The sequence below is a fragment of the Muscardinus avellanarius genome, assembly GCF_963383645.1.
Source record: "Muscardinus avellanarius genome assembly, chromosome: 10".
NCBI lineage: Eukaryota > Metazoa > Chordata > Mammalia > Rodentia > Gliridae > Muscardinus > Muscardinus avellanarius.
Window position 1 is genome coordinate 53,491,390 of NC_137796.1, and position 142,056 is coordinate 53,633,445.

The window sequence follows — 142,056 nt, forward strand, 5'->3', positions numbered from 1 at the left end:
TATTTTTACATTTTTATTTGGAAACAGGGTCTCCTAAGCCAGCGCGCGCGGCTGGCTTCGAACCTGCGCGATCCTCCTGTCTCTGCCTCCCAAGCGCAGGGATTACAAGCGTGCGCCATCACGCCCGGCACTGTGAGGCTCTTAAAGGTACTGTGTGTTTGGGAGGAGGATGTATTGGTCTTTGGTCTGTGAGAGAAGAACCTCATTAATAGAGCGATCAGTGACTTTGTGAATGTGTGGCATAATCAGGTGTATTGTGCATGGCCCAAAGAGTAGAATAAAGAAGAAAATGAGTAAGTGAGTTAGAAAGCTTAGGAGCCATGCTGTCCAGGAGGAACCACATTGAAGATTCCTATTGATTGGTGGATATTATCTAATTGTGTGTGTGTGTGTGTGTGTGTGTGTGTGTGTGTGTGTGTGTGTTTGGTGATACTGGGGTGGAACCCAGAGGCTTTCTATCTCCGGGCTATACTCCCAGACCTATTTTATACTTTATTTGGAAACAGGGTCTCACTAAGTTGCTGAGAGCCTCACTAAGTAGCTGAGGCTGGCTTCGAACCTGTGCAATCCTCCTGTCTCAGCCTCCCAAGCGCGGGGATTACAAGTGGGAGCCACCATGCCCGGCTATCTAATTGTTTTTGTATATCAGATATTAAACTATTTTTCTCCTTGGCTGCTTCAGGCAATGTAATTACCTAAGTGCTATAGGATTTGGGGGTCGAATATGCCATTTTTAGGCAGGTCACTGACTCTTGACAGAAAATAAAGCATTTTAGCCAGGCATGGGGGTGCACGCTTGTAATCTCAGTACCTGGGAGGCAGAGACAAGAGGTTTGAAGGTTTGTAGCCAGTCTCAGAAACTTTGTGAGGCCCTCTACAATTTAGTGAGACACTGTTTCAAAATAAAAGAATAAAATAGGGCTGGAGGTGTAGCTTGGAGGTAGAATGCCCCTGGCTTCCATCTCTAGTACCATAAAAGAGAAAAGAAAGGAAACAATGCAAGGAAACATTTTGGTTTAAGCTCCCAGTCCCAAAGTGGAAAGATGTTTTTGAAAGGCATTCTAGAGGAGACTCTGGGAGAATCTTTGAAATTTGGGAGGGCCGATAAGACATGATTGCTTATCGGAAGTGGCATTGTCCAGTGTTCCAGGTGAAGGCAACCCTAAATTATGATTACTGTGGGGCAGATGGGTGGGGACAGAAACAGAAAGGCAGGCCCCTACAGTTCAGCTTTGGCAATGGAAAAGTCCCTGGACCTTGGGAAGATATTTCCTTTGTGGGGATCCCCCCGGGTATTTGGCAGAGGAAGGGAATCTCCGGAGCCTGGAATACTGGGTGGTGGGAAGGGATTTTGGGGGGGCCTGAGTATCTCAAAAAGGCAGAAGGGGCTAGACTTACCTGCCCAAATTAGTGGTCAGTGTTGAATGCAGCAGCCAGGAACAGCGAAGAGCCTTCCTGAATCAGAGCCATATGAAGAAGGGGAGAGGGAAGAGAAACGGTACTGGTCTATTGAAAAGTGGCTGGCCAGAACTCTCTAGATCAGGTCACAAGAAAGATTTGACAGCCTCCTCTATCCTGGGTTTTGGCACCATAATGCTGCCGTGTATGGGGGCAAAGAAAATACGACCCAACAGCAGGAAACAGGCTTTAGTTAGGAATGAAATGTGGAAAGATATATCTGACCAGGGAGAGCCCACAAGAATCCGAATCCTGATTCTCTACAGGCTAGGAGCTTTTTTTGAGGCAAGGAAGGCGCAGGGAACAGGAGTACACCTGTAAGCCACTGGTTGGTGTGCTAGTGGCCAGGTCATCTTGGGGTGGGTAAATGGTCAGGGGGCATTTTTCTTTTTATTTCTTTATTTTCGGTCCTCTTCTGGCAAGACCTCAAAGCCAGACATCACAGTGCCCACAGCTGGATCCCATGGTGCATCCATTCCCAGTTTCTGAAGAATCTCCACACTAATCTCCATAGTGGATACACAAATTTGCAATCCTATCAACAGTGTAGAAGAGTGTCTATTTCCCCACATCCTCCCCAGCACTTACTGTTTCACTTCTTGACGATTCCTATCCTGATTGGGGTTAGATGGAACCTCAGTGTAGTTTTGATTTGCATCTTCCTGATGGCTAATGATGTTGAACATTTTTTCATGTATTTTTTGTGAAGTGTCAATTTAGTTCAATTGCCCATTTCTATTTTTTTTTTATGGTACTGAGGACTGAGCCCAGGGGCATTCTACCTCTGAGCTACACCCAGCCCCATTTTATTCCTTTATTTTGAAAGAGGGTCTCACTAAGTTGCAGAGGGCCTCAGTAAGTAGCTGTGGTTGGCCACGAACCTTTGACCCTCCTGTCTCAGCCTCCCAAGTACTGGGATTACAGCATGCACCACCATGCCCAGTTTCTCAATTGCCCATTTATTGATAGTATTTTTTTAGTTTTCAGCCTTTTAAGTTCTTTATATATTCTAGATATTAGTCCACTATCAGAGGGATAACTTGTAAACATCTTTTCTCATTCTGTGGGCTCTCTCTTTAAATTCTTGATGGTTTCCTTTGATGAACAGAAACTTTTTTAAAATTTATTTTTTATTGGTTAGCTAGGCATGGTGGCTTATGCTTGTAATCCCAGCATTCGGGAGGCTGAGACAGGAGGATTGCAGTTCGTGGACAGCCTCAGCTACTAAGTGGGCCCTTTGCAACTCAGTGAGACCCTGTTTCAAAATAAAGAATAAAAGATAGGGCTGGGAGTGTAGCTTGGAGGTCGAATGCCCCTGGGTTCCATCCCCAGACCTGCAATAAATAAATAAATAAATAAATAATAAATAAATAAAATAAAATAGGGCTTGGAGTGTAGCTCAGAGGTAGAATGCTCCTGGGTTCCATCCCAGTCCTGCAATATATGTATATGTGCATTTTAGTCATATAATGGAGTACAAGATGGTGGAGGCATACATGCATGCATCTCCCAATTAGCCCTTACCCAATTCCCACCCATTCCCTCTGCTTCCTTCCTTCTCATGTTTGACTTAGTGATTGGCTTTGATATGTTTGTTAATGTACATCATGAATATTAGAGAATTTCCCTCTTATCCCCTCCAATCCCCTCAGTTAGGTTGCCTTATTATTATTATTATTTTTTTTTTGGTGGTACTGGGGTTCCTGGAAGCCCTTCTACCTCCGGGCTACACTCCCAGACCTATTTTTACATTTTTATTTGGAAACAGGGTCTCCTAAGCCAGCGCGCGCGGCTGGCTTCGAACCCGCGTGATCCTCCTGTCTCCGCCTCCCAAGCGCGGGGATTACAAGCGTGTGCCACCACGCCCGGCTAGCCTTATTTTTTTTAATCTATAGAATCTCCTTCTTCACCTAAATCTCCTCCCATGACCCATTTTCTCCCTAGCGTTTGCATATTAGGGAGAGCATCTGATTTCTTATTTTTTATGACTGACTAATCTCACTTAGCATAATGTTCTCCAGTTCCATCAATTTCCCTGTAAATGAACTGGGCGTGGTGGCGCACGCTTGTAATCCCCACGCTTGGGAGGCTGAGACAGGAGGATTGTGCAGGTTCGAAGCCAGCCTCAGCTACTTAGTGAGGCTCTCAGCAACTTAGTGAGACCCTGTTTCCAAATAAAATAGAAAATAGGTCTGGGAGTGTAGCCTGGAGGTAGAAAGCCCCTGGGTTCCACCTCCAATACCACCAAAAACAACAACAACAAAATTCCCTGTAAATGATGTAATTTGTTGTAATTAATTGATGTAATGTGTTATTCTTTATGTCTGAGTAAAATTCCATTGTGTACATATCCCAGTTTTGTAATCCATTCATCTGTTAATGGACATCTTGGCTGGTTCCATAGTTTGGCTATGGTGAATTGTGCAGCTATGAACATAGATACACATGCATTAGTTTGGTAGTTTGGTTTCCATTCTTTTGGGTAGATACCCAGAAGTGGTATTGCTGGATCAAATGGTAGATTTGTTCCCATTCTTCTGAGGATTCTCCATAATGTTTTGCAAAGTGGTTGCACTAATTTGCAATCCCACCAACAATGTATGAGAGTTCCTACTTCTCCACATCTTCACCAGTGAAACTTTTTAGTTTAATGCCATATACCCAGTTTTTAAAAGTGGTGTAGAAGCTGGATGTGGTGGTTTGTAATCCCAGTACTTGGGAGGTTAAGACAGGAGGATTATAGGTTCAAGGACAACCTCAGCAAGTAGTGATACTCTCATCAACCTAGCCAGACTCTGTTTCAAAATAAAAAGTAAGCTGGGTATGGTATTGCATGCCTGTAATCCCAGTACTTAGGAGGCTGAGATAGGAGGTTTTCAGGTTCAAAATCAGCCTCAGCAACTTAGTGAGGCCCTCCACAACTTAGCAAGACCCTATTTCCAAGTAGGAAATAAAATAGGAGCTGGGCATGGTGGTGCACTCTTGTAATCCTAGCATTTGGGAGGCTGAGACAGGAGGATCTGGGTTCATGGACAGCCTCAGCTACTCAGTGAGGCTCTTTGCAATTCAATGAGACCCTGTTTCAAAATAAAGAATAAAAAATATAGCTGGTGTTGTAGCTCAGAGGTAGAATGCCCCTGGGTTCCATCCTCAGTACTGAAAAATAAATAAATAAATAATATAAATAATAAAATAAATAAAATAAAATAGGCCGAGGGTATAGTGCAGAGATAGAATACCCCTTGCTTCAATAGCTAGTACAAAAAAGGTGGTGTAGAATATATTTAATGATATCTAATCATGTCTTTAAAAATATGTAGTACTAATAACAAAGTAAAAAAGTATAAATCTTTCTAAAAATGTTTTTATTTTGAAATTTGGTTCATAGAAAACATTCTAAGAACAGTATACACCCTGCCCAGATTCCCCAAATGTTAACCTGTAGTGCATTTGCTTTACATTTAATTTCTAAATATATTCAAATATGCATATGATACATGTATCTATTTTTTTTCAGTACTGGGGACTGAATACAGGGGTGATCTGAGGGGTCCAGCCCGTCAGCTGTGGGGCTGAGAGGCCCCGAACAAAGCCACATGGAGCCGAGAGACACGTCAAGCAGGATCTCATTTATTTCTCTCTGGCAACCCAATTTAAAGCAAAAAACCGCAAGAGGGATTTCCAACAGGAAACTATTCTAAGCTATCAAGCTAAAGGTCACACTTGCATGTGCAAAGCACATTACTTGCAGCCAATCATTATCCAATGCACGAGGGGTTCATGAGCACGGAAGCATTATTTGAGCCAATAAGGCTCAACATTACCAAATTGGGCTAGCAGGGGCAAGGGGAGTAGTTACACCCTCCATATCCGCTCGGTGCTACATGTTGCAGATTCATTCATCGGAAGTTCAGGTGGTTGTGTAGACCTGCGCTGGACGTTACATGTAGCTGATTTATTGGAAGTTCTGTCAGGTGGTTGTGCAGACATCAACGCGCTTGGCGCTACATGTAACTAACTACTTCATCGGAAGTTCTGTCAGGCAGTTTGAGCAGACCCCAATATCTCCCCCTTTCTCTTTTTTTTATATATGAGGGCAAAATGCATGGTTCCTGTCTTTGGTTGTCCTCTTTTGAGGATCTTACCCGTCATTGGGTACTCATGCTTGATAGCCGCTCATAATCCACCCCAGCCCCTGTCTTAGGTTGTCCTCCTCTGAGGATCTTACCCGTCATTGGGTACATGGGGAGCAGAGGAGGGATGTTCATGGTCAGAACGCCAGTCGTACTGATTGGGCTCTCTCTCGGTAAGCTTTGATACTGGATCTCTACTTGATGTATTTTCCTACAAACTGAACTAATCTATTGAAGATACAGGGGCCCAGGGTACAAACAATCAGGAGAGACACAAGGGGGGCCCAATCGAGGGAAAAAATAAGGCAAAAAGTCCATTGAAGCTTGTCCATAATGGGTTGTCTTGGAGATCTTGCCAGCGTTTTTTAAGGTAAAAACAGCATTTTTCCTGTAAAAACAAGCATATGCCTCCCTTTTTGGCCATTAATAAGTCTAATTCGTTTTGGTTTTGTAACACTGTATCTGCAAGGGAGTCTAAAGGTGGCTTGTAAAATGGCTGGACAGCCTGTCCATCTACGGGGAGTACTGGGAAGGTACCCCCTCCACAATCACAGGGCCGCCCCATCCTTTTATTAAGGATCTCTCCTGCCTTACCTGGGTCTCCAAATCCTTGTATACCATACCTTATTTGTGCTAATAGGATTAGACTGATGAGGATTTTCGTCTCTCTTTTTGCAATTAAGAAGAGAGAGGCTAATCTCAGGGACCTCTTTTTCCCTGGAATCACAATTATTAGTGCATAGCGGAAGATATTTAATGTCCCTTGCTGGTACCCACAGGGGTCTTTTTTCATCTGGAGGGAAGGCGCATCCAAATCCCCTTCCAGCCGTAATCAATGGGTCTGGCCCTCTCCATATGCCCGTGAGTGGGTCTTTCCATTTCACCAAGACAGATGTATATGTGATTGAGGATGACCAATGTTCCTGGCATGGTGAAAGTTCTGGGCTGTATTTTGAAAAATTTAATATTCTAAGCTGATCATGTGGGGGTAATGAGTCCCCCCTTTGTTTTTGTAATTCAACCTTTAAGGTATGATTAAATCTTTCTATAATGGCCTGTCCTGTAGGATTATACGGAATGCCCGTAGTACGGGAGATATTCCAGGTTTGGAGGAAAACAGCAAAGGCCTTGCCAGTAAAACATGGTCTGTTATCTGTTTTTATCTGGTCGGACAACCCAAGGGTGACAAAACACTGTAGCATATGACTAATAGCATGTTTGGTCTTTTTCCCAGCATGGGCTGATGCCCAACATTCCCAGGAGAAGGTATCAACCAAAACAAAGATACATTTTAGTCTGCCAAAGGGGGAATGATGGGTAACATCAATTTGCGAAAGATTGTTGGAACGCAATCCTCGACGGGTGCTGCCTGAGATTTGTAGGGGGGGAAGGTTATTTTAAGGAAGCGTTGGCAGGATCGACAGGCAAGCACCAATCTTTTTTAAATCAGTTGTCGATGTCTGTGGGTATTTATGTTTCAAGCCCCTCCAATTGACGCGAGTAAGTTGATGGAATTTGGTGGCCTCTGTTATGGAGGAAATAGAGGAGGCTAATTGGTCTGCAGTTTGATTGCCTTCAGAGAGGAGGCCCGGTAGGTTTTGGTGGCCTCGCAAATGTTGTAAAAATAAAGAATGTATTTGTTGTTTGAGAATTGTTTGTGTTTGAATCATTAGAGGGGTAATAGGATTGGAATCTAGTTTAATATGGGCCTCCATCAATAAAGGTAACAGATTAGCCACATATTGGCTATCTGAAAATAAATTGATGGGTTTGTGAATGGCATTTAACACTAATACTACTGCAAATAATTTTTTGAACCAGAGGGAGCCTTCTATTGGATGGGATATTGTTTGAATTGGCTGTGGGTCTTGTCCATTGACAAATGAAGGATATATAACCACGGCTGCCCCCATATGCCCCCCATCGGTAAACACCATCAGGAAATTTGGATTAGGCTCTTGGATAAAGATTTTGGGGGGGCCTCCACTCCAATCTAGTTAAAGAGCTCATCCACTTACAGGGACCATAATGACAATCAACGTTACCCCAAAATCCCTCTAATGCTATTACCACTCTTATTATTTTTTATAACCAGATGAAATCAGATAATCGGTAGGGGATAATTATTCTAAAAAGCCGATTTGCTATGTCTCTTCCTTTAGTAATGCAATCTGCTATTTGATCAATTATGGAATATACCTGGGGTGCTTCTCCTATGCAGAGGTGTATCCAATGAATGGGCTCTCCCATCAGGGCCAAAAGAGCCAAGCATAGGGTGCTTCCCATGAAAACACATAAAACTAAAGGCAGCATGGGATTAAATTGCCTTAAGGATGCCTCATTAATCGATTTTTGCATTTTTGCCCTTTGGGTTATCCCAGCGATAGGGGCTTCAGTAGGCCCTTTATCTAATTTCCTCCGCGCTGTTAAAGCGGCTGTCCGTACGTGGTCTTGGTAGGGGGAGGGTAAGGCCGCCTGTTGGAGGCCAGTGGTGAACTGATCGCCTGTACCAGAGAGCATGCCATAATTTAGAGGTATAACAGGCTGAGCAGCTTGATTTTGTTTACCCTGGATTTTACACTTCTCCTGAAAATATGCTGTCCACTTAAGAAAAGGAGTCCCAGGGAGCACAGCCTTAGTGAGGTCTCTCCAGTCGCGCGGGACAAGCGCCTGGTGGGCTAATCTTTCTGTACGGATGTCTGCCCAAGGTGAGTTAGGCCCGTCCTCTGCCACAGCCTTTTTAAGTTCTTTTAGGTACCAGGCTGCAGGGCGGTTTTCTCCCGGGTTGACATTGACAGGAGAGAAGCCCGCAGTTCCTCCGGCTCCCGGTTCACCCGCATATAGCGGCGGAGCGGAGGGTATGGAGACGGAATTGGCCGGGGGAAGGGGTTTTGGGGAGCCCTTAGCGTCCCCAAAGGGATCGGAGGGATCGGGAGGTTTCTTAGGGCCTTCGGGACTGGAGGAGGGTGTATGCTCAGCAGCCCCTTTTTCCCCTGGCTTGGGGCCACAGTCAGCGAGGTTTTTTGGGAGTCGAGGGGGAAAACAACTTTTCAGCGTGGAGATGGTGGGAAAAACCCTCAGGGGTGGGATCTCCCCTTGCTCTGTCTGGGCTAGCCTAATTAGCCCCTGAACTCGATCCCAGGTATCCCAAACATAAAGATTACTTTCAGGGAGCCATGGGGCAGTTTTTAAAAGGTACCTCCAGGCCTGGGTGGCTTGGTTATCATTGAGATTAAGTCCTCGGCTCTTGAGAAAGAGTCGAAGGGATTCTAGGGCAGGGTCAGGTTTAGAACTGGACTTCCCCATAATTCATGGGGGGACACTCACCTCCAGACTGATTAGCCTGTCAGCGTTTCCTCGAGGAAAAAGTAGGCCTCACATGGGGCACCATACTGACGGGTCCAGCCCGTCAGCAGTGGGGGCTGAGCAAGAAGGTTGAATGCCGATGGCCCCAAACAGAACCACACAAGCCGGGAGATGTGTCAAGCAGGATCTCGTTTATTTCTCTCAGGCAACCCAATTTAAAGCAAAAAACACAAGAGGGATTCCCAACAGAAAACTATTCTAACCTATCAAGCTAAAGGTCACTCTTACATATGTAAAGTACATAATTTACAGCCAATCATTATCCAGTACACGAGGGGTTCATGAACACAAAAACATTATTTGAGCCAATAAGGCTCAACATTACCAAATTGGGCTAGCGGGGGCAAGGAGAGTAGTTACGCCCTCCATATCTGCTCAGTGCTACATGTTGCAGATTCATTCATCGGAAGTTCAGGCGGTTGTGCAGACCTGCGCTGGACGTTACATGTAGCTGATTCATCAAAAATTCTGTCAGGTGGTTGTGAAGATGTCAATGCGCTTGGCGCTACATGTAGCTAATTCATCAAAATTTCTGTCAGGCAGTTTGAGACCCCAACAGTTTCAGAGCTAGAATGCCCCTGGACTTGGAGGTGGAGACAGGAGGATCGCGCAGGTTCGAAGCCAGCCTCGCTAGCTTAAGAGACCCTGATTTCAAAAATAAAAATAAGTATAAAAATAGGTCTGGGAGTGTATCCCAGAGGTAGAAGGGCTTCCAGGAACCCCAGTACCACCCCCCCGCCCCAAAATGACAAACCTTTAGTGAGAATAAGAAAAAGAGAGAAGACACAAATGACTATAATCAGAGTTGAAAAGAGACATTACAACCGACATCACAGAAATACACAGGATTCAGCAGGTGGCCCAGATGCCCAGACGTGCAGGAAGGGGCAGATCTGAGGAGCCCGTGTGGTCGGCACAGTGGGGTCTCTGAGCCCGAGCTGCACCCGAGCCCAGGTGCGGGAGGCGGTGGGCTCCACGGTGAAGACTGTGGAGAGAGAACATCCGGGAGGTGCAGGGCCTCGTGGTCCACGGTAGTACCATCTGCTGTGAGAACAACCAGGCCTCCAAGCAGCCGGCTCACCAGTGCATCAAGTGCCGCCATGCACCTTTGGCTCAAGCCCAGGCCTTGGTAACCAGTGAGTTGAAGTTCCAGGACCTTCTGCCCAGTGCACCATTGCAAAGACAAAGCCAAAAATCCGATGGGTGTGGGGAGGAAGGAGCTTCAGGTGAAGTGGCAGCTGAACAGTTGTGTGATCACGTGTGTGAATGACCACACACACCTCATCCCAACTGTGACCAAGAAGTGGAAGGAATCGCTCTCATGCATTGGGAAATTAATCCTTTGCCAGCGACCATTGGGGCTCAGAAAAGGAATTTATTTTATTTTATTTTTATTTTTTGTGGGTCTGGGGTTGGAACCCATGGGCATTCGGCCTCCGAGCTACACCCCCTGCCCTATTCTTTCTCCTCCTCCTCCTTCTTCTTCCTCTTCTTCTTCTTCTTCTTCTTCTTCTTCTTCTTCTTCTTCTTCTTCTTCTTATTATTATTATTATTATTATTATTATTATTATTATTTTAGTGGTAGTGGGGATGGAACCCAGGGGCCTTCTACCTCTGGGCTACATTCCCAGACCTATTTTATTTTTATTTGGAAACAGGGTCTCTTAAGCCAGCTGAGGCTGGCTTTGAAACTGCGTGATCCTCCTGTCTCAGCCTCCCAAGCGCGGGGATTACAAGCGTGCGCCACCACGCCCGGCTTATTCTTTATTTTTATTTTTTTTTTTGTGGTACTGGGGTTCCTGGAAGCCCTTCTACCTCCGGGCTCCACTCCCAGACACCTATTTTGTATTTTTATTTGGAAACAGGGTCTCTTAAGCCAGCACACGCGCCTGGCTTCGAACCTGCGAGATCCTCCTGTCTCTGCCTTCCAAGCGCGGGGATTACAAGCGTGCGCCACCACGCCCGGCTTATTCTTTATTTTTGAAACAGGGTCTCACTGAGTTGCAGAGGGCCTCACTAAGTAGCCGAGGCTGTCCACGAACCACGATCCTCCAGTCTCAGCCTCCCAAATGCTGGGATTACAAGCGTGCGCCACCACGCCTGGCTCTCTGGTGGAATTTGAGAAAAAGTGTTTCTGTTTCTTTTGCCAGTCTCCTGTTTGCCAGGAGCGTCGCCATACCATTTCCCACAAGCTGTAAAACAGAATCTAGGAAGACACTAATTTAGGAGGGAGGAAAATTATTCCCAGGTCTTTATTTTTCTTGGAGTAGATTTAAATGTGGCTTGGACGGGAGAGTAATTTAGATAAGAACTCTGAAAGGTACCTTGCATATATCCTTTACTGGCAATCAAGATGTGGATTCTTAAAGCATCTCAGCCAAGGAGACCATTGCCAAAACACAAGAAGCATGTCACAATGAATAGCAGAGCCATGTGACAGAGAAATTTTAGTGACACTTTCCTCTTGAAGGAAAGGGCTCTGGATTGTGATATATACCAGTATCTGGGGATTAACAATAAAGTAGGAACTGCTGGCTAGTTATGAAGTACTGGACTTGGAAAACCCCGATTTTCATAAGAGAAGACTGGAATAAAAGCCTAAACCCAGCATTGTCACTTGGCCCTCTGAGTTAACAGGGCTATATTGAGATAATCTCCTGGCATCCAGAAGGTCAAAGAGCAAGCAGCTTGAGCTGGAACAAACTGATTCCTTTAGAGCAAAGGAGGGGCACACATACCCCACCCTTTACCAAATACCATCTTTGCCTGGGGCTTTTGCAACATGCTGTGTTCCTGCCCTGGCATGACACCTTATCTTTTGGATAAGGACCATATTGTCTTTTTTTTTAATCAACTTATTATTTAAAATAATATAGCCTGTTTGCTATGTCAAAGCTGTGATATATTTTCCTAGTGGTTTAATTTTAAAGCTTCATCATCTCTCTACTATTATGTTTTCTTTCCTTGTATCTGGGCAGTGAAGGTATATCATTTTCTCAGTATGTTTCTCCTTGTTATTACGAAATAGTTTTTTTTTTTTTTTGGTGTTACTGGGGTTCCTGGAAGCCCTTCTACCTCTGGGCTACACTCCCAGACCTATTTTTTACATTTTTATTTGGAAACAGGGTCTCCTAAGCCAGCATGCGTGTCTGGCTTTGAACCTGCGTGATCTTCCTGTCTCTGCCTCCCAAGCGCGGGGATTACAAGCGTGCGCCACCACGCCCAGCCAAAATAAATTTCTTAAGATATAAAAAATACAAGGATCATTAAAGATTATTATGAAGAACTATTACCAACAAATTTTTTGAAAACTTAGAAGAAATACACAAATTCCTGGAGATATATATCTCAGCAAGATTGACTCGTGAAGAAATAGCAAACCTGGTCAGATGTGGTGGCATACATCTGTAACTCAAGTACTTGAGAGGCTGAGACAGCATGAATGCATATTCAAGGTCAGCTTCAGTAACTTTATTTTAAAATAAAGGAAAAAAATAGGGCTGGGAGTGTAGCTTGTAAGTAGAATGTCCCTGGGTTCAATCCCCAATACCAAAAAAAAAAAAAAAAAAAAAAAAAAAAGTTTTCCAGGACAAGAAAGCTTTAGTATTGAGTCCTGCCAAACATTTAAAGAAGAACCAATATCACTTCTTCTCAATTTATTCCAAAAAATTGAAGAGGAAGAGATTCTTCCTAATGCATTCTATGAGTCCAGCATTTCCCGGACATCAAAACCAGAAAATGACACACAACAGAAAAATAAGAATAAAGAAAAAAAATGAAAGGAAATAAGAAAGGAAAAAGAAGCTGGACATAGTGGTACATGCCTGTAATCTAAGTATTGGGAGGCTGAGATAGTTTGGAGCCCGCCTCAGCAGTTTAGTGAGACTGTTTACCTTCTATCCCCACTATAGGAAGGAAAGAAGAAAGAAAGGAAGGAAACTGCAGGCCAATATTCTTGATGAACACAGATGCAAAAAAACCTTCAACAAAATATTAGCAAACCAAATTCAAAGCACATTAGATTATTCACTATAATTACACCAAGGGGGTAGGATTTATCCCAGGAATGCAAGGATGGTTCAACATGTGCAAATCAAAATAAATATGATACACCAAATCAAGATAATGTGATAAAGTGAGCCTAGGCCTTATCTTAGTAATGCCATGATGTTACTCTAGGCCACCCCAAGGGAACCAGCTAATGTTTGTCAGCTTGAGAAAAAGAGTCACTAGGTACCTGGCTAGTCATGCATAGCTGCCTGTTGGCGTCTGTAACTCCTGCTCAGATTGCACCTGCAGAGAAACAAAGGGCATTAGAAAAACGTTCATTTCTTAAAATAATGAAAAGGTGGGTAATAAAAAGGACCAACGTGGGTCATCGAGCTCCTGCACAATGCTGTTCCTGGCTTCTGTACTTTCTGCTTGACTTGCCCACCCACTGAAAGAAACTCTTGATTGTCCATTCTGTGGGAACCTAAACTCTTCACTTCTGAGCTTGTGATTTTGACATATCAAAGGAGCCCTGAGAAATGACTTGGGTTACACTCAGGACCAAACACCCTGCAGTATAGTCATAGGCTTGCTAATGAATACTTTCTATTCGGCTTAAACTAAGTCTGAGTGGTCTTCTCTGGTAATCACTCTATAACAATAATGAAATACAAAGGCCATATGATCATCATAGTAGATGCAGAAAGGGTATTTGATAAAATTCAACATCCTTCATAATAACAATGCTGAACAAATTAAGTATAGAAGGAATGTATCTTAACATAATAAAGGCCGCTTATCATAAGCCATTAGCTAACATTATATTGAACGAGAGAAAAGCTAAAAACTTTCTAAGATCTGAAACAAGACAAGGATAACCCCCTTTGAATCCTTTTATTCAAAATAGAACTAGAAATCCTAACCAAAGCAATCAAACAAGATAAAAACAAGAAAATAAATCTGATTTGGGAGGCTAAGATAGAAGGATCAAAGGTTTGAGGACAGCCTCAGCAATGTAGTGAAACTCTCAGAAACCTAAAGAGACCATGTTTCAAAAATAAAAAGAGCAGAGGGTGAAACTCAGAGGTAGAATCCCCCTAGGTTTAACCCAGTACCAAAAAATTAAGTTAAATTAAAAAAAAGAGAGAATCCAAGTTGGAAAACAAAAAGTTAAATTGTCTCTGATTATAGATGACATGAAAGATCATATATAGAAAACCCCAAAGCCGGGCGTGGTGGCGCACGCTCGCAATCCCCGCGCTTGGGAGGCAGAGACAGGAGGATGGCGCAGGTTCGAAGCCAGCCGCGCGCGCTGGCTTAGGAGACCCTGTTTCCAAATATAAAATGTAAAAAATAGGTCTGGGAGTGTAGCCCGGAGGGAGAAGGGCTTCCAGGAACCCCAGTACCACCAAAAAAAAAAAAAAAAAAAAGAATTAAAATTACTTAAAGTATGTTCTCTGACCACCTGTGGAATAAGCTAGAAATCATTCAATCGCATGAATCACTTCTAAATAGTCCATGGGCAAATGAGAGAGAAAAAAAAAACAACAACAGAAAACAAAGAAGCAAAAAACAAAAAACAGAGCCAGGTGTGGTGGCGCACATCTGCCATCTCAGTCCTTAGGAGGCTGAGGTAGGAGGATGACAGATTCAAAAGCTAACCAGACGCTTAATGAGACCCTGCTTCAAAATAAAAACTAAAAGATGCAGGGCGTGGTGGCGCACGCTTGTCATCCCCGCGCTTGGGAGGCGGAGACAGGAGGATCGCGCAGGTTCGAAGCCAGCCTCAGCTACTTAGTGAGGCTCTCGGCAACTTAGTGAGACCCTGTTTCCAAATAAAATAGAAAATAGGTGTGGGAGTATAGCCCGGAGGTAGAAAGCCTCTGGGTTCCACCCCCAGTACCACCAAAAAAAAAAAAAAAAGTAAAAGAAGGGTGGGAGTGTTCAATTTCAAGTATTCCTCCCCCACAGAATTAAATGAAAATAAAAATCAGACATATCAAAATACGTGCTTCCAGAAGCAGCTGGAAGGGAAACTTGACCAAATCTTTATATCAGAAAAGAGGGAAGGTAAGCCAGGCATGGTGGCACACGCTTGGAATCTCAGCATTTGAGAGGCTGAGACAGGAGGCTCGAGGTTCGAGGACAGCCTCAGCTACTGCTTAGTGAGGCCCTTTGCAACTCAGTGAGACCCTGTTTCAAATAAAGAATACAAAATAGGGCTGGGGGTGTATTTCAGAGGTAGAATGTCCCTAGGTTCCATCCCCAGTATCGAAAAAAAAAGGAAAGAAAAGAAAAAGAAAAGAATTAAGGTCTTGAATCAATAATCCAAGAATTAGCAAAGAAGACCAAAATAGCTGGGCATGGGTGGCACACGCTTGTCATCCCAATACTTGGGAGGCTGGGACAGGAGGATTGCAGTTTCAGTGATAGCCTCAGCAAGTAGTGAGACTCTCATCAACCCAGGAAGACCCTGTTTCAAAATTAAAAAAAAAAAAAAGAAAAGAAATGAAATCAGACTGATGGTGTAGCTCGGAGATAGAATGTCCCTGGGTTCAATCTCCAGTAGAAAAAAAAAAAAGAGCAAAATAAACAAAGCAATCAGAAGGAAGGAAATAATAAAGATAAGATTAGAAATTAATAAAATTGAACAAGAAAAACATGATAGAGAAAATCAATGAAATAAAAAATTGGTTCTTTGTAAAGATCAACACAATTAATAAACATCTAGAAATATTATAAAGATGAAAAGACAGCACAAATCACCGAATCACCGGTATCAAGAACGAAAGATGGTCTGTCACTGCAGACTCAGCCATTGAAGAAATAGTAAGGTAATGAATGCTATGGACAATTCTGTGCACAACAGTTTGACAGCTTCGACGAAATAGATCACTTCTGCAAAACCCACAGACTCTAAAAACTCAGCCAGTGTAAAAGAGACAATCTGAAAAGTCATTGCAAAGACTGAAACAGGGTGTAGTGGCACATGCTTGTAATCCCAGTACTTGGGAGGCTGAGACAGGAGGATCCCAGGTTCAAGGCCAGCCTCATCTACTTAGTGAGGCCCTCCACAAGTTGTAGTAGAAGAATGTTGCCAATTGTTGAAATAGCATCTACCAAAAACAAAACAAACAAACAAAAAACCAGAACTAATTGTGTGTGTGAGTGTGTGTGTGTGTGTGTGTGTGTGTGTGTGTGTGTCTATTTTACTGGGGAATTGAACTCAGGGGCATTCTACTTCCCAGCTATAATCCTAACCCTTTTTATTTTTATTTTTTGTTTGAAAAAGAGTCTTGCTAAGTTGCTGAGAGTTGTGCTGCTTTGCTAAAGATGTTCTCAAATGTGCAATCCTCCAGTTGCAACTTTCAAAGTACTAGAATTTTTTTTTTTTTTTTTGGTGGTACTGGGGATAGAATCCAGAGATTTTCTACCTCCAAGCTATACTCCCAGACCCATTTTATACTTTATTTGGAAACAGGGTCTCACTAAGTTGCCGAGAGCCTCACTAAGTAGCTGAGGCTGGCTTTGAACCTGCGTGATCCTCCTGTCTCAGCCTCCCAAGCGCGGGGATTGCAAGCGTGCGCCACCACGCCCAACAAAGTACTAGGATTACAGGCATGCGCCACCAGGCCCAGTTTAGAGATAAAATTATAATTAATAGTGAAAGATCGAATGTTTCCTGAAACAGGAACAAGGCAAGCAGAGCACTACACATTTTAGCCAGCTTAATCAGGCAAAACCAAGACCAATCACACGCACTTCTATACAGTAAGAACCTGTGGACCCTGAAATGAGAAGCACAATACCACTTGTGATTGCATCAAAGAAAAATGAAATATTTATGTATAAACCTAACAAAACATATGCAGGATCTGTGTTAAAAATTTTTAAAAATATACGTAAAATAAATAAAAGAATATTTAAATAAATAGAAAAACATACTATTTATAGATTAGAAGACTCGACAAAGTTATAAGAAGCCAGTCACATAAACATTACAGGTTGGTAAAATTGAATACATTAAATTTATTTATTGCCAGGCGTGGTGGCGCATGCTTGTAATCCCAGCGCTTGGGAGGCTGAGACAGGAGGATCGCACAGGTTGGAAGCCAGCCTCAGCTACTTAAGTGAGGCTCTCAGCAAGTTAGTGAGACCCTGTTTCCAAATAAAATATAAAATAGGTCTGGAAGTATAGCCCGGAGGTAGAAAAAAGCCCCTGGGTTCCACCCCCAGTACCACCAAGAAAAAAAATTATTTTTTTATTTTACTTATTTTTGTGGAACTCGAGATGGAGTCCAGGAGCATTCTACTTCTGAGCTATACCCCAAGCCCTATTTTTTTATTCTTTATTTCAAAACAGGGTTTCACAAAGTTGCGGAGGGCCTGAGGCTGGCCATGAACCTGCGATCCTTCTGTTTCAGCCTGCCAAGTACTGGGATTGCAAGCGTGTGCTACCATGCCCGGCTTGGAATACATTAAAATTGAGAATATTTTTTCCCCAGCTAAAATTGAGGAATTTTTTTTTCCATTGAGAATATGAAGTCAGCTGGGTGTGACAAAAACAAAAACAAAAGAATATGAAAAGTCGGGTAGGTCGTGGTAGCGCAACCTGTAATCCTGGTACTTGGGAGGCTGAGACAGTAGGATTGCAGGTTCGAGGATAGCCTCAACAAGCAGTAAGACTGTCATCAACCTAGTGAAACTCTGCTTCCAAATAAGAAGTAAGATTGGGCTGGGGGTATAGCTCAAAGATAGAATGCCTTTGAGTTCAATCCCCAATATCGCTAATAATAATAATAATAATAATAATAATAATAAATTAAAAATAGGGCTGGGGTGTAGCTTAGAGGTAGAACACTTCTGGGTTTAATCCCTAGCACCACAAAAGAAAACAGTGAAGAACAATTGGGCATGGTGGTACACACTTTTAATCCCAGAATTGGGAGGCCGAGGCAGGAGAATCCCAGGTTTGCAGCCAGCCTCATCTTCTTAGTAACTTAGTAAGGTCCTCCTCAACTTTGTGAGACCCTGTTTCAAAATATAAGACAAGACAGAGCTGAGGGTGTAGCTCAGGGGCAGAATATCCCTGGGTTGAATTCCCAGTACAACAACAAAGGTAGAAAAAAGTCATATAGTGGGAATAAGTACATTATGAAAATCACAAACCACAAGAGAAACGCGTGGCCAATAAATATATGCAAATGCTCCCAACCTCGCTGATAATCAAGGAAATGCAAACTAAACCCACAACCCACTGCTGCGACACTTCTAGACTGCTTTGTGCAGCTACTAAATAACCGGAATGCCCATGCAGCAATGGTGGGAAATACATTTGTATTTTCGTTTTGAAACACAATTGACAACATCTAAGGCTGAGCCCAATAACCCGGCAAATGCACAATTAAGGACTTCACACATATGCACCAAAAGACAGGACTCGTTAGCTCAGAGAGGAAATTATTTAGCCAGGCCTGGTGGCCCATGTTTGTAATCCCAACGCTTGGGAGGCTGAGATAGGAGGATTGCAGGTTCGCAGCCAGCCTCAGCAACTTAGTGAGACCCTTAAAAAAATAGGGCAGGGGGTGTAGTTCAGAGGTAGAAAGCCCTTAAGTTCAATCCCTAGTAACAACAACAATAACAACAACAAAAAGGTAAGTGCCACAAACTTAAACTTAGTGGCTTACAGCAAGAGTTGAGAATATAACTCAAACATAACTCAGTGGCAGAGGCCCTGAATTCAATCCTCAGCACCACAAAACAAACAAACAAACAAACAAACAAACAAACACAGAGTGGAAATTATCTGAATGCCCGAAAGTAGAATGGATAAATGTGTAATTTTTTGTTTTAGTTTTTTTAACAACTGAATAGTATATAGCAATGAAAATAAACTAATTACAGGCCTGTACTATAATCCTGATAGTTGGGAAGCTGAGACAGGAGCATTCCAGATTCAAGGACAACCTCAGCAATTTAGTGATATTCTCAGCAACTTAGGGAGACCCTGTTTCAAAACAAAAACTAAAAAAAGGGCTGGAGGTAAATCTCAGAGGAAAAATGCCCCTGGATTCAATCCCCAGGACAAAAAAAAAAGCCAATCATAAAACAATACAGATTTATTATCCCATTTACATAAAACTTAATTTTTTTGTGTGGTACTGGGGGTGGAACCCAGGGGCTTTCTACCTCCGGGCTATACTCCCAGACCTATTTTATACTTTGTTTGGAAACAGGGTCTCACTAAGTTGCCGAGAGCCTCACTAAGTAGCTGAGGCTGGCTTCGAACCTGCGCAATCCTCCTGTCCCAGCCTCCCAAGCGCGGGGATTACAAGCGTGCGCCACCACGCCCGGCCTTACATAAAATGTAAAAAGAAGCCAAATCACCTTCAATGTTAGAAGCCAGCGATGGCTACGGGAGTGAGGGAGTGAATCATGATGGGAGAGGGATGAAGAGGGCGCTTGGGATGCTGGAACATTCTCCTGGAAGGCTTGACCTGGCGAAGACTATAGGGTGTGTTGATTTTGAGATAACTTCATGAGCTGTATACATTTATGATTTGTGTACTTATTAATACGTGTATTTTTTCCAATAAAATGTTTTAAAAATAAACCCATGAATCAGATCCGAATATACAGAGGCAATAGGAATAAGAAAGGGATATAAAAAAGAATAAGTTACTAGGTATGTGGGTGGGTAGATAAATAGGCAGCTAGCTAAGCAGACGACGTGCTGTTTCCAGCAGCTCCAGAATTTAGTGCCTTCTAATATGGAAGCCACGTACAGGTAGCCGTTTAAATTTTACTAAAATAGCCAGGTGCCGTGGCAAACGCATGCGATCCCAGTCCTTGGGAGGCTGAGATAGCAGGGTTGCAGATTCGAGGACAGCTTCAGTAACTTAGAGAGCCCCTCAGCAACTTAGTAAGATCCTTTTTCAAATAAAAAAGAAGCTGGGCATGGTGGTACACCCCTGTAATCCCAGTCCTTGGGAGGCTGAGACAGGAGGATTGCAGGTTCTGGGCCAGCTTCAGCAACTTAGTGAGACCCTGTTTTAAAATAGAAATAAGCCGGGCATGGTGGCACACGCTTGTAATCCCAGCATTTGGGAGGCTGAGACAGGAGGATCACGGTTCACAGACAGCCTCAGCTACTTAGTGAGGCCCTGCTTCAAAAATAAAGAATAAAAAATAGGGCTGGAGGTGTTGCTTGAAGGTAGAATGCCCCTGTGTTCCATCCCCAGTACTGCCAAAATAAATACATACATATATACATACATACATACATACATACATACATACATAAATATAGGACTGGGTGTAGCTCAGTGGTAGAATGGCCTCTAGGTTCAACCCTTAGTACCACAAAAAGTAAATTAATAAAAAATAAAAATAGCCGGGCGTGGTGGCGCACGCTTGTAATCCCCGCGCTTGGGAGGCAGACAGGAGGATCGCGCAGGTTCGAAGCCAGCCGCGCGCGCTGGCTTAGGAGACCCTGTTTCCAAATAAAAATGTAAAAATAGGTCTGGGAGTGTAGCCCGGAGGTAGAAGGGCTTCCAGGAACCCCAGTACCACCAAAATAAATAAATAAATAAATAAATAAATAAATAAATAAAAATAAAAATAGGCGGGGCATGTAGTTCAGAGGTAGAAAGCCACTGACTTTAATCTCTAGCACCACCAAAAGAATTAAAAATATATATATATATACAATAAAAAGAAGTCAGGTGTGATGGCACATGCTTGAAATCCCAGTTTTGTTTTTTTTTTTTTTCCCCGCGGTACTTGGGGTGGAACACAGGGGCATTCTACCTCCAAGCAACACCTCCAGCCCTAGTTTTTTATTCTTCATTTTGAAACAGGGTCTCACTGAGTTGCAGAGGGCCTCACTAAGTAGTAGCTGAGGCTGTCCGCGAATCGCGATCCTCCTGTCTCCACCTCCCAAATGCTGGGGTTATAAGCGTGAGCCACCACACCCGGCAAATCCCAGTACTTTTTTTTTTTTTTTGAAATTTTAAAGAAGTTTATTAGAAAGATAGAAATACAGAGGATAGGTACAGCTCCATACCAGACTGGCATGGAGGGGTGACTCAAAATGAATACACCCAATCCCAGTACTTTTGAAGCTGAGACAGGAGGATCGCAGAGTCAAGGACAACCTCAGCAAGTAGTGAGACTTTTATCAACCTAGTGAGACACTGTTTCCAAATAAATGAAATTGGTCTTAGGGTTATGCTCGGAGGTAGAATGCCTCTGGGTTCAATTCCCAGAACCACAAAAAATAAAATAAAATAAATTAATAAATTAATAAAACGGGCCAGGGGTGTAACTGTGTAACTTGGAGGTAGAATGCTCCTAGGCTCGATCTCTGGCACCAAAAAAAAAAAAAAAAAAAAAAAAGAGAAAATTTCCAGTAATTTGAATTTAGCTGAAGAGACGTCTCTCTGGCTATTCCCTGACCTGTAAAGCGCAGACAAGACAAGTACCATTCCAGAACAGCAGGGCAGCTCAGGTCCTGCCCCTTGCCCACAGCGAGAGTCGGAAAGACTCAGGCACAGAAACGCCCTTGTTTGGGCTCAGAGCGAGGCTGCCAGGGGTGGGATAGATGTGGTTTTTCTCACCTAAGGAAGTGTTCCCAGAAGTTGTTTCCCAGGTCACAAGTGGGATTCCTGAAAATAGATATTATGTGGGGGAGGGGATAGGGATGTGTCATAACATGTAAACACACACACACACACACACACACACACACACACACACACCCTTACCTTGGCCCTGAAAGAAATGAAAGGAGTAATAGAGAAGGTGCCACGAGACTGTCAAATACAGAATATTAATTTTTGTGTGTGTGTGTATGTGTGATGCTGGGGATTGAACTCAGGGGCAATCTACCTCCAAGCTACACCCCCTAGCCCTTATTATTATTTGTTTTGAAACAGGGTCTCGCTAGGTTGATGAGAGTCTCACTACTTGCTAAGGCTGACCTCAAACTTGCAGTCCTCCCGTCTCAGCCTCCCAAGTACCCCTTGCCCCACCATGCCCGGATCAACAAGGATGGATTTTGAAGGAGGAAGCTTTTTTTTCTGTCAACCATTGGAAACCTTAAGGCTTAGAGAGGCTTGAGGGCCAGAATCACCCCCTGAAAGCTCAACCTAATTCTTTGCCCATTACCCCTCATTTATCTGTCTCAGACTACAAGAGGAGAATCCACATAGAAGATGTTAACATCTTGATTGTAATTTGCTGTTTCCTCCTCAGGAATCCTGGTCTCCTGCCATCTCTTCACAGTCTCCTTCCTTCCTTCCTTCCTTCCTTCCTTCCTTCCTTCCTTCCTTCCTTCCTCTCTTCTTTCTTTCTTTCTTTCTTTCTTTCTTTCTTTCTTTCTTTCTTTTTCTTTCTTCTTTCCTTTTTTATGATATGGGGGATTGAGCCCCTGGAGTCTTCTACCCCTGAGCTACCTCACAACCCTTTTAATTTATTTTTTAAAATTTTGAAATGGTGTCTCACTATGTTGCTGAGACTGGCCCCAAACCTGCAATCCTCCCAAGTACTGGGGTTACAAGAGTGCGCCATCACACCTGGCTCCCAGGTCTTATTTCCTCAGGGATCCTTGTAGGGCTCTTTCCCAACCTTCAGGTACCCAAGCATCCCACTCCATCTTCCTCCATCTCCCTCCATCTCCAACTGTGCCAGTTCCTTGTTCTCTCTGGCTTGTATCCAGCCTCCTGTTTAGTCATTTCATTTTCCCAGTAACTTCAAGTCCTATCAACTCTGAGCCTTTATCTTCCCATTGGGAACCTGCCCTGGGTGGGTGTGGGGGTGGTCACAGCCCTAGGGAGACAGAAGCCCCACCCAACTTGGCGGCCCTGAGGTCCAGGCCTCAGTGATAAGAAAGGAGTCCTGGGGGCAGCAGCTGCTGGGTGTCAACCTGACTAAGAGGACACCCAGGCTTCACAGCTGCCATTTCCTAGGGAGACTCCTCAGCAAACAAGGATCCCTGAGGTAGGGAGGAGGATGCAGGGCAGGGGTCAGGCCAGCCCTCACGAGGCCCTGGCTCCGCTCCAGAAAGCTCACCACATCTCCAGGCTCCTTCTTCGGCTCCCTGAGTGCCACCTAGACCCCAACGTCTCATCTCAGGTAAATTCTGGGGTGATGAGGAAGGAACAGAATCGCCCCAAACCTGTTCAGCAAGTCGCTTCTGAGGGGGGAAAAAATCCTCACCAAAAATCAACTGTCAAGCCAAATAACTGTCCAGGAAGTGAAACCCACATGTCATGTGGAACCAGGAAACAGAGGCCTCTGGCCTCTTCATGCACAGCCTCAGCCCCAGGCCCGTGGACAGAAACTACAGAGCATGAACCTGGTCTGATGCACACACCTGTCATCCCAGCACTTGGGAGGCTGAGACAGGAGGATGGCAGGTTTGAAACCAACCTCGGTAGTATAGCAAGACCTTCAGCAACCCTGGACACAAAGTAAAATAGGGCTGGGGGTGTAGCTCAGAGGTAGAACACCCCTGGGTTCAATTCCTGGCATAAGAAGGAAGGAAGGAAGGAAGGAAGGAAGGAAGGAAGGAAGGAAGGAAGGAAGGAAGGGTGGGTCTGTCCCCTGGGAGACCAGTAAGCTGGGTCAGGCTAGTATTGATGTCTCTATTTCACACAGGAGGAATACGGTGGGCCCTGCTGGACTGGGGGTGGAGGCATTCTGTCCCACACTACAGCAGGCTCAGACCCCTGCCCATCCCCAGATACCTGCCCTTCACTGGCACCTGGAAAATGAGGTGTGGCTGGCTTGGCACCAGGGGTCAGCCCATGGGGACCAGGGAGGAGTCAGGACCTGGATATGGGCCCTTGGCTCTTGTTTCTGGCAGAGGCTAAAGGAAGATATTTGGCGGGTGAGCCTGCCTCCCACCCCATGCTCCCCGCTACCAACCTGCCCCCTCTCCCAGACCCAGGCCCCCAGCACCATGCTCCCCAGCTGTCTCCCTGGAGATACCACCCTTCCAGGACTAGATTTTGCTTTAGGCTCCCAGGGTGCAGCTGCCAGCTGTTCTCACAGCCCTTGCAGAATGCAGGCTCCAGGCACCACCCTTCCCAGGCTTTGGGGTTCCCCATTCCACCTGGCCCTGAGATCAGCAGCCTCCTCCAGGAACTTGGCACCAGCTGCCAGGCAGGTGGCCGGGGGTGTGGCCTGAGGGTCAAGACGCTCCACTATATAGTGCAGCCTGCACGCTGGCTCCACAGCTCCCGGGACCTGCAGGTGAGAGAGCTGGGCTGGGTTCCCGACGGAAGGCGACAGCCGGCCTCCTGTCCTTGCCCCTGGCTCTCCTCATCCTCCTCCCTGGAATCTCTGGACATCTGCATCCTTGGCCTTGTTCCTGGCTTCTGCTTGTTCCACCTCCTCCCTCCACCCATCCATGGGACAGGCAGCCTTCCCTACACACACACACACACACACACACACACACACACACACACACACACACATACACACACGCCCTTGGATCAAGCCCATCTTTTCCCATCTATTCAGCTTCTCTCCCCACCTCAGCCTTCCTGATACGCAGGGCTCTGGTCCTGAGGCTGGCCCTCTCCAGGACAGTGCCCAGCAGCACTGGCAGGCCCAGCTCCCATGACCCCCTCTCTTTCCCTACTTGCAGGCATGGGTTCCCTGTGGAGCTGGTGGACGCTCTGGGCTGGAGCAGCCCTCCTGTTGGGTAAGTCAAATCAAGTACCCATCCATGTCCTCATCCCAATCTGAGAAACTGCCCGCTGGGGTCAGCAGCCTTCATTTGTGTCCTCTCCACAAACCCATCTTCCAATGTCCCCCCCGTCTAGCTGGGTTAGAGAGAGGACCTTGGGTTCTACAGAGAAAAAGGGGTAATTCACCCATTTCATTTCCTCTCTCTTCCTTGTTGGGACTGTTGAGAAGCCCTGCTCCCCTGTATTTCTAGGGCACATTTTCTTTTTCTTTCTCTCTTTCTTTCTCTTCCTTTCTTTCTCTTTCTCTCCTCCTCCTCTTCCTCCGCTGCTTCTTCTTCTTCTTCTTCTTCTTCTTCTTCTTCTTCTTCTTCTTCTTCTTCTTCTTCTTCTTCTTCTTCTTCTTCCTCTCCACCAACCCCCATCTTCTCATCTCTGGTCTGTCAGAAAATACCACTTGGGCCTCCGTCCTCAGCCGAGTGGATCGCACCTGGCAGAAGGTCATCGTGAGGGAGGTCGAGCAATCGGTCACAGTTAGCATCGGGGCCAAGGCTCAGATGACCCGGAACAACATCTTCCGCTGTGCTGTGTGGTGGAGATTCGCTCTGACCTCGGTCTCTGTGCAGACCGCGGGCATTAAGGCCACACAATGGGACTGACGGCGCTCCCTGTGTGCCCTCGGCCCTGGTACTTTGAGTTCATGGCCCCTGACAGTTCAGTCAAGGAATCCGCCGTGGTGGCTGGTGGAACCGGTGCCTTGGTCACCATCGACGTGAAGGGGGGCAGTGACGTTCGAGGGCACTTCTACTCTGAGCTTTAAGAGTGACAGTAGCTCGGGGTCAAAGGTCACAGTGAGTAGCTTTTTGTAGTTGTCTTCTCTTGCCACATCTCTGTCCAGATGCACATAGTCTGCAGCCATGTGGTGGAGCTGCTGCTACCCACATCACCCCGGGATACCCGCTACGTGGTCCCCCCTCTGCCTCCCAGGTCCCATTTCAATCTGGCCAGACCAGTGGACCTACAGCCATGAGGGTGCTACCCACTCCCGTGAGCTCCCGATGGGTGACACAGCTGAGTCTGAGATCCGGCCATCTCAACCGCTCTACCTGTCCATAGATGTAGGGTGTCTGGGTCCTGCCGTTCTGCAGGAGTGCACGACCCATGGCCCCTACCTGATCATGGTCCCCCATGTGGAGGCCTGCTGCTCTGACTATTTGACCAAGAGAGCGCCAGGCTCTCAGAGTGTGGCTGTGGTGGTGGCACAGACAAAAGCTGTGGGCAAGCTGACCTGGATGGGCAGGTACTGGGGACCAAGCTCACCTGGGCAGCTGTGCCAGGCAGTAAATTTTCTTATGTTGAACTAGACCTCGGGACTGTTGACCAGGATCCGCAAGGCCCAGTTCACTACCAGATTCAGGCTGCTTACCTTTGGGCTGGCCCAGTCTATATGTGATGGGGCATCCGCTTCTCCCTGCCGCAGAGAGCAAGAGAAAATCACTCCTGGCCACCTCTTCCTACCTGCCTGTTGCTCTGCGGCTTCCTAGCTCGGCTGGGCTGTCTATGTCTTACTTGTATCCTCCCTGACATCTTCTTTAAGTCTTTTTTTGTGTGTGTGGGTCTGGGGATGGAACCCAGGGGCATTCGACCTCCGAGCTACATCCCCTGCCCTATTTTTTTTTTCTTTTTTTTTTTTTTTGGGTGGTACTGGGGGTGGAACCCAGAGGCTTTCTACCTCCAGGCTATACTCCCAGACCTTTTTTATATTTTATTTGGAAACAGGGTCTCACCAAGTTGCTGAGAGCCTCACTAAGTAGCTGAGGCTGGCTTCGAACCCGTGCGATCCTCCTGTCTCAGCCTCCCAAGCGGAGGGATTGCAAGCGTGCGCCACCACGCCCGGCCTATTCTTTCTTTATTTATTTATATTTATTTATTTATTTATTTATTTATTTATTTATTTATTTATTTATTTTTTGGTGGTACTGGGGTTCCTGGAAGCCCTTCTACCTCCGGGCTACACTCCCAGACCTATTTTATATTTTTGAAACAGGGTCTCTTATGCCAGCGCGGCTGGCTTCGAACCTGCACGATCCTCCTGTCTCCGCCTCCCAAGCGCGGGGATTACAGGCGTGCGCCACCACGCCCGGCCTATTCTTTATTTTTTGAAACAGGGTCTCACTGAGTTGCAGAGGGCCTCACTAAGTAGTAGCTGAGGCTGTCCGCGAACCACGATCCTCCAGTCTCAGCCTCCCAAATGCTGGGATTACAAGCGTGCGCCACCACGCCCGGCTTCTTAAATCTTCCAGACCCCCCCCCCACCATCCCTTTAAAATTTTTATTTGAAACAGGGTCTTAATAAGTTGTTGAAGGTCTCACTAAGTTGCCGAGGCTGGCCTTGAACCTGCAATCTTTCTCTATCTTCCAAGTACTGGGATTGTAAGTGTGTGCGCCACCACACCTGGTTTGGTCAGCAGCTTCTTATCAACCAGTTTGGAAACACTTCAGTATGTTAGCAGCACAGCTATATAGCTGTTGACTGCTACTCTCCATACCTGGCATAGAAATGTCAGTGCCCAAACTCAGCAAGTCTAAAAGTATAATAATGATGATGGTGGTATGTACTGGGAGGTGGGGAAGTGTCTATCTCTCCGTGTTCCAGGCATCTCTCTAGGTGCTTGACGTGGTTTGTTTTTGGTTTGATTTGGGGTTTTGTTGGTGATAGTGGTGTTGGTGGTTTTTTGTTTCATTATTTTGTTCTTTTTGGTACTGAGATTGAGCCCAGGGGCATTCTACCTCTGAGCTAAACCCCGGCCCTATTTTTATTTTGAAACCGGATCTCACAAAGTTGCTAAGGCTGAAGCCAGGCGTGGTGGCGCAAACCTGTAATCCCAGCATTTGGGAGGCCGAGACAGGAGGATGGCGGTTCACGGACAGCCTCAGCTACTTAGTGAGACCCTTTGCAATTCAGTGAGACCCTGTTTGAAAATAAAGATAAAAATAGGGGTGTGGGGGGGGTGTAGCTTGGAGGTAGAATGTCCCCGGGTTCCATCCCCAGTGCCAGACATGAGATTTTGAGAACTGGGAGGCTGACCGGGAAGAGGTATTTCTTCCTACATAGTCTCCTCCATGCTAAAGCCCTAGACATGACATTCCCTGTCTTGGCCAAAATGTCCCTCCTTCCAGCACTCCAAGGCATGGAAGCAACCCAGCTTCAATGAGACCCTTTTGGCTTAAATGGTAGAGGAAAATGGGCGAGTGATCATTATAACAGGTAACATTTAATTTAACACCTGGGTTCAGTTCCAAACCCTACGTAAGTTTTAGTTTATTTAAGCCCTCTAACAACCAGGTCCGGTGGTACATACTGTAAATCTGGCACTTGGGAGGCCGACAAAGGAGGATTGCTGGCATAAGGCCTGCCTCAGCAATATAGCAAGACTCGGTAACATAGCAAGACCCTTAAAAAAAAAAAAAGGGCTAGGGGTGAAACTTGGAGGTAAAATGCCCCTGAGTTCAATCCTCAGTACTACAAAGCAATAACAACAGAAACTTGGCAACACTGTTGGTCAGCACTGAAGAGCCAGGTATGTGGTGCGCGCCTGCAGTCCCAGTTGGGAGGCTGAAAGAGGAGGATCACAGGTTAGAAACTAGCCTCAGCAACTGAGTGAGACCTTGGTAAGTGAGTAAGTAAGTAAATAAATGGGCTGAGGTCTATAGCTCAGAGGCAAAGCTCCCCCTGGGTTCTATTCCTGTAACCCCCCCCCCCATCTCTTAGCCTTTCTAGCCTTGTGGAAAGATAGGAAAAGAGAAAGAGAAAAACAAATAAACATTTCAGTGATGGTTGCTGGTCCTTCCTCACTATTTTATTTTATTCTACCTCCAAGCTACACCCCTAGCCCAATCTATCTTTCTTTCTTTCTCTCCCTTTCTTTCTTTTTTCTTTCTTTCTTTCTTTCTTTCTTTCTTTCTTTCTTTCTTTCTTCCTTTCTTTCTTCTTTCTTTCTTTCTTTCCTTCGGTACTGGGTAGTACCCAGGGGCTTTTCTACCTCCAGGCTATACTCCCAGACCTATTTTATACTTTATTTGGAAACAGGGTCTCACTAAGTTGCTGAGAGCCTCACTAAGTAGCTGAGGCTGGCTTCGAACCTGTGCGATCCTCCTGTCTCAGCCTCCCAAGCGCGGGGATTACAAGCGTGCGCCACCACGCCCGGCTCTTATTCTTTATTTTGAAACAGGGTCTCACTGAGTTGCAGAGGGCCTCACTAAGTAGTTGAGGCTGGCTTTGAACCTGTGGGATCCTTCTGTCTCAGCCTCCTTACTCATTACTTTCCATTCTTCCTGGATAGCTGTTTGTTAAACTGGGTAATCTGGAAAAAAAAATGGGGTTTCAGAGCAATCTGAGTATCCCTCTCTTCCTTGAGATTCCAGACCTCCAGTTTACTCTAAAAGGTGAGAGGGCCCAGGACTCTGTCCCCAAGAACATTTCCTTCCTTCCTTCCTTCCTTCCTTCCTTCCTTCCTTCCTTCCTTCCTTCCTTCCCCTCTCTTTCTTTCTTCTTTCTTTCTTTCTTTCTTTCTTTCTTTCTTTCTTTCTTTCTTTCTTTCTTTCTTTCTTTCTTTCTTTCTTTCTTTCTTTCTTTCTTTTGTGTGTGGTGCTGAGGCTTTAACCCAGGGGTATTCTATCTCTGAGCTACACCCTCAGCTTGAATATATATATGGAAACAAGGTCTCACTAAGTTACTTGCTAAATTGTTGAGGCTGGCTTTCAGCCCGTGATCTTCCTGTTTCAGCCTCAGAGGTGCTGGCATTACAAGTGTGTGCTACTACCCCCAGCTACTCCCACCCCTTTTCACTTTTTATCTTGGAACAGGGTCTTGCTAAAGTGCAGAGGCTCTCCCCAAGTTGCTGAGTTTGGCCTTCAACCCGCGATTCCTCCTCTCTCAGTCTTCCAAGTACTGGGATTTTTAGGCATGCGCGGTCGCATCCAGCCCCATTGGACATTTCTCACTCGGTGTCAACCCTCTTCTCTTTCTCCAGCTCAGCAGGTGGAGCCATCCTGCAAAGATGTGCGGTGCGCCACTGGGCAGCGCTGCCAGGTGACAGGGGGGAAAGCTAAGTGCCTGGAGGAGTCCACAGCCGTCTGCCTTGCCCAGGGGGACCCCCATTACACCACCTTCGATGGGCGCCACTACGACATGATGGGCACGTGCACCTACACCATGGCTGAGCTGTGTGGGCCGGATGAGAACCTGCCCGCCTTCAGCGTGGAAGCCAAGAATGAGCACCGGAGCAGCCAGCAAGTCTCCTACGTGGGCTGGGTCACCGTGCGCGCCTATAGCCACGCGGTGTCCTTGACCCGCGGGGAAGTTGGCTACATCCGGGTGAGCGTCAGAAGGCTTTGGGTTTAACACCCCTGAGCTGCCAGTCCTAAGGCTGAAGCAAAGCCCTGGTGTTAGACCCCAAATCCAAGCCCTTTGCTCTGGCGTGGAGGGTGTAGAGAGGTGGGCCATGCAGGTGGGCGATAGGAAGTGGGGAGCTGGAAATCAGTAGCAGAGCCAGGCGCATTGGCATGCACTTGTAATCCCAGTCCTTGGAAGGCAGAGACGGAAGGATCACAAGTTCAAGGCCAGCTTCAGCCTCTTAGCGAGACTCTCAGCAACCTAGTCAGACCCTGCTTCAAAACAAAATAATTTTTAAAAAGCTGGGAGTGTAGTTCAGAAGTAGAATGTCCCTGGGTCAATCCCCAGCACCACAGACACACACCAAAAGTGATCAAAGCAGACAAAAGACCCCTGTCTTAGTCAGGGAGTTAGATAATAAGTGGGATAAATTTGCAAATTATATTTTAGAAGGTTAGAAGCTATAGGAAAAAAAAAAAGAGTAGTGAGTACGGAGGGGGTGGCTATTTTTCTTTACTTCTTCCTTTTTGGTCCTGAGGATTGAACCCAGGGATATTCTACCTCCCTAGAAAACCCCAGCCCTTTTTTACTTATTTCAAAACAAGATCTTACTAAGTTGCTGCAGCTGGCCTCTAACCTGTGAGCCTCCTGTCTCAACCTCCCAAGTTCTGGAATGACATATGTGTGCCACCATGCCTGGTGGAAAGGGTTGCTTTTTGAAATCGGTGGTCAGAAACGATCTCATTGAGTTGATCACTTCTGAGTAGTCTGCGGGAGGTGAGGGAGTGAGCTATGCACACGTCTTGGGGAAGGACATTTGACGCCACGGGCTCTTCAACGACGATGATCTGGAGGCTCCAGCGGTGGCAATGACAGGAGGAGGTGGGAGGTGGGCAGAGGAGGTGAACACGCAGAGGGCTGAGCATCCTACGTTTCTGCAGGTCGACAACCAGCGCTCGAGCCTGCCGGTCTCCCTGAGCGAGGGCCGCCTGCGCGTGTACCAGAGCGGGAGGCTGGCGGTGGTGGAGCTGGACTTCGGGCTGGTGGTCACCTACGACTGGGACTGCCAGCTGGTAGTGAGGCTGCCCGAGCGCTTCAAAGACCAGGTGTGCGGGCTGTGCGGGAACTACAACGGCAACCCCGCCGATGACTTCTTCACACCTGACTGGGAGCAGGTTTCTGACATCGTGGAGTTTGCCAGTAGCTGGAAGCTGGACGACGGGGACTACCTGTGTGACGACGGTTGCCAGAGCAACTGTCCCGCCTGCACGGCCGGCCAGGAGCAGCACTACCAGGGCAGCCGTCTCTGCGGCATGCTCACCCTGCCCGAAGGCCCCTTCACCGCCTGCCAGGAAGCTCTGGATCCCCAGCCCTTCCTGAAAGACTGCGTGTATGACCTCTGCGTGACCGGCGGGGAGCGGCTCAGCCTGTGCCGGGCCCTTAGCACCTACGCCCAGGCCTGCATGCAACTTGGCGTCCCCGTCGGGGACTGGAGGTCACCAGCCAACTGCCGTGAGTGACGCCCGGAGTGGGCCGGGAGCCCCTGGGGGGAGGCGGGGACCCCTTGTCTCTGCTCGATATCCAGTCGCCTACTGCAGTTCAGTCTGGGGCTGGATGATGCCAGGGAGGGTGACGGCCACTCAGCCAGGCTCTGTTCACGAGGAGCCCAAGGTTGGGGTGGCCGCATCACTAGACAGTGGCAGCTCAGAGGTTTTGGGGTTGGGATGCAGGAAGCTCTGTGTGTATGGGACACAGAGGAGGTTCCCGATTCCGCCTGGAGAGAGATTGCAAGGAGAAGCAGGATTGCAACCTGGCACGTCCTTCCCGACTGGGCACCCCTCCAAGGCCACGCTGCATGGTCCTGACGCACTCCGGTCTCTCTTCCCTACACAGCCATGTCTTGCCCTGCCAACAGCCAATACCAGGCCTGCGGCCCCGCCTGCCAGGCCACCTGCAACTCGTCTGCGGTGCCGGCCAACTGCTCCAATCGCCCGTGTGTGGAGGGCTGCGTGTGCCTCCCAGGTTTCCTGGCCAGCGGCGCCGACTGTGTGCCTGAATCCTCCTGCGGCTGCACCTTCCAGGGCCTCCAGCTTGCGCCGGGCCAGCAAGTGTGGGGCGATGAAGTGTGCCGTCGGAGCTGCACCTGCAATGGTACCACACACCAGGTGAGCTGCGTGGACACTGACGGCTGCCCGAAGGACCAGCGCTGCCAGGTCCAGAATGGCCTCCTGGGCTGCTACCCCGAGAACTTCGGGACCTGCGAGGCGTCGGGGGACCCGCATTATGTGAGCTTCGATGGCCGGCGCTTTGACTTCATGGGCACCTGCACGTACCTGCTGGCCGGCTCGTGTGGCCAGGACGCAGCCCTGCCTGCCTTCCAGGTGCTGGTGGAAAATGAGCACCGGGGCAGCCAGACCGTGAGCTACACGCGCGCCGTGCAGGTGGAGGCCCACGGGGTGAAGGTGGCTGTGCGCCGCGAGTACCCGGGCCAAGTGCTGGTGAGTGGCATGCGCCCAGGGCGGGGGTGAGGGCAGGAAGGCCCCCTAAGATTAGTGGCTCCCGATCCAGGTGGGGCTGGGGACATATTCAAGATCATGAGCTGGGCATAGCGGCACACACTGGTATTCGGGGAGGCTGAGACAGGAGGATCGAAGATTTGAGGCCAGATTCAGCAGTTTAGCGACACCCTCAGCAACTGAGCTAGATCTTGCTTCAAAATAAAAAATAGAAGCCGGGCGTGGTGGCGCACGCTTGTAATCCCCGCGCTTGGGAGGCAGAGACAGGAGGATCGCGCAGGTTCGAAGCCAGCCGTGCTGGCGTAAGAGACCCTGTTTCAAAAATATAAAATAGGTCTGGGAGTGTAGCCCGGAGGAAGAAGGGCTTCCAGGAACCCCAGTACCACACACACACACACAAAATAATAATAAAAAAAATAAAATAAAAAATAAAGCCAAGTGTGGTGGCGTAAACTTGTAATCCCAGAATTTGAAATTACAAATCCCAAATTTGGGAGGCTGAGACAGGAGGATCAGAGTTTGCAGATGGCCTCAGCTACTTAGTGAGGCCCTTTGCAACTCAGTGAGACCCTGTTACAAAATGGGACTGGTGCCGGGCGTGGTGGCACACGCTTGTCTTCCCCGCGCTTGGGAGACAGGAGGATCGTGCAGGTTCAAAGCCAGCTTCACTGGCTTAAGAGACCCAGTTTCCAAATGAAAAATATATAAAATAGGTCTGGGAGTGTAGCCCGGAGGTAGAAGGGTTTCCAGGAACCCCAGTACCACACAAAAAAAAGTAAAAATAAATAAACAAGCCAGGCCAACAGTGACTGTGAGCTGCTTTCATGAACCTTTGGAATTGTAGATTTGTGCATTTTCTTTATTTCTTTCTTTTTGATTTGTGCATTTTCTGAAGGAGGTGACATGTCAGGTGATCCGTGAAAGAAGGGGAGGTAGGGGGTGTGCACTGGAGGATAACACAGGTCTTTTCTGACCCCCCCAGATCACCATGGAGCAGGACTCACTAAAGGGGCTGCATGGCCCTAGGCAGAGAGTTCTCAAAGGGTCTACCACACATAAAGTGGAGACCTACTGATTTTCTCTATATTTTTATTTTATTTTATTTTGAGGTACTGGAAATGGATCTCAGGGGCATTTTACCTCCAAGTTACACACCCAGCCCTATTTTTTATTCTTTATTTTGAAACCGGGTCTCACTGAGTTGCAGAGGGCCTCACTAAGTAGCTGAGGCTGTCCGTGAACCATAATCCTCCAGTCTCAGCCTCCCGAATGCTGGGATTACAGGCGTGCGCCACCACGCCCAGCTCTTATTCTTTATTTTAAAACAGAGTCTCAGCCAGTCGTGGTGACACACAGTTGTAATCCCAGCATTTGGGAGGCTGAGACAGGAGGATCCGGGTTTGAGGCCAGCCCTGGCTATTTAGTGAGGCCCTTCGCAACTCAGTGAGACCCGGTTTCAAAATAATAGGACTGGGGGTGTATCTCGGAGGTAGAATGCCCCTGAATTCCATCCCCAGTACCACACACACACACAACAAAACCTAAAAACCAAAAAACTAGGGTCTCACTAAACTGCAGAAGGCCTCGCTAAGTAGCTGAGGCTGGCCACGAACCCAGATCCTCCTGTCTCAGCCTCCCAAGTCCTGGGATTACAAGCATGTGTTGCCATGCCTGACCAGGTCCTGAAAGATAAAGCAGAAGCAGCAGGAGAAAGGTGGGAGGTGCAAAGGGCCTAAGACTGGACCACGCTGGAGAGTCAGAGAGCTAGGAGGAAGTCGTGTGGCAGGGTAGAGCCAGCGAGAGGAAGAGTCGGAGGAGGCAAGTGTAGGCGGGTGACAGGAAAGGGATCTGGTAGGTTTTGAAGGCCATGGTTGGGGATTTGGATTGAAGAATGATGGCTGGTGTGCCCGGCAGCAGACCCAGCCAGTGCAAAGGTCCTGAGGTGGGACCGAGCATGATGCAATCAAGAGAACAGAAAGAAGGCCGGAGTTGCCTGGGCCACGTGAGAGGGCGGAGCTACTGAGCCGCGGATACCCTGACCGGTTCCCTTCCTGTGTCTGCCCAGGTGGACGGCATCCTTCATTACCTGCCCTTCCAAGCTGCAAACGGGCAGGTGCAGGTGTTCCGCCAAGGCAACAACGCCGTCGTGCGCACAGACTTTGGCCTGACGGTGACCTACAACTGGGATGCGCTAGTGACCGTCAAGGTGCCCAGCAGCTATTCTGAGGCCCTGTGTGGCCTCTGTGGGAACTTCAACGGGGATCCAAAAGATGACCTGGCTTTGCGGGATGGAGGCCAGGCCGCCAATAACCTGGCCTTCGGGAACAGCTGGCAGGAGGAGTCAACACCCGGCTGTGGAGCAGCCGAGCCAGGCGACTGCCCCACGCTGGACTCCCTGGTGGCCGAGCAGCTGGAGAGCAAGAAGGAGTGTGGGATCCTCGCTGACCCCCAGGGGCCCTTCCGGGAATGCCACTCCATCCTGGACCCCCATGGTGCCCTGCGCGACTGTGTCTATGACCGCTGCCTGCTGCCAGGCCAGTCCGGGCCCCTGTGTGATGCGCTGGCCACATACGCGGCCGCGTGCCAGGCCGCTGGGGTCAACGTTTACCCATGGAGGGATGAGGAGTTTTGCCGTGAGTACCAAGAGTGGAAATATGGGAGGGGAGGCTTAGCTTTAGTTTATTTACTAACGTGTGAGTGTCATTGATTTGCTTTATTCTTCTAACAGCCTGGTTCTACCCATTTAACAGACAAGGTTACGCTGAGGCTTAGACACTCTCAATTGCACACCTGGGAACAAGACAGCTAGGCAGTCTCAGACAGTAGGCACACTTAGGGTCAGTATTTGTAAATTGATTCAGTCCGTGGTGGCCTTGGGTCTGATTCTTATGTGTCAACTGTCATTAAAAAATAAGTAGAGCCGGGCGTGGTGGCGCACGCTTGTAATCCCCGCACTTGGGAGGCTGAGACAGGAGGATCGTGCAGGTTCGAAGCCAGCCTCAGCTACTTAGTGAGGCTCTCAGCAACCTAGTGAGACCCTGTTTCCAAATAAAGTATAAAATAGGTCAGGGGTGTAGCCCGGAGGTAGAAAGTCCTTGGTTTCCATCCCCAGTACCACAGAAAGAAAGAAAGCAAGCAAGCAAGCAAGCAAGCAAGCAAGCAAGCTGGGCATGGTGGCGCACGCTTGTAATCCCAGTGCTCGGGAGGCTGAGACAGGAGGATCACGCAGGTTCGAAGCCAGCCTCAGCTACTTAGTGAGGCTCTCAGCAGCTTAGTGAGACCCTGTTTCCAAATAAAATATAAAAAAATAGGTCTGGGAGTATAGCTCAGAGGTAGAAAGCCCCTGGGTTCCACTCCCAGTACCACCAAAAAATAAAAAAAAGAAAGAAAGAAAGAAAAAAGGAAGGAAGGAAGGAAGAAAGAAGGTAGGAAAGAAAGGAAGGAAGGAAGGAAAAAAGGAAGGAAGGAAGGAAGGAAGAAAGAAAGAAAGAAAGAAGGAAGGGAGGGAACTGGATGTAGCGGTACACACATGAAATCTCAGTATTTCATGTGAATCTGTCCTTCTTTGAGAGGCTGAGATAGGAGAATCACAGGTTCAAGACCAAATTAGGACCACAGATTTGAGGCCAGCCTCAGCAAGACTCTCAGAAATTTAATAAGGCCCTGTTTCAAAATAGTTTGGTTTGTGTGTGTTGTTAGGGATTGGACCCAGAGGCATTCAACCTCCGAGATACACCCTCAGCATCACTCCTATTTAATTTTAGTTAGCTTGCATTTTAAATGGCCACAATCACCAGGTGTGGTGGTGCACACCTGTAATCCTAATACTTGGGAGGCTGAAAAAGGAGGATTTCTGAGGACAGCTCAGCAAGTAGTGAAACTCTCATCAACCTAGCAAGTTTCTGTTTCAAGTAAAAAATAAAATAGGGCTGGGGTGTAGCTCAGAGGTAGAATGCTCCTGGGTCCAGTACCACTAAATAAACAAAAATGAATGGCCACACCGGCTAGTAACTACCATATTGGAAAGTGTGCAAGAAGAAACTTAACTTGGTTTAGTTGTAGTTATTTGGTTTTACTTATTTGACTAACTGCCTGTTTTTAATTAGTTATCTATCTATTTATTTTGTGGTGCTGAGGATTGCATCCCAGAGCATTCTACCTTAGAGGTACAACCCACAGCTCTATTTTTGGAAGGTACTGGGGATAGAACCCTGGGGCCTTCTACCTCTGGGCTACACTTCCAGTCCTATTTTGTTTTTTATTTGGAAACAGGGCCTCACTAAGTAGCTGAGGCTGGCTGCAAACCTGTGATCCTGCGGTCTCAGCCTCCCAAGTACTGAGATTACAAGCACGTGCCACCATGCCTGGCTGCATATGCACTTTAAAAATCCTTACAGATAACCCCAAACCACAGTTACAATGGAAGAGAGAGAGAGACAGACAGACAGACAGATAGACACACACACACTAGGGATTAAACCCAGGGGCATTCTACCTCTGAGCTATACCCCCAGCCCTATTTTTCATTCCTTATTTTGAAACGAGGTCTCACTAAGTTGCAGAGGGCCTCACTAAGTAGCCGAGGCTGGCTGTGAATCTGTCCTTCTCCTGTCTCACCTCCCAAATACTAGAATTACAAGTGTGCACCACCATGCACACCTACCACCAACCCTTTTTATTTTTTAGTTTGAAACAGGGTCTTGCTGAGTTGCTGAGGCTGGCCTTGAACCTTCAATCTTTCTGTCGCAGTCTCCAAATTCTGGGATTACCAAATTCTGGGAGTACCATGCCCAGCTTGAACGTAGGCGCTTCTGGCCACTGGGCTGGTTATGAATGTGTGCACGCATGTGTGTTGGGAATCAATCATCTGTGTCCCTCCGGGAGCAAGAATTCTTGATGTTGATGGCCTCTCTCCCTGCAGCACTGACCTGCCCACCTAATAGCCACTACGAGAACTGTTTCTACGGCTGTCCGCTGTCATGTGGAGACCTCCCAGTGTTTGGGGGCTGTGGCTCAGAATGCCAAGAGGGCTGCGTGTGTGACGAGGGCTTCGCCCTGAGTGGTGACTCCTGCCTGCCCCTGGCTTCCTGTGGCTGTGTATACCAGGGCGCCTACTACCCGCCAGGCCAGACCTTCTACCCTGGACCGGGGTGCGATTCCCTTTGCCACTGCCAGGAGGGCGGCCTGGTGTCCTGTGAGCCCTCCTCCTGCGGCCCTCATGAAGCCTGCCAGCCGGCCAATGGAATCCTGGGCTGCGTGCCCGTGGGCAACGTTACCTGCCAAGCGTCCGGAGACCCCCACTACATCACCTTCGATGGCCACCGTTATGATTTCATGGGCACCTGCGTGTACGTGCTGGCTCAGACCTGTGGAACCCGGCCGGGTCTGCACCAGTTTACCATCCTGCAGGAAAATGCGCCCTGGGGTAGTAGCAGGTTCAGTGCGACCAAGGCAGTGACGGTCCAGGTGGCTAACTATACCCTGAAGCTGGAGCAGAATCGGGAGATGGTGACGGTGAGAGCCCAGGCGGGCCCGGGACGGCTCCGATGGAGTGTGATCTGTGAGGAGGGCAGGGACAGTGCTCAGCCCCTAGAGTGGGTGCATGGAGCCCAGGAGGATGTGGGAGGCATGGGGTCCCCACAGAGAAGAGGTACTGATCAGAGCCCAAAGTGGGAGGCCCAGGAGGGAGGAGGCCAAAGGGACACACATCCTGTTCCCATGAGGCTCAGTCCATCTTTCGATCTCTGCCCTGACGCCTGTTGAATATCACCTCTGGACATCTCTCCTCTTCCTCCACTCCATGCTACCCCCATCTCCAACCCTCAGTCCCTACCCCAGCCGCCTCCCTGGCCTCCCACGCACCGGTAGGGCATGATACAATCAGAAGCTGGGGATGAGCCAGTCGTGGTAGTGCAAGTCTGGAATCCCAGTCATTTGTCCCTGCTTGGGAGAATGGCGGCTGATTATGTTTTAGGAGAATCAGCCAAGATCATGTCTTTCTACTGCCTTTTCCCTGATTTCTCAAGCCTCTGAAAGAATCTGGTGCGCAGGGTGTCTGTGATAAGGATGTACAAGGCTCTGCTGGAGCTCAGAGCTTTTAATTTGTCCTCAGCTCATTTCCCCAGGAATTTAGTGTGGCATTCCACCCACTGCTACTTAAAACAAAAACCCTAGTCGGCATGGTGGCGCACGCTCTTAATCCCAACATTCGGGAGGCTGAGACCGGAGGATTGAGGTTCGCGGACAGCCTCAGCTACTTAGAGAGGCCCCCTGCAACTCAGTGAGACCCGGTTTCAAAATAAAGAATAAAAAATAGGGCAGGGGGTATAGCTTGGAGGTGGAATGTCCCTGGGCTTCATCCCCACATGCACAAACAAACAAACAAACAGAAACCCTTAGGGCTCATTTACTCATTTTTCAGAATAAAAACATCCAGGAGGCCCTGGGTTGTTCCCTAGCAACACACACACACACACACACACACACACACACACACACACACACACACAAAACGTTCAGTTATACCTACTAATCACAGTGAATGCTCTGAGATTTCACCTTTTGCACCACTGCGGTTTTTTTTTTTTGTTTGTTTGTTTTAGCAAACTACAGGTGTTAATTGATCCTGACAACAGCCTAATTCCCACTGGGTAGGCAAGGACACAGAGAGGGTACTCCCCTGCCCAAGGTCACAGAGAGGGGAAGGGGCAAGCTGTGTTCAAGTCCAAGCCAGTGGCTCCAGGGTCAACTAAGCCATTATTGATGACAACAGCAAGTGGTGTGAGATTGTCACACTATCAAGACCTGTACTAGTTTCCTGGTGGCTGCTGTGGCAAATTGCCACAGGCAGTGGCTTAAAATAACAGATATAGCCAGGTGTGGTGGCGCACGCTTGTAATCCCTGCGCTTGCGAGGCTGAGACAGGAGGATCACACAGGTTCGAAGCCAGCCTCAGCTACTTAATGAGGCTCTCAGCCACTTAGTGAGACCCTGTTTTCAAATAAAGTATAAAATAGGTCTGGGAGTATAGCCCGGAGGTAGAAAAGCCCCTGGGTTCCACCCCCAGAACCACACACACACACACACACACACACAAAAAAAAAAAAAATATAACAGGTGTATGTGTGGTACTAGGGACTGAAACTAGGGAACCTCTACCATTGGTTTATACCCCCAGCCCTTTTTATTTCTTATTCTGAGACAGGGTCTCTGTATGTTAGCCTCAAACTTTTGATCCTTCTGCCTCAGCTTCCCTAGTTGCCAGGATTGTAGGCATGCATCACCACACCCAGCAGATAACAGATACGTATCGTCCCACATTATGGATGCCCAAAGTTCATAAGGTGTCAGCAGGGCCGCCTCCCTCCAAAGGCTGCAGGGAAGGTTCTTTTGTGCTCCTTCCAGTTTTGGGGCCCCAGGTGCTCCTTGGCTTGTGGTGGCGGTGGTCTCATCCCCGCCCTCCTCTTCCCAAACCTTCACCTCTATGTGTCTATACCTACACTTCTGCCCTTATAAGGACAGTTTTCTTTGGATTTAGGACCCGCTCTGACCCAGGACATCTCAAACCCTACAGATCATCACCTAATTACATCTGCAAAGACCCTTTTTTGTGCAATACTGTGGACTGACCCCTGGGATGTTCTACCTTTGAACTAGACCCCCAACCCTTTTCTTTTTCTTTTTCTTTTTTTTTTTTTTTGCAGGTCTGGGGATGGAACCCAGGGGCATTCTACCTTTGAGCTACAGCCCCTGCCCTTTTTTTTTATTCTTTATTTTGAAACCAGGTCTCACTGAGTTGCAGGGGGCCTCACTAAGTAGCTGAGGCTGTCCGCGAACTGCGATCCTCCGGTCTCAGCCTCCCGAATGCTGGGATTACAAGCATGCGCCACCACGCCCAGGTTCCCCAACCCTTTTCATTTGAAACGAGGTCTCTCTGACTTGCTGATGCTGGCCTCAAACTTGTGATCCTCCTGTCTTAGGCTCCCAAATACTGATATTACAGGTGTGCCACCACCACACCTGGCTAAGACTCTTTTTCCAATTAAAGTCATAGTGGTTTTTGTTTTGTGGTACTGGGATGGAACCCAGCGGCATTCTACCTCTGAGCAACACCCCCAGCCCTGATTTTTTATTTTTCATTTTTGAAACAGGGTCTCACTGAGTTACAAGGGGTCTCATTAAGTAGCTGAGGCTGTCTGCGAACTGTGATCCTCTGGTCTCTGCCTCCCAAATGCTGGGATTACAAGTGTGAGCCACCACGCCCAGCCAATAAGGTCATATTCTGAAGTTCCAGGCAGACATATCTTTTGGGGACCACTATTTAGCCCCAGTTCAAGACCCCACTATTAAATTCATCATACAGCGGGGCATGGTGGCGCATGCTTGTAATCCCCATGCTTGGGAGGCAGAGACAGGAGGTTCGAAGCCAGCCGCGCGCGCTGGCTTAGGAGACCCTGTTTCCAAATAAAAATGTAAAAATAGGTCTGGGAGTGTAGCCCGGAGGTAGAAGGGCTTCCAGGAACCCCAGTACCACCAAAAAAGTAAAAAAATAAATTCATCATACAAATATAGAAACTGAGCCAGGCATCGTGGCACATGCTTGTAATCTCAGCATTTGGGAGGCTGAGACAGGAGGATCGCGGTTCACAGATAGCTCAGCTACTTAGTGAGGCCCTCCGCAACTCCGTGAGACCCTGTTTCAAAAATAAAGAATAAAAAATTGGGCTGGGATTGTAGCTCAGAGGTAAAATGCCCCTGGGTTCTATCCCCAGTACCTCAAAAAGAAAAAAAAAAAGAACCCCACAAATTAAAAATTGAGGCTGAGAGAGGTGAGGCCACACAGATCTTCAGTGTCAGGCGGGGGGGCATTTGAGGGACTGCCTGGCCGGCTCTGAATAGACCTCTGAAGCATGCTCTCCTCCTCCCAGGTGAATGGCGTGGAGCTGAAGCTGCCAGTGGTGCTGGATGAGGGCCTGGTCCGAGTCATGAAGCACGGCTCAAACGTGGTGATCCAGACCGACTTTGGCCTTCAAGTCACCTATGACCTCATGTACTACGTGCGGGTCACCATCCCGGGCAACTACTACCAGCAGATGTGTGGCCTGTGCGGGGACTACAACGGTGATCCCAAGGATGACTTCCAGAAGCCCAACGGCTCGCTGGCAGCCAACCCCGACGACTTTGGCAACTCCTGGGAGAAGCCGGTGCCTGACTCTCCCTGCATGCCGCCGCCGGAGTGCAAGCCGGAAGATGGCTGCATCAGCGAGTGCAGCCCCGAGCTGACGGAGAAGTACCAGGGGGAGCAGTTCTGTGGGCTCCTGGCCAGCCCCACCGGGCCACTGGCCTCCTGCCACTCGCTGCTGAATCCCCAGGGTCCCTTGGAAGACTGTGTCTTCGATCTGTGCCTGGGTGGCGCGAACCAGACCGTTCTCTGCAGCACTATCCAGGCGTACGTGAGCGCTTGCCAGGCAGCTGGTGGTCAGGTGCAGCCCTGGAGAACCGAGTCTTTCTGCCGTGAGTGGGGGCAATATCGAGCGCTAGGGGAGGGAGGCTGAGGCACTGGAGGGGTAGACCCTGCACCTGGCATCTCTCCCTGGCATCCTGAGCGGCACCCCCTTCTTACAGCGATGGAGTGTCCCCCACACAGCCACTATACGCTCTGTGCGGACACCTGTTCCCTGGGCTGCTCCGCCATCTCTACACCCCTGAGGTGTCCAGAGGGCTGTGCAGAGGGCTGTGAGTGTGACGCGGGATTCCTCTTCAACGGCAAAGCCTGTGTGCCCATCCAGGAATGTGGCTGTCACCACAATGGTGTCTACTATGAGGTAGGAACGCAGCTGTCCCGGGCAGCACGTGGGCCTCATCCTGGGCCCCCCTGAGCCTGCCCCCCTAGCCCCCCAGCCTGCCCACGTAGCACCCTGAACATCTCTCTTGCCCACCCCTTCCTCCTCTCGGACCGCCTGTGTCCAGCTTGCCCTCTCCCCATCCCGACTTTTGCTTTCTCTCGTCCAACCTCTTCACAGCAGGACGGAGAGATCTTTCTAAATATGACCAAGGTTCCTGAGGCTTCAACCCTTTCCCTGGCTGCCCAGGACAAGAGTTGGCTTTTTATCCTGGGTTTGGGCAACGATGGCGTTCCTGAGTGCAAAGATTTTTGACCCTGTTAGACCAGTTGCTAACTACCCTGCTTCTCTCTTCACTCTCCCCCAGCATTGCAGCACGTCCTTTCTCTTAGCTCTGTGTGTGTGTGTGTGTGTGTGTGTGTGTGTGTGTCACTAGACATTTCTGAACCCAGGAGCATTCTATCACTGAGCCACACCCTCAGATCAATTTTATATTTATTTATTTACTTATTTATTTATTTATTTATTTATTTATTTGCGGGTCTGGGGATAGAACCCACGGGCATTCGATCTCCGAGCTACACCCCCTGCCCTATTTTTTTTTATTCTTTATTTTGAAACTGGGTCTCAGTTGCAGAGGGCCTCTCTAAGTAGCTGAGGCTGTCTGCAAGCCGTGATCCTCTGGTCTCAGCCTCCCAAATGCTGGGATTACAAGCATGCACCACCACACCCGGCTTATTTTTATTCATTTTATTTATTTATATATATATTTTTTGTGATACTGGGGGTGGAACCCAGAGGCTTTCTACCTCCAGACTATACTCCCAGACCTATTTCCTATTTTATTTGGAAACAGGGTCTCACCTAAGTTGCTGAGAGCCTCACCAAGTAGCTGAGGCTGGCTTCGAACCTGTGCGATCCTCCTGTCTCAGCCTCCCAAGGGAGGGGATTACAAGAGTGTGCCATTGCGCCCGGCTTATCTTTATTTTTGAAACAGGGTCTCTCTAGGTTGGTGAGAGTCTTACTACTCGCTGAGGCTGTCCTTGAACCTGTGTTCCTCCTATCTCAGCCTTCCAAATACTGAGATTACAGGAATGTGCCACCATTCCTGGCTCTTTTATTTATTTATTTTTGCGGTACTGGGGATGGAACCCAGCGGCATTCTACCTCTGAGCCATACCCCAGCCCTATTTTTTATTTTTTTATTTTGACACAGGGTCTCACTGAGTTGCAAAGGGCCTCATTAAGTAGCTGAGGCTGTCTGCGAACTTTGAGCCTCCTGTCTCAGTTTCCCAAATGCTGGGATTACAAGCGTGCGCCACCATATCCAGCTCTTTTTTTTTTTTAACAGTAAAAATGTGCACTGCCACACTTGGCTGCCTTTGCTCATAATCATACTTTCACACTGTTCCTCCTACACAGCAGATATTTAGTGGATATCTTGAAATATTTTGGAACGAAGGAACAGATTAGTGTGTGAAAGTGAAGAAATAAGCCGGGCGTGGCGTGGTGGTGCACACTTGTAATCCCAGCATTCGGGAGGCTGAGATAGGAGGATCACAGTCCATGGCCAGCCTCTAGCCTCAGCTACTTAGTAAGGCCCTTTGCAACTCAGTGAGACCCTGTTTCAAAATAAAGAATAAAAAATAGGGCTGGGGTATAACTCAGAAGTAGAATGCCCCTGGCTTCCATTCCCAGTACTGAAAAAAAAAAAAAAAACAATAAAAAATAGGGCTGGGGGTGTGCTAAAAAAAAGGGGGGGGGGGAATAAATGAAAAAGCTGGTCCATGGAGCCATGAGACCACAAGGCCCTTCTGGGGCCTCCTTTGCTGGGAATATGAGGGATGTGAGAGTCAGGACTCTGTGCGGACTCTGTGCGGTCCCCAATGGTCATCCCCCTGTCCCCACAGCCGGAGCAGACAGTACTCATTGACAACTGCCAGCAGCGGTGTGTGTGCCACGCAGGAGGAAACATGACGTGCCAGCCCCACAGCTGCGAGCCGGGGCAGGAGTGCCAGCCCTTGGGAGGCGTCCTCACCTGCCTGTCCAAAGGTGCTGGGCTGGGGCTGGGGACCTGGAGCTGAGGATGGCGTCACTTCATGGTGGGAGCATGGGCTAGCACAGGACTAGGGATTGAGGTCTGAGGCCCCAGCCTGGGTTTCTCAGGGCCAAGTGCAAGGATCATCCCCTGTGGGAGTCAAGGACCTTGGGGAGGGGTTTCCAGGCTGTGGGAACCTTCAGGGCTAGGCTTCTGAGGAAAATGTCAGAGGCCCTCGGTATAAGGTAGGGACAGGCAAACTTTCCCTGCCAGGGCCAGATGGAAATATTTAAGCTTGTAGGCCTCACAGGCTCGTTCATAACTGTTCTACTCTGAGCATGCTTGTAATCCCCGTGCTTGGGAGGCTGAGACAGGAGGATCACACGGGTTCAAAGCCAGCCTCAGCTACTTAGTGAGGCTCTCAGCAACTTAGTGAGACCCTGTTTCCAAATAAAATATAAAAAAGGTCTGGGAGTATAGCCTGGAGGTGGAAAGCCTCTGGGTCACACCCCCAGTACCACAAAACAAAAACAAACAACAACAACAAAAAAAAACAGGCAACCAGTGTCAAAATTGGCTGAAGACTCAGAGCTTCAGATACCAGCACCAAGTGGCAGAGGAGACTGGGACCCGAGGGGACAGGGGTAGACGGGAGTTCTGGTGTCTCAGGCAAAGGCTCCATAGACTGTGTGGCAAAGATCCTACCAAGTGGGACCTTGGCTTTGAGGGCTCCCACAAGTGGAGGATGAAAATTTCTAGATACAAGTCCCAGACGCAGAATCACCACGCTGGGTATGGTGGCACACATGCATAATTCCAGGACTTGGGAGGCTGAGACAGGAGGATCGCAGGTTCATGGCTGGCTTCAGCAACATGAGACTCTCTGCAACTTAGTGAGATCCTGTTTCAAAATAAAAAAAATAGATAGCACCGGGGATCTAGCTCAGAGTTAGAATGCCCTTGGATTCTGTCCCCAGTATCACACACACAGACACACACACACACACACTTTCTGTCTCTCTGTCTCTGTCTCTCTGTCTGTGTCTCTCTGTCTGTGTCTCTCTGTCTTTCTCTCTCTCTCTCTCTCTCTACACACACACACACACACACACACACAGAATGATTTAGCTGGGTATGGTGGTACAAGCCTGTAATCCCAATATTTGGGAGGTTGAGACAGGAAGATCACAGGTTTGAGGCCAACCTCAGCAACTTAGCAAGATTCTCAGCAATCTAACAATACTCTGTTTCAAAAAAGAAATGTAAACTGGTGCTAAGGGGTGTATCTTGGAGGTAGAATGTCCCTGGGTTCAATCCCCTGGCCCCCTCCCCCTCAAAAAAAAGAATGATTCAGATAAAGTGCTTTTGCAGCATGTGTAAGGCCCTGGGATGCATCCCCGGCATGCAAAAAAAAAAAAAAAAAAAAGAAAGAAAGAAAGAAAGAAAGAAAGAAAGAAAGAAAGAGAGAGAAAAAGAAAAGAAGGAAAAAGAAAAGAGAAGAGAAAGAGCTGGGATGTAGCTCAGTGGTAGAGAGAACCTGGGTACAATCTCTAGTACTCCCATCTCCCAAAAATTGGAACAGGGGCCCCTGAAGAGTGGGAGCATAGCAGACATAGTGCGTACCGTACTCTCTCAGGCTAAAGCAGAGGAGAGGAGGAAGGCAGAATTGGGAAGAGGCCCCAACCCGAGGCTGACTCAGATCTCCCTGGAGAGGATGATGCTGGAGCCCGCGGGGTGACAGAGAAGGACACCCCTACTGGGCACTGGCAAACGCAGTGGGAAGCTGCCAGGTGGGGCCAGAGAAACCCATTGAGCACAATCCCAAACGGTGCTGTCCTGGCCCAAGGGCAGGGAGGGCAGACTCTCCCTCCTGCAATGACTCTCCAGCGCCCTCCAGTGTCAATATTAACTCCGTGAGCAGATTTAGAAGGGCAAGAAATTGGTAAGTAGCCCAGAGGAGAGAGAAGGCAGTTCAAAGGCTGCCCTCTAGCACAGGGGATTCCCAGAGCTGGAGTCACAGATAAAATGACCCCACAGGCTTGGATGCAGAAACCCTCCCTAACAAGAGCTCGGAAATGAGACCCCTGAGCCGGGCGTGGTGCCGCACGCTTGTAATCCCAGTACTTGGGAGGCCGAGACTGGAGGATCGCAGGTTCAATGACAGCCTCAGCTACTTAATGAGGCCCTCTGCAACTTAGTGAGACCCTGTTTCCAAATAAAAAATAAAATAAAATAGAGCTTAGAGTTAGAGGTAGAGTTTAGAGGTAGAATGTCTCTGGGTTCAACTTCCAGCACCAAACAATAAAATAAAAATAGGACTGGGGATGTGGCTTAGAGGTAGAATGCCAATGGGTTCAATAAGAAAGAGAGAAGCCAGGCGTGGTGGCACGCGCTTGTAATCCCAGCATTTGGGAGGCTGAGACGGGATGATTGCGGTTCACAGACAGCCTCAGCTACTTAGTGAGGCCTTCCGCAATTTAGTGAGACCCTGCTTCAAAATAAAGGATAAATAACATAGGGCAGAGGGTGTAGCTCAAATGCCCCTGGGTTCCAACCCCAGACCAGAAAAAACAAAAAAAAAAAAGAAGGAAGGAAACCTAAAGCTAGATGAAACATCCCCTGGGTAGGGTCTTGTGCTACAGGAATCTCTGGCCATGAGGCTTAGATTCCAGAGCCAGTGAATGAAATATTGGGACCCTACAGGAATCTCTGGCCATGAGGCTTAGATTCCAGAGCCAGTGAATGAAATATTGGGACCCCCTGACACTAGGTTCTCATCAAAAAGTTCCCCAAGCTGGGGGTGGTGGCACACGCTTGTAATCCCAGTACTTGGGAGGCTGAGACAGGAGGATCACAGATTCATGGCCAGCATCAGCTATTTAGTGAGGCCCTCTGCAACTTAGTGAGACCCTGTTTCAAAATAAAGAATAAAAAATAGGGCTGAGGTATAACTTGGAGGTAGAATGCCACTGGGTTTTATCCCCAGTATTGAAAAAAAAAAAAAAGAAAGAAAGAAAAAGAAAAGAGAAAGAAAGTTCCCCAAGATGCCAGTCTTGGGCATGAGATCAAAAGACTAAGAACTCAAGGTAGATAGTCTCAAGGCTGGCACAGGGACCTCTAAGGCATAGGTGTCAATGTGGGTCCTCTGGAACTGAGATTTCAATCACGGGAACCCTGGATCCTGGGTGTTAGTCAGGGACCCCCAAGCTCTGGGTCTCAGATAGCAAACTGCGGGGCCTGGCTTCAGGTGTGGGGACTCCCTACACTTGAACTGTGGACCTGATCCAACATAGGGCCTATCATCCCTGGAGGCACTCCCAAGACCCAGAAAACTTTAGGACCTAGGTCTTAGGTGTGAGGACCCTGAAACCCGGCCTTACCTGTGGTAAGCTTCAGCGCCCACCTCCCTGGCACACACTGGTGCACATGCTGGGCAGGCGGCCCCTTAACGTCCTTTTTTCTCTGTCTGTAGACCCATGCCACAATGTGTCATGCCGGCCACAGGAGACATGCAAAGAGCAGGGTGGCCAGGGCGTGTGCGTGCCCAACTCCGAGGTCGTGTGCTGGCTGTGGGGTGACCCACACTTCCAATCCTTCGATGGCTGGAAATTTGACTTCCAGGGCACCTGTACCTATGTGCTGGCGACAGTCGACTGTCCAGGGGTCAGTGCCCATGACCTGACACCCTTCACTGTCACCATCAAGAATGAGAACCGGGGCAACCCCGCCGTGTCCTTTGTGAGGGAAGTCACCGTGACCACCCTCAACACCAACATCTCCATTCACAAGGGGGAGAACGGCAAAGTCCGGGTATGTGTGACAGGATGGTTCCCTGAACCCCCCCCCCCCCACTCCCCATAGGGCAGAGGAGTCCTGACAGCCACAGTTAGGACCTGGAAGTCCTCTGACTTCATCCAGGTAAAGGGCAACAAAAACCATGATAATTATAGCAAACCATCAGCCTTTCATTGGAAATTCCATCTAATACTCTCCTAAGGGCTTTAGCCTAGGACCCACCCGCAGGCCCTCCTCCTTAAGAGCTCTGTGCTGTTGGGGGGTTTCAGGATCTCTGTCTGTGAAATAGGCATCGCAGCAGGTGCTGCCCACAGCAAGGTGGTTCAGGCGAAGCGTTGAGCTCAGAGTCTGGTCCATTAAGTGCGTGTGAGTGTTTGGAAGGGGGCACACGAGAGACACGAGCAGTCAGACATTCAGGGAGAGGAAAGAAGAGTCAGTCATCCTTCCTGCTGGGGTAAATGAAGATGCAGATTACCCGCAATTTAGAGGGAAAGGAGGCAGGAGCAGGAAGGCACTTGGAGGGTGAGGTGCAGAGAACGAGGGGAAGAGGAGGGAGGCAGGGAGGCTTAGACGGACAAAGACCAGAGAGGAAGTACAGAGAGAGCTCCAGGAAGAGAGAAAAAGACCCAGGCGAAGAGAGAGGAGAGCCAGAAAAGAAAACGTGAAGCCTCATTCCCCAGGGCCTGGGTGAGCACTGACGTCCATGATATTTATAAAGTGACTGTATGACTGTCAGGAGGGAGGGAGCCTTGGTGGAGGTTAGGGCCAGAGCTGTGGTTCTTCCGGCCACCCGTGACCCCGTTTGCTTCCCTCGCCCAGGTGAATGGTGTGCTGACAGCCTTACCCGTCTCTGCAGCCGGTGGGCGCATCTTAGTGACCAGCGGCGGATCAAAGGCTATGCTAGTGACCGACTTTGGGCTGCAAGTCACCTATGACTGGGACGGGCGAGTGGAGGTGACGCTGCCCAGCAGCTACCAAGATGCCGTGTGTGGGCTCTGTGGGAACATGGACAAAGACCCCAACAATGACAAAGTCTTCCCGAACGGCACCCTGGCCCCTTCGATGGCCGCCTGGGGTGGCAGCTGGCGAGTTCCTGTCTGGGACCCGCTCTGCTGGGACGAATGCCAAGGGTCCTGCCCCACGTGCTCCGAAGACAAGCAGGAGATGTATGAGGGTCCCGGCTTCTGCGGACCTCTGATCCCCGGCTCCGGGGGCCCCTTCAAAGCCTGCCACTCTCACGTGCCCCCCGAGAGCTTCTTCCAGGGCTGCGTGCTGGATGTCTGCCTGGGTGGCGGGGCCAAGGACATCCTGTGCCAGGCGCTGGCTACGTACGCCGCTGCCTGCCAGGCCGCCGGGGTCCTTATCGAAGACTGGAGGGCGCAGGTTGGCTGTGGTAAGTGTTGGGGGACAGCGGAGGCAGGGCTCCGAGGTCCCACTCGGTCCCGGCCGGTCTCTCCATCTGTTTCTGTCTGCCTTTGCCTCTCGATGTTTCTCTGTGTGTCTCCCTTTCATTGTCTCTGTCTCTGCTCCTTTTTCTCTTTTCTGTGTTTCTTGATTCTCTATGTGTGCACGTGTGTTTCTGTGAGTGTGTGTGTGTGTGTGGGGTACTGGGGATGGAACCTAGGGGCATTCTACCTCTAATCTACACCCCCAGTCTTATTTTACTCTTTTATTTTGAAACAGGGTCTCACTAAGTTGCAGCGAACTTCACTAAGCTGCTGAGGCTGGCCGTGAACCTGTGTGATGCTCCTGTCTCAGCCTCCCAAGCGCTGGGATTACAAGCGTGTGCCAGCAGGCCTGGCTTAGTTTTTTATTTGTTTTTTTGTTTTTTTGGTAGTATTGGGGTTCCTGGAAGCCCTTCTACCTCCGGGATACACTCTCATGGGCTACACTCCCAGACCTACATTTTTTACCGTTTTATGTGGAAACAGGGTCTCTTAAGCCAGCATGGCTGGCTCCGAACCAGCGTGATCCTCCTGTCTCCGCCTCCCAAGCGTGGGGATTACAAGCGTGTGCCACTATGCCCGGCTAGTTTTTTATTTGAAACAAGGCTTTGCTAGGTTTCTGAGAGTCTTGCTATTGCTGAGGCTGTCCTTGAACTTCTGATCTTCCTGTCTCTGCCTCTCAACTTTGGGGATCATAGGTACGTGCCACCAATGCTGGCTTCTGTGTCTTTTTCTCTTTGTGTCCCTCTCTGTGTCTTTTTTTTTTTTTTTGTACTGAAGATGGAATCCAGGGATCTTTTACCTTCAAGCTGCACCCTAGCCACTTTCATATTTATTTATTTATTTATTTATTTATTTATTTATTTAATTTTTGTGGTACAAGGAATTAAGCCCAAGGGCATTCTACCTCTGAGCTACACTCCCAGCCCTATTTTATTTTGAAGCAGGGTCTTATTAAATTGCTCAGTAAGTTGCTGAGGGTGGCCTGAAATTTATAATCCTCCTGTCTTGACCTCCCAAATACTGGGATTATAGGCATGTACCACCACACCCAGCTTCTTTATTATTTATTTATTTATTTATTTATTTATTTATTTATTTATTTGCAGTACTGGGGATGGAACCCAGGAACATTCTACTTCTGAGCTACACCCCCAGCCTATTTTTTATTCTTTATTTTGAAACAGGGTCTCACTGAGTTGCAGAGGGCCTCACTAAGTAGTAGCTCTTGAGGAAGCAGTAGCTGTCGGAGGCTGTCCACGAACTGCAATCCTCCTGTCTCAGCCTTCCAAATGCTGGGATTACAAGTGTGCGCCACCATGCCCGGCTTCATTTTTAATTCTGAAACAGGATCTTGCCAAGTTGCTAAGGCTCTGCTTCTCCGTGTCTCTTGCTCTGTCTTGTGGCCCTCCTTTGTCTCCCTCTGTCTACTCCCACCCTGGTCCCAGACCCTACTCCAACACAATTCCCTCTTTTTCTCCCTCCCACCCCTCTTCCCACCCACAGAGATGTCCTGCCCCGACAACAGCCACTACGAGGTGTGTGGGCCGCCCTGCCCAGCCAGCTGCCCGTCCCCGGCGCCTTCCACGCCCCCAGCTGTGTGCGAGGGTCCCTGTGTGGAGGGCTGCCAGTGCAACGAGGGTTTCGTGCTGAGCGCCGAGCGCTGCGTTCCCCTGGACAGCGGCTGCGGCTGCTGGGCCAATGGCACCTACCACGAAGCAGGCAGCACATTTTGGGCTGACAACACCTGCACCCAGCAGTGCCTCTGCAAGCCTGGGAATGGCTCCTTGGTCTGCACTCCTGCCAGCTGTGGACTGGGAGAGGAGTGCGCCCTGCTGTCTTCCGGCCAGCACAGCTGCCAACCTGTGAGCACGGCTGAGTGCCAGGCCTGGGGCGACCCCCATTACATCACCCTGGATGGGCACCGATTCGACTTCCAAGGCACCTGTGAGTACCTGCTGAGCGCGCCCTGCGGTGAGCTACCAAAGGGGACCGAGAACTTCACCGTGACCGTTGTCAACGAGCACCGGGGCAGCCAGGCCGTCAGCTACACCCGCAGTGTCACTCTGCTAATCTACGGCTACAACCTGACCCTCAGTGCCCGCTGGCCCCGGAAGCTACAGGTGAGGGGGGCTGTGCTCAGACAGACGCATCTGCCAGCCCTGGGGCGGCGTGAGCCAGGAGGGGGTCCGCCACTCCCCAGGGCGCCTTGTACAGCTTAGCAGGGGAGAGTATCCAAGTATAGCCGTTCCAGCCAGGTGGCTCGGAGCACTGGCTTCTCACGCCTTGAACTTTAGTTTATTCCTCTGTAAAATGGGTCTTCATAAGATACCTGCTTCATAGTAGCCTAAGGGGCCAAGGATGCTGTATCTACACATGATGAGGATGCTGATTTTGTGGTACTGGGGATTGAACTTAGAGACATTCTACCTCCAAGCTACACCCCAGCCCTATTTTTTAATTTTTTTTTTTTTTTTTTTTTTTTTTTTTTTTTTTTTAGCAGTGCTGGGAATTGAATTCAGGGGCATTCTACTTCCTAGCTATACCTCCAACTCTAATTTTTTATTTTTGTTTGTTTGTGTGTGTGTGTGTGTGTGTGGTACTGGGGATGGAACCCAGGGGCATTCTATCTCCTAGCTACACCCCTAGCCCTATTTTTAAAATTTTTTTTTTAGCAGTACTGGGAATTGAATTCAGGGGCATTCTACTTCCTAGCTATACCTCCAACTCTAAGTTTTTATTTATTTATTTATTTATTTGTGTGTGTGTGTGTGTGTGTGTGTGTGTGTGTGTGTGTGTGGTTGTGTGGTACTGGGGATGGAACCCAGGGACATTCTATCTCCTAGCTACACCCCAGCCCTATTTTTTTTATTCTTTATTTTGAAATGGGGTCTCACCGAGTTGGTAAGGGCCTCACTAAGTAGCTGAGGCTGGCTGAGAACCACGATCTTCCTGTCTCAGCTTCCCAAATGCTGGGATTACAAGTGTGCACCACCACGCCTGGCTTCCTATTTTATTTATATTTTGAAACAGGTCTTGCTTGGTTGCTGAGTCTCACTACTTGCTGAGGCTGTCCTCAAACCTGTGATCCTCCTCTCTCAGCCTCCTAAGCACTGGGGTTACAGGTGTGCACTACCACACCCAGATCAGATGATGATGAGAGAGGTCAGCTGGGGGTCATGGCATATACCTGTAATCCTTGTACTTAGAAGGCTGAGACAGGAGGATCACATGTTCGAGACCAGCCTCTGCAATTTAGCGAGACCTTCAGGAACTTAATGAAATAAAAAGTAAAATAGGGCTGGAGGTGTAGCTTGGAGGTAGAATGACTCTGAATTTGATCCCCAGTACCACACCAAAAAAAAAAAAAAAAAAAAAAAAAAAAAAAAAAAAAAAAGAAGAAGAAAAATGAGAGGGAAGGGAGGAGATTCTGTGCTTGGGGTTCCCCTCTAGTAGATGGTGGAAACAGGATCAGAACACATCTGTGCCCCGTCCGCAGGTGAACGGCGAGCTGGTGGCGCTGCCCTTACAGCTGCCCTCCGGCCTGCACGCGTACCTGGATGGCACCGACGTGGTCGTGACCACCGCCTTCGGCCTCTCGCTGGCTTTCGACGGGGACAGCTTGGTGCGCCTGCACGTGCCGGCCGTGTACGCGGGCGCCCTCTGTGGTCTGTGCGGCAACTACAACAAGGACCCCGCGGACGACCTGAGCGCGGTGGGCGGGGACCCCAGCGGCTGGCAGGTGGGCGGTGAGCCGGGCTGCGGGGAGTGCGTGCCCGGGCCCTGCCCGTCGCCGTGCACGCCGGAGCAGCAGGAGCCCTTCCGCGAGGTCTGCAGCGTGATCTCGGCCCCGCACGGCCCACTGGCACCCTGCCACAGCCTGGTGCCGCCCGCGCAATACTTTGAGGCCTGCTTGTTGGACGCCTGCCAGGCGGAGGGCCATCCAGGAGGCTTCTGCAGTGCTGTGGCTGCCTATGTGGCCACCTGCCAGGCCGCTGGAGCCCAGCTGGAGGAGTGGAGGTCGCCCAGCTTCTGTCGTGAGTACTGATCTAAGCGCTGTCCACATTGTCGTGGACTCCCTCTTCCCAGGACTCTAAGGCCAGAGCCTTCCTGCCTCCCTGGTGCTCAGGGCCCATCCTGCCTCCCCCAAGCCAGGGAGCTCCTATTAGGAATACTCTTGGGCATTCACACACTGAAATACTCCAGATCAGGTATGGCAATGGCAGGGACCCAGGTAGACACACCTGGTCAAGGCGGGCGTGGTGGCGCACACTTGTAATTCCAGTGCTTGGGAGGCTGAGACAGGAGGATTGCAAGTTCAGGGCCCACCTCAGCTACTTAGTGAGACCCTTTACAACTTAATAAGATTCCCTTTCATGGACGAATAGAATAGGGCTGGGAGTGTAGCTCAGAGGTAGGTATTATGCTCCTGGGTTCAACCCCCAGTAGTGAAGGAAAAAAAAAAAAAAGACACGTAGTCAAAAGCTCAGTGTCTGCTGGGTATGGTGGGGCACGCCTGTAATCCCCATACTTGAGAGGCCGAGACAGGAGGATTGTAGGTTCGAGGCCAGTCAGTGTCAGCAAACTTAACAAGACCTTGTTTCAAAATAAAAAATAAAAAAGAAGCATGTTGGTTCATGCCTGTGATCCTAGTACTTGGGAGGCTCAGACAGGAGGATTGTAGGTTTGTGGCCAGCCTCAGCAGCTTATTGAACCCCTCCACAATTTAGTGAGACCGTGTTTCAAAATAAAAAATAAAATGGGACTGGGGGTATAGCTCAGAGGTAGAATGCCCCATCACATGTTCTGGATCGGAGCCCTACACCCCAGCAGGTTGGCCCCAGCAAGTCCTCCCTCTGGGGCCTCCTCCCATCCCGCACCCTCCTGCCTTCCTGACTTCTCCCCCTTCTCTCCCTGCAGCCACCCAGTGCCCTGCCAACAGCCATTATGAGCTCTGTGGCAACTCCTGCCCCGTGAGCTGCCCCGGCCTCTCCGCCCCCGAGGGCTGCAAGCCCGTCTGCCGCGAAGGCTGCGTCTGTGACGCCGGCTTTGTGCTGAGCGGCGACACCTGTGTGCCCTTGGGCCAGTGCGGCTGCCTCCACGATGGCCGCTACTACCCTCTGGGTGAGGCCTTCTACCCGGGCCCCGAGTGCGAGCGGCGCTGTGAGTGCGGGCCGGGCGGTGTGGTCAGCTGCCAGGACGGGGAGGCCTGCAGGCCCTATGAGGAGTGCCGGCTAGAGGATGGTGTCCAGGCATGTCACCCCACGGGCTGTGGCCGCTGCCTGGCCAACGGAGGCATCCATTACGTCACCCTGGACGGACGCGTCTATGACCTTCATGGCTCCTGCTCCTACGTCTTGGCCCAAGTCTGCCACCCACAGCCTGGGGATGAGAACTTCAGCATTGTGCTTGAGAAGGACGCAATGGGAGGGCCCCAGCGCCTGCGGGTTACTGTGGCTGACCAGGTTGTGATCCTGGCCGGAGGGCCGCAGGTGAGCAGTGTGACCCTGCCCTGTGCCCCCTGACCTGGGGTGTGTGTGTGTGTGTGTGTGTGTGTGCATTGAAAATTGAACCCGGGGGCATTCTACTCCTGAGCTGCACCTCTAGCTCTATTTTTATTTATTTATTTATTTATTTATTTATTTATTTTTGTGGCACTGGAGATGGAACCCAGACACATTCTAACTCCAAGCTACACTTCTAGACCTATTTTTATTCTTTATTTTAAACAGGGTCTCACTAAGTTACAGAGTGTCATCGCTAAGTAGCCGAGGCTGGTCGCGAACCTGTGATCCTCCTGTCTCAGCCTCCCAAATACTGGGATTACAAGTGGGTGCCACCATGCCTATTTCATTTTTTATTTTGAAACAGGGTCTCACTAAGTTGCAGAGTGCCTGGCTAAATTGCTGAGAAAGACCTCATATCTGTAATCCTCCTGTCTCAGCTTTCCAAGTACTGGGATTATAGGCCTGCACTACTACATCCAGCTTTTTTTATTTTTTTATTTTTTGTGGTACAGGGTTCCTGGAAACCCTTTTACCTCCGGGCTACACTCCCAGACACCTATTTTTTATATTTTTATTTGGAAACAGGGTCTCTTAAGCCAGCGAGGCTGGCTTCGAACCTGCGTGATCCTCCTGTCCCCTCCTCCCAAGCGTGGGATTACAAGCATGCGCCACCACGCCCAGCTACATCCAGCTTATTTCATTTTTTATTTTTATTTCTTGTGGCACTAAGGATTGATCTCAGGGGGGCATTCTATCTCTGAACTACACCCACAGCCCTGTCTTAATTTTATTTGAAAATGGCCTTGCTAGGTTGATGCAAGTCTCACTACTTGCCGAGGCTGTCCTCGAAGCTGCAAGTACTGGGATTACAGGCACGTGCCACCAAGCCCATCTCTACTTGTTTATTATTTGGAAACAGGATCTTGCTAAGTTGCTGAGGCCAGCCTCCAGCATGTGGTCCTCCGGTCGTAGCCTCCCAAGTACTGAGGTCATAGGTGCGTGCCATCACACCTTCCTTGCCAACCTGAGGCTTTTGAAGAAAATGGGACTCCTCCCACAGTGACAGAGCTGTGCCCCGGGGGGGCTGAGGGTGTGAGGGCTGTTACTCCTGACTCATCTGACCCTTCCACCCAGGTCACCGTGGACGGCGAGGCTGTGGCCCTGCCCGTGTCTGCGGGCCACGTGCAGGTGACGGCGGAAGGCCGGAACGTAGTTCTGCAGACGACCGAGGGGCTGCGCCTTCTCTTTGATGGCGACTCCCACGTCCTCATCTCTGTCCCCAGCTCCTTCCGTGGCCGGGTCTGCGGGCTCTGTGGGAACTTCAATGGCAACTGGAGTGATGATTTTGTCCTGCCCAGTGGTCTGGTGGCCCCCAGCGTGGAGGCCTTTGGGACCGCCTGGCGGGCGCCCAACTCCTCCCAGGACTGCAGCGAGGGGTGCGGGCCCCAGGGCTGCCCCGTGTGCCTGGCAGAAGAGACTGCAGCCTACGAGAACAACGAGGCCTGCGGGCGGCTCCGCGACCCCCAGGGTCCCTTCGCCACCTGCCACAGCGTGGTGAGCCCGTCTGAATACTTCCGCCAATGTGTGTACGACCTGTGTGCCCAGAAGGGAGACAAAGACTCCCTCTGTCGCAGCCTGGCAGCCTACACGGCGGCCTGTCAGGCGGCCGGGGTATCCGTGAAGCCATGGAGGACAGACAGCTTCTGCCGTGAGTGTCTGCGCGTTGGCCACAGTGCTCCCTCCAGCTCCTCCCTCAGTCCTCCCAGCATCCCGCACCTCACCCTCACTTCCTCCCTAGCACTCTTTCTGGCTTTCTGTGGTGGCCTGAGGCAGTGTTGGGCAGGTCAGAAACCCAGGCAGAAGCCCAAGTGTAGCCAGGTGTGGTGGTGCACACCTGGAATGCCAGAACTTGGGAGGCTGAGACTGAAGGGTCGCAGGTTTGAGGCTAGCCTCGGCGGCTTAGAGAGTCCCTCAGCAACTTAGCAAGACCCTGTTTCCAAATAAGAAATAAAACAGGGCTAAGGGTCTGGCTCAGAGGTAGAAAGCCCCTGAGTTCAACCCCAAGTACCACAAAAACAAACAGAACAAAGGAACAAATAAACCCATGTCTGAGTCGGAGGCTCATCTTCTCCTCTGACTCCCCAGGGCAGGGATGTGCCCCCTCAGACTCTCCAGGAGGAGGCAGTGTGTTTAGCCAGAGCCCAGGGCACTGTCTTAGATGCGTCCATGGGTCCTCAGAGTCCTGTTTTTCTCCTGAAGCAGCCTTGCCTGGGCCTCCCCATCCCACTCCCACCCTCCCCCACCCAGGCCCTCTGTGTAGTCTCCCCTAGTTCGACACATGTTTGTGTGTGTGTGTGGGGGGGTCCCTAGGTATTCAGTGTCCCCTGGAGGCCTGACCCCGCCCTGCCCCTCTCCCCGCAGCGCTGCAGTGTCCCCCCCACAGCCACTACTCCATCTGCACCAGCTCTTGTCAGAACTCCTGCGCCTCGCTCCTGGGCCTCATGGCCTGCACCACCCGCTGCTTTGAGGGCTGCCAGTGCGACGACCGCTTCCTCCTCTCCCAGGGCGTCTGCATCCCTGCCAAAGACTGCGGCTGCATCCATGATGGCCAATACTTGCCGGTGAGCGTGGCTCCCAGGGGCGGAGGCGGGGGGGGGGGGGTGCTCCAGGGAGACTCGGAGCTTGTGGGCCAATCGGCTCACGCTTCTGGAAAGAGGCCCCGCCCACCACTACTTCCCAGCTGTGTGACCTGGGGTGGGTAACCTCCCTGCATTATTTTCCCGTGGCTGCTGTAACACATGATCCTAGATAGACCTGGATAATTTTTGCGCCTTAAAACAAGAAAAGTTCATTGTCCCACTGTTTGGGAGGCAGGAAAGAAGCGGGAGGTCAGGCTCCCTGGCCGAAGTGGCAGGTCTAGCAGGGCAGTGGCCTCCGAAGGCTTGGGGACTGTGCCTTTCCCTCTGGCTGGAAGTCACGCTCTGGTGTCTACACCCTCGGCCTCCCACGTATTGCCCCTGTGCCCTCATTTTACAAAGAAAGAAATTATGGCATAGAAAAGTCAGTTCGAAGCTAAAGATTAATAAGTGACCTTAACTTGTACGACTTGCAGAGGGGCCAAAGTTCCACCCTTCCTTCTGGCTCCCTACCTGCCTCCGCAAGCCTCCAGGACCCCCAGGCGAGGTCAGCTGCCCCCTCCGGACTTCCACAGCTCCCATCCAACCCTCCACTCTGCCTGCAACTCACCCCTCCAAAGAGCCCACTTCCCCAACCCGCTACCGTGACCTCTGCGCTGGGAGAGGTCTGGCCTACCGATATAAATGTGGGGGTCGTCAGTCTAGAGAGCACAGTCAGCTTTGGTATCCATGGTGCCCACATCAGGTTCAACTAACTACAGGTGGAAAATACGTAAAGCAAACCTGCAAAACCTGCATCTGCACTAAACATGGATGGCCTTTTTTTCTTGTCATCATTCCCTAAAAGATACAGTATGACAGTAAATTAGGTAGCAGATACATTGTATCAGGTACCATAAATAACCTAGAGATAGCAGGTGCAGTGGTGCCCGCTGGTAGTCCCAGTACTTGTGAAGCTGAGACAGAAGGATTGCGGATACAAGGCCAGTCTCAGCAATTTAGCAAGACTCTCAGCAGCCTAGCAAAATCCTGTTTTTAAAATAACAACAACAGACGGGCGTGGTGGCACACATTTGTAATCCCAGCCTTTGGGAGGCTGTGACGAGAGGATCACAGTTTGCGGACAGCCTCAGCTAATACTTAGTGAGGCCCTTTGCAACTCAGTGAGACCCTGTTTCAAAAGAAAGAATAAAAAATAGGGCTAGAGGCGTAGCTTGGAGGTAGATAGAATGCCCCTGGGTTACATCCCAGTACTGCAAAAAAAAAAAAAAAAAATCAACAGCTGGGCATAGTAGGTGTGATTGTAATCCCAGCTTTGGGGAGGCTAAGACAGGAAGATCAAGGTTGAGGACAGCCTCAGCTACTTAGGCCCTTTGCAACTCAGTGAAACCCTGTTTCAAAATAAAGGATAAAACATAGGCATGGGGTTGTACTGCAAGAGAAAAACCAACCAACCAACCAACCAACCAAGGAAGCCGGGCGTGGTGGCATACGCTTGTAATCCCCACACTTGGGAGGCTGAGACAGGAGGATCACACAGGTTCAAAGCCAGGCTCAGTTACTTAGTGAGGCTCTCAACAACTTAGTGAGACCCTGTTTCCGAATAAAATATAAAATAGGTCTGGGAGTATAGCCCGGAGGTAGAAAGCCCCTGGGTTCCACCCCCAGTACCACCAAACAAACAAACAAACAAACAACAACAACAACAACAAAACAACCAAAACTTCAGTCATGGTTACTCCTCCCCATGGGCGTTATCTAATCTAATTACCTTCCAAAGGCTCCACTGCTAAATACCATGACTAGAGTAAGTTTCCACCCTCTTCATATCATCAATATAAAACTGTGGGGACTACTAAACTCCCATGTGGATTTGGGGAGACCCTCTTTGGTACTGAGGATTGAACCCAGGGGCATTCTACCTCCGAGCTACACCCCTAGCCCTTTTTATTTTGAAACAGGGTCTCGCTAAGTTGCCGAGGCTGATCTGGAGCCTGTGATTCTCTTGTCTCAGCCTCCCAAGTATGGGGATCACAGTCGAGCACCTTTGCAGTGGCCTGAGATGAGCGATCTGAGCTGGGAGAGCTGTCTCTCTTCACATGGTCTCTAGTGAGCTAGCCTGAGCTTTTCTGTCATGGTGGCTGGCAGGGTTCTAAGACAGGGACAGTGTGGGTACGTGTAGGGTGCTGACAGGTCTCCTGAGGACTGCAGAGTCCAAGGCCAGCTCCGGTCCATGGGGAGGGGAGACACACTCCCTTTCTCAGTGGAAGTCCTCTACAAAATCACTCTGCGTGAACACAGGGGTTGACCCTGTGAATGGCTTGTGGCCACTGCTGCAGACCCTCATTCCACCCTAACCTGGCCCCTTTCTGTGCACAGGCCAACTCCTCCCTGCTGACCGCGGACTGCAGCGAGCGTTGTTCCTGTTCATCCAGCTCGGTTCTGACGTGTCAGGCAGCTGGCTGCCCACAGGGCCGTGTCTGCGAGGTGCAGGAGGGAGTCCGGGACTGCTGGGCCACCGGTGGTCTCTGTTCCCTCTCTGTGGGTGCCAACCTCACCACCTTCGACGGGGCCCACATTGCTATCAACTCCACTGGCATCTATGAGCTCTCTTTCAGCTGCCCTAGACCACAGCAGTCCATCCCCTGGTACCGCGTGCTCGTCAATGTGCAGCGCTGCCATGGAAACCTTGAGGCCGTAAGCCAGGTCCACATCTTCTTCGAGGACGGGATGGTGACTGTGACCCAAAGCCAGGGCGTGTGGGTAAGAAGCCTGGGTGCGAGCAGGACTTCATTCTTTCTATAGTATTTGCTACCTGCCCGGCTGCAGGCTCTCTTATTCTCCGTCTTCTTTATCCTTGTCTCTGGAGCTTGGTGCCTGAATTTTTATTTACCTCTTGATATTTCAGACATGGTCCCTCTGCTCTGGTGGAATTCTTGAGAAGCGAAAACACACTCCAGTAATGTAATAGTTTTTGGTATTAGTATTAATCAAGACTCCATTGGTTGCAAGTGACAGATGACCAACTTCAAATTGCCTGGGGCAGACATTAATAATTGATTAGCCACATAACTAGAAAATACAGGAATGGGGCCTCAGGAATGGCTGAATCCAGGTGTACTTGCAATATTACCAGGAATTTATACCTCTTATCTTAGACTTACCAAATCAGCTTCATTCTCAGATAGGCTTTCCTCTCAAAGAAGCAAAGATAATCCTCCACTGCCCCAGGCTTACACCCCACCAGCTTAGCTACCATAGCAGAAAGTGATCCAGTAAGGACCCAGAATTTTATCTCACTGGACCAGTAAGGACACAAGCCCACCCCTGAAGACAAGCCCATGCCTTAGGGATGGAATGTTGTGATTGGTCAGCTTGGAGTCACATGAATATCGGGATTTTCCAAGACCATCTCTAGGTTCAGGGATGTTCTAGGAGGGCTCAGCATATAGTTATACTTATGGCTAAGAATTATTACAGTGAAGCCGCATGTGGTGGTGCATGCCTGTAATTCTAGTACTTGGGAGGCGGAGACAGGAGGACCACACAGGTTCGAAGCCAGCCTCGCTGGCTTAAGAGACCCTGTTTCCAAATAAAAATATAAAAAATAGGTCTGGGAGTGTAGCCCGGAGGTAGAAGGGCTTCCAGGAACCCCAGTACCACACACACACACACACACACACACACAAAACAAAACAACAACAACAACAACAAACAACCCAAAGTGTTCTACTACTGAGCTATACCCCCCAGCCTGTTTGTTTGTTTGTTTGTTTGTTTGTTTTGGAACAGGGTCTAAGTTGCTGAGAATCTCAGTTGCTGAGACTGAAGCTGGGCACAATGGCACATCCTGGTAATCTTAGTATTTGGGAGGCTGAGACAGGAGGATCGCAGGTTTGGGGCCAGCCTCAGGTACTTAGTGAGGCCCTCCACAATTTAGTGAGACCATGTTTCAAAATAAAGAAAAAAAATAGGGCTAGGGGTGTAGCTCAGAGGCAGAATGCCTCTGAGTTCAGTCCCTAGTACAAAGGGGGAAAAAAAAGGATGGGGAGGAGAGAAGAAAAGAAGGAAGGTATAGTTTTGTTAGGAAACCAGTAATTTGCTGGATATACTGAAGGGTTCTTTCATTTTGAAAACTAGGACCAAACAGGTGTGGTGGTGTATGCTTGTAATCCCAGTACTTGGGAGGCTGAGACAGGAGGATTGTAGGTTTGAAACCAGCCTCAGCAACCTAGTGATGCCCTCAGTAACTCAGTGAGATCCTATTTCAAAATAAAAAATTGAAGCTGGGCGTGGTGGCGCATGCTTGTAATCCCAGCGTTTGAGAGGCTGAGACAGGAGGATTGTGGTTTGTGGACAGCCTCACCTACTTAGTAAGGCCCTTTGCAACTCAGACTCTATTTCAAAAAATAAAAGAATAAAAAATAGGGCTGGGGATGTAGCTTGGAGGTAGAATGCCCCTGGGTTTAACCCCAGTATTACAAAAAATTAAATAAATAAATAAAAAATATAAATGAAGCCGGGTGTGGTGGTGCACGCTTGTAATCCCAGCATTTGGGAGGCTGAGACTGGAGGATCGCAGTTTGCGGACAGCCTCAGCTACTTAGTGAGGCCCTCTGCAACTCAGTGAGACCCGGTTTCAAAATAAAGAATAAAAAATTGGGCAGGGGGTGTAGCTCAGAGGTCAAATGCCTCTGGGTTCCATCCCCAGACCCACAAAAAATATAAAAAAGGGCTGGGGTGTAGCTCAGTGCTAGGTTTGCCAAGAATGGTGGTGCACACCTACAATCCCAGTACTTGGGGGGCTGAGATTGGAGGATGTCAAGTTTGAGGACAGCCTCAGCAAGTAGTAAGACACTGATCCATCTAGTGAGACCCTGTTTCAAAATAAAAATTTTTAAAATAAGCTGGTGGTGTAACTCAGGTAGAATGCCCCAGGGTTCAATACCCAGTACCATTAAAAAAAAAAAAAAAGAAAGAAAGAAATAATGTCCTTGAGTTCAATCCCCAGTACCAAAAGAAAAAGAAAAGAAAACTAGAACCAACCTGGATGAGCCTGGGGTCTTGATCATGTATCTCTCTGGTACAAAGTGCTTTCCCCTGGCTTTGGGGAGTCGTCGGGAGCCCTCAGTCCATCTCTCCATCCTTTTCCCCACCCACCCATGTCTCCGCCGTCTTCTGGTGCCTCCGTCCCTCCAGAGCGCCTCTCTATAGGTGTGCGTCTTCAGCACCTGCCTCCCTGCCTCGGCACCTCGCACGCCTTCCCTTGCATGGCCCTCCATCCCGACGATGCCCCGTCTATTCTGTGGCTCTGGCCTCACCTCTGTTTACCCTCTCCCAGGTGAATGGTCTGCGGGTGGATCTCCCAGCTAAACTGTCCACATCTGTGTCTGTGAGTCGGACCCCGGATGGCTCCATACTAGTCCAGCAGACAGGGGGGGTCCAGGTCTGGATTGGAAAAAATGGCGAAGTGTCTGTGATGGTCAGCAATGAACACGCTGCCCTGCTGTGCGGAGCCTGCGGAAACTTCGATGGGGACCAGACCAATGATGTGTCCCAGCTTCAGGGGACTACAGTAGCAGAGAAATGGACAGCGCAGGACTTCTCCCAGTGGTGAGGGATGGGGTGTGGAAGCCAGGCTTCTGGGGGTGGGGGAGGGAGAGAAGTACCTGGATCCCTGCAGGAAGGGGGCGGGTTGTCTGCAAGAGGAGATGCTAACTGTCTGTCTCTTGCAGTTACAACTGATCAGTCACCCTCTGAGGATGAAGACTTCAGTACCTGACCCTCCAGAGGTTGTGGCGGTTAAAGGATTACCCGTGTGCCCCTCCCCTGCTCTCTCCCTCTGCCGAGCCATTGAGGCCAAGTGGGAGAACCCTGAATAAAGAGCTTGAGTCAAACTGCATGCCGAGGCTTCCGTCTCTGCCTTCCTCACCCCACACGCAGGGGCGCTAGCATACGTGGGCCATCCAGGGTGAGGGGATGATGGGTGTGTGCGTGGATGCACGGGAGGAAGATGATGCAGGTGGCCGAGTGGGGAAAAGAGTGGATGTGAAAAGGAAGACATGGGAGTGAATGATTGGAGGGATGGAGGGATGGATGGACAGATGAGTGGATGGATGGATGGCTGAGGAGATGAGTTATGGGATGGGGAAGAAATGAAAGATGGAGAAGACTGGATTTATTCCTAGGGTTTTTTTTTTTTTTTTTTTTTTGTGTGGTATTGGGGATGGAACCCAGGGGCATTCTACCCCCAAGCTACACCCCCAGTTCTCTATTTTTATTTTGAAACAGGGTCTCACTGAGTTGTGGAGGACCTCACTACTTAGCTGAGACTGGCCATGAACCTGTGATCCTCCTGTCTCAGCCTCCCAAGCATAGGGATTACAAGTATGCACCACCATGCCCAGCTCTGGCTTTAACACTGACGACTCTAGCAATTTACTAAATTTCTCTCCAACTCAGTTCCCTCATTGTGGGTTTAGAGTTACTGGGAATTGAGCCCAGAGGTGTTCTACCTCTGAGCTACACACCCAGCCCTTTCATTTTTTATTTTGAAACAAGGTCTCACTAAGTTGCTGAGCCTGGCCTTGAAACTGTGATTCTCCTGTCTCAGCCTCCCAACCTCTTCTGGGATTATAGGCATGAGCCCCATGCCTGGCTAGCTTACTCACTTACTTATTTGTTTATTTGTGCTGGGGATTGAACCCAGGGGCAGTCTACCTCTGAGCTACACTCCCAATCTTATTTATTTATTTATTTATTTATTTATTTATTATTTGTTGTGGTACTGGGGATTGAATCCAGGGGCATGCTATCCCTGAGCTACACCCCAGCCCTATCTTATTTTTATTTTGAAACAAGGTCTTGCTAGGTTAATGAGTCTTACTAGTTGCTGAGGCTGTCCTCAAACCTGAGATCATTCTGTCTCAGTCTCCCAAGAACTGGGATTACAGGAGTGCACCACCACACCTGGCTTGTTCCTTCCTTCCTTCTCTCCCTCCCTCCCTTCTCTCTCTTTCTCTCCCTTTCTTTCCCTTTCTTTTCTTTCTTCCTTCCTTCCTTTTCAGTGCCGGGGACTGAAGCCATAGGCATTCCACCTCTAGCTATAACCCCAGCCCTATTTTATTTTATTTTGCAGTATTGGAGATGGAACCTAGGTGCATTCTATCTCCCAGCTACACTTCCAGCCATATTTTTTAGTCTTAATTTTGAAACAGGGTCTCACTGAGTTGCAAAGGGCCTCACTAAGTAGCTCAGGCTGTCAGTGAACCTGGATTCTCCTGTCTGAACCTCCCAAATGCTGGGATTACAAGTGTGCACCACCATGCCTAGCTCCTATTTTATTTTTTAATTTTTTAAAATTATTTTTATTTATTTATTGGTGGTACTGGGGGTGGAACCCAGGGGCCTTTTCTACCTCTGGGCATACTCCCAGACCTATTTTATACTTTATTTGGAAACAGGGTCTCACTAAATTGCTGAGAACCACACTAAGTAGCTGAGGCTGGCTTCCAACCTGTGTGATCCTTCTGTCTCAGCTTCCCAAACGTGGGGATTACAAGCCTGCGCCACCATGCCTGGCTCAGCTGCTCCATTTTATTTTGTATTTGAAAACAGCATTTTGGAAAGTTGCTGAGAGCCTTGCTAAGTTGCTGAAGCTGTTTTTGAACCTGCAATCCTCCCGTCTCAGCCTCCCAAGAAGACTGCAGGTTTGAAGCCAGCTTCAACAATTTAGCAAGACCTTGCTTGTTTCAAAATAAAAAATAAGCCCGGCTTGGTGGTCCACCCCTGTAATCCCAGTACTTAGGAGGCTGAGACAGGGGAATCTAAGGTTCAAGGACAGCCTCAGTAAGTAGTGAGACTCATCAACCTAGAGAGATTCTGTGTCAAAATAAAAATTAAAAAATAGCCAGGAAGCTGGGCGTGGTGGTGCATGCTTGTAATCCCAGCATTTGGGAGGCTGAGATAGGAGGATCGTGGTTCGAGGACATCCTCAGCTAGTTAGTGAGATCATTTGCAACTCAGTGAGACCCTGTTTCAAAATAAGGAATTAAAAAAATAGGGCTGGGGATGTAGCTCAGAGGTAGATTGCCCCTGGGCTCCATCCCAGTACTGCTAAAAAAGAAAGCCGGGAGCCGGGTGTGCTGGCATACACTTGTAATTCCAGTATGTGGGAGGCTGAGACAGGAGGGTTGCAGGTTCACAGCCAGCCTCAGCTACTTAGTGAGACCTCTGCAACTTACTGAGACCATGTTTCAAAATAAAGAATAAAAAATAGGGCCAGGGGTCTATCTCAGAGGTGGAATGCCCCTGTGTTCTATCTCTAGTACGAAAAAAAAAAAAATGCCAGGCATGGTGGTGCAGGCTGTAATCTCACTACTTGGAAGGCTGAGATAGGAGGACTGCAGGTTTGAGGACACCCTAGTAACTTAGTGAGACCTGTTTCCAAATAAAAAATAAGATAGGGCTGAGGGTATAGCCTGGAGGTAGAAGGTCACTGGGTTCCAACCCTAGTGTCACACACACAAAAACAAAAACACTTTGAAGGGAACTCAAAACCAAACGGGCTGAGTGTGGTAGTGCACATCTGTAATCCCAGTACTTGGGAGACTGAAACAGGAGGATCTTAAATTCAAGGCCAGCCTCAGCAATTTAGTGAGCCTCTGTTTCAAAATAAAAAACAAAATAGGGCTGGAACCCATATGGGTTTATTGGCTCATTTTGCAAACCTTCCCCGAACACTCACAGCCCTGACCTAGGCCCTGGGTGGTGGAGAAGCGGGGGATGGGCTCAACAACTGGGCTACAGACTGTAGAGTTCTCCTGTGGGGTTTCAGTAACATCTCATAGTCACACTTGGGTTTTGCCTTGTAGAATAAATACAGGGGTAGGTATTCATACTGTATTACAAAGCAAGACATTATCAATATGGATGCAAATTTGTTGACTCTTGGCCCTTGACCCCACTCCCTGATCTTGACCATCCTTGTCTTCTCATTGGTCCACGGCAGTGGGCCCTTCCTGCTCCCGCCTTTATCTCCACAGTCTGTTTCTCACACATACCAAAGCGACCTCAGGTCAGATCGTGCCCCTGCTCTGCTTAGGATCCTGCAATGGCTATGTCTCACTCTGGGTAAAAGCCCAAGCCTTCACCAGAGTCTGCAAGGCCCCGGGCAGTCTGCCCTTGACATCTTGCCTCCACCTCCCAGCACTCACTTCCCCCCTTGCTCACTCTGCCCCCCCCCACCCTTCAGGGGTTCTCCAGCCCTCCAGGTCTGTTCTGCCTCAGGGCCTTTGAACCCCCTCTCTTCCCCTAGATAGGTACGTGCCTCACTCCTCCCTCTCTTTTGTGGTATTGTGGATTGAACTCAGGGACATTCTACCTCCAAGCTACACCTCCAGCCATTTTACTTTATTTTATTTTATTTTATTGGTACTGGGGTTCCTGGAAACCCTTTTACCTTCGGGCTACACTCCCAGACCTATTTTTATACTTTTTTTTAAAATTTGGAAACAGGGTCTCTTAAGCCAGCAAGGCTGGCTTTGAACCAGCGCGATCCTCCGGTCTCCGCCACCCAAGCGTGGGGATTAGGAGCGTGCGCCACCACGCCCGGCCCTTTTAATTTTTTTAATTTGAAACAGAGTCTCACTAAACTGAGGAGGGTCTCACTAAGTTACTGCGCGCAGGCATCGAACCTGCTATTCTCCTGTCCAAGTACTGGGATTACAGACGTGGACCACTGGACCCAGTTTCAGCATATTTTATTAACTAGCTCCAGGAAAAGAGGGGCTTTTGTCTTGTTCGTTGCTGTCTGGTAAAAACGAGTGCACACTACAGGTTTTTCGAAGGTATGAATGGGAGCCTAGGAAAGGTGCCCGTTTTGGGGGGAAGTGGAAGGGATGCGAGAGTTAGGCTTTTTTGGGGTGTAAGTAGTCCTACTGAGATAAGAATAGAGAGGAGATGCAGAGCGCAGAGCCCGAGCGAGGCATCCGCAGGTTGCAGGACCCTGCGAGCAGGCAGGCGGAAGCGCGTTCGCAGTGCCGGGAGCTCCCAGAGCCAATCGCGCCGGGGGGCGGGGCCCCGAGAGGCTCCGGAGTCCCCGCCCACCCGCCGGAGCCGCGCGCGCGCAGTGGGTGGGGACGTGGGGGCGGAGTCACGCGCTTGCGTCACCAGCCGTACGTCCGCCGCGCGCCTGCGCTCCTTTCCACGTGCGAAAGCTCGGGGCTCGTGGAGTTAGGGACGCGGCAGACCGTCGGATCCGCGCCACTGAGCCCTCGCTATGAAGCCAGGTGCGGCCCGGGGTTGGGATCCCGGCTCAGGGGCCGGGGCCGGCGGGGATCCGGTGCCCGGCCGGAGTCGGAGGGGTGGGGCCTTGGCCTAGCGCGGGGGTTCTGAGCCTGGGGTCCCGCCTGCTGTGCGGAGGGTCCCGATCCCGCCGTAGGATCGAGCCTGACCCCAGGAAGTCTGGAGGTTTGTAGTTAGGTGCTGAGGTCAGGGTCGCGAGGAGCGGGCCTTGGGCTCGGACTTTGGGAGTCTTGACCTGGGATTCGTCTAATAGGTCATTAGGGTTTTTGTTTGTTGCGGTACTGGGGATGGAACTCAGGGGCAGGCATTGTGCCTCCGACGCAAACCTCCGCCCTGTTTTATGTTTATTTTGAAGCAGGTCTCGCTAGGTTGATGAGAGTCTCACTACTTGCTGAGGCTGTCCTCGAACCTGCGATCTTCCTGTCTCAGCTTCCCTAATACTGGGATTACTGGCATGCCACCACGCCCGGCAGGGATTTTGGATGTTGGCTCAGGGACGGCACTGGAGTATCCGGACCCAGAGTCTGGATCTAGGAATCTGGGCATGGGTTTTGGAAATCTGATTTGAGTCAGGGATAGAGAGCCCCAGATCTTGGGACCTTGTCTCAGCCTCCTCCTCCTCTTCCTCCTCCTCCACCACCACCTTCACGATCCTCTTGGCCCCCAATCCAGCTCCTGCAGAATGGGCTGGAGTAGATCAGGACCCCCCCCCACCCCCCCCCCCGCCCGGCCCCAGTAAAGTGCGGCCCTCTGGTTACTTTCCCGCTCAGTACACTTCCCGGAGGGGGAACGGGTCCCCGGAGGTGGAATGAAGATTCGGGGGCCCAGGATTCCCAACTCTTAATTAAGAGAAACGTCAAAAAGCCAGCATGGAGGTGCACGGGTGTATCGTAGTACTTGAGAGCCTGAGACAGGAGGATCTCAGGTTCAAGGCCGGCCTCAGCAATTTAGCAAGACGCTGTTTCAAAAACCAAAAAAACAAAACAAAACAAAAAACTGAGGGTGTAGCTCGGAGGTTGAATGCTGTTGGGTTCAATCCCCAGTACCACTCCACCCCCCCCCAAATGCATTAGCTAGTGGAGGAAAGGCATGAGTGGTTTTTATTTTTTATTTTTATTTTTTTTGGTGGTACTGGGGTTCCTGGAAGCCCTCCTTCCTCCGGGCTACACTCCCAGACCTAGTTTATATTTTTGAAACAGGGTCTCTTACGCCAGCACGGCTGGCTTCGAACCTGCGCGATCCTCCTGTCTCCGCCTCCCAAGCTCGGGGATTACAAGCGTGCGCCACCACGCCCGGCGGCATGAGTGGTTTTATGCATTCTTTTTCCCTCAGAACTCTTAATGAACCTACCTCACCCCCTTCGTGGTGGGCTGATGAGACTTATGGATTTGACAGAAGGAACTGGTTTAGTATTTCATTTCTGATTCAGCTTCTTATGCCTGCTCTGTGACCAAGTGACTACCTCTGAGCCTCAACGTTCTCATCAGTAAAGTGCAGTACAGTTAGGATTAAGTGAAGTTGTTTTTGTGTGTGTGTGAATGTGTGTGTATGGTACTGGGGATTGAACACAGGGGCAAGTCTACCTCTGAGCTACCTCCCAGCCCTTTTTTTATTTTTATTTTGAAATCGGGTCTTGCTAGGTTGATTAGAGTCTCTTAAATAGTGAGGGTGTTCTCAAACCTTCTATCCTTCCATTTCAGCCTCCCAAGTACTGGAATTACAGGTGTGCGCCACCATGCCTGGGTTGAGGTTGTTTTTTGTTTTGTTTTTTAATAGCACGGGTGCTTGAGACAAAATTTTACCTGCTCTAATTGTTATCTTGCCCCCCTTTTTTTTTGTGGGTCTGGGGATGAAACCCAGGGGAATTTGACCTCTGAGCTACATCCCCTGCCCTGTTTTATTTATTTATTTTAAAACAGGGTCTCACTAAGTTACGGAGTGCCTCACTAAGTAGCTGAAGCTGTCTGTGAACCAAATGCTGGGATTACAAGCATGCACCACCACACCCGGCCTTATCCTTACCTTTCTCAAGGGGAATGAAATCAGGATTTTTTTTTTTTTTTTTTTTTTGCGGGTTTGGGGGTGGAACCCAGGGACATTCGACCTCCGAGCTACACCCCCTGCCCTATTTTTTATTCTTTATTTTGAAACCAGGTCTCACTGAGTTGCAGAGGGCTTCACTAAGTAGTAGCTGAGGCTGTCCAGGAACCGCGATCCTCAGGTCTCAGCCTCCCGAATGCTGGGATTACAAGCGTGCGCCACCACACCCGGCTCTCTCCCTGGTATATTAAGAGCTCGCCTAATCTCACTCTCCCTCTGTGAGAACTGGCTCTACTGAGATTGAGGATCTTGTGTATGTATATATGGAGAGGTGGGATTTGTTTGCAAGGGTTTTGTGGACCCCCCCCCCCCCCGCCCCAGCTCCTCTTCATTGTTTGGGGAGTCTCACTGAAATAGGGCAGGGTTGCTAGGTTGTGTATCTTGAGACCCTGGCAACCCCACAGGCATCCTGTGGGCTGTGATTGCTTCAGGTATGGGGGATACACCTTCTTCCATCCTTTCTCCATTGCCTGGTAGAATGTAAAGTTGTAGGAAATGCCAGGAGTCAGCTCTTAGGGAGGCATTTTTTGTCTTAGAGACTTTGAACAGGGGCTTGAAGCAGTGCCATTGACTTTATTTATTTATTTATTTATTTATTTATTTATTTATTTATTTTTGGTGGTACCTTCTGCCTCCGGGCTACACTCCCAGGCCTATTTTAATATTTTTTATTTGGAAACAGGGTCTCTTAAGCCAGTGAGGCTGGCTTTGAACCAGTGTGATCCTCCTGTCTCCGCCTCCCAAGCACGAGGATTACAAGTGTGCCACTATGCCTGGAGTGCCATTGACTTTTTTTTTTTTTTTTTTTTTTTTTGGTACCATGGATTTAACTCAGAGATTCTTCCACTGAGTGATACCCCCAGCCCTATTTATTTATTTATTTATTTATTTATTTATTTTTTTTTTGTGGTACTGGGGATGGAACCCAGGGGCATTCTACCTTCAAGCTACGCCCCCAGTCCTATTTTTTACTTTATTTTGAAACAGGGTCTCACTGAGTTGCAGAGGGCTTCATTCATTAAGTAGCAGAGGCTGGCCACAAACCTTCTGTTTCAGCCTCCCAAATGCTAGGATTACAAGTGTGCACCAACATGCCCGGCTTTTATTTTTATTTTTATTTTTGAAGCAGGGTCCCACCAGGTTGATGAGAGTCTCACTGCTTGCTGAAACTGTTTTGGACCCTGCTATCCTCCGGTCTCTGCCTCCCAAGTACTGAGATTACAAGTGTGAGTCACCAAGCCGGGTTCTGGTACATTTTTCTAAAAGTGCCAGAATCTGATATAAGTTCAGATATGTTGAATATCTGGGACTGAAAGCTTAGACTTGGGCTCTCTGTGCACCCTACAGATGGCCACACTTCTTAGGACTCTGTTTAGGCATAGTGAGGGTTTCATTGACCTAGCTAGTTGCTTCTCCCCTAAGAAGTGCTGAGGGAGGACTCATTCCCCCAGGTTTGAATAATATAGTATTCTAACCGTGTGCCAGACTGTACTATGTGTGTATATTAAGTCGTTTAATCTTTACAACTTTATTTAAAGATTACAATAGAGTGGGAACTGACACCCGCAATCCTTCCATACTTTCTAGGGTTGTGAATGGCCATGATGTGGCCCATCTCGCTGTATAGGATACACGAAGGGCAGGACCAGGGCTCTCCTGGCCACCTCCTTTCTTTTCCTTTTTACACTTTTATTGATGGATTATAATTCTACATCATAGTGAGGCTCAAGGTGGTATAACCTTGCTCTCGAATGTGTTAGTGAGATTGGTAGTGATAACCTTCATATTTGGACATAACATTACTTGAACGGTTCCCTTCCTCAGGCCTTGTTTTTCCTCTCTCCACTTCCCTCCCTCAGCCTCTTCCTCTATTCTTCTGGTCTCTCTCATTTATCTGAAGTCCCTTTTATTTCCTATTTTCTCTCTAGCATCCACATATTGAGAGAAAGCATATGACCCTTGACTTTCTGAGTCTCGCTGATCTCAGCATAATTTCTAGCTTCACCAGTTTTCCTGCAACTGACATAATTTTGTTCTTTATGACTAGCATTCCATTGTATGTATATATACATCACGGTTTCTTTACCCGTTCATCTGTTGATGGACACCTAGATTGGTTTTATAGTTGGCTTTTGTGCTGCTGTAAACATTGATATGCATATAGTGCTGTAGCATTCGACTTTAATTCTTCAGAAAAGATGTGGAGAAGTGGTATGGCTGGGTCATACGGTGGTCTCATTACTAGTCTTTTTTTTTTTTTTTTAATTGTAACTGAGGATTAAACTTGGGCATTCTACCTCCAAGCTATAGCCTCAGTCCTATTTTTATTTTGAAACAAGGGCTCACTAGGTTAACGAGAGTCACACTACTTAATGAGGCTGTCTTTGAACCTGTGATCCTCCTGTCACAGCCTCCCACGGACTGGGATTACAGACATGTGACAGCACACCTGGCTATTAGTAGTCTTTTGAGGACCCTCCATATTGATCTCCATAGTGATTACCTCCTTTCTGAATAAAAAGGATGGTGCTTTGTCCTTGAGACAAGTCTACAGCTGCTCATTTCATGTTTATTGAGACCCTACTTTGCATCAGATGTTGTACATGGTGCTGGGATGCTGTGGTAACTAAAACCAGGGGCGTTTGACCTCCGAACTATACCTCCTGCCCTATTTTTTATTCTTCATTTTGAAACAGGGTCTCACTAAGTTATGGAGGGCCTCACCGAGTAGTTGAGGCTGTCTGTGAACCACGATCCTCCGGTCTCAGCCTCTCAAATGCTGGGATTACAAGCATGTACCACCATGCCCGGCTATTTTTTTATTCTTTATTTTGAAACCAGGTCTCACTGAGTTGCAGAGGGCCTCACTAAGTAGCTGAGGCTGTCCTTGAACTGCGATCCTCCTGTCTTAATACCCAAATGCTGGGATTACAGGCGTGTGCCACCACGCCTGGCTCCTTTTTTTTTTTTTTTTTTAATGGTACTGGGGATTGAACCCAGGGGCATTCTGCCTCCAACCTACACTCACAGCCCTATTTTATTTTATTCTTTATTTTAAAATAGTCTAATAGCAGATCCAAGAGCTAGGGACATAGCTTAGTGTAGAGTACTTGCCTAGCATGCATAGGCCCTAAGTTCAATCCCCAATACCTGGGGCTGGGGGAGTGACAGCAAATAACAGCTGGGCATGGTGGCACACATCTATAATTCCAATACTTGGAAGATTTTTGACAGTAGGCTCGCAGGTTTGAGGCTAGCCTTCACAACTTGGGGAGCCCAATTTCAAAATAAAAAATAAAATTGCGCCGGGCGTGGTGGCGCACACTTGTAATCCCAACATTGGGGAGGCTGAGGCAGGAGAATCATAGTTGGCGGCCAGCCTCAACTACTTAGTGAGGCCCTTTACAACTCAGTGAGACCCTGTTTCAAAATAAAGAATAAAAAATAGGGCTCAGAGTGTAGCTCAGAGATAGAATGCCCCAGGATTCTATCCCCAGTGCAACAAAAATAAATAAATAAATAAATAAATAGAAGTGGGCTGGGGGTATAGAGCAGAGTTGGAGTGCCCTTGGGTTCATTTCCCAGCTGTCCCCCTTCCCCCCTGCAAAAAAAAAAAAAAAAAAAAAAAGCAAGCAAATCCAGGGCCAGATATGGTGGCGCATGCCTGTCATCCTAGTACTTGGGAAGCTGGGGGAAGAGGATCACAGGTTCTCAAGGCTAGCCTCAGTAACCTAGCAAGATCCTGTTTCAAAATAAAAAGGGCTGGGGTGAAATTTGGAGGTAGAATTTTCCTAGGTTTAATCCCCAGTACAGAGAGAGAGAGAGGGAGGGAGAGAGGAGAGAGAGGTCAACCACTAGCTGCTATGTGGAAAGTAGACTGCAGAGGGAGTAAAAGATAAAAAGTAAATAACTCTTGGACATTTTTGGGAGTTTTGCAAATTAAATTATTTAAAAAGTTAAATTAAAAGAAAAAGGTTAACGGGCGTGGTGGTACGTGCTTGTAATTCCAGGACTTGGGAGGCTGAGTCAGGAGGATCACAGTTTATGGCCAGCCTCAGCTACTTAGTGAGGCCCTCCACAACTTAGTGAGACCTTTCTCAAAATAAAGAATACAAAATAGGGCTGGGGGTGTCGCTCAGAGGTAGAATGGCCCTGGGTTCCATCCCCAGTATTGCAAAAGAAAAAGATAATGGAAAGTTAAATTGAGTTGGGATGGTGATGCCTGTAGGGCTGGGGGTATAGCTCAGTGGTAGAATGACCCTGGATTTCATCCCCAGTACTGCAAAAGAAAAAAAAAAAAAAGATAACAGAAATTCAAATTGAGCTGAGCATGGTGGCATGTGCCTGTATTCTCAGTACTTGGGTGGCTAAAACAAAAATCTCAGATTTGAGGATAACTTCTCCAACTTGACACGTACTTAGTGATATGTTTCAAAATAAAAAATAGGGCTGAAATTTTAACCCCAACGTAGAATGCCCCTTGCTTCAATCCCCAGTACAACAAAAAGGAAAACTAGAGAGTATTAACTGTAACCTGCACTTATTTCTATATTCTACCTAACAGCATAATTAATAATTCCTTCTCAGTCAGTAACCAAAGTCATGCATTCCACCTTTATCATTCATTTCCTTCCTTGACTTTTTTTTTTTTTGTAATGGGGATTGAACCCAGGGTGTTCTTCCTCTGTCTCTGTGCTACATTCCCAGCACCCCCACCCCCACCCCATTTAACCCATCTCACTAAATTGCAGAGGGCCTCACTAAGTAGTGTTGGCTGGTAGCAAACTTGTGATCCTCCTGTCTCAGCATCCCAAGTACTGGGATTACAAACCAGCCACCACGCCTGGCTTTTATTTTTATTTTGAAACAGGGTCTCTCCAGACTGATGAGAGGCTTACTACTTGCTGAGGCTGTCCTCGAACCTACAATCCTTCTGTCTCAGCCTCCTGAGTACCAGGATTTGGGGCGAGCAGCACCACGACCTGCTTTTTTGAGTCTTGGGATAAACTACATTTATCAACATAGTTTAGCATCAGTTTTAGTTTTTGCTGAACTTCCGAAAAATATTGTGTTGGATCTAGTTTTTTGGACCTTGGCTTTTTTTATTTAATGTTATATGATTCTACAATTTATCTAGTGTATAACTGAAGGTTGTTTTCATTGTTGATTGTGAGTATGACTCCATTGTCTTTATCTATCCTGCCAGTGGGCCTTTGGGTTCGTCCTTCATTTCCTGCAGCTGTGAACATTCCTGGACACAGCTGGCACACACAGGCCCCTGCCCCTCTGTCTTCCCACCTGAGTGGAACTGCCAGGTAAGGACTGTTGAGCCTTTGAAGCTTCACTGACATGATTCCTGCTTTTGTTTCTATCACAGGTTTCAGTCCCCGTGGGGGTGGCTTTGGCGGCCGAGGGGGCTTCGGTGACCGAGGAGGTCGAGGAGGTCGTGGCGGAGGCCGAGGAGGCTTTGGTGGGGGCCGTGGTCGAGGCGGAGGCTTCAGGGGTCGAGGCGGAGGAAGAGGCGGAGGTGGAGGAGGAGGAGGAGGAGGAGGAGGAGGAGGAGGAGGAGGAGGAAGAGGTGAGTGAGGTTGGCGAGGGGGTTGGAAGGGACCTTCCTGGGGTGTGGGGAGGGGAGAGATTGGGGGTCTCCCTCTCCTACTGTAGCTGTCCCTTGTAGGTGGAGGCTTCCAGGCTGGTGGCAACCGGGGTCGTGGACGGGGAGGAAAAAGAGGAAACCAGTCGGGGAAGAATGTGATGGTGGAGCCTCATCGGCACGAGGGTGAGCAAGGCAGGCAGGTGGCCAGCAGTGGCCGGGGTGGGGGGTGAGGCTGGCCGGAGTCCTCAGCCCTGCTCTGCTCCCCCCACCAGGTGTCTTCATTTGTCGTGGAAAGGAAGATGCACTTGTCACCAAGAATCTGGTCCCTGGAGAATCTGTTTATGGAGAGAAGAGAGTCTCCATTTCGGTGAGACTTTGGTCAAACCAGCAGGCCCCAGCTGATGGGGTCACACACAGTCTGGTCTCCCAGCCCCTCCTATGTTTTCTACATGTGACAACTAGAGGGCCATCTTAATACATAAATCAGACTGTGCACTCCCTTCCTTAAACACCCGAGGTTCCCCATTTCCTGCAGGTGAAAGTCCTGAGTCCTAAACAGGGCTTTGAAGACCCTGCACATTCTAGCTCCTCTGCCCCGTTCACTGGCCTCATCTCCCCCACTGGACCCTAACTATGCCCCCCACCCCCAGTCATGCTGGTCTCCTCGATCTTCCCTCTCCCAGCTCCGCTGAGGCTGGGTCCTTGTCAAGTGCATCTCTGGTAGGGCGTCACTTGGTCTTTCTGACAAGGTGGGCTCTCATCCTATCAGAAGCAGCGCTTGCCACCCATCTCTTGCCCTGTGGCCAGCCGGGGGCTGCCTGGAGCCTTCTGTTTGCTTTCACTCTGCTGGGGGTGCACTTCCCCAGGTAGCTTGAATGGTACCCTCTGCCGCCCTCCATTTTGCTTTAGAAGTTCTTCCAGCTGGGCATGGTGGCACATGCCTGCAATCTCAGTAATTGGGAGGCTGAGACAGGAGGATTACAGGTTTGAGGACAGCCTCAGCAAACAATGAGAGTCTCATCAACCTGTTTCAAAATAAAATAGGGCTGGGGGTGTAGCTTGGAGGTAGAATGCCTCTGGGTTCTATCCCTAGTACCACACATACACACACAAAGTCTCCTTCCCGGCCACTCTTTCTCCTTTTCACCTGTTCCTTGCACTGTTCCTCATACTTCACATCTCTCCTGGCTTGATCTTCTCCATCTACTATGCCAGGCTTTCAGTGTGTACTAAAGCTTTAAATGCAGAATCTATGTCTTGTTCATTGTTGTGTCCCCAAAGCTTGGAAGGGGGAAGGATAAGCAGGTGCCAGGCAGACGTGAGGAGTAACATCCTGTTACTCTTCGAGTCAGCAGCAGCATGAGTAGGCAGGGGCCAAGACTGTTAGTTGCTGCTGTGCACCCATCCTTTCTTGTGATTGAACTGCCTGTTTCTTTTGAGGGCCCTAGGACTAAGGATAATGGGGTCTTGCAGAAGAGTCCAGCACTGACTTCCATCCCTTTATCTCCTGGCCCAGGAAGGAGATGACAAGATTGAGTACCGAGCCTGGAATCCCTTCCGCTCCAAGCTGGCAGCAGCAATCCTGGGGGGTGTGGACCAGATCCACATCAAGCCAGGGGCCAAGGTGCTCTACCTCGGAGCAGCCTCAGGCACCACTGTCTCCCACGTCTCTGACATTGTAGGCCCGGTGAGTGGACGGCTAGGGAGGTGGGCTGGGTAGAGGCTTCCTCCCCTTTGCTGACCTGAAGTGGGACCTGGCTACAGCTCCACATTGTGTGGCCTGTGAGTAAGCGGAGTAGCTTAAAGTGAGTTTCATTCAGCCACACTCCTAGGTTCTAGGCTTCCAGAGAAGAGTATGCACATCGATGGACCAGCATTAGAAGGACCTAGAACTAGGAGTGTAGATACCAGACTCTGGTTTGAAAAAAATCATGTCCCTAAAATCTGATCCACTGGTTTTTCTTTCAAAGAATCAGTAGTTCAGCCGAGCAAGCAGGCTTTGGGAGGCTGAGACGGGGGGGACTGCACATTCAAAGCCAGCTTCAGCGATTTAGGAAGGCTCTCAGCAATGTAGGAGACCCTGTTTCCAAATAAATATACGAACTCGAGGTATAGCTTGGAGATAATATGGCTCTGGGTTCAATCCCTAGTACCAGAAAAGAGAAAAAGGACCAGTTCTCAGTCTATACCTTTGAGCAGCGCTCAGTCCATTTAAATAGGCTGCTTATTTGGTGGTTAAAAACTTCACCCTTTTGCCAGGCGTGGTGGCGCACGCTTGTAATTCCTGCGCTTGGGAGGCTGAGACAGGGAATCACACAGGTTCAAAACCAGCCTCAGCTACTTAGTGAGACCCTGTTTCCAAATAAAATATAAAAAAAATAGGTCTGGGCGTATAGCCTCGAGGTAGAAAGCCTCTGGGTTCCACCCCCAGTGCCACCAAAAAAAATAACCTCACTCTCTCTTACAGGTACTTACTTAATGATGTGGCTTGCAGCAAGTTACTAAGCTTTCTGAGCCTCAGTTTAACATTCTGGAGAATAGGGCTGTGAAAATGAATCAAGTTAAGCCCTATAAGTGCCTAGCCCATTACGAAAGCTGTTCACAGCTGGGTATGGTGACACAGGACGCCTATATCTTAGTACTTGGGAGGCTCAGATGAGGATTGCAGGTTTGAGGACAGCCTCAGCACGTAGGAAGATTTTCAGCAACCTAGTGAGACTCTTTCAAAAATAAAAACTTAAAAAGGGCTGGGAGTATAGCAAATAGAGAATACCCCTGGGTTCAATCAAAAAACAAAACAAAAAGAATCGCCAAAAAACAAGTGCTGTTCACTCTGGTAGTACTTTAGCTGTCTGATTTCTTTGGGTTTTTGTTTTGTTTTTTGGTACTTGGGATTGAACCTAGGAGCATTCTATCCCTGAGCTACACTTCCAGGCCTGTTTTATTTTCTATTTTGAAACAGGGTCTTACTAAGTTGCTGGGTTTTAATTGCTGAGGCTGGCAGCAAACATGTGATCCTCCTGTCTCAGCTTCCCAAGTCCCAGGATTATAGGCTTGTGCTACCACGACCAGCTGCAAACAGCATCTGTAATGGGCAAGGCCTTAGGGAATTAACTTACTTTGTTGTCTGGGTGCTCAGATCAGGCAAATTGGGATTGTGTAGCTTTGCTTATTACTGAATGACCCTTGACTAGTGACTTTGTGTGTCTCTGGATCTCAGCTTTTTATCTGTAATGTGGACACAGTGGCAGGTCATCAAGTATTGGGGTTTGATTAGGGGTCTGAAGAGAGTCTGTATGGGCCAAGGTAGGCATTCCATGGGTAAGAACAAGTATAGTAATGAGTCATCATTGGATTTATTTTAGGATGGTCTGGTCTATGCAGTTGAGTTCTCCCACCGCTCTGGCCGTGACCTCATTAATTTGGCCAAGAAGAGGACCAACATTATTCCTGTGATTGAGGATGCTCGGCACCCACACAAATACCGCATGCTCATTGGTGAGGGTCCCGGGTGGGGAGGGCGGCCCAAGGCCGTAGTCACTGCAGGTTTCCTGAGAGGCAGGTGGAGCCTAGATTTGGATGGAGCAGAGTGGAGTGGAGTACCCAAGCGGCCTCCTGGTGCACAGTGTTGGAGAGCAGGGCGGGGAGCTGGGAGGCAGTGGAGGAGGTAGCTGCTTCAGGGATTCCCAGGCCTGTGGCTGGGAGGGCCGATCTCTGCTCTCTCCCACCCTTAGGTCTCTAGCACTTCTTGTCTCCAAAACGTGGTATTAACTGTTCCTGACTTGTGTTTAAAGCCTCCTTCTGTGGTCTTTATGTCTCATGAGATCCTAGCTCACAAATCACAAACAACACCAGTTGGCTCAAGTGGTCCTTGTGATTTTTTTTTTTTTTAAACTAGGGATGAACCCAGGGGCATTCTACCTCTGAGCTACACACTCCCAGCCCTATTTTATTTTGTATTTTGAAACGGTCTCACTAAGTTGTGGAGGGCCTCACTGAGTAGATGAGGCTGGCTGTGAACCTGCAATCCGCCTGTCTCAGCCTCTCAAGTTCAGTCCCTAGTTCTGGAAAAAAAATATATAGTGTAAAAATGAAAAGCTTTCTCAGTCTCTCAGTGGTAATTGATAAGAACATTTGCTGTGTGCTTCTCAGTTTTTTTTATTTTTATTTATTTATTTATTTTATTTTTTGTGGGTCTGGGATGGAACCCAGGGGCATTTGACCTCCAAGCTACATCCCCTGCCCTATTTTTTAATTCTTTTATTTTGAAACTGTCTCACTACGTTGCGGGGGGGGGGGCTCACTAAGTAGCTAGCTGAGGCTGTCCGCGAACTGTGATCCTCCTGTCTCAGCCTCCCAAATGCTGGGATTACAAGGGTGCACCACCCAGCTTCTCTCAGTTCTTGAAAGATTCCCTTTTTAAGCTGGGATTAGTGCACACACCCATAATCCCAGTACTTGGGAGGCTGAGACAGGAGGATCACAGGCTGGAGACCAGCCTCAGCAATTTAATAAAGCACTGTTTCTGTTTCAAAACAAAAATAAAATAGGGCTGGTGTGTAGCAGAATGCCCTTGGTTAGGTTCAATTCCTAGTACCCCCTCCCAAAACACATATAAAAGAGGTATAAATAAATGATGTGATTGTGGATTTGGGACACATCTTGGGACATGATTGAGGGAGGAGGTTACAGGGGAGGGAGTGAAGCCGGAGGCAGAGTCTCCTGGGGACCTGCTGGTGATGGAGTGCAGGCCCCATGAGAAGAGGATCTGCAAGACCTTCAGTGGATTCAACATTTAACTGCTGCCCTTTCTCCTTAGCAATGGTGGATGTGATCTTTGCTGATGTGGCCCAACCCGACCAAACCCGAATTGTGGCCCTGAATGCCCACACTTTCCTGCGCAATGGAGGACACTTCGTGATATCCATTAAGGTAGGGGGCTTGGAATCTAAGATGAGGCGTAGTGTCTTGGGGAGCTGTTTGTTTACTTTGTGGTGCTAGAGATTGAACCCAGGGGCATTTACCTTTCAGCTACACCCCCAGCCTGATTTTTTCTTATTTGGAAACAGGGTTTAACTAGGTTGATGCAAGTCTTGCTACTTGCTGAAACTGTTCTTGAGCCTGTGATCCTCCTGTCTCCACCTCCCACGTACTGGGATTACAGGTGTGTGCCGCCATGCTTGGTGGTGGCCAGGTGCATGATTGCTGTATATTCTAACTTAAGTGAGTTTGAATTCCAGCTGTGTTGACTTTCAGTACGCTACTTGACCTTTGTGACTCAGGTTCTTTATTTGGAGATGTTAGTCCTGGGTTGATGTAAGGATTAATGTCAGGTGTTTAGATCCCAATATAGAATAGATACTAGATAAATGGTAGTTACATTTTTCAAAATGTTTTAATTTGAAATAGAGAACTCTTTTTTTATCAGATTCACCATTTGTTAGCCTTTGCTACACTAGTTTATTTTGTCCACCTGCATTACGCTACTAATAAAGTTGGGGGAAAAAATCCTGGATTTAAAGTTTAAACCTTGACTTTTATATAATTAGGAGGACATCCTACTTCAAATCTAAACCAAATCGAAACCTTTTTCTAAGCCAGGTAGGTGTTGGTGCTGCATGCTTATAATCCCAGTATTTGGGAGGCTGAGACAGGAGGATTGCAGGTTTGTGGCCAGCCTCATCTATGTAGTGAGCCTGTTTCAAAATAAAGAATAAAAATAGGCTGGGGGATAGAATGCCCCTGGGTTTGGTCCCCAGTACCGTGAAGGGGGGAAAAAAAAATCTAATGAAAGTCTTTGACCACATTTCCAAAACCTGGGTTTTGAGTTTCTGATAAAAACATACTTCTGGCTAAAAGAGCACCCAAAAAGAAAGGAAAACAGCCCACGGCCCTGCTGCAGACTCGAATCCTTTCTCCTCTGTAGGCCAACTGCATCGACTCCACAGCTTCAGCAGAGGCCGTGTTTGCCTCTGAAGTAAAGAAGATGCAGCAGGAGAACATGAAGCCCCAGGAGCAATTGACTCTAGAGCCCTATGAGCGAGACCACGCAGTGGTCGTGGGTGTGTACAGGTGAGTAGGGGCCCAGCAGTTCACCCACAGCGATCTCCCACCCTTGCACCCACACAGCTCCGGGACCCCCCCACCCCAGGCAGTGACAAGCTGTGACATGCCCCCTCCACCACCATCTCCTCTCTTCTGCACACAGGCCACCTCCCAAGGTGAAGAACTGAAGCCCAATGCTGTTTGGATTCCAAGAGATGTGTGTTGCTACTGTTGCATATGTGATTTTTTTTGTATTAAAAGACTTTCCCTATCGCTGTTTTGTTCAGTAACCACTTTAGCCCACAGGTCGCATGCGCCCATGGTCAATTTAGCGGGGGTGAGGCTGGGCTGGGGTTTCACTTGGCGCATGCTCCCTCTGAAGCTGTTTCACGCGGCTGTAACCCAGATTTTTGGCGCTTGGTAGCTCAGTGCGCATGTGTGCCAGTGAGCGCTGCAGCGCGCAGGCGTAGCTGCCCGAGTCACGTGAGAGGAGCGAATGGGCGGGGGCGGAGCCGGGGCGGAGCCAGGGCGGGGGGGGGGGGTCGGTTTGTTGTGGTCGCCATTTTGCTGGTTGCATTACTGGGTAATCGGGGCCCTGGCTCGCCGCGTCCGCCGGATTCCCTGAGCCAGTGGGCAGGTCTGAGCTCGGGCTCTCCGAGCAGTTTGCGTCCCCTTACCCGCGCCCTCAGGTAATGACGCGGCGGCGACGGGCAGGGTGGCACGCGTTCTTGGGGACGAGGGCAGGATGGGATCCGCCCTGCCTGTGTCTGAGAGATTTAGCACGAGGCCGAGGGAGAAGAGGGGGGCGTCAGGCAGGTGCAGGTAGCGTCTGGCTACTCGTGGTGGGGTTCCTGGAAGGGGCCGAGCCCGACGGAGGCTTCTTGCGATGAAATCTGGGAGGGGGCAACCGGGCCCCACTCCTGCCCTTTGTTTGGGCTCGGCTCCACCGGCCGCTTCACCGTCGCCTAGCAACAGCTGCCCTGAGCGGTGATTGGCTGAGCTCTTGGCAGCGACGGCCAATGGCGCGGTTGTTGCCATGGGAGGTGCGGCTTGCCAAACGGAGTTGGGCCCCGCCCGTTTGGCCTGGCGTCGGCGCGGGCCGGGGTGGGGGCGGGACGCCGGGTCCGGCGGCGGCGGGCGGGGCGGGGCTGGTGGGCGAGGCGAGCCCGCCCCTCCCCCGTCCACCTGCTCCCTTCCCCCGGCGCCCCGGGCTGACCCTGGTCCTCCGCCCTCCCGCCCTCGGCGGCGGCGGCGGCTGTCACCCGCGGGGCGCTGTCCCGCTTGTCCTCAGCGCCGCCGGGCTGCCGCGCGGGCGGAGGCCGGGGCCGCGGGGCGACCTCGCCGCGCCCGCCGCCGCCATGCTGGCCGTTCGCCCACCTCACTGGGGGCCCCACCGCGCCCCGGCCCCCCGGGGGCCCCGCACCAGCCCCGACCCGGGTAGGGGTGGGCGCTGGGAGAGCCGGACCTAGTGCGGGAGGCCCGGGAAGGGGCGGCGTGGGGTGAGGAGCCCGGAGAGGCGGGTCCTGGGATGGAAAGGACCCGACGGGGAGGGGGCGGCAGGAAAGGGCTGTGGTGGACGCCGGGGAGAACCCTGTGTGGTATTTGGGGATTTGGTTATGGAGGCCTTCTAGGAATAGACAGGTGACTGAAGAAAGGGCTCTGGTAGGAATGTTGGGTGGCAGGGTGGGAGAAAAGGACAATCAGTAAACTGTTGGAAGGCACCTCCCCCTTACTCCCGTGAGGAAGAGTGGCACTGCCCTGCGGGCAGTTTGGGAGCGATATGGGGAAGATCCCTGGTAGTGGCCAGGGGTATGGAGATCCTCCGAGGGACTTTCTGATGTAGGGAACGGCATGTTACATGGAGAGGGTCTCCTGAGAAAAGTATAATCTTTTAGTTGAGGACTGGCAATGTCGGGGTTCTCAGATAACTTTGGTGTGGCTGGGGGGCCCCCAAGGACCCTAATGTAGTTTAGGGGCCAGCAGAGGACTCTGCTCTGATTTGGAGGGATCCCAGATGACTCGTGTGTCTGGGGAGATAGATCCTAAAGTTCTCTGGCTTGGGGAACACACTTTTGGAATCGAAGGGGCCTTGTGCTGGAGAAGATCTCAATGTTCAGGGGAGACCATATGAGGGTGTGGTCTTATGTGAAGGGCTGTAGGGAGAGCCGCAGTTGAAACTGGAAAAAAGAATAGGTTTTAGCCCAGTGTGGTGACACACGCTTGTAATCCCAGCATTCAGGAGGCTGATACCAGAGGATCGCGGTTCTCAGACAGCTTCAGCTTAGTGAGGCCCTCTGCAACTGAGACCCAGTTTCAAATTAAAGAATAAAAAATAGGGCAGGGGGTTTAGCTCGGAGGTTGAATGCCCCGGGTTCCATCCTCAGAGCAACCCTGATTTCTGTCTTGTTCTTTTCCTCCTAATGACTGGTGTCTTTATGTCCTTTTCTGTCATGGCCCATATCTACCCTGTCTGGCTCCCAATCACTTTTTTTAAAAATTATAATTTGTGTTATCATTTGTTGAGACTCTGTTGTGCCTGCCTCTACCTGCCTGCCACTTTCTCTGTCTCTTTACTGCGGGTTGCCCTGTTGCACCTCCTTTTCCTCCTCCTGTGCCCTGCCCCTCCTCCCTGCCTGGCACTGCTCCACACATCCCCGTGTTCTGTGTTGTTTCCTCATCTCCCACCTGCTCTCAGGTCTCAGCGGCGGTGGCAGCCGAGGTGCAGGATGCGAGAAGGCGCCCCCCGGCCGGGCTCCCGCTCCAGGCCTCACACCCCTGCGGCCCTCTGAGCCCACCATGGCCGTCCCACCAGGCCATGGTCCCTTCTCTGGCTTCCCGGGGCCCCAGGAGCACACACAGGTAGGCATTCAGCTGGCTCCTCGGCTGCCTGGAAGTAGAGGGGGCTGGGGATAGAAGGGTTTTAGGGCAAAGAAGTCGTGTGCTTGGGCAGGACCATATTCATGAGACATCATGAGCTCTGTGGGAGTGGAAGAGTTTCAGGCAGAGTTAGAGTTTGAGGAGTTGAGGAGACTGGATTCAAATCCTGACATGGTGACTGGATTATTTGAATTTTCCATACTTCAGCTTTCTGTTCTATAAAATGGGGCTGAAAAATTGGGAGGATTAAGCAAGTTAGTGAAATGCATACAGAATTCTATAGACAGTGCCTGGCATATAGCAACCCCCTAGTAAGTGTTCACTAAGAAATAGAAGTTCCTGCTGGGCGTGGTGGCGCACACTTGTAATCCCAGCATTAGGGAGGCTGAGACCTGGAGGATCGCGGTTTGCGGACAGCCTCAGCTACTTAGTGAGGCCCTCTGCAACTCAGTGGGACCTGGTTTTAAAATAAAGAATAAAATATAGGGCAGGGGGTGTAGCTTGGAGGTAGAATGCCCCTGGGTTCCATCCCCAGACCCGCAAAAAAAAAAAAAAAAAGAAAAGAAAAGAAATAGAAGTTCCTAGTGAAAGATCTAGAGAGAAGGGTTGAGCCTGGAGGGTCTGGGGGCTACCTATAGTGCATGGACAGCACAGGGTAAAAATCTCTAAGGGTAGAGTGTGGCGGGTAAGGCTGTGAGGTGGGGTGAGGTGGGAGGTCCAGGGGCCAGTTCCTGATCAAGATTGTTAGAGTGAAGGAACTGGGCAGAGATGCTTTAGAGTGCAGGGCAGTGCTGAGCAGACCCCCGGGGATCGAAGTAATGGAGATGGGGGCTTCAGAGGTGAGAATACAAGAACCAACAATCTCTCCCACCAAGGTTGGGAAAGGAGTGGAGAAAGAACTGGTTCAGGACCTGAGTGAAAGGCACATCGCTCACTGCTTCACCCACAGGATAGATCTACTGTGTGCCAGACCCTGCTCAAACACTGGGGATGGAGCACAGACACAGACCCGTCTCTGCCCTTGGGGACTTTATTTTCTAATGGGGGAGCCAGCAGACCAGATGAATATGTGTGTGCTCATGATGAACTGGCAGCACGTGTAGTCCTCCTTGGAGTCTGAGGTTAAGCTCTGCCTTCGGTGTCCACCCCCACCCCACAGGTGTTGCCTGATGTGCGGCTGCTGCCCCGGAGGCTGCCCCTGGCCTTCCGGGATGCCACCTCAGCCCCGCTGCGCAAACTCTCTGTGGATCTCATCAAGACCTATAAGCACATCAATGAGGTAGGCAGGGCTGGGAGACCCTGGGCTGGGTACAGATGGGTCTTGACTGCTGGCTTCAGCCACTCATTCTGCTACCTGGTTGGCAGGTATACTATGCCAAGAAGAAGCGGCGGGCCCAGCAGGCGCCACCCCAGGACTCGAGCACCAAGAAGGAGAAGAAGGTCCTGAACCATGGTTATGACGACGACAACCATGACTACATTGTGCGCAGTGGCGAGCGCTGGCTGGAGCGCTATGAGATTGACTCTCTCATTGGCAAAGGCTCCTTTGGCCAGGTGCGGGACCCTCCCCCCCCCCCAGAACCCCCTAATTTTGGCCCACATGTCTAATGGTCTGGTGGCTGGTCACTCACTCCTGCCTAGTCACTTCATTTCCATGTGCTTTGGTTTTCTTTTCTGTAAAAGTACAAGACTGTACTTAAGGTAATTGTGTTGTTTTGTATCCAGTGTTTGTAACAATGCCTAACTGGTAGTGAGTGCTAAACTGTGCACCAGTGGTTAGTGGTATGACTGATGGGTGCCCTGGATGGAGGAAGAGAAGCGGTCCCTGGTTCTTTCCTGCCCCCTCCTCACCTGGTGATGTGCCCTGCCCCACCCCTGCAGGTGGTGAAAGCCTATGATCATCAGACCCAGGAGCTGGTAGCCATCAAAATCATCAAGAACAAAAAGGCCTTTTTGAACCAGGCCCAGATTGAGCTGCGGCTGCTGGAGCTGATGAACCAGCACGACACGGAGATGAAATACTACATAGGTGAGGCCTAGGGCTGGCTGGCCGGGTCGCCCGGCATGCGGCTCCTGGCGATGGAGATGGGTTGCTCCCTCAGTTCAAGAGGGGGCTGGTGTCTTCGGGACTTTTGTCTGGTGTGGTCATAGTTTATCAAGTACCTACTAGAGGCCAAGTTTTGTGTAAACACTTTACATAAATTACTGTAGCTCCAGAAGGGATGGGGCATTATTGCCTATTAGAGATAAATAGAGGCATTCAGTATGTCCCTTTCACAAGGTGGCAGTTCGTATTTGACAGAGCCTTAACTCTTAACATCATCGCCAGTCTTTTTCCTCTCTCCTTTTCTTTTTTTTTTTTTTTTCTGTGTGTGTGTGCATGTGTCATTCTACCTCTGAGCTATACTTTTAGTCCTTTTATTTTTTAATCTTGAAATAAAGTCTTACTAAATTACCATACTTTGGCCTTGAATATGTAATTCTCCTATCTCAGTACCTCTCTTATGTTGATTCTTGGAACAATCAAGTGGATTGACTTATTTTATTTGGTACTGGGGATTGGACCCCGTATTCTGAGCTATACCTCCAGCCTTTTGGTATGTGTGTGTATTTATTTATTTATTTATTTTTTACTGGTACTGGAGGTTGAATTCAAGGGCATTCTACCTCTGAGCACTACACCCTACACCCTGAGCCTTTTAAATATTTTGAAACAGGGTCTCATTAGGTTTAAGAGTCTTAAGTTGCTAAGATTGTCCTGGAACCTGTAATCCCTCTGTCTCAACCCCTCAAGCACTAGGATTACAGATGTATGCCACCACACCTGGCTATTTTTTATTTTGAAACATGGTCTTGCTAAGTTGCTGAGGCTGTTGAACCCAAGATCCTCCTTGTCTCAGCCTTCCAAGTACTGGGATTACAGCATGACTGTCTCCTTCCTTCCTTCCATCCATCCATCCATCCATCCTTCCTTCCTTCCTTCCTTCCTTCCTTCCTTCCTTCCTTCCTTCCTTCCTTCCTTCTTGCAGGTCTGGGGATGGAACCCAGGGGCATTCTACCTCTGAGCTACACCCTCTGCCCTATTTTTTTTATTCATTATTTTGAAACCGGGTCTCACTGAGTTGCAGAGGGCCTCACTAAGTAGCTGAGGCTGTCCGCAAACCGCGATCCTCCGGGGCTCAGCCTCCCGAATGCTGGGATTACAAGCGAGTGCCACCACGCCCAGCGACTGTTTCTTTTAGAAGAAAAATTTACATCCTTACTGCAAATGAAAAGCCAGTGTCTCTTGCCACAAATATAAGTACAGCTAAGATGAAAAATGATATAAAATTAAATAAGCATAGAATTGTGTTAAAGACCTAGGGACTAACAGAAACCTCCTCTTGAATTTAATCAGAAGGTTGACAGACTTAAGAAGTAACTTTCTGTGTGAATCAAGTTGCACATTGTGTGGAAGCATCTCCACTGGAGGGGGGCACCCATGGGCATACTGTGATTTGGCCAGTGCTCAGGAAGCTGAGCCATGTGTTGCTGTGCGACCCCAGGCTACTGCAGCCCTCTTGAAGCTGTGTCGCTGTTTCTGTCCCCTCCCCTGCAGTTCACCTGAAGCGGCACTTCATGTTCCGGAACCACCTCTGCCTGGTGTTTGAGCTGCTGTCCTACAACCTATATGACCTCCTGCGCAACACACACTTCCGTGGCGTCTCACTGAACCTAACCCGGAAGCTGGCACAGCAGCTGTGCACGGCACTGCTCTTCCTGGCCACGCCGGAGCTCAGCATCATTCACTGCGACCTCAAGCCAGAGAACATCCTGCTCTGCAACCCCAAGCGCAGTGCTATCAAGATCGTGGACTTCGGCAGCTCCTGCCAGCTTGGCCAGCGGGTGCGGCTCACTGCCCTGAGGGTGGGGCCAGCGGGGTGGGTGGGGTGAGTGTGCCAGGCCAGGATGCATAGGGCCCATGGGGCTGATGCCTGGAGGATCACATTTGAAGTGGGGATGTTGGGTGGTACAGCCCTACAGAGTCGGGCTACAGGGTATTCTGCCCATTAGAAAGGGGCAGGGCCAGTTCTGAAGCTGCCAATGGGCAGGTGAAGTTGGTTGAGTTTCTGTCTGGGGTGCTGTTTTGCTAAGTATATTTACTCTGCTCTCTAAGCTGGGCATGGAGGAGACCTTCGGCTTCACAGAGTCTTGTGAGCAGGTAGTAAGTTTACACCAGTATAGAGCCGTGGGGACTGCCAGCCTGACTGGCGACCAGGAGTGAGCAAAGGCTAGGGTGGAGATGGGGTCAGACTTGGCCAGCTGAGGCTTTAGGCTGATGAGCAAGAAGGCAGTGGCTCGTGGGAAGTTGGTCCTAAGAATGCTAGCCTTTGGAGCCTCCATCCTCAGCTTGGGAACTGCTTTGTCCTCAATGGGGCCCTCCTGGCTTTGGGGTACCAGTGACATCAGAAGGGAAGGCTGGGACCCCTGACTATTTCCCTCTCCCTAGATCTACCAGTATATCCAGAGCCGCTTCTACCGCTCGCCGGAGGTGCTCCTGGGCACACCCTATGACTTGGCCATCGACATGTGGTCCCTGGGCTGCATCCTTGTGGAGATGCACACCGGAGAGCCCCTCTTCAGCGGCTCCAATGAGGTGCGCCCCCAGGAAGGGCTATGCTGGAGGTGGAGGGGTGGGGCCTGGCAGGCCTGGTACCCCTGACCGCCGCCTGCCCGCAGGTGGACCAGATGAGCCGCATCGTGGAGGTGCTGGGCATCCCACCAGCCCCCATGCTGGAGCAGGCTCCCAAGGCTCGCAAGTACTTTGAGCGGCTGCCTGGGGGTGGCTGGACCCTACGAAGGACAAAGGAACTCAGGAAGGTGCGGCCCCTGTCCCGCACCACTCCTCCCACCCCGGGTGGCCCTCACTCTCACACTTGGGGCTCCCTCTCTCCCTGCTTCCTCTCCCTTCCTTCCTCCCCCCCAGTCTGTTCTTTCCTTCCTCCCCACCCACCCATCTCTCCTTCCTACCCCACAACTCTTCTTAGCTTCTCTCTCCACTTTCTCTCTTGTGCCTCTGTTTCCCCGTGTGTGTCTCCCTGCCCCTCCTGCCCACTGACGGCCACTCTCTTGCCCCCCCTCCCACCCCCTCCCTGCCAGGATTACCAGGGCCCCGGGACACGGCGGCTGCAGGAGGTGCTGGGCGTGCAGACGGGCGGGCCCGGGGGCCGGCGGGCGGGGGAGCCGGGCCACAGCCCCGCCGACTACCTCCGCTTCCAGGACCTGGTGCTGCGCATGCTGGAGTATGAGCCCGCCGCCCGCATCAGCCCGCTGGGGGCTCTGCAGCACGGCTTCTTCCGCCGCACGGCCGACGAGGCCACCAACACGGGCCCGGCAGGCAGCAGTGCCTCCACCTCGCCCGCACCCCTCGACACCTGCCCCTCCTCTAGCACCGCCAGCTCCATCTCCAGCTCTGGTGGGTGCCCAGTGCCCAAATGGGGTACAGATAGGCAGGGCAGCTCTGGTTTGGTTTGGCCTGGGCCACCTTGTCAGAGTCTCCATAGCTTTGGAGGCTGCAAAATTATGAACTCTCAAAATGAGATGGGTTGGGCACATGGCCCTTATGTGACCTCAGCCCTGATGTGACCTCTGAAACTGGGCCTGGACTCAGACCCCTAAAACTGGCTCACTCTTTTAACATCCAAAACTGGGTTTTGACCTTCCAAATCTCAAAGTGGGGCTAGATCTTTAATATTGGGCTCTAGTCCCAGATTCTAGGCCTGGGCTGGGCCTGGGCTGTGGTTCAGGCTCAGCCACTCCTCCTCACTTGTGTCCTCTCTCCCCCTGGTGCTTCCAGGAGGCTCCAGTGGCTCCTCTAGTGACAACCGGACCTACCGCTACAGCAACCGATACTGTGGGGGCCCTGGGCCGCCCATCGCTGACTGTGAGATGAACAGCCCCCAGGTATTGGGGCTTGGAGGGCTTTGGGAGTGGGTGATGGGGTTCAGGACCTAGTGCTCCATCACCCACTGTTCCTTTGCTCTTCTAGGTCCCACCCTCCCAGCCACTGCGCCCTTGGGCAGGGGGAGATGTGCCCCACAAGACGCATCAAGCCCCTACCTCTGCCTCGTCACTGCCGGGGACTGGGGCCCAGTTAGCCCCCCAACCCCGATGCCTTGGCCGTCCCCCGTCACCAACCTCGCCACCACCCCCAGAGCTGATGGACGTGAGCCTGGTGGGCGGCCCTCCTGACTGCTCTCCACCTCACCCAGCGCCTGCCCCCCAGCACCCGGCTGCCTCGGCCCTCCGGACTCGGATGATGGGAGGTCGTCCACCTCTCCCACCCTCTGACGACCCTACCGCTCTGGGGTCTCGCTTAGGCCTCCGTGGTGTGCCCCAGAGCACGGCTGCCAGCTCATGACCCTGCTCCCTCCCTGGGGCCCCTCCTGAAGCCATACCCCCCCCATCTGGGGGCCCTGGGCTCCCATCCTCATCCCTCCCCTTGACTGGAATTGCTGCTACCCAGCTGGGGTGGGTGAGGCCTGCACTGATTGGGGCCTGGGGCAGGGGGTCAAGGAGAGGGGTTTGGCTGTACTCTTCCCCACTAAGGACTGGACCCTTGGCCCCCTCTCCTCCCTTGTTTTCTATTTATTGTACCAAAGACAGTGGTGGTCCTGTGGAGGGGTGACTCCCTCTCATGCAGGGCCCTAGGAGGGGGTGGGGGAAGGTAGGGGGAGATGGCCTTGCTCCTCCTTGCTGTACCCCCCAGTAAAGAGCTTTCTCACATACCTGCCTGAGCATTTGCAGGGCCTTGGCCTCCCTCACACCACCCTCAGAGGCATGGTTGGGAGGGAATGTTTGGGGAGTTAGTTCGGGAAGAGCTTTGTGGTGTAGATACATCCCTTCTGGGGAAGTTATGGCTGTTGGTACTAGTCTGAGGCTGCAGAATACTAGGTAGATGTGGGAGGACCTTAGCCCACAGACCCTGAGCAGGGTAAAGGTCCCCTTCTGGCCTGTCTCTGGGATACATGTTCTGCCGTCAAAGCCAGGGCTCCCACAGAGTATGCCCAGGAGTGGTTCTTCGTGCCAGTTAGGCATCCAGTAGGTGCTGGGTGTGCTTAGCAGGCCTTGTTGGTGCCTTCTGGGGTACAGGCAGGCAGTGGGTACAGGCTTCCTCATACTCATCTGGTCCCACCTTTTGGAGTCATTGTGGAGCAAAGCTTTTGGGGAGTCTCAGGTAAAAAGATGCCCTCTGAGTTCCAGGTAAGTGGTCTTGTTTCCATGGCAATTTGGAAATTTGTTTACCAACCAGCCAATCAGACCACCTGGTTCAAAGGGTAAGTTCTACCAGTGGGACACAGTGCTTTCTGGGAAATGGAGTTCTACGGGTCAGTCTCTTTACCGGTGTCATATTGGGGAACTACGAAGACCAGAATTCTCTGCGTTTATGTCTTGGGGGCGGGCTTTCAGGCAGCCAGTCCGCAGTTGGGGCGGTCAGAGAGTCAGAAGGCTGTGATTGGCTTTGTTCAAGGTCTGCGCTGGTGTCGGGCTTGCGAAACCTGAGTCCTGGGGCTGGAGGCACAAGTGCGCCGGTTGTGCGCTGGGCTCTAGAGCGGGCGGTACGGGCTGAGTCAGAAGTGGCTCCGTCGGGACATCACTGGCTGGCTGGTAGGAAGGTCCTGTCAGTGGGGGAAGGCGGGGACACCGTTATTTACCTGTACCTTCTCACTAATGATGGCAGTATGGGCCGCTGTCTCCCAGAGACTAGAACCTAAAAAGGGAAGATAGTGTTGGGGCAGAAGGATGAAATGTGTCTGCGAACTGCAAGCGATCTGGCATTGGTGGAGATCATTTTGAAACTTCAGTGTAAATTAGATCGTGAAAGATTTTCGTGGCCATCTAGGGAGCTGGGCTTTGTCTTGGGAGCAATAAGGAACCCCGAGCGGATTCCAGGACAAAAGGGACATGGCCTGGTTTTGCTGTGAAATGGGAGTAGATTGATGGTGAAGAGCCCTGGGTCCTGGAGGCTGTAGCAGATTCTTAAGCAAGAGATGTCGTTCATGGATCTGGGCCGAGACAGTAGTAGTAAGAGAGGAGGGGGCCAGTGGGAGAAAAATTTAGAAGTTTGAGTTGACAGGCTGTGTGGAAGGGAGAGATATCTCCAGCATATAGAAATACCCCTCACAAGCCGGGCGTGGTGGCACATGCTTGTAATCCCAGCATTCCGGAGGGTGAGACAGGGGGATCGAGGTTCTCGGACAGCCTCACCTACTACTTAATGAGGCCCTTTGCAACTCAGTGAGACCCTGTTTCAAAATAAAGAATAAAAAATAGGGTTGGGGGTGTCACTCGGAGGTAGAATGCCCCTGGGTTCCATCCCCAGGCCCCCCCACACACACACAAAAAAAAAAAAAAAAAAAAAGGAAAAAAGAAAAGTCCCTCACATTGTAGATTCTCTGTAAAAAAAATTTCCTATTTTTCCTTCCAGTGCAGGGATTCAGTGCTTTATCACTGAGGTATAGCCCTACCCAGCCTCCTCAATAAAAAAAAAATTTTTTCCCCCCCTCGGGTCTGAGGAGATGGAACCCAGGGCCATTTGACCTCCGAGCTATACCCCAGGGCCATTTGACCTCCGAGCTATACCTCCTGCCCTATTTCTTATTCTTTATTATATTATTTATTTTTGCGGTACTGGGGGTAGAACCCAGGGGCATTCTACCTCTGAGCTACACCCCCAGCCCTATTTTTTTTTGTGGGTCTGGGGATGGAACCCAGGGGCATTCTACCTCTGAGCTACACCCCCATCCCTATTTTTTATTCTTTATTTTGAAACCGGGTCTCACTGAGTTGCAGAGGGCCTCACTAAATAGCTGAGGCTGTCCGCGAACTGCGATCCTCCGATCTCAGCCTCTCAAATGCTGGGATTACAAGTGTGTGCCATCACGCCTGGCTTCCCAGCCCTATTTTTTATTCTTTATTTTGAAACCAGGTCTCACTGAGTTACAAGGGGCCTCACTAAGTAGGGGCTGGCTGCAAACCCCGATCCTCTTGTCTCAGCCTCCCAAATGCTGGAATTACAAGTGTGTACCACCATGCCTGGCCTTTTATTGTTTATTTAGAAACAGGGTCTCACTAAGTTGTGAAGGGCCTAAGTAGCTGCTGAGGCTGGCCTTGAACCACAATCCTCTGGTCTCAGCCTCCCGAATGCTGGGATTACAAGCGTGCGCCACCACACTCAGCTCAATAAAAATATTTTGAATGAATAGTACTAGGAGTCATGTCCTGTCATCTCCATTTTGCAAATAAAGATACTGAGGGCAGAGAAAGTTAAGTAAGTTGCCCAAGACCACATAGCTAGGAAATGGGCTCAGAATATGTGTGTGAACCATTGAGCGATTGTGTAAGTCCTGTGAGGAAGTTAGGACAGGCACAGATAAATGTATATCTCACATTTCTTTTTTCTTTTTTTGTGGTACTGGGGATTGAGCCCAGGGGCGTTCTATCTCTGAGCTACATCCCCAGCCCTATTTTTTATTTTGAAATAGGGTCTCACTGGGTTGCTGAGGCTGGACATGAAGCTGTGATCCTCCTGTCTCAGCCTCCCAAGTACTGGGTTTTCAAGCATGCGCCACCACGCCAGGCTTATAGCTTGCATTTCTGTTAATAGCTCAGAACCTCTCCCCGGAGCTTGTAACAGCCTACCTGATACTACCTTGTTTCTCAGGAGGTATCTCTAGAGTCGTCTCAGTCAGACTAAAGCCCTGTGGCAGCCCCTGTGGTCCTTCTGTTCCCACTCACACCTGCACTTCTCATGTGTAGCCAGAGAGACTCTGCGCATGTGCATCAGAGCACATCCCTCCCCTGCGCAGCCATCCCCTGGGCTCATCTCAGGGTAAAAACTAGAGTCTTCTCCTCATCCGGCAAGGCAAGGGCTTGCATGTCTGCCCTCATCGTCTCTTCAACGTTGTTGGCTGGCGATGCTCACTCTGCTCAGCCACACTGGCCTCGGGCCCTCGGCCTTGCGGTTCCCTTCGCCTGGAACACTCACGTCCTGAAGAGCCCAGGATATAGGAATGAATATTCCTGTATCTCCTTTAGGCCTTACTGTGTTACCTTCCCCTTTAGGTCTCCCCTGAACATGCATATATATATATATATATATAATTTTTTTTTTTTTTGGTGGTACTGGGGATTGAACTCAGAGGCATTCTACCTCCAAGCTACACCCCCCGCCCTATTTTTTATTTTTCATTTTGAAACAAGGTCCCACTAAGTGGCCATGCTTCTAAAATTATGCCACTAACACCCATGTTTGTTTTATCTTCTTTACCTTTTTCTTTGTATTAATCATCACTGTTTAGCACGCTGTATAGTCCATCTTGCTGATTGCTGCACCCCCCCCTCCCCAGGATCGTCAGCTTCATGAGGGCAGGGTCTTTCATTTACTTCATACTTGAGCTTCTAGAAGAATGCTTAGCACACAGTATGGCTCATTGTCAGAGGAAAAATTTCAGAACATAGACCTGGGTCCCAGCATCCTGGGGATGATTTCTACAGAACTCAGGTACTGTAAGCTTTTCTGAGGGCTCAAGACATCCAACAAGTATTTCATCTTTCTTCTGCTCCGTGCTCAGCCTTGAGAACACAGCAGAGGACAAAATAATTTACCTGTTCCCCTCTCCCCAGCCAGGCATGGTGGTGCAATCTTGTAACCCTAGTACTTGGGAGGCTGGGACAGAAGGATTGCAGGTTTGAAGCCATCCTCAGAAACTTAATGGGGACCTCTGCAATTTAGTGAGACCCTGTTTCAAAATAAGAAATGAAATAGAGCTGAGGGTATGGCTCAGAGATAGAATGCTCTGGGATTCCATTCCTAGTACCACACACACTCCAGGGATGGGATTCAGATGGCTAGACAATCAGATGTAATCCCAGTACTTGGAAAGCTAAGGCACCCAGCCTCGGCTACCTAGTGAGGTTCTCTGCAACTGAGACCCTGTTTCTTTCTCTTTTTGGGGGGGGTGGTGCTAAGGGTAGAACCTAGAGGCTTCCTACCTTCGGGCTATACTCCCAGACCCATTTTATATTTTATTTGGAAACAGGGTCTCACTAAGTTACTGAGAGCCTCACTAAGTAGCTGAGGCTGGCTTCAAACCTGCGCGATCCTCCTGTCTCAGCCTCCCAAGCGTGGGGATTACAAGCGTGCGCCATCATGCCCGGCTGACCCTGTTTCAAAGTAAACACAAAAATAGGGGTGGGACCTGGGTTTGGTGGTGTACGCTTGTACTCCCAGTACTTGGCGGCTGAGACAGGAGGATCGCAGGTTTGAGAACAGCCTCAGCTACTTGGTGAGGCCCTTCACAACTTAGTGAGGCCTTATTTCAAAATAAAGAATAAAAAATGGGGCTGGGAGCCAGGAGTGGTGGCGCACCCTTGTAATATCACCGTTTGGGAGGCTGAGACTAGAGGATCACAGTTCGCGGACAGCCTCGGCTACTTAGTGAGGCCCCTGCATCTTAGACCATGTTACAAAATAAAGAATAAAAAATTGGGTAGGGGATGTAGCTTGGAGGTTGAATGTTCCTGGGTTCCATCCTGCAAAAGAAAAAAAAAAAATAGGCTGGGGGTATAGCTCAGAGGTAGAGTGTCCTTAAGTTCAATCTCCAGTAAAACACACACACACACACACACACACACACACACACACACACACACACACCCCACTTGAAAGGAAATCCAGTCTGGATCCTAGGAAGAGGTTTGAGGCACAAAGGAGTTGGCATTAACTCCTTTGAGAGTGTGAAGGTTGGAACCTGAAAGCCAAGGCAGTCACTGTGTGAAGACAGGCTGTGTTCACCCTGTATGGAGTTTGGTCCTTCCTGCATGTGTAGTGGGAAGTTGTCAAAGAATTTTAAGCAGTGGAAGGGAGCATGGTCAGTTGTGCCTCTCATGCCAGGCATAGTGGCGCATGCTTATAACCCCAGTACTTGGGAGGCAGAGACAGGAGGAGGTTCAAAGCCAGCTTCGGCAACTTAGCAAGGCTCTCAGCAACCTAGTGAGACTGTTGGGGTGCCAAAGATGTTGGGGTGAGTTCTCGGCTCAGAAACTCGGGGTCTGCAGGGTCCTTGGCTAACGTGACAGAAAAGAATTTCAGCACGTGCCAGTTAGAGACATGGACAGAGGTTTATTGGGGAAAAGGGGAGAAATACACATTCAAGAGGGAATGCGGGCCTCTCAAGATGAGGAAGGCATTTTGGGGAGTTCAGGGTTGTCTTCTTATAGGGGACTTTCGTGAGGGATGGGCTAGAGATGGTATGCGAGGATGAGCTCAGTCCGGTACTCCCAAGGCGGTTTATGGTGGGCAGGTGGTCTGGCAGCCTTAGGGTGGATGAGCTCAGTCCAGTAGTCCCGAGGCGCTTCCTGATGGTCTGTGGTCTGGTCAACTTTAGGGTGGATGATCTTGGGTTGATTGGGGTCCTCATTAGTTGATTGATGGATAAGCTAGGATATCCTAAATTATAGGTTTTCTCGGAAATATTGTTAACTCTAGGATCTACCGGTTTCCCAAGAATTTATGGTAGAGTCAGCCTGGGAAAGAGAACTGGTTTGTGGACTAGAGGCAGAACCACTTCAGCTCCAGGTTCCTATATCAAAGTTATATTTTTTACTTTTCCTTCCTGTCTCCTTTCTACCTACTTATTCCTTCTATCCTACATCAAGACTGTTTCAAAATAAGAAATAAAATCGGGTTGGGGGTATATCTCAGAGGTAGAAAGCCTCTGGGTTCAATCTCCAGTACTACAAAAATTAATTAATTAAAAGATTCCTCTCTGCCAGGCATAGTGGTGCACGCCTGTAATCCCAGTCTGAAACAGGAGGATTACATGTTTGAAGCCAGCCTCAGCCATTTAGTGAGGCTCTCAGCAACTTTGTGAGACCCTCCTTCAAAGTAAAAAATAGGGCTTGAGGGTTTAGCTGAAATGTTGAATGCCCCTGGTCCAATCCCCAGTACCACCCCCCACAATCATAATGGTTAAAGAAGTATTAGGTAAAATGAACACAAGCATTATTAACTCACCTCAAGTGGGGTTTCAGGCCAGTTTTGGCGGATGGCTAGACAGAAGGGCCTCAGGCCTGTGGTGACGCTGGAGTACCAGATCAGCTTCCCTTCCTTTGAGGTTACTTCCACACTTTCTCTGGGGAATGCAGTAGGTCTTTATTGTATAAGCCAAGTTGAATTGAGCTTGATATTACTTGGAACCCACCACATCCCAACCGATCCCAGGGTCTCACTCACCTGTCGATGGGTCAGCAGTTGAGCACATCCTACAAGCACTGTTTTATGTGTTGGTGTTGTAAAGGCCAACAGGTCCCTCAAGAGCCCTGTCCTCACAGGGCCTGTACTCTAGTGGGAAAGATGAGTGATAAGTAGGTGTTGGTGGTAAAAGCAGTGAGAGTAGAAGGTAGGGGGTAGAGAGGACAAGAGGGGCTGTTTTAGGAGGAGGAATTAAAGAAGATGTCTTTGTGGAAAGACCTGACCAGAGGGAGGGAGCCAGCTGTGTACATTCGGGGTGGGGGAGGTTGGGAGGGGATCTGGCTGGGAAGGGCTAAGAGCCAGGTTGGGAGAACCCCGGGCGCTCAGTGCAGGAGGTGACGGGTTACTCCTAACAGGAGCAACACAGTGTTCCTGGGAGCAGAAGCCTGTCAGCTGATAGTGCTCACAGCCCGAGCGGGAGCCATGGGCTGCAGAGCCCAAAGGCAGCCCCGGAGCCATTCTGTGGTGTCAGGAAGGTCTTCCCAGAGGAAGGTGGCAGGATGAAATCTGCGGGAGGGAGTCAGGGGCAGCTCAAACGCAACTGGTGAACACTCGTGGCCAAGTCAGTAGAGGCCTAAATTTTGTTTGTACTTTTTTTTTGTTTAATAATTTTTATGCTGGGTGTGGTAGTGCATGCCTATAATCCTAATACTGGGGAGGATCAAACAGGAGGATCATGGGTTTAAAGCTGGCCTCAGCAATTTAGTGAGGCTCTCGGCAACCTAGTGAGACCCATTTTTTTTTTCTTTCTTTTCTTTTCTTTCTTTATTTGTGGCACTAGAGATGGAACCCAGGGGCCTTCTACCTCCGGGCTACACTCCCAGGCCTATTTTTATATTTTGTTTGGATGGAAATAGGGTCTCACTAAGTTGCTGAGAGCCTCACTAAGTAGTTGAGCCTGGCTTTGAACCTGCATGATCCTCCTGTCTCAGCCTTTCAAGTACTGGGATTACAAGTGTGCGCTACCATGCCCATCTCCGGTTTCAAATAAAGAATAAAAAGGGCTGAGGGATGTAGCTTGGAGGTAGAACGCCCCTGGGTTCAATCCCCAGCACCATAGTAAAAATAATAGTTATACTACTACTACTACTACTACTACTACTACTATTATTATTATTATTGTTGTTGTTGTTGTTGTTATTTTGTGGTACTGGGGGTGGAACCCAGGGGCTTTTCTACCTCTGGGCTATACTCCCAGACCTATTTTATACTTTATTTGGAAACAGGGTCTCACTAAATTGCTGAGAGCCTCACTAAGTAGCTGAGGCTGGCTTCGAACCTGTGCAATCCTCCTGTCTCAGCCTCCCAAGCGTTGGGATTACAAGTGTGCACCACCTGCCCAGCTTCCAGCCCTATTTTTTATTTTTTATTTTGAAACAGGGTCTTACTGAGTTGCAAAGAGCCTCACTAAGTAGCTAAGGCTGTCCTCAAACAGTGATCCTCCTGTCTCAGCCTCCTGAATATTGGGATTACAAGCGTGCACCCCCCCCCCCCGGCTAGTTATTATTATTATTGAAGAGTTGCAAAGATAATGCAAAGGCTTCATAGACATCTCCACCCACTTCCCCAATGTTAGTGACCAACGGGGCACATTTGTGGAAGCTAAGAAATTATCATTGATGAGTGTTCTTTCAAACCCCAGACTTGGTTCACATGTCTCCTGTTTCCCACTAATGTTCTTTTTATGTTCCAGGATCCAACCCAGGACACCATATTGCATTTATTCATCCTGTCTCCTTGGTCTCCTCCAGTCTATAACAGTTTCTTTCCTTATTTTTCATGACCTTGCAAGTTTTGAGGTGTAAAGGCCAGGAATTTTGTGGCGTATCCCTTCTGTCTGGATTTGTCTGGTCTTTTCTCTCAGGGTTAGACTTGGGCTTCTTGGCTTTGGGTGATGGTGATCTTGATCCTTTTGTTAAGGTCTGGTCTGCAGGTTTCTCAACTGTTGTTTTCCTATTTTACCCTTTCCCCCTTGTTAGAAGCAAGTCACTAATCCAGCCCACACTCAAAAGGAAGAGTATTAAGCTCTGTGCCTGAAGGGAAATATACCTTCTTCATATGTTGAAAATACTATAGCATATTGTTTTTCTGTGCTGTAATGAAATAGCTGAGGCTGGGTGATGTATGAAGAAGAGAGTTTTATTTAGCTCACAGTCTTGGAGTCGGGAAGTCCAAGATCAGGTGGCCCCATTTGTTCAGCTTCTGTTGAGGGCCTCATGGCAGGAGCAGGTTGAGAAGATGATGTGGGAGACAGGAAGCCAGAGAGTAGAGGGAGGGGCCAGTCAGCCCACTCAGGTGGGGATAATGGGTCCTACAAGAACTACAGTAATCCCTTCTGAGAGTGATGCCCTGTGACCAGCCACCTCCTGCATGGCCCTGCCTCTGTGTGTGTGTGTGTGTGTGTGTGTGTGTGTGTGTGTGTGTGTGTGTGTTACTGGGGATTGAGCACAGGCACATTACACCTTCAAGCTACACTGCTAGCCCTATTTTTTATGTTTTAATTTGAAACAGGGTCTCACTAAGTTGTGAAGAGCCACACCAAGTAGCTGAGGCTGGCTGTGAACCTGTGATTCTCTTGTCTCAGCCTCCCAAGTATTGAGATTACAATTGTGTACCATGATGCCCCACTTGTGTGTGTGTGTTACTGAGGATTGAACCTAGGGGTATTCTCTTTCTAAGCTACACTTCCAGCCGTGTGTGTGTGTGTGTGTGTGTGTGTGTGTGTGTGTGTGTATGTTTGTGGGTCTGGGGATGGAACCCAGGGGCATTCGATCTCCGAGTTATACCCCTGCCCTATTTTTTATTCTTTATTTTGAAGCAGGGTCTCACTAAGTTGTAGAAGGCCTGATTAAGTAGCTGAGGCTGTCTGCAAACCGCGATCCTTCTGTCTCAGCCTCCCAGATGTTGGTATTACAAGTGTGTGCCACCACACCCAGCTTATTTTTTATATTTTTTGAAATGAGTCTTGCTAGGTTGATGAGAGCCTCACTATTTGTTGAGGCTATCCTCGAATCTGTAATCCTCTTGTCTCAGCCTCCCAAGTACTAGGATTATAGGCATGTACTAACAATCCTGGCACTTAATATTGATTTTCTATTTTCCTCTTTCTTCTGTAGATACTTAAAAATTCTGCCAGGCATGGTGGTGCATACTTGTAATCCCGGTAGTTGCGAGGCTGCAACAGGAGGATCACAGGTTTGAGGACAGCCTGAGCAGGTAGTGAAGACTCTCATCAACCTAGTGAGACCCTGTTTCAAAATAAAAATGAAATAAGGCTGGGGGCGTAGTTCATAAGTAGTTAAATCCCTAGAAAATGCGCGCGCACACACACACACACACACACACACACACACACACACCATGTGAAAGATTTATGCCTTCTATTTTGTTTTATTTATACAATCACTAATATCAGTGTGGGCTCATAGGTATTTATCCTTTGGGTATAACCTGAAAATATTATAATTTTTCTCTAGCTCTGTTTTTTCTAGCCTTGGCTGTCAGTGGCTTTTCCAGGCTGGTACCTGAATTCTTTTTTTTTTTTTCCTTTGTTTTTTGAGCACCTTCTTACTTTCGGTCACTGCGAGATGTCCCAGGCTCATGTACATTCTCCCTGCCCCAGCCCTTCAATAAGCTGTTTCCTTTCCCTGGGGAGCACTGGTTGCTCTCATGAGAGAATGGTGCTAGAGATCAAGGACTGTGCACAGGTTCTGGGTGGCACCACTTGTCTTCAGCTGATGGAGCTAGGAAGCTGTGCATGAATGTAAACCCATCTGTAGGCACATCTCTGTATTTCTACACCCCCAGCCCTAAATCAATAACCTTCACACACCCCCTAAGAAGTTATTTTCCCAATTTTTCAGTGAGACATTTGGAGTTAAAGTGGCCTCGGGATTTTTTTTTTTTTTTTTTTTTTATTATACTGGGGATGGAACCCAGGGGCATTCTACCTCTGAGCTACACCCCAGCCCTATTTTTTTATACTTTATTTTGAAACAGGGTCTCACTGAGTTGCAAAGAGCCTCACTAAGTAGATGAGGCTGTCTGTGAACCATGATCCTCCAGTCTTGGCCTCCTGAATGCTGGGATTACAAGCGTGCACCACCACGCCCGGCTTTCAGTGGGATTTGAACCTAGGAGTCCTGGTTCTGTCATGCATGTCTTTATTGGCTCCACACCCCTAGCCCCATTATATTTTTTTATTTGGAAACAGTCTTACTAGGTTGTATGAGAGTATTGTTAAATTCCTGAAGCTGGCCTCAAACCTATAATCCTCCTGTCTCAGCCGCCTAAGTACTGGCTTGATTCCTTTCTCTGTGGTGTGGTGCTGGAGATGGAACCCAAGGACATCTGAGCTGTGCCTCTAGCCCTATTTTATTATTTTATTTTGAAACAGGTCCTCGCTAAGTTGCTAAGGCTGGCTTTGAACCTGTGGTCCTCCAATCTTAGACTCCCAAGTACTGGGATTACAAGCATACCACCAAGCCCAGTTTAAAGGACTGTGTGTAGCCTGGCATGGTGGCACATGCTTGTAATCCCTGCGCTTGGGAGGCTGAGACAGGAGGATCACACAGGTTCAAAGCCAGCCTCAGCTACTTAGTGAGGCTCTCAGCAACTTAGACCCTGTTTCCAAATAAAGTATAAAATAGGTCTGAGAGTATATCCCGGAGGTAGAAAAGCCCCTGGGTTCCACCCCCAGTTACACACATGTTACCGACTGGCTCAGTCCTGTGGGGGCAAGTCCACTCGCGACCGGGAGCCTCAGAAAGATGGGGCAAAAGGCAGGTGGTGTCCTGCAGAAACTTATCTGCAGCGATTCCTTTCCCTCTATGAATTCCCTAAGTTTTTGGGTACGACGCTTGGGAAAGAAATCTGAGGTGGACAAAGGCTTCTTGAGCCAATGACACTTTATTACAAAAACTCCAAGAAATTTATACCTTTCACCAGTAAAGTTAATAGTAAGAGGAGAGGGAGGTGGGTGTAATCATTGTGAAGTAATAATGAATGACATGTAAACAAAGGTAATAAAACTAGTCCTTCAGCTGGCTGTTGATCTTCGAGAGACTCCTGACTCCTGATTCTTTTCCAAGGTCTTTGCAGATAAGCAGTCCCAGGGGGCCACTTCCCAAAATAAACAAGCATGGCCAAGGCTTGGGGGTTTCTCGGGGAATCTTCTTTGGCTTTCTTGGAACTTTCCATCTTTTGGGCTCAGTTCATATAGCAAGTGTGGGGAGACGTGGTGATTCAGGTGGATGTGATAAAGTTTCTCCAGGTGTTGGCATTTTATCTCCTAAATCTGAAAGCTTAAGCAAACTCACATCACAGTTTTGCAGACAAAATACCACAAACAACACCACAAAGTTCTTGGTTATAATTGTCAGATATATTACCTTAACTGCTGAACACTCTTCTTTAGACAATAAGCCTATTAAAAGTCTAACCATCTTTAATAACCCATTTCTCTGTCACAAACCCTCTGCAACCTGCTTCTAACTTTCTAATTCCTTTCTCTCCCGGTTGGGACTTTCTTATGATAAGCTCTTCTTCATGCAAAAATGCTTTTCCTACTCTTACACGGTATTTCCTTTCCTTCATACATATATATTTAGAACGTCTGTCCTTTATTTTGTCATATTCATTAACCATGCGATCAGCCTCTCTGTCTTCAGGAATATTTACACTGGGCGTAAAAGTCACCAATCTTTCTCCTTGAGTCTATTGTATTTGGGCAACTAAGTTGTTTATCAACTAAATTGCTTTAAGGTCACACACAAGGTTTTTATCTTCTCTGTCTCTAGGCAGGATCTCAAGGGTAAACAAAGTTTCCTTAAACTGAACTACCTTACCTGAGTTAATAGCTTAACCTAAGTTAGTGATAGTGAGGGTCAGAGACCCTTTGTAATTGCTGCAGCTGGAATGCTTATCACAGCATCTGAATTCTGGCCAGTTTTTATTATTATTGAACAAAGCCAAGGACGTTTATTTCCACGGACTCAATTTCTGATCTCACATCATCAGAGCAATTCGTGTAGAGAGTTAAAAGAATACCAAGAGAATAATAGTTATGAAGGATATCTAAAGTGGGGGATATTTTTTGCCAGAGACGATACCTCTTTCTCGGGGCTTTTTGCCGATAACTATGTGGAGTGGGGTCTTCAACACATAGATGCCGAGGCAGCAGGATGTCTTGGCACACACACACACACACACACACGATAATAAAGGAGTGTGTGTGTGTGTGTGTGTGTGTGTGTATTACTGGTGATTGAGCCCTGAGTGCATTCTACCTTTGAGGTACACCCCAGCCCTATATTATTTTATTTTGAAACAGTCTCACTAGGCTGATGAGAGTCTATTTGCTGAGTCTGCCCTAGAACCAATCTCAGCATCCCAAGTATTAGAATTCCAGGTATATGCCACCATGCCCAGCTTAAAGAATTTATGTATTTTTCATTTTTTCTGTGGAGCTGAGCGTGATGATGCATGCTTATAATCCAGTACTTGGGAAGCTGAGACAGGAAGATCGCAGGTTTGTGGCTAGCCTCAGCTACTTATGCCCTCCGCAACTTAGTGAGACCCTGTTTCAAAATAAAGAATAAAAAATAAAGCTGGGGGTGTACCTTAGAGGTACACCTGAGTTCAATCTGTAGTACTGAAAAAAAAAATTCTGTGACACTGAGGATTGAACCCAAGGGCATTCTACCTCTGAACTACACCCTAGCCCGATTTTATTTCTTATTTGGAAACGGGGTCTCATTAAGTTGCAGAGGGGCTCGCTAAGTTGCCTAGGCTTCGAACTTGTAATTTTCCTGTTTCGGCTTCCCAAGTACTGGGATTACAAGCATATACCACATGCCCAGCTACAATTAAAGAACTTTTTAAACAAAGATAACTCTAATTTCTTGACCCGAGCCCCCCCACCCCCCGCCCACTCACTGGCCACCTCCCTGGCTCTCTGCCCCTTTCTCCTAGCTTTCCGAGTGCAGACTCTGTGCATGTGTGATATTGTCACCCTGGCTTGCCTCCTGTAACCTTATTCCAGCCCTTCTCCCTGCGGCTCTGAGGCCTGAAAACGATCTTCTTAGCGACCATGGGCAGGCTGAGGTTGCTTGGCAATCCTGTCCCCTGCACTAGGACATTTAATCTGCTCGTGGGCTTTTGCCATGGTTGTGGCTCTTCCCTTATTTGGGTTATCTTCTGGATCCCTGGCCACTCAAGTCAAGCCAGACCTCCCTTGACACTCTGTGTACTTAGCTTCACACTAAGCACACAGTGATGACCACGGTCAGAACGGAACGCTGATTTGGAGTCTTACTGATTGCCTGCCCGGGGGCTTCAGGAGGCGGGAACCAGGTCCACCTGCCCTTGCTGTGCCCCCAGCGTCACCCAGCCCGAGGCCCAGCACGCAGTAGGTGCTCAGAAGCTACATGCTGAATAAATGGTGGATGGGTGGGTGGATGAATGAATGATTGCCAAGCTTACCAGCTGGGCATCTCCCCCAAGGGCAATAGAAAGCCACAGAGGTATTTTAAACAGAACCGGACCCATGTGTCTCAGTCCTTAATGTGCACAGGTGCCCCTTGGACTCTTGCTACAGTGCAAACTGCTTTGTAGGTGAGACTGCATTTTCCGACGGCTCCCGAGCGCTGCTGCTGCTCTGGGCAGCAAGGGTCTGACTGCGCCATTGAACGTGGCGGCCAGTGGCCACCTGTGGCACCAAGCACTTGAAATGTGGCCAGCGTGGACTCAGAACTGTCCTAAGTGTAAATACACCCACCAGATTTGAAAGCCTTGGTACAAGAAGAATTTTATATTGAGTTACATGTTGACATACTATTTTGGATATCTTGGGTTAAATAAAATATGTTATTAAAATGACTCTACTCTTTATTTAAATGTCACTACAAAAAATTAAAAATCTGCAGCTCACATACATTTCCTTTGGATCATGCTGGTCTAGAACACTCCAGACTCCCTGCCATCTCTTAAGCATTTGTACACGCTTTTTCCTGTTTTTGGAGCAACCCCCTTTCCATCCTTTCTCCCGTAACTAATTCCAGATATCTTTCAGGATCAGTTAAGATATCTCCTCCAGAAAGCCCCCTTACCCCCCTAGGGTGGGTCAGGTTCCTGTTCTGGGCTCCCCCATCCCCATCCCGGCCGCCTGTGATGTCAGCATCCATATGTCTGTCCCCACTTTAGACTGATGAACCACGAGGATGGGACGGTCTGTCTTGTCCGCTATATTGTCTCTAGAATGCACCACAGAGGCAGTTAAACATTTAACTCGGCAAGTGATAAGCCATGGCTCTAGCACGTTCTACAGCTCCTACACTGGACTGTGAAGCCAGATCCCGAGGTCTGCTGGGTGCACACTGACGTGCCAAGGAGCTCTTCTGCCACTTGGAGAACTGTCCCTGAGAAGCCCTGTAGCCTGTCTTGAGGCTGGTCCCTTGCAATGGCACATTTCACATTTCTTTTTCTTCCTTTTTTAGCTAGCCTCAACTACTTAGGCCCTCCTCAACTTAGTGAAACCCTGTTTCAAAATAAAGAATAAAAAATAGGTCTGGGGGTGTAGCTGAGAGGTAAAATGCCTCTGGGTTCAATCCCCAGTGCCACAAAAATAAATTGGACTGGGGTATATCTCAGAGGTAAAATGCCCTGGGTTTAATCCCCAGTACCCCTCCCTCCCAAAAGTCTCTTGGCTTTTTCTTTGGAGATTCTTCTGTTACTTCAATAGTTTTATAGTTAGTATGATATAAGAGGATGTTCCAGCTCATCAAGAATAAGAGAAAGACAAACTCAGGTCAGGAAACAAATGGGCTTCCTCTCCCAGCTTCTTTGCGTGAGGACCCATTGGCATCTTCGGCCTGCATCGCCCTCCAGGCGTATCCCCGTCCATCCCTGACCACCACAGCCTCCCCTTTCCATCAGCCCCTGCCCACGGTCCCCTATGCACTGCAGAGTCACCGTTACCACCACCCTCCCAACTCCCTTCCTCTTCATTCTTATTTAAAAAGGCCAACCCTTAATTATATGACTATCTAAAGGAAAAAGGCCATGCAGATTCTCTTTTACACTTTCAAGACTTCAAGTTGACCGAAATTACGATGATTGTGGCTAACAATGAAGATTAGCAGGACATCTTGGTTGCTGACAGGACTCTGTATACTTCTCTGGGAAATGGTGTGAGTTGTTTTTGTTTTTGTGGTACAGAGGATTGAACCCAGGGGCATTCTACCACTGAGCTACACTTGCAGATCTAGTCTTTTTTTAATTTTGAAATGGTGTGTGTGTGTGTGTGTGTGTGTGTGTGTGTGTGTGTGTTACGGGGGATGGAACCCAGGGGCATTCTACCTCTGAGCTACACCCTCAGCCCTATTTTTCTTATTCTTCATTTTGAAACAGGGTCTCACTAAGTTGCAGAGGGCCTAAGTAGCTGAGGCTTGGCCACAAACCTGCAATCCTCCTGTCTTAGTCTCCCATGTATTGGGATTACAAGCGTGTGCCACCATGCCTGGCTTTGAAATATGTTCTTGAGAGTTGCTTGGAATCTTTCTAAGTTTCTTAGGCTAGCTCTGAACCTGTGATTCTCCTGTCTCAGCCTCCTAAATACTGGGATTATAGACATGTGCCACTGTGCCTGGCTGGTGTGATACTATTTTTGAAAAATGCAACCAAGCTGAAGATTTGAGTTCCTTATGCCCAGAACCTCCAAACCCTGCTTTTTTTTCTCCTTTTGAGCAGGAATTTTCTTTTATTCTTAGTAATCCTTTCTGATACAGTAATAGTGGTTCAACAATTGAGTTCCATAGTAGTCAAACACATAAAACAGGTCCATTTCTCCAAGCTCAGTGAAGGAGCAGAAATTTATGTAGGGCAGCTTTTATCTAAAGTAAGATGCAAGTCAAACTATAAATTTGAAAAAAATTCCCAGAAGTGAAATTGCTAGAATTCAAAGCATTACAATGGTGAATAGAATAAATGTCAAGTGAACCTTTTTTTTTGCGGGTCTGGGGATGGAACCCAGAGGCATTTGACCTCTGAGCCACACCCCCTGCCCATTTTTTATTCTTTATTTTGTAACAGGGTCTCACTGAGTTGCAGAGGGCCTCACTAAGTAGCTGAGGCTGTCCGCAAACCGTGATCCTCCGGTCTCGGCCCCCCGAATGCTGGGATTACAAGCGTGCGCCACCATGCCTGGCTCCCTGGTAAGATTTAAAGAGAGTTCATAAAGTGGGGTGAGGTGCCCACCTGTAATGTCAGTACTTGGGAGGCTGAGACAGGAGGATCGCAGTTTCAAGGACATCCTCAGAAACTTAGGCCCTCGGCAACCTAGTAAGAGTCTGTTAAATTTAAAAAAGGGGCCTGGTGAGGTGCTGCACGCTTGTAATCCCAGTATTTAGGAGACTGAGGCAGGAGGATCGCACAGGTTTGAAGCCAGCCTCAGCTACTTAGTGAGACCCTGTTTCCAAATAAGAAATAAAAATAGATATGGGGGTGTAGCCTGCAGGTAGAAGGCTCCTGTGTTCCATCCCCAGTACCACACACACATAAAAAAAAAAAAAAAAAAAAAAAAAGAAAGAAAAAAAAAGAAAAAGAAAAAAAAAACAGGGCTGGAGGTGTAGCTCAGAAGTAAAACACCCCTGAGTTCAATTCCCCAGTACAGATAAATAAATAAATAAATAAATAAATAAATAAATAAATAAATGGGCTGCAGGTATAGGTAGTAGGTCAGATACTACTGGGTTTAAACACCAGTACCAAAAATAATAATATAATGATAAAAAACAAAGAACGACAACAACAAAAGGCCCAGATAGTTTCCACTTGCCAGGCTCTGTCGCCAGCGGGGAAGGCAGTACACTAGTGTACAGCAGTTGTCAGCAGGAGACAGACCAGACACAGCAGCATCACCAGCCTCCGTGAGAGATGCGATCTTGGGCCCAGCCCTCGCGAGTCTCAGACCCTGGGGACAGCTTCACTATGGCACACTAGGAGCCCCCCAGGCTGCGTGCTGGAGTCTGCACACCCTGCGTGGTGGTGAAGGAAGAGCACTGATCTTGAGTGTCAACTCGCATCCCTACCTCCATGTGGCAGTCTGATTTTAGGTGAGTTACATAAATTATTCTGCCTTGCATCTCCCATCTGTAAAATGGCACACCAAATTTTATTTTATTTTTCTTGGTACTGGGGATTGAACTCAGGAGCGTTCTATCTCCAAGCTACATCCCCAGTCTTTTTATTTTTCTTTTAGTTTGAAATAGGGTCTCTCTAAGTTGTTGAGGGCCTCACTAAATTGCTGACACTGTCCTCTAGCCCGTAATCCACCTGCCTCGGCCTCCCAAGCACTGGGCTTGCAGGCACATGCTACCACACCTAGCATACCTTCTATTTTATAGTACTGTTACATGGATCATGAGTAGGAAAAAAAAAGAATAGTACCTGGTACACAGAAGTAAAAAAAAGAATAGTATCTGGTACTAAGACACACTCAGAGTTAGATCTGTGGCTTGCAGATTTTATTGTACTTTGAAACCATTCTGTTGAGTTTCTTTTTTTTTTTTTTTTTTTTTTTTTTGGTGGTACTGGGGGTTCCTGGAAGCCCTTCTACCTCCGGGCTACACTCCCAGACCTATTTTTACATTTTTATTTGGAAACAGGGTCTCCTAAGCCAGCGCACGTGGCTGGCTTCGAACCTGCGCGATACTCCTGTCTCTGCCTCCCAAGCGCGGGGATTACAAGCGTGCGCCACCACGCCCGGCCTGTTGAGTTTCTTAAAACACTGATTTCAGGCACAGTGCTGCATACCAGTAATCTCCAGTACTTGGGAGATTGAGACAGGAGGATCACAGGCAGGTTGGAGGCTAGCCTCATCAGTTTAGTGAGACCCTGTTTCAAAATAAAATTTAAAAAAGGGATGGGGGTGTAGCTTGGAGATTGAATGCCGCTGGGTTCCATCCCCAGTACAAAACAAAAACAAAACCCAACAACAACAAAAACCGAAAACACACATACACACACACAAAATAAACCCCATTGATTTCTGGGTCCTCTGCTTCCTTCAGAGTTTCCAGTGTTCACTAAGGAGTGCCTGGGAATTTGCATCTAGATCTGAGTTCGAGGTGATATGTGGGCCCACGAGACCCACAGGGCGCAGCTGAGTTCCCTGGCCTGGTCCCTGCCTCCAGCTCCCTCTCCAGTGGTTCCTGAGTCACCTCGGGTGCTCTGGAAGGCTCTTTCCACTGACTCAGGCCTCGGTCTCCTCGCCCTCCCCTCGGGCGCAGCCTGGACAGCTGGGTCCCCCGGGGCTGGTAACTGGAGCCCAGCGCCCAGAGTGGCCGCACTCTCCACCTGTTCAGGGCCCCTGATTGATGGTTCCTTCAACCACAACAGTCCTTTTTGGGCAGTCTTCAGAACTGTCTCCAGCGCCCTTACATAAGCAGATACCTTTCTTCCTCACCTCTGAGAACCGCAGTTGCTACATGGTTCCTGGAACAAGGGCTGTGCACTGCAGTCCTACACACACACACACACACACACACACACACACACACACACACACACACACCTGCTTTTAAATGCAGGGCCAGTTAAACCTCAGGACCATCACGGCATCTCTAGATTTAGAGCTACAATCTTCCTTTCTGCCTCTATTTGTCTCCTTTATACCTATTATTTTATTTTGCCTAGCCTACCTCAACAGGAGCTGAGAAAGGGGGAGGGTGGCAGATCAGGTCAGAGACATAGAAGATAGATGGTACAAGGCTCCACGTGCCATGAAAGGAGCTCGGGCTTCATCCTAATAGTGGTAAAGATTTGTAACCACTATTTATTTATTTATTTATTTATTTATTTATTTATTTATTTATTGTGGTACTTATGATGGAACTAAGGGGCGTGCTACCTCCAGGCTACAGCCCCAGCTTTATTTTATTACTATTATTATTATTATTATTATTATTATTATTATTATTATTTTCAGGTCTGGGGATGGAACCCAGGGGTTACTCTCTCTCTCTCTCTCTCTCTCTCTCTCTCTATATATATATATATATATATATATATATATATATATATATATATTGGTGGTACTGGGGTTCCTGGAAACCCTTCTGCCACCGGGCTACACTCCCAGACCTATTTTATATTTTTATTTGGGAACAGTCTCTTAAGCCAGCGCGGTTGGCTCCGAACCTGCGCGATCCTCCTGTCTCCACCTCCCAAGTGCCGGGGATTACAAGTGTGCGCCATCATACCCGGCTCTATTTTTTATTCTTTATTTTGAAACAGGGTCTCACTAAGTTGTGAAGGGCCTCACTAAGTAGTTGAGGCTGTCCACGAACCGCAATCCTCTGGTCTCAGCCTCCTGAATGCTGGGATTACAAGCGTGCGCCACCATGTCCAGTTTGCAATCACTTTTCAAGTTGCGAGTAGATACATGCACGTGTGTACATATATTTAAACATATATTTGGACATATAGTCAAAAGATGTGCTGGTCGAGACAGCCTCATCTACTTAGTGAGGCCCTTTGCAACTCAGTGAGGCCCTGTTTCAAAAAAATAAAGGATAGCCAGGCATGCTTGTAATTCCCACGCTTGGGAGGCGGAGACAGGAGGATTGCACAGGTTTGAAGCCAGCCTCGCTAGCTTAAGAGACCCTGTTTTCAAATAATAAAGTATAAAATAGGTCTGGGAGTGTACCTCGGAGGTAGAGGGTTTCTAGGAACCCCAGTACAAAAAAAAAAAAAAAAAAGATAAAAAAAATAGGGCTGGTGATGTAGCTCAGAGGTTCAATCACCAGTATCACACACACACACACACACACACACACACACACACACACACACACAAAGAAAGAAAGAAAGAAAGAAAGAAAGAAAGAAAGAAAGAAAGGAAGGAAGGATAGGCTGAACCGATTATGGTGGTGCATGCTTATAATAGCAATAGTTAGGAGGTGGAGACAGGAGGATCGTAGGTTTGAGATCAGCCTGAGTAACCTAGTGAGACTTCACAGTAACCTAGTGAGACCTTGTTTCAAAATAAAACTAATAGAAAGGGTTTGGGGGTATAGCTCAGAGGTAGAACACCCCTGGGTTGGATCCTCAATACCACACCAAAAAATAAATAAAAAATAAACAAAGCCAGGCCTGGTGGCACATGCCTGTAATCTGCGTACTTGGGAGGCTGAGACAGGAGGATCGCAGGCTTGAGGACAGCCTCAGCAAACAGTGAGACTCTCATCAGCCTAGAAAGACCCTGTTTCAAAATAAAAAGTAAAATTAAAATAGGACTAGGAGTTTTGTTTGGCGGTAGAGTGTCCCTGGGTGCCCCAGTACCAAAATAAGTAAATACATAAATATATAAATAAACAAACAAATCCAATGCATACACATCTATCCCTTCCTTTAGAAATCCTCTGGATCTGTCTTTGACAGCTGACTGTAGTCTAGCCACTTCTGTTTAACAGAAACGTTGCAAGGCTTGCCTCTGAAAGCGGAGGTACCTGGACGCTAGTGTTTCCTCCCGGGAGACCTCTGTCTCTCCTGCAAGTGTCCCTTTTCTCGCTGCTAAGGAATCTGAGGTAGAATTGCTTCACATTTTGTGACCAAGGAGTCATTCTAGTGACTTTTTCAGAAGATAGAAGACCTGAAGAGGGTCCAATATTTCCACCATCCAGAAATAGAGTTAGCCAGATTTTAAAATCTTTTTGCCAAAAACGTGAGACATTAAAATAAAAAGTTAGTCTGGTGTGGTGGCACGCTTGTAATCTCAGTACTTGAGAGGCTGAGACATGAGGGCATGTCATGGTTCGCAGACAGCCTCAGCTACTTAGTGAGACCCTCTGCAACTTAGTGAGATCCTGTTTTTATATTTTATTTTATCTTTTGTGGTACTGGGGATGGAACCCAGGGGCATTCTCTGAGCCATAACTCCAGACCTATTCTTTTTATTCTTTATTTTGAAACAGGGTCTCACTGAGTTGCAAAGGGCCTCACTAGCTGAGACTAGCCTCGAACCTTGATCCTCTCAAATGCTGAGATTAGAAGTATGTACCACCATGCCTGTCTGAGACCCTGTTTTTTTGTTTTTGTTTTTGGTGGTACTGGGGATGGAACCCAGGAGCTTTCTACCTCCGGGCTTCACTCCCAGACCTATTTTATATTTTATTTGGAAACAGGGTCTCACTAAGTTGCTGAGAGCCTCACTAAGTAGCTGAGGCTGGCTTCGAACCTGTGCGATCCTCCTGTCTCAGCCTCCCAAGCGTGGGGATTATAGGTGTGTGCCACCACACCCGGCTGAGACCCTGTTTTTATTTTTTATTTTATTATTTTATTTTATTATTTTATTTTATTTTTTGGTGGTACTGGGGTTCCTGGAAGCCCTTCAACCTCCGGGCTACACTCCCAGGCCTATTTTATATTTTTATTTGGAAACAGGGTGTCCTAAACCAGCGCCTGGCTGGCTTCGAACCTGCGCGATCCTCCTGTCTCTGCCTCCCAAGCGTGGGGATTACAAGCGTGCGCCACCACGCCCGGCTGAGACCTGTTTTTAAAATAAAGAATAAAGAGCCGGGTGTGGTGGCGCACCCTTGTAATCCCCTTGCTTGGGAGGCTGAGACAGGAGGATCACATAGATTCTAAGCCAGCCTCAGCTACTTAGTGACACGGCTCTCAGCAACTTAGTGAGACCTTGTTTCCAAATAAAATATAATATAGGTCTGGAAGTATAGCCGAAGGTAGAAAGCCTCTGGGTTCCACCCCCAGTACCACTAAAAATACAATACAATACAATACAATACAATACAATACAATGCAATGCAATACAATACAGAATAAAACATTTGGAAGGCTGAGACAGGAGAATTGCAGTTCGTGGACAGCCTCAGCTACTTAGTGAGGCCCTTTATAACTCAGTGAGACCCTGTTTCAAAATAAAGGATAAAAAAATAGGGCTGGGGTGTAGCTGGAAGGTAGAATGCCCCTGGGCTCCATCCCCAGTACCAAAACCAAAACAAAAATAAATAAATAAATAAATAAATAAATAAATAAATAAGATAAACAATACAAAATAGGGCTGGGAGTGTAGCTTGGAGGTAAAATGCCCTTGAGTTCAATCCCTAATACTGCGGGGAAAAAAAAAAAAAAGAAAGCAAGTTAGCTGGGCATGTGGGCACTCGCCTATAATCCCAAAATTTGGGAGGCCAAGGCAGGAAGATTACAAAGATTACGGGTTCCTGGACAGTTTCAGCAATTTAGTGAGTCTCTCAGCAACCTAGAGAGATCCTGTGTCAAAACAAAAAGTAAAAATGGTTAAGGGTGTAGCTCGGAGGTTCAATGCCCTGGGATTCAGTCCCCAGTACCACAAATAATAGAAAATGCTAGAGCCGGGCGTGGTGGTGCACGTTTGTAATCCCTGCGCTTAGGAGGTTGAAACAGGAGGATCGCTCAGGTTCGAAGCCAGCCTCAGCTACTTAGTGAGGCTCTCAGCAACTTAGTGAGACCCTGTTTCAAAATAAAGTATAGCCGGGCGTGGTGGCGCATGCTTGTAATCCCAGCACTTGGGAGGCTGAGACAGGAGGATCGCACAGGTTCAAAGCCAGCTTCAGCTACTCAGTTAGGCTCGCAGCAATTTAGTGAGACTCTGTCTGCAAATAAAATATAAAAAGGTCTGGGAGTATAGCCCGGAGGTAGAAAGCCTCTGGGTTCCACCCCCAGTACCACCAAAAAAAAAAAAAAAAAAAGTATAAAATAAGTCTGGGAGTATAGCCCTAGGTAGAAAGCCCCTGGGTTCCACCTCAGTACCCCCCCCCACACACACACGGTAAGTGTTGGTGAGGATATGAGGGTAAATGAACATTTATACACAGCTGGTGGGATTGTGAATTAGTATAACCTCTATGGCGACCAGTAGGGCGGTTCCTCAAAAGACTAGGAATGGAACCACCGTCAGACCCTGCCATCCCGCTCCCTGGTATTTGTCCAAGAGAATCAAAGGCAGCATATATAGAGATACGTGCTTACCCATGTTCGTAGCAATGCAGTTCACAATAACCAAGGTGTCCACTGACAGGTGAATAGACAGTGAAAATGTGGTATACATACACCTGGAGCTTGCTTTATTCAGCTATAATGAAGAACCAGATTATATAATTGCAGGAAAATGGATGAAACTTGAGAATAAACCAGCTGGGTGTGGTGGCGCACGTTTGCAATCCCAGCATTTGGGAGGCTGAGACTGGAGGATCGCGGTTCGAGTACAGCCTCAGCTGCTTAGTGAGGCCCGCTGCAACTCAGTGAGACCCGGATCCAAAATAAAGAATAAAAAATAGGGCTGGGGTGTAGCTTGGAGGTAGAATGCCCCTGGGTTCCACTCCCAGTACCGCAAAAAAAGAAAAAAGTTTAGTTTTTAAAGTTGTGGAGGGCCTCACTAAGTAGGTGAGGCTAGCTGCGAACCTGAAATCCTCCTGTCTCAGCCTCCCAAATACCGGGATTACAAGCGAGCACCAACACACCTGGCTTCGCGCCTTTCTTAGAGTAGATCTTTACTTTGTACTTTCTTCTTTGGCTTTTAATTCCTGCCAATTATTAATACTTCCATAGAGAATTTCCATTTTCTTGTAAATTTAAATTTTTAGTATAAAATAGTTTTTCAAAACATCCTGTGCCCAGCTGTTGTCACAGGGATGCAGCTCTCGTTCCTGATTGGGCATCAAGGATAAGAGGCGGGCCTTAGGCTCTGAGTGACATGTGTGAACAGCAGGAAATTTGAACAGAATTGTTTCTCAGAAAGCAGTCTCCGGAGCGCTGGGTCACAGACCTCGACAACTTGTTTTTACCGACGTTTGTGGACCTGCGAAGCGGGGGTCTCTGTGCACCTCGAGGAGCGCTGCCCACTCGCAATCTCGGAAACCGAGGGTCGCCCTTGAAAGCCCTGTCACCGACACCCAGGGCACCAGCTTTCATAGTGTATACGAGTGGCGCCCCCTGCAGGCCGAAAGTCGGTGGTGACCCTAGAGTTAGAGCAATTGGGCAACTACCCCTGCAGTATTTGCCTTCTCTTCTTCCTTCTTCAACTTCTTTCTTCTTCCACTTTTCTCCTCCCCTCCTCCTCCTCCTCCTCCTCTTCTCCTCCTCCCCCCTTCCTTCTCCTCCCCTCCTCCTCTCTCCTCCTCCTCCTCCTCCTCCTCTTCTTCTCCTCCTCCCCTCCTCTCCTCCTCCTCCTCCTCTTCTCCTCCTCCCCTCCCCTCCTCCTCCTCCTCCTCCTCCTTCTCTTCTCCTCCTCCCCTCCCCTCCTCCTCCTCCTCCTCCTCCTCCTCCTTCTCTTCTCCTCCTCCCCTCCTCCTCCCCTCCTCCTCTCCTCCTCCCCTCTCTTCCCCTCCTCCTCCCTTCCTTCTCCTCCCCTCCTCCTCTCTTCTCTTCCTCCTCCTCCTCCTCTTCCTCCTCCTCCTCCTCTTCTCCTCCTCCCCCTTCCTTCTCCTCCCCTCCTCCTCTCTCCTCCTCTCTCCTCCTCCTCCTCCTCCTCTTCTCCTCCTCCCCCCTTCCTTCTCCTCCCCTCCTCCTCTCTCCTCCTCCTCCTCCTCCTCCTCCTCCTCTTCTTCTCCTCCTCCCCTCCTCTCCTCCTCCTCCTCCACTTCTCCTCCTCCCCTCCTCCTCCCCTCCTCCTCTCTCTTCCCCTCCTCCTCCCTTCCTTCTCCTCCCCTCCTCCTCTCTCCTCCCCTCCTTCTCCTCCTTCTCCTCCTTTCCTCCTCCGCCCCTCCTCCTCTCTGCTCCCCTCCTCCTCCTCTTCTTCCTCCTTTTCTTCTTTTTGCCAGTCTGGGGATGGAACCCAGGGGCATTCTACCTCCAAGCTACACCCCCAGCCTGATTTTTTATTCTTCGTTTTGAAAGAGGGTCTCACTAAGTTGCTGAGGGCCTAAGTACCTGAGGCTGGCCACAAACCTTGATCCTCCTATCTCAGCCTCCCAAATGCTGGGATTGCAAGGCTGTGCCACCTTGCCCAGCTTTATTCTTTATTTTGAAACAGGGTCTCTCACTAAATTGCAGAGGGCCTAAGTAGCTGAGGCTGGCTCCTAAAGGCATTTTTGAAATAGGGCAACTAAGTGGGGCATGGTGGTATACACCTGTGATCCCAGTTCTTGGGAGCCTGAGACAGGAGATTTGCAGGTTTGCAGTCAGCCTCAGCTACTTAGTGAGGCCCTCCACAACTTAGTGAGACCCTGTTTCAAACTAAAGAATAATAATAAAAAAAATAGGACTGGAGGTATAGCTCGGAGGTAGAATGCCCCAGGGTTTCATCCCCAGGAACACACACACACACACACACACACACACACACACACACACTCACACACACACACACACGGCACGGCTAATAGGGCTGGGTATGGTGGCACATGCCTGTATGTGAGGGGGGTACTGGAGATTGAACCCAGGGGCGTTCTACCTCCAGCCTTATTTTGTTTAATTTACCTTTTTTTTTTTTTTTTTGGTGGTACTGGGGTTCCTGGAAACCCTTCTTCCTCCGGGCTACACTCCCAGACCTATTATATATATATATTTTTTTGGAAACAGCGACTCTTAAGCCAGCGCTGCTGGCTTCAAACCAGTGAGATCCTCCTGTCTCCGCCTCCCAAGCGCGGGTATTACAAGCGTGTGCCACCTGCCCGGCTGCCTAATTTACTTTTATTTTATTTTATTTGGTGGTGCTGGGAGTGGAACCCAGGGGCCTTCTACCTTCAGGCTACACACCCATCCATATTTTTTATTTGAAAACAGGATCTCACTAAGTTGCTGAGAGCCTTGTTAATTGCTGAGGCTGTCCTCCAACCTGTGATCCTATCTCAGCCTCCCAAAGATGATGGATGGGACCTAGCAAGGTCTCACACATGCTAGGCAAGTGTCTACTACTCATCTTCATCCCCAGGCCCTTGCAAGTTTTATCTTAAGACAAGGTCTAAGTTGCCCAGATTGACCTCAAACTTGTCATTTTCCTGCCTCAGCCTCCCATATAGGATTACAGGTATGCACTAATATAGCTGGTAAGATCAGCTTATTTATTTATTTATTTATTTATTTATTTATTTATTTATTTATTTATTTTGGTACTGGGAATGAAATCCAGGGGGGCATTCTACCCCCTCAGGCCTATTTTTCCTCCTCCTCCTCCTCCTCCTCCTCCTCCTCCTCCTCCTCCTCCTCCTCCTCCTCCTTCTTCTTCTTCTTCTTCTTCTTCTTCTTCTTCTTCTTCTTCTTCTTTTTGGTGGTACTGGGGTTTCTGGAAGCCCTTATACCTCCGGGCTACACTTTCAGACCTATTTTATATTTTTATTTGGAAACAGAGTCTCTTAAGCCAGTGAGACTGGCTTCGAACCTGTGTGATCCTGTCTCCGCCTCCCAAGCGCAGGGATTACAGGCATGCGCCACCACGCCCAGCTCAATTTATGGACTTATTGATAGGTCAATTTGTAGTACTGGTGATTGAACCCAGGGGCATTCTACCTCCAAGCAACACCCCCAGCCCTATTTTTTATTCTTTATTTTGAAACAGGGCCTCACTAAGTTGCAGAGGGTCTAAGTAACTGAAACTGGCCCCAAACCTGTGATCCTCCTTTCTCAGTCTTCCAAGCAATGGGATTACAAATGTGCACCACCATGCCCTGCAAAGTTCATCCTTTTAAAGTTTACAATTCAGTAGTTTTTAGTATATTCACATGGTTAAGCAGCCATAAGCACCAATTCCAGAACATTGTCGTCTCCCCAAAAAGAAGCCTTGTGCCCTTTACCAATTGCTCCCCATCCCCCGCCATCCAGTCTCTGGGACCTACTAATCTACTCTCTGTCTCTATGGATTTGCCTGTTCTGCACATTTCATGTAAATAAAATCATAAAATATGCAGTAAAATTCGATTACATTTTTAACATATGACACATGGGAAAGATTCCCCACAATCGTAATAATGAAAATTACTTTTGCTGTAGACATTTGAGAACTCCCTAGAACCAAAGAATGTGTGTGCCAAGAAGAAATGTGGACACATTCATATTTTGTGTTTTCCAAGGAATCTTTCAACCTAATCTTTGTGGAATAGAGATGGTTAGGTAGCCTCTACAATCATGCACACATAAACCACAGGTATTATGAAAGAAATATTATAAAGGCAAATCTGGGGACAAAATGTGGACCTTGTAACATCAGAAAAACCACACACAAATAAAAGATGCAAGGAATGCAAACCACCTATAAAACAGAAAACTGCTGAGTGTTCTTCCCATACACAAAAAGAGAAAGGAGAGAAAAAAAAAAGGAAGGAAAATGTCAATAATGAGGTGATGGGTACATTAATGCTTTGAGTGTGTTGATTTTTTTTTCACAATGTCTACATACATTAAAATGTCATACTGGCTATAAGATGGGTTTCTTGCAGACAGCATATATTTGGATTATGTTTTTTAATCTACATTTCCAGTCTATGTCTTTTGATTGGTGAGTTAAGTCCTTTGACATTAGGAGATATTATTGAAATATGATTTTTGTTTTCTGCCATTTTGTGTTCTGTCTACTATTGGGTGGTTTGGTCTTTCTTCTTTACTTAAATGGCCCATTTATGAATTTCCTCTCTTCTCTGGTTCTGAAGTCTGCTTCTTTTTTCTTCCTTGTGGTTTATTTCTTTAAGAATTTTCTCTAGTGTTGGCTTTGAATTCATGAATTTTTTAAGATTCTCTTTATCCTGAAATACTTTTGTTTCCCCATTGATTTTGAATAGTAGTTTTGCTGGGTAGAGTAGTTTTGGTTGGAAGTTATTTTCTTCCAGGGTCTGAATCACATCGTACCCGTCTCTCCTAGCATTCCTGACCTGGGTTGTATAGTCTGGGGTGATTCTTATTGTTTTGCCTCTATATGTCACCCATCCTTTTGTTCTCACTGCTTTTAAGATTCCTTCCTTGGCCTCTATGTTGGTCATTTTGGCTATTTTATGGTGTGGGGAGGTCCTTATTTGGTCCTGTCTCAATGGAGTTCTGTATGCCTCCTGGACATGAAGATCCAAGTCTCTTTCTGTGTTTGGAAAATTCTCTGAAATTATTTCTTTGAAGAGATTACGGATGCCCTTGGTCTGTACCTCTATCCCTTCTTCAATGCCTATTATCCGTAAGTTAGGATGCTTCATATTATCCCATATTTGCTGGATGTTTAGGTTTTGTTGCTGTAAAGATTTCTGTATGTCGCTGACCGTGTTTTCGGTTTTGGATGTACTGTCTTCTAACACTGATATTCTGTTTTCCATTTCATCTAATCTTCCAGAATTTCTATTGCTGTCTTCATTTCACTTATTGATTCTTTCATTTCATTCCAGACCTCTTTCTGATTCTTTCTTAGTGTTTCCAACTCATCTTTCATCTCCTCTAGACTTGTTTTAAATCCTTTTATCATATTGTAAATCAAGATTCATAACTCCCCTTCTTGCATTTCTTGTAGGTTAGTATTTGTGACTTCTGTCATTTCTCCACTATTCCTGGTTCTCATATTTTCAACGTTCTCAGGCCTGTTCTTCTGTTGTCTTCCCATTGATTGTGGGTATTGTGTATAGTCCAGTCTTAGTAGAATGGATTTAGAAGAGTTAAAGGTAAACAGTACTTTTTTGAGTGGTGAGGGTTGGGTGATGGTAGAGTAACAGGGGTCAGAAGTCAGGAACCCTGAATACCAAAATTTTGTTTCTCTGCTTCACAAAATGACAATAAGCAGTAGCCAATGCCAATGGTTGTTGACTGCGCTGTCGCGGACTCGGTGAACTTGCTGCCGTCACCGAAGGCAATATGGCACCGCTGCCACACCCTCAGCCGTGAGGCTGGCGTATTTCTTTTCTGGTTTTGAACTCTACTCTGAGTCCCTGGAGGGTGTGCTGAGCCCGGCCCCTGGGAGCTTTAGACGCCTCCTTGTGCCAAAAAAACTGCTGAATTACACCCGACTGTTCCACAGCTGCTTACCTCAGTTCACTGTCCAACCCTCCTCTCTGGAGCCTGGTGGCTGGTTTAGTGCGTTGGTCTGGAGCCGTCTGGTAAATTCTCCACTGCCGGCGGTAGTATGGCGCTGCTGCCGCTTCCAGGCCATGAGGCCAGGATATCTCCTCTCCGGTTCTGAGCTCCGTTCTGAGTCCCCCTCCTCTCTGGAGCCCGGTGCTGTGAGGGAAGATGGCACTGGCGGCGCAGCTCCGCCGCTGCTGGAATGCGGGCTGGTTTCCTCTCTGGCGTCTGGCCATTCTTCTAACCATCCTTCTCTCTGTTCCTTGTACTTGCAGTTTTTATTTCTCTGCTGGTGGTGTTTTCTGGCTATGAAAAGCACTGATTTTGTAGTAATAAAGATCGATTGCTAGCGGGATTCGTAAATGCCACTTTACTTGATCGCCCAAGAAATTTGATTTATAATAGTGATGTTCCTGCCTCGGAAGTAAAGGACTTAAAGTATAGAAGAGAAAAAATCCTTGAAACAATGAGAGGCCACAGTAGCACCTCAAAAGACTGATTCAGCAACAGACATTCAGCAACAAGAGAATAAGAACTGCATGTCACAGGAAAGAGATCTGTAAGAGAAAAGGTAAAGTCACCAACTTTTACTTGCCTGTGTAGAAATGTCAGCAGTGATGAGTTTTTTTCTGGAAACAAAATAGTCTGAGAAAAGCAAGAGATATTGCAGAGCATCAGTGGTGCTGAAAGGTTGATGGGTAGGAGGACAAAGGATTCTGACAAGGAGAAGTTTATTTACTGGTTCCCAGAGAAGCCCAACAGGAATGTAATCATTCCTGTGTGGCTGATCATGCCACCATGAGTAGCTATGGTTGCATAAGGTTGTCAATTTAATGTTAATGAAAAGGGGAGGATTTTTTTTGGAGAAGCAAATGTTCAACATCGGTTGGTGAATGGAGGGCCATGGTCACTGAATGAATTTAATTTTTCCTGTGTGTTTTACCATGCCAGCATGAGTAGCTATAATTGTGTATGGTACTCTTACATATCAGGCTGACTATTCTTCCAGACAAAAGGTCAGTAAAGATGCCTCAGCATTAAAGAACACCATTAATCAAATGGATCTGTTGGACACATATAGAATATTTCACTAAACTACAGCGGAGTTTACATATTTCTCAGCTGCTCACAGAAACTTCTCCAAAATAGATCACATTCTGGGCCACAAAACGAGCACTAGCAAATTTAAAAAATGTTACATACTGCCGGGCATGGTGGCGCACGCTTGTAATCCCCTTGCTTGGGAGGCGGAGACAGGAATATCGCGCAGGTTCTAAGCCAGCTGCACTGGCATAAGAGACCCTGTTTCAAAAATATAAAATAGGTCTGGGAATGTAGCCCGGAGGTAGAAGGGCTTCCAGGAATCTCAGTACCACCAAAAAAAAATGTTACATACTTCCCTGGGTCATTTCAGATCATAATGGAATGAAACTAGAAATCAACTATAAGAAAACCCAGAGAAACAACATAAACATGTGTGACTAAGCATCACACTTCTGAATGAAGAATGGGTCATAGAAGATGTAAGAGGTGAAATCAAGACATTTCTAGAAACAAATGAAAATAAAGATACAACATATCAAAAGCTCTGGGACACTTTGAAGGCAGTATTAAGAGGAAAATTTATAGCACTGAGTGCTCACATAAGAAAAACAGAAAATCTTCAAATAAGTAACCTAACGGCACACCTCAAACTCCTTGAAAAGCAGGAACAATTGAACCCCAATTCCAGCAGAAGACAGGAAATTATTAAAATTAGAGCAGAAATTAATGAAATAGAGAATAAAAAAACAATACAGAAAATCAACAAAACCAAAAGCTGGTTTCTTGAAAAAATTAACAAGATTGATAAACCACTAGCCAACCTAACTAAAAAAAGAGAGAATCAACCCAAATTATGATCAGAGATGAAAAAGGAGACATTACTGTTGACAGTGTAGAAATCCAGAGGATTATCAGAAACTACTTTGAAAAACTATACTCCAACAAAATGGAAAATCTGGAGGAAATAGACAACTTTCTAGATAAATACAACCTTCCTGAACTGAGTCAAGAAGATATAGAACACTTAAACCAACCAATAACAATCAAAGAGATTGAAACATCAATAAAGAGCTTACCATCAAAGAAAAGCCCAGGATCAGATGGTATTCCAAGTGAATTCTATAAAACCTTTATAGAAGAGCTAACTCCTCAAACTATTTCGTGAAATAGAAAAAACCAGGACTCTCTCAAATACATTCTATGAAGCCAACATCACACAAATACCCAAACTGAATAAAGACAGTTCAAAGAAGAAAAATTACAGGCCTATATCTCTGATGAACTTGGATGCAAAACTATTAAACAAAATACTAGCAACACGCATTCAAAACCACATCAAGAAAATCATTCACCATGACCAGGTAGGGTTCATCCCAGGGATGCAAGGCTGGTTAAATATATGAAAATCCATCCATGTAATTCATCATATAAACAGAATCAAAGACAAAATTACATGATCATTTCAATAGATGCTGAAAAAGCATTTGATAAAATTCAACATCCATTTATGATAAAAACACTGCATAAAATTGGAATAGAAAGAACATATCTCAACATTATAAAGGCAATGTACAATAAGACCACCACCAACATCATATTAAATGGGGGAAAACTTCAAGAATTCCCCCTAAAAACAGGAAGGAGACAAGGATGCCCATTATCACCACTTCTTTCAATGTAGTACTAGAGACTCTAGCCAGAGCAATAAGGCAAGAAAAGGGAAAAAAGGAATACAAATAGGAAAAGAAGAACTCAGGCTTTCACTATTTGCAGATGACATGATACTATATTTAGAAAACCCAACAAACTCAACCAAAGGCCTATAGAAATGAGCAACAAATTCAGCAAAGTGTCTGGATACAAAATCAATCTTAAAAAATCAGAAGCTTTCCTGTACACCAACCATAAACCCACTGAAAAAGAAATTCAGAAAACACTTCCACTCAGGATCTCCTAGAAAAAAATAAAATACTCATGAATAAACTTAACCAAGGAGGTAAAAGACCTCTAAAAGAAAATTATAAAACATTTAAAAATGAAATAGAAGATCTTAGAAGATGGAAAGAACTTCCATGTCCATGGATAGGCAGAATAAATATCATTAAAATGGCCATCCTTCCAAAAGTGATATATAGATTCAACACAATGCCCATTAAACTACCAAGATCATTCCTTACAGACATAGAAAAATCAGTCCTTAAATTTATTTGGAATAACAAAAAGCCCAGAATAGTCAAAGTAGTTCTCAGCAACAAAAACCATGCAGGAGGAATCACAATACCTGACTTTAAACTATACTACAAAGCCATTGTAATAAAAACAGCATGACTGGCAAAAAAACAGATACATAGAACAAGGAGCAGAATAGAAGACCCATAAACAAGCTCATACACTTTCAGCCAATTGACTTTTGACAAAGGGGCCAAAAACATACACTGGATAAAAGATATCCTGTTCAATAAATGGTGTTGGCAAAACTGGTTAACCATATGCAGAAAATTGGAAATTAATCCCACTTTCTCACCCCGCATAAGAGTCAATTCAAGATGGATCAAAGACTTGGAAATCAAACCAGAGAACTTGAAGCTCCTTGAAGAGGTCATAGGTCCAACACTGCAACACATAGGCACAGATAAACACTTTCTCAACAAGACCTCAAAGGCACAACAAATTAAAAGACAACTCAATACATGGGATTGCATGAAACTGAAGAGCTTCTGTTCAGCAAAGGAAACTGTCACGAACTTCAATTGGGAGCCAACAGAATGGGAGAAGATTTTTGCCACCTACACCTCCAATAGAGAACTAATATCTAGAATATACAGAGAACTTAAGAAACTCAACACTACAAAAAACAAATCATCCAAACAAAAAATGGGCAAGTGAACTAAATAGACACTTCACTAAAGAAGAAATTCAAATGGCCAATAAATGCAGGAAAAAATGCTCAACATCACTGGCAATCAGAGAGATGCAAATCAAAACTACCCTGAAATTTCACCTAACTCCAACTAGAATGGCAATCATCCAAAACACAAACAACAACAAATGCTGGTGAGGATGTGGAGAAGTGGGAACTCTAAAACATTGTTGGTGGGATTACAAATTAGTGCAACCACTTTGGAAAAAAGTGTGGAGAATCCTCAGAAGAATGGAAACAAATCTACCTTTTTTTTTTTTTGGTGGTACTGGGGTTCCTGGAAGCCCTTCTACCTCTGGGATTCACTCCCACGGGCTACACTCCCAGACCTATTTTTAAACTTTTTTTTATGTGGAAACGGTTTCTTAAGCCAGTGAGGCTGGCTCCGAACCAGCACGATCCTCCTGTCTCTGCTTCCCAAGCGTGGGGATTACAAGCGTGCACCACCACGCCTGGCCAAATATACCTTTTGATCCAGCAATACCACTTCTGGGTATCTACCCAAAAGAAAGTAAACCAAACTACCAAACAAATGCATGTGTATCTATGTTCATAGCTGCACAATTCATCATAGTCAAACTATGGAACTAGCCAAGATGTCCATCAACAGATGAATGGATTACAAAGCTGTGGGATATGTACACAATGTAATTTTACTCTGCCATTAAAAAAACTCAATTACGGACTTCCGGGAAGATGGCGACCGAGAAAAGCGGGGCTTAAGAGTCCCGCTAACAACAAATCTCCATTACCACAAAATCAGCGCCTTTCATAGCCAGAAAACACCATCACCAGTGAAACAAAAAATCACCAGGCTCCAGAAAGAAAGCGGACTGAGAACAGAGCCACAGAGGAGATAACCGGCCTCACGCCCGAGGACGCGGCAGACGCGGTAGCAGCGCCATACTGTCGGCGGCACCGGCGAATTCACAGGACGGCTACAGCAAGCTGAGGTGAGCCACTGCGGAACAGCCAGGCGGGATTTCTCGGCGCAGAGATCACCTAAAGCTCCCAGTGGCCGAGCTCAGCACACGCTGCAGGGATTCAGAGTGGAAATCAAAACCAAGAAGAAAAACACCAGCCCCGCAGCCGAGGGCGTAGCAGCGGCGCCATATTGCCACCGGCGGCAGTAGCACCGATTTCAGCGAGGCCAGTACAGCTACATCTGCACACTCAAGAACAGTGAGTCAAATTGTGGGCCACAGAGGAGAAATCCCAGTACTGTACTCCCTGGGTTTTGACCCAGTGGGGGAGGGGCGGTGGCAGAGATATCACACCATAGGAGAACGTGCAACCTGGCACCCCCCACAGTCTAAAGCAGCCTCTATCGACTCTCTGGGTCGGAGACTCTGTGATACAACCCAGTAAAGGAGTAGTGGGGTCTGAGATACTACTGACTCGAGATCCAGAGCACCTTAAGTGAAGTCATAGTGACCCAAGGGAAGAACCCAGAGAAGGCACAAACATCCGAAATCATGGGAAAGAGGAATAATACTGGAGCAATATATGCCCACAACCCCACAACATCAGAACCCGATAAAACTGAAAATCAGAGATTTCTAGAAGATCAAATCAGGAAAATAACTGTAGAAATAATAGAGGTGCTTCGAAAAGAACTCAGAGAGAGCCAAAAAGAGATAAAGGATGCAATTAATGAAGTAAAGTCCTCAATTCAAAGCACAAACAACCGATTAGACCACATGGAGAACAGAATCTCGCTCTTAGAAGATGAGCAATCCAAAAATGAACGCATAGTTTCTAATCTAGAAAAAAATATCCGACAGCAGGAATCTGATATTGAAGAAATATGGGCCCATTTTAAGAGAGCTAACCTAAGAATAATTGGAATAGAGGAGGGAAAAGAAAGTGAAACCAAAGGGATCAACAATTTCTTCAAGGAAGTAATAGCAGAAAATTTTCCAGACATAGAGCAAGAGGTCGATACACAGGTCCAGGAAACTTATAGAACTCCCTTTAGACAGGATCAGAGAAGAGGATCCCCACGCCACATAATTGTCAAAATGACCAATGCGGAAGCCAAGCAGAGAATCTTAAAGGCAACAAAAGCAAAGGGCCAAGTGACATTCAGAGGCAAACCAATTAGAATCACTCCAGACTTCCCAAACCAAGTTATGAGAGCCAGAAGGACTTGGAGTAACATATTCCCAATTTTGAAAGAAAACAACTTCCAGCCAAAAATTTCCTACCCAGCAAAACTTTCTATCAAATTAGATGGAGAAATAAGAAGCTTCCATGACAGACAGAAACTGAAGGAATTTATGTCTTCAAAACCAGCGCTAGAGAAAATACTCAACGAGATTAACTACAAAGAAGAAATAGGTAACACACTCCAGAACTAGAGAAACAAGAGTTTCCATCCAACAGACAACTAAGATTGGTTATCTGTGGAGATTCATTACTTATGTTAGTCTTTTACCTATCTCTAAAGGGTATTGTTTGCCTTTATTGTTGTTAATTTTTAGGATTTCTAGTTGGAATATTAATATACCTTCAGATATAGCAATTGGAAATATTTTATCCCATTCTATTAGTAACTGTTAACTCTGTTTACATTGTCTTTGGATATACAATATTTTTTATTTTTTAGGGAGTTTGTATACTCTTCTGTTGCCTGTGCCATTGAAATCATAACCAAGAAATCACTGCCAATTTCAATGTTGTGAGGTTTAATGACCCAGATTTTCTCCTAAAAGTTTATAGTCTTATGATTTATATTTAGGTCTATTATCTATTTTGAGTTAATAGTTGTATATGGGATTAGGTAAGGGTCCAATTTTATTCTTTTCCATGTAATTATTATTTTTTAACAATATTTAGTTAAAAGATTAATATTTCCACCACCAAATGTTCGTGGAAACCTTGTCAAAAATAACTTGACAATATAGGGAAGAATTTAGCTCTAGGCTTGTATTTAACTCCAATGGTTTATATATCTGCCTTTAGAATAGTACTACACTGTTTCAATTATTGTAGCTTTATATGGTTTGAAATCAGAAAATATATATCTTCTAGCTTTGTTCTTTTTCAAGATCGTTTTGGGTACCTAGAGTCCATATTCCATATTAGGATAGATTTTTTTCTGAAAAATAAATATAAATATATGATAGTTTTACCTAAAAATAGAAAAAAATATTCTCTGGTAAGAAAGAAAGCAAAAAGAAATATTGAAATGTTATCTTTAAGTCATCAAAAGCTTGGTATCAGACAAATGAAACTGTTATGTGAGATTATCATTTTTAATTTTAGATAAATTGCCATAATACTAGATGTCAACTACTAAGCCAAGCATGGGAGGGAGGGATAGGGAGAGAATGGGGTGGGGATTGGGTGGGGGCTGACTGGGAAAAGTGTGCATGTATGTCTACAAAAGTATGTATCCTACTATGATGTATGAATACAGTGCACCAATAAAAAAAAATCAAGCTAAAAAAATCTCATAAAACTAATTTCCTTATAATTAGAGCTGTAATTATTATCCTAAAATAATATTTAAAAATCATACTTAACAAATGTAATTATTTTGTTTTAATTTATTTTACAATTGTCATATTTTTATAATGTAAACAGTTAAATAGTTTGACTATAATACACTGCTATTTTTTCTTCTAGATCAACATAACTGTCTCTTTTGCCTTCCTCTGAATTTTCTCTCATGTCTCTGAAAGGGATATTAAGAGTGATTTAAGTTCATGTGAATACTGTATGAACAAATGTAAATTGAAAAATAAAGCTTAATTATTCTCATTGAAAAAAAAACTCAATTACATCATCTTCAGGGAAATGATTGGAACTGGAGGACATTATGCTAAGTGAGATTAGTCAGTCACAAAAAATAAGAATCAGATGCTTTCCCAAATATGTGAATGCTAAGGAGAAATGGGTCAGAGGAGGAACTCTAGATGAAAAAGAAAATCCTATAGAGAAGCAAACAAGACATCTTAAATAAGTGGATGGGAGGGGGAAAGGAGGAAATTTTCTAAAACACACAATGCCCCGGGCCCAGGTTGCAGGACTCTGGGCCCTGGGCCGGCCCGCTCGGAGCACGCCAGAACCCTGGAGAAACCGGGCCCGGTCATCAGACCCTGGATCCTGGGCAAGGGTCGGGCGGGGCACACCGGACCCCTGGAAGAGCTGGGGCCCAGGTCGCAGGACTCTGGGCCCCAGGCAGAGTAGTGCGGAGCATGCTGGACCCATGGGGAAACCGGACTGGGTGACAGTGCTACTGAGTTCCTTATCCCACTGCCTCCTTGAACCACACATACTGTCTTCTCTTATTTAAAAAAATAAAAAAAGGAAAAGAAAAAGAAAAAAGAAAAATATTGGAGAGGGGTCAAGAAGGTTGAGGCAGATGCCAGGATACTGGAGATGCAGACAAAACCTATCCAAATGAACTGGAACTTTTGGAAAAATTCCCTGTGAAGGAGGACTGCTTCTTCTCTACAATGTTAAGAACCTTGGACATCACCTGTAAGGAGAGAGTTTAGCGGGGACCAAGGAGAAAGGCAGTGTTGAAAGCGGTCTCCATGGTGGCGGTGGAGACTTGTATTCAGGAGAAGCAGAAATGGGATCCTACCAACCTTATGTTTTTGGAGAAATTACACCAAATATCGAATGCTACCGTCGCGCATGCTTAGGAACACTACAACATTCAGAGTGGAAAAGAGCCTGGGAAAGATTTGAAATGGTGACAGGCAGTGGCAATGGCAGTGGCCAGTACTCAGGGGAGGCAGAGATCTGATGCATTACACCTGGAACCTTTAAAGAAACAACCCCAGAGGCAGAATGCTACCACCACGCACCCTCAAGAACGGGGGACAAATGGCTGGGTGAAGAGGGTGCTCAGATTGGAGCCTGCCGAGGGGTGAGGCTGGTGCCGGGGCCAGCAGGCCAGGATTGAAGCCTGCCATGAGGCAAGGCCGGTGCTGGAGCATCCAAGGAAAGGATCGGAGCCTGCTGAGGGGTAAGGCCGGTGCCGGGGCCAATGGCTGACATTGGAGCCTGCTGTGAGGCAAGGCCATTACTGGGGCCTCCAAAGCCGGGATTGGAGCCTGCCTAGGGGTTAGGCTGATTCTGGGGCCAGTGAGGCTGGGATTGGAGCCTGCCATGAGGCAAGGCCAGTGCTGGAGCCTTCGAGGCCGTGATCAGAACCCACCGAGGGGTTAGGCCATTGCCGGGGCCAGCAAGGCTGGTATCGGAGCTTACCATGAGGCAAGGCCAGTGCTGGGGCCTCCAAGGCCGGGATCAGAGCCTGCCGAGGGATTAGGATGATGCCGGGGCCAGTGGCCAGCATTGGAGCCTTCTTTAAGGGAAGGCCGCTACTGAGGCCTCCGAGGCCGGGATTGGAGCCTGCCGAGGGGTTAGGCCAGTGCCAGGGTCAGCGTGGCCTTGATCGGAGCCTGCTGTGAGGCAAGGCTGGTGCTGCGGCCTCCGAGGCCGGGATCGGAGCCTGCCGAGGGGTTAGGCTGATGCTGGGGCCAACGGCTGGCATCGGAGCCAGCTGTGAGGCAAGGCCGCTACTGGAGCCTCCGAGGCCAGGATCAGAACCTGCCGTAAGGCTAGGCCGGTGCTGGGGCCTCTGAGGCCAGGATCGGAGCCTGCCGAGGGGTTAGACTGGTGCTGGGGCCAGCATGGCCGGGTTCGGAGTCTGCCGTGAAGCAAGGCTGGTGCTGGGGCCTCTGAGGCCAGGATCAGAGCCTGCCGAGGGGTTAGGCCGATGCTGGGGTCAGTGGCTGGCATCAGAGCCTGCCATGAGGCAAGGCCAGTGCTGGGGTCTCCGAGGCCGGGATAGGAGCCTGCTGAGGAGTTAGGCCGGTGCCAGGGCCAATGGCTGACATCGGAGCTTGCCGTGAGGCAAGGCCATTACTGGAGCCTCCGAGGCCAGGATCGGAGCCTGCCGAGGGGTTAGGCTAATGCTGGGGCCAGTGAGGCCGGGATTGGAGCCTGCCGTGAGGCAAGGCCAGTGCTGGGGCCTTTGAAGCTGGGATCAGAGCCTGCCTACAGGTTAGGCCGGTGCTGGGGCCAGCAAGGCTGGGATTGGAGCTTACTGTGAGGCAAGACCAGTGCTGGGGCCTCCGAGGCTGGGATCAGAGCCTGCCAAGGGGTTAGGCTGGTGCCGGGGCCAGCGGCCAGCATCGGAGGCTTCTGCGAGGGAAGGCCGCTACTGAGGCCTCCGAGGCCGGGATTGGAGCCTGCCGAGGGGTTAGACTGGTGCCGGGGCCAGTGTGGCCGGGATTGGAGCCTGCCGTGACGCAAGGCTGGTGCTGGGGCCTCCAAGGCGGGGATCGGAGCCTGCTGAGGGTTAGGCTGATGCTGGGGCCAGCAAGACTGGGATTGGAGCCTGCTGTGAGGCTAGGCCAGTGCTGGGGCCTCCGAGGCCAGGATTGGAGCCTGCCGAGGGGTTAGACCAGTGCTGGGGCCAGCATGGCCGGGATCGGAGTCTGCCGTGAAGCAAGGCCGATGCTGGGGCCAGCAGCCGGCAACAGAGCCTTCCGTGAGGCAAGGCCACTACTGAGGCCTCCGAGGCCGGAATCAGAGCCTGCCGAGGGGTTAGGCCGGTGCCGGGGACAGTGGCCGGCATCGGAGCCTTCTATGAGGCAAGGCTGCTACTGAGGCCTCCAAGGCTGGGATCGGAGCCTGCCGAGGGTTTAGGCCGGTGCTGGGGCCAGCGAGCCTGGCATCAGAGCCTACTGTGAGGCAAGGCCAGTGCTGGGGCCTCCAAGGCCGGGATCAGAGCCTGCCGAGGGGTTAGGCCAGTGCCGGGGCCAGTGTCCGGCATCAGAGCTTTCCGTGAGGCAAGGCCGCTACTGAGGCCTCTGAGGCCAGGATTGGAGCCTACCGAGGGGTTAGGCCGGTGCTGGGGCCAGCGTGGCCTGGATCAGAGCCTGCCGTGAGGCAAGGCTGGTGCTGGGGCCTCTAAGGCTGGGATTGCAGCCTGCTGAGGGGGTAGGCAGATGCCTGGGACAACGGCCGGTATTGGAGCCTGCCAGGAGGCAAGGCCGCTTCTGGGGCTTCCGATGCCAGAATCGGAGCCTGCCGTGAGGCTAGGCCAGTGCTGGGGCCTCTGAGGCCAGGATCGGAGCCTGCCGAGGGGTTAGACTGGTGCTGGGGCCAGCATGGCTGGGATCGGAATCTGCCGTGAAGCAAAGCCGGTGCTGGGGCCTCCGAGGTTGCGATCAGAGCCTGCCGAGGGTTTAGGCTGGTGCTGGGGCCAGCAAGACTGGGATCAGAGCCTGCTGTGAGGCAAGACCGGTGTGGGGCCTCTGAGACCGGGATCAGAGCCTGCCAAGGGGTTAGGCCGGTGCTGGGGCCAATGGCTGGCATCAGAGCCTGCTGTGAGGCAAGGCCGCTATTGGGGCCTCCAAGGCTGGGATTGGAGCCTGCCGAGAGGTTAGGCCGATGCTGGGGCCAGTGAGGCTGGGATCGGAGCCTGTCATGAGGCAAGGTCGGTGCTGGGGCCTTCGAGGCAGGGATCGGAGTCCGCCGAGGGGTTAGGCCGTTGCCAGGGCCAGCAAGGCTGGGATCAGAGCTTACCATGAGGCAAGGCCGGTACTGGGGCCTCCGAGGCTGGGATCAGAGCCTGCCGAAGGGTTAGGCCAGTGCTGGGGCCAGTGGCCGGCATCGGAGCCTTTCGTGAGGCAAGGTCGCTACTGAGGCGTCCGAGGCCGGGATCAGAGCCTGCCGAGGGGTTAGGCTGGTGCTGTAGGCAGTGAGGCCGGCATTGGAGCCTGCTGTAAGGCAAGGCCAGTGCTGGGGCCTCCAAGGCTGGGATCGGAGCCTGCCGAGTGGTTAGGCTGATGCCGGGGCCAACGGCCAGCATCGGTGCCTGCCAGGAGGCAAGGCAGCTACTGGGGCCTCTGAGGCCGGGATCGGAGCCTGCCGAGGGGTTAGGTTGGTGCTGGGGCCAGCAAGGCCGGGATTGGAGCCTGCCGTGAGGCTAGGCTGGTGCTGGGGCCTCCGAGGCCAGGATCAGAGCCTGCCGAGGGGTTAGACCGGTGCCAGGGCCAGCATGGCCAGGATCGGAGTCTGCCATGAGGCAAGGCCAGTGCTGCGGCCTCCAAGGCCGGATTGGAGCCTACCGAGGGGTTAGGCTGATGCAAGGGCCAGCGGCCAGCATCGGAGCCTGCCATGAGGCAAGGCCGGTGCTGGGGCCTCCGAGGCTGGGATCGGAGCCTGTTGAGGGGCTAGGCCGGTGCCGGGGCCAATGGCTGACATCAGAGCTTGCCATGAGGCAAGGCCATTACTGGGGCCTCCGAGGCTGGGATCGGAGCCTGCCTAGGGGTTAGGCTGATGCTGGGGCCAGTGAGGCTGGGATCAGAGCCTGCCGTGAGGCAAGGCTGGTTCTGGGGCCTCCGAGGCTGGGATTGGAGCCTGCCGAGGGGTTAGGCTGGTGCCGGGGCCAATGGCCGGTTTCAGAGACTGCTTGAGGCAAGGCCGCTACTGGGGCCTCCAAGGCTGGGATCGTAGCCTGCTGAGGGGTTAGGCCGATGCCAGGGCCAGCGGCCAGTATCGGAGCCTGCCGTGAGGCAAGGCCGGTGCTGGGGCCTCAGAGGCCGGGATGGAGCCTGCTGAGGTGTTAGGCCGGTGCTGGGGCCAGCGGCCGGCATTGGAGCCTTCTGTGAGGCAAGGCCGCTACTGAGGTCTCCGAGGCTAGGATTGGAGCCTGAGGGGTTAGGCCAGTGCTGACGCCAGTGAGGCCGGGATCGGAGCCTGTCGTGAGGCAAGGCCAGTGCTGGGGCCTCCGAGGTCGGGATCGGAGCCCGCCGAGGGGTTAGGCCGGTGCCGAGGCCAATGGCTGACATCGGAGCCTTCCGTGAGCTAAGGCCACTAATGAGGCCTCCAAGGCCGGGATCAGAGCCTGCCTTGAGGCTAGGCCGGTGCTGGGGCCACTGAGTCCCTGATTGGAGCCAGCTGAGGGTTTAGGCCGGTGTCAGGGCCAGCAAGACTAGAATCGGGGCTTCCCATGAGGCAAGGCCACTGCTTGAGCCAGCGAGGTCAGGATCAGTCTACCGGGTAGCCAGGCCACTACTGGGGCTGTCAAGAGTGGGATCTGTACTTGCAACATGGCATGCACAGAGAAATATCGCAGGAAAAAAAAAAAACAGATATTTCCCCTAATCAGCAATAACTAGGCGGAAAGGGGCAACAGGAAGAGGTCGAGCTATAGAAAGGGCCCTATAGTGAAGCAATTAAGGTGACCAATCAGAGGGTATGGAATAGAGGAGGATGGAGCCTCTTTAAAACGCAGGAGGTACATAAGCAAATGTATCATAGTTAATCACCAAACAAGCATGGGATCGAGGGAGGGGGAGGGAATGGGATGGGGGCTGGATGAGGGCTAATTGGATGATGTGTGCTTGTATATCCTCTCAAGTCTTGTATTCCAATGTGATATATGATTACAATGCACCAATAAAAATAAATTTAAAAATATTAAAATAATATCCCCTCTAAAAAAAACCCCACACAATGTACTTAAACATATCGAAGTTGTGCTCACTTCAGCAGCTCATATATTAAAATTGGAACGATACAGAGAAGATTAGCATGGCCCCTGTGCAAGGATGACATGCAAATTCGTGAAGTGCTCCATAATTTTCTTAATCCTTACTTCTCACCATGCACAGGAATCAACTTGAGATGGATGAAAGACTTAGAAATTAGATAAGAGACTTTGAAGTTATTAGAGAAAGGCATTGGATGTACACTTCAACATATAGGTATAGGGAGTAACTGTCTCAATAAGACTTCCAAAGCACAGGAAATTAAAGCAAGAATTAATAAGTGGGATTTCTTCAAACTAAAAAGTTTCTTGTCATCAAAGGAAACCATAAAGAACCTAAAGAGGAAGCCTACAGAATGGGAGAAGATCTTTACCAGCCACCACTCTGATAGGGGGCTAATATCCAGAATATACAAAGAGCTCAAAAGACTCTACACTAGCAAAACAAACAACCCAATCAAGAAATGGGCAACTGAAATGAATAGACATTTCACAAAAGAAGAGATACAAATGGCCAATAGATACCTGAAAAGATGTTCAACATCAGTAGCCATCAGGGAGATGCAAATCAAAACTACACTGAGATTCCATCTAACCCCAATCAGAGTGGCAAGCTTAAAGAAATCAAACAACAATTGCTGGCGAGGATGTGGGGAAAGAGGAACTCTTTTACACTATTGGTGGGAGTGCAGAGTAGTTCAGCCACTATGGAGATCAGTATGGAGATTCCTTAGAAAACTGGGAATAGATCCACCATTTGATCCAGCTACACCACTCCAAAGGGGTTGAAATCAGAGAACTACGTTAACATATGCATACCCATGTTCATAGCAGCACAGTTTGTAATAGCCAAAATATGGAACCAACCTAGATCTCCATGAACAGATGAATGGATTGCAAAATTATGGGAAATACATACAATGGCATTATATTCAGCTATAAAGAAAAATAAAATAGCATTTGCAAGAAGATGGAAGGAACTAGAGAACATTATGTTAAGTGAGATTAGTCAAGCACAGAAAGAGAAGGGACATATGTTTTCTCTAATATGTCCACGCTAGGGAGTAGGGGTAATACCAGAGGGATTCCAGATGATGGAGGGGAAATCTCAGCAAAGCTTGAATGGAAGGATAGGAGAGGAAGAAAGCTGAGGTTGTTCAATGGAGGAGCTACATACGAATATGTGTAATAGCATAAATACAACATGATTAACCTGGACACTCTCTATGGGGGGGGAAGGGAAATGGAGGGGGAAGGGCATGAAGCACAAGGTAAATGTACACCACTCTCAATATGTTCCACTTATAAAAAATAAAAATTAAAAAAACCCCACATATTGAAGTCAACCACTAAACCAAGCAAGAGAAGGAGGTATGGGGGAGGGAATGGGGTGGGAATTGGGCAGGGGTTAAATCGGTGATTTGTACATGTATGTCCACACAAGTTTTTTTTACCCTAATATGATGTATGAATATAATGCACCAATACAAATTTAAAAAAATAAAATAAAAAATAAAAACCAGGCAGGTGGCATCAGAATCCCTGACTTCAAGTTATACTACAGAGCGATAGTGGTAAAAACAGCATGTTCTTGGCACTTCAACAGGCATACTGACCAGTGAGACAAAATAGAAGATATAGAAACAAACCCACACACCTATAGTCAATTGATCTTTGACAAAGGGGCCAAACTCATATGCTGGAGAAAAGACAGCCTTTTCAACAAATGGTACTGGGAGAACTGGCTATTTATTTGTAGAAAGATGGAACTAAATCCTTACCTTACCATGTGTCAATAGAGTATTCTAATTTTAATACTTTTGGGAAATCAACTCGAGATGGATCAAAGATTTAGAAATTAGACCAGAGACTGAATTTATAAGAGGAGGGCATAGGCTCAACACTCCAACAGAACCTCCAGAACAGACAGTTTCTTCCTCAAAAGCATAGGAAATTAAAGCAAGCATTAACAAGTGGGATGACACCAAACTAAAAAGTTTCTTTCCATCAAAGGAAACCATCAAGAACCTAAAGAGAAAGCCTACAGAATGGGAGAAGATCTTTACCAGCCACCACTCTGATAGAGGGCTGATATCCAGAATATACAAAGAGCTCAAAAGAAGCTACACTAGCAAAACAAATGGTCCAATCAAGAAATGGGCAACTAAACTGAATAGACGATTCACAAATGAAGAGATACAAAGGGCCAATAGATACATGAAAAGATGTTACATCATGAGCCATTGGGGAGATGCAAATCAAAACTACTCTGAGATTCCATCTAACCCCAATCAGAGTGGCAAGCATAAAGAAATCAAACAACAACAAGTGCTGCTGAGGATGTGGGGAAAGAGGAACTCTTTTACACGGTTGGTGGGAGTGCAAACTAGTTCAGCTGCTATGGAGATCAGTGTGGAGATTCCTTAGAAAACTGGGAATGGATATTTGTCCAACTGGGTATTTGTCCAAAGGGGTTGAAATCAGAGAACTACAGTAACATATGCATACCTATGTTCACGGCAGCATAATTCGTAATACCAAAAATATAGAACCAATCTAGGTCTCCATCAACAGATAAATGGATTGAAAAATTATGGGAAATACACACAATGGAATTTTACTCAGCTATAAACAAGAACAAAATCTTGTCATTGCAAGAAGATGAAAAGACCTGGAAAACATTATGTTAAGTGAGATCAGCCAGGCATAGAAAGAGAAGGGACATACGTTCTCTCTAATATGCCCAAACTAGGGAGTATTAGGAATACCAGAGGGACTCCAGATAATGGAGGGGAAACCTCAGCAAAGCTAGAATGGAAGGATAGGATAGGAAGAAGGCTGAGGTTGATTGTGGAGGAGCTACATCCGAATATGTGTAAAAATATGAATGTAGCATGGTTTACCTGGACATTCATTGTTGAAAGGGAGGAAAGAAAAAGTGGGGTGGGGGGAGAGGGCACCAAGGACAGTCTGAATGTACGCTATTTTTAATATGTTCCACATAAAAATCAAAATAAAGCCGGGCGTGGCGGTGCACGCTTGTAATCCCCACGCTTGGGAGGCGGAGGCAGGAGGATCGCGCAGGTTCAAAGCCAGCCGCGCTGGCTTAAAAGACCCTGTTTCCAAATAAAAAAAATATAAAAAATAGGTCTGGGAGTGTAGCCCGGAGGTAGAAGGGCTTCCAGAAACCCCAGTACCACCACCACCACCAAAAAAAAAAAATTAAAATTAATTAAAAAAAAGAAAAAGTACAGGGTACTTTTTTGAAATGAGCAGTGTAAACTCTGTAACAAGGAGCAGCGCTAGTATGCCATGGAGTAACACTGACCCCTTCTACTGGGTATATATACCACATCTTCATTACCATTCATGTACTGATGGACACCTAGCTTGGTTCCCTAATTTGGCTATTGTGAATTGTGCTGCTTAAACATGGGTAGGCATGTGTCAATAGAGTATTCTAATTTTAATACTTTTGGAAAAATACCGAGGAGTGGTAATAGCTGAGTCATATGAGGGTTCCATTTCTAGTTTTTGAGGATCCTCCATACTGATTTTCATAGTGGTTGTACTAAGAGTCTCACCAAAAGTATATGAGTATTCCTATTTCCCCAAGTCCTCACTAGCATTTATTACTGTTTGTATCCAATCATCAAGATTGATAATCTTGATGGTTGTCAATCTGACTGGGGTTAGATAAAATCTCAGTGTAGTTTTGATGCATTTACCTGATTGCCATTAATGTTGGACCTTTTCTCATGTGTTTGTTGGCTGTTTATATTTCTTCTTTTTTTTTCAGCAACACAATTTTATTATGAGGTGGATGATAGACAGGGGAATGAAATGTGTCCCAGGAGAAACCAATGCTGAGCTTTCTCCCAGGTGAGAGGTAGGGGTCCTCTCGTGCCCAGGTGACTCCAGGAGCCCTGTGACACAAGCCCACGTGGAGATGCCGGAGGCAGCTCGAGCTCCCTCGTCCACGTGCAGTGAGCTGGTCCATGGGCAGCTGTCTCAGGTGAGGTCAGGCCGATGTCCACTCTGAGGGCAGAATGACCTAGTTGGCATGAAGGGCTCAGGGGTCTGGCGTCTTCATAGGCACCACTCTCCTGAAGAATCTCCTGCACTTCTAGCCAGCCTTCCCTGACGACACTTTGTTGTGAAAGGCCGGAGGCCCTGTGCAGGGGGCGGTCAGACAACAGCACTTCAGCAGCCAGTCAGCAATGGCCCTGGTGGCCTTCCTCCAGCCCCGCCGGTTGCCAGGGGCAGCTGCTAGGGTGTCGCCATGGGACTTGCTGCTCTCTGGCTTGTCCACAGGGCCGCTGATGCAGGGGTTGGGTGTGGGGGGCTGAGGGTCATGCTGGGGGGCATCACAAGGAGCAGTGGTAGGTGTCCTCTTCGAGCTGCCCAGGGCGATGGCGGGCAGGCTGGCCCCTCTGCCCCTGTTCCGCCCTGATGCCTGCTTGTCCTCAGCCAGCTGAGGATACGAGGGGAGAAAGGGGACAAAGCCAAGGGCAGGATCACTGGCTCTTCTCTTAGGAGGGGGAGGAGCAGGGCACAGGTGAGTTCTGAACTTTGGGTGAGCGACCTGGACGTTGACCTTGAAGCCTGAGCCCGGTGTCAGCAGACGTTGCAGCAGGAGGTAGGTGGCCATGCCGTGATCAAATGTGTTCCGACTTAGAGATTTGCAGACATCTTTAATATTGAAGCCCAACTCAAACATTATCCCCAACACGATGGGGTTGGGCAGGTTGGGTACCAGCTGCCTGGAATGTCCTGGACAATGGTCTTGCTCCTGACCCAGCCATGGGTGCTCCAAGATTTGTGGCAGCGTGGCCCTCTCAGCGGGGTCCACGGTTAAGAGCTGTCTGATGAGGCTTTGGGCTTCGGCTGACACATGGGCCGGCATTTCGTAGTTTGCGTCCAGGATCTTCTCTGCCAGCTCTGGCACAGTCTTTCTGTCAAATGGGAGGCACCCCGCCAGCATGTAAAACAGAGTGACCCCCAGGCTCCAGGCGTCCACTGCGGGGCCGTCGTACTCTTCCCCGTTGTAGAGCTCGGGAGCACAGTATTCCGGGGTGCCGCAGGCCCTGCTCAGCTTCTGCCCAGCCCTGAACCTGCTCCCCAGCCCAAAGTCACACAGCTTGACATTGCCGGCCTTGTCTAGCAGGATGTTCTCCACCTTCAGATCCCTGTGAACCACGCCTTGCTCATGGCAGTAGTGCAGGGCGCACACCACCTGCCTGAATGCTCTGCGGGCTTCCTGCTCCTCCATGCCGCGGTCCCTGGGGATGTGCCACAGGATCTGTCCTCCAAGGGCCACCTCCATCACCAGGTACACATAATCCATGGTCTCGATCACCTGAAACAGCTGCACCACGTTGCAATGCTGCACACACTTCATGAGCTCCACCTCAGTCTCAATGGTATCGAAGATCCCTACAACCTTGTACAAGACCTTCAACACCACCAGGATGCCCATGAGGCGATGGATGGCCAGTATCACCTGGGCAAAGCTGCCCTGGCCAATGACCCCCAGGACCGCATATTGGTCCCTGAATGTCTCCTCCGAGCACATGGTGGTGATGAAGCCTTGCTGCTCTTGCCTCATCTGTCTACTCTCTCTATCTACACTACTCATCACAACAACACTAAATACTACGCTAACTAAAAATAACTACGCTAGCTAAAAAATAAACAAACTAAAACAACAAATAAACTAAATAAAAACAGCTACCAAAAGTTAAACAACCAATAAACAACTAAGAAAACCGAAAAACACCAAAAACAATGAACTAAACAAAATCCTGCAACTGTCAAACTATCAATGCGCTCACTAGCTAACTCTCCCACTCTTCACCCTCAAAGCTTCCAGCGGTGACCAGGGCCTTATATAGCTGTCCTTGGGGCTTCCTCACAATGGCTCCTGTGAGGTCACAGCAAGAAGTGGCCAGGTCACCGCCGGGTGTTGCCATGGTGAGCAGATCACACCTTGGGCCTCCAGGACCTTTTCAGTTTAATAATCAGAAAGAGAAAGGACTCCAGGAGCTTTTTGCTTCCCTGGGTTTGAGGGCCAATATTTCCTTGTGTATACATTAAAACATTTGGGATGCATCCCTCACTTCTTTTTCCTTTTGAACAATAATAATTGCAGTAAATGTTAGTTTGAACACCTCAACATAACATCAAGGTATTTTTACATCAAGTCCTTTTACATCCACTAAGAATGATTGCTTTCTTTTTTTTGGCAGAAAATTTTTATTTAAAATGAAAACATTTTTTTCCTTAATAATTTTTTTTATTGGTGCATTGTATTCAAACATCATATGGGGTAAAAAAACTTGTGTGTACAAACATGTACACATCGCTGATTTAACCCCTACCCAATTCTCACCCCATTCCCTCCCTGTCCCTCCTTCCCTTGCTTGGCTTAGTGATTGACTTCGATATGTTTATGTACATTGTGTGTTTTAGAGATTTTCCTCTCCCCTCTCTTTTCTCCTCCTTTAGGTTGTCTTGTTTGCTCCATAGAGGATTTTCTTTTCTTTCTTTTTTTTTTTTTTTGGTGGTACTGGGGTTCCTGGAAGCCCTTCTACCTCCGGGCTAAACTCCCAGACCTATTTTTACATTTTTATTTGGCAATAGGGTCTCCTAAGCCAGTGCGCGTGGCTGGCTTCGAACCTGCGTGATCCTCCTGTCTCTGCCTCCCAAGCGCGGGGATTACAAGCGTGCGCCACCACGCCCGGCTATAGGATTTCCTTTTTCAAGAGTTCCTCCTATGACCCATTTCTCCCTAACTCTCACATATTAGGGAAAGCATCTGATTTCTTATTTTTTGTGACTGACTAATCTCACTTAGCATAATGTCCTCCAGTTCCATCCATTTCCCTGAAAATGATGCAATTGAGTTTTTTTTTTGATGGCTGAGTAAAATTCCACTGTGTACATATCCCACAGTTTTGTAATCCATTCATCTGTTGATGGACATCTTGGCTGGTTCCATAGTTTGGCTATGGTGAATTGTGCAGCTATGAACATAGATACACATGCATTAGTTTGGTAGTTTGGCTTCCTATCTTTTGGGTAGATACCCAGAAGTGGTATCGCTGGATCAAATGGTAGATTTGTTCCCATTCTTCTGAGGATTCTTCATACTGTTTTCCAAAGTGGTTGCACTAATTTGCAATCCCATCAACAATGTCTTAGAGTTCCCACTTCTCCACATCCTCGCCAGCATCTGTTGTTGTTTGTGTTTTGAATGATTGCCATTCCAGTTGGAGTTAGGTGAAATCTCAGGGTAGTTTTGATTTGCATTTCTCTGATTGCCAGTGATGTTGAGCATTTTTTTCATGTATTGGTCATTTGAATTTCTTCTTTTGTGAAGTGTCTATTTAATTCATTTGCCCATTTTGTTATTGGATGCTTTGTTTTCTTAGTGTTGAGTTTCTTGAGTTCTCTGTATATTCTAGATATTAGTCCTCTATCGGTGGTGTAGGTGGCAAAAATCTTCTCCCTTCTG

The 142,056-nt window shown here is 48.5% G+C and overlaps 4 protein-coding genes and 1 pseudogene across 7 annotated transcripts in view; 3 read left to right on the plus strand and 2 right to left on the minus strand.

Moving 5' to 3' along the window:
• Positions 1-24,605: 24,605 nt before the first annotated feature.
• FCGBP (Fc gamma binding protein) lies at positions 24,606-63,434 on the plus strand (the record flags this gene model as incomplete). Its single annotated transcript, XM_080703591.1, has 21 exons — positions 24,606-24,660; positions 25,091-25,225; positions 25,285-25,428; positions 25,631-25,921; positions 29,677-30,020; positions 30,980-31,550; positions 31,932-32,536; positions 34,620-35,187; positions 37,476-38,068; positions 41,482-42,067; positions 42,179-42,378; positions 44,307-44,448; positions 47,907-48,244; positions 49,049-49,622; positions 51,181-51,797; positions 53,174-53,711; positions 54,595-55,166; positions 56,316-56,889; positions 57,603-57,802; positions 60,197-60,580; positions 63,159-63,434. The coding sequence occupies 21 exons, from the start codon at positions 24,606-24,608 to the stop codon at positions 63,432-63,434; spliced, it is 8,307 nt and encodes a 2,768-aa protein (XP_080559717.1).
• A 4,343-nt stretch (positions 63,435-67,777) lies between these two features.
• On the plus strand, positions 67,778-82,051 carry FBL (fibrillarin; the record flags this gene model as incomplete). The annotated part of the gene is made up of 9 exons (XM_080703592.1): positions 67,778-68,159; positions 75,600-75,749; positions 75,900-76,001; positions 76,091-76,185; positions 77,335-77,505; positions 79,184-79,316; positions 80,638-80,750; positions 81,745-81,890; positions 82,027-82,051. 9 exons carry the CDS (start codon positions 67,778-67,780, stop codon positions 82,049-82,051), a joined length of 1,317 nt encoding a protein of 438 aa, XP_080559718.1.
• A 1,170-nt stretch (positions 82,052-83,221) lies between these two features.
• On the plus strand, positions 83,222-91,140 carry DYRK1B (dual specificity tyrosine phosphorylation regulated kinase 1B; the record flags this gene model as incomplete). Of its 3 annotated transcripts, none has more annotated exons than XM_080704258.1 (11): positions 83,222-83,300; positions 84,559-84,722; positions 85,900-86,019; positions 86,106-86,294; positions 86,622-86,769; positions 88,339-88,625; positions 89,230-89,376; positions 89,460-89,600; positions 89,880-90,195; positions 90,577-90,683; positions 90,769-91,140. In XM_080704258.1, 11 exons carry the CDS (start codon positions 83,222-83,224, stop codon positions 91,138-91,140), a joined length of 2,070 nt encoding a protein of 689 aa, XP_080560384.1. The 3 variants fall into 3 exon arrangements, with proteins under 3 accessions (XP_080560384.1, XP_080560386.1, XP_080560385.1); XM_080704260.1 differs by lacking the exon at positions 83,222-83,300 and having other exon boundaries at positions 84,498-84,722; positions 89,880-89,915; positions 90,000-90,195; XM_080704259.1 differs by lacking the exon at positions 83,222-83,300 and having other exon boundaries at positions 84,660-84,722; positions 90,000-90,195.
• A 47,526-nt stretch (positions 91,141-138,666) lies between these two features.
• Positions 138,667-140,148, minus strand: LOC308268467 (sperm motility kinase Z-like; the record flags this gene model as incomplete). Its single annotated transcript, XM_080703593.1, has 1 exon — positions 138,667-140,148. The coding sequence occupies one exon, from the start codon at positions 140,146-140,148 to the stop codon at positions 138,667-138,669; it is 1,482 nt and encodes a 493-aa protein (XP_080559719.1).
• Positions 140,149-140,377: 229 nt separating this feature from the next.
• LOC308268469 (eukaryotic translation initiation factor 2 subunit 2-like) overlaps positions 140,378-142,056 on the minus strand; it is a 38,067-nt pseudogene continuing 36,388 nt past the window's right edge. Inside the window, exon 4 of the transcript in view lies at positions 140,378-140,463. The product of the transcript in view is annotated as a eukaryotic translation initiation factor 2 subunit 2-like (transcript). The remainder of the gene's footprint in view (positions 140,464-142,056) is intronic.